General features: G+C 43.1%; 1 long non-coding RNA gene across 1 annotated transcript; it reads right to left on the bottom strand.

Moving 5' to 3' along the window:
• Positions 1–36,984: 36,984 nt before the first annotated feature.
• Positions 36,985–95,200, bottom strand: LOC133252833 (uncharacterized). The gene is made up of 3 exons (XR_009738095.1): positions 91,502–95,200; positions 86,594–86,751; positions 36,985–55,021 (listed from the first exon to the last, which is right to left on the bottom strand). It is a non-coding gene; the product is annotated as an uncharacterized LOC133252833 (long non-coding RNA).
• Positions 95,201–144,179: the final 48,979 nt, after the last annotated feature.

Genomic DNA, 144,179 nt, shown 5'->3' on the forward strand with positions numbered 1-144,179 from the left:
TCTTGCTGCTGCTTATTCTTTTTATTTTTTCCCTTTCTTCCTAGAACATGAATGTGAGGCTAGAAGTGAGCACCATCTTACAGCTAGCTATGAGGTGGCTATACAGATTTAAGTGAGAAAAAAGAAATTAGCTCCTTCTCTTTGGTTAAACATACAATAACTGTGTCTCTCTTACATGCAGTCCCTGCATGTAAGATACACTGATAAACCCATCTGTGTCTTGGACGTGAGATTATGAGGCCAGAATTCTCTTAACGGGTGGCAGGAGCATAAAAGGGTGATTCTAGCAGTGGTCTACAGCCAGGACTCCAGAATTAAGTCTCCAAGGGGTGGCAGATAAGTAAGGTCTAGTCTCCTGTGTTTCAAGGGCTCCCCAAAAGCAGACAGTATGTTGGAATGGGCTGTAAATATTCTTCGCATCCATCTGATCACACTGTGAGATGGGGGAATTGCACTTGCATGCCTGCTTCACAGGGCTGTCATGGAGGAATTAGAGATGGGGGCATGTGGGTGGAAATCTGTAAAAGCTTAGGAGCTGCACTGAAGGTCAATTAACTTTCTTTTAATACCAGGCAGTCTGAAATTAGAGGTAGCAAGGAAGGAGATACATGTAATGAAAGCCTAAGGAAGAGGTGGATTTCGAACTGGCCCCTGAAGGATGGCGCTGACCATGATGGATAGATACAAGAGGCTGAGTACACAGGAAGCTACAGAGCTGGGGGGCCAGGAAGGCAAAGGCTGAGAACCAGTGTAGAAAAGAGGCAAGCCGGGACTCAGGTACTTTCATATGTTAAGGAATGGAATGGAAATCAGATCACTGCTCAGGGTAAATGATCAGATATAAGTATTAAATAAGGTATAAGGTAGGCTGTGTGTGTGTGTGTGTCTATGTTCATGTCAAGTGTGATGAGAGGGGAGAGGGAGGCACAAGGTGGAGTTTTCTCCAGCAATCAACTAAGCTGAAGGGATGTGGAGCTTAGTTGATTGTGGCTGAATTTCTGGAAGCAGTATTTCCAAGGTCTGGGTGCCCAGGGCTTGAATGCGCTCTGCAGCATAGGCTTAGGAGAAACACAGGCCCAGGGCAGCCTCCTGCTCGCTTTCCAGAGCCACCCACCGACTTTTAACATGCACACACTGGTAAGTTCTTTCCACACGGCCTGGCAGGGCCATGGAGAGATCACTCCCGGGTAATGAGACAATTAGCTCCTTGCATTCTTCCTGCAGGAACAAATCCGGGCCCCCAAGGCATCTGTCCCCTCCTGTTCTTCCAGCTGGCCTCCTTGCCACGTGCACACCCTGCCCGGAACCGGGCCCAGCTGCTTGCCGCTCGCCTGCCCACTTCCGTTTCCAGGAAGGGTTCCGGAGGCTGGCGGAGCAGGGGGCGGAGTGATTGATGACAGCGCGCGTGCCCCTGAACTCCTCATCAAAGTTCTTCTACAGGGTTGGCAGCCCTGTGCTGAAAGCTGCTCTGTAGCTGAGGCGGCATATGGACTGCTGACAGAGCAGCTGCTGGGGAAGAAGACGCTGAAAGGAAGCCTCTAGGGATAAACAGAGAAACCCATGGCACCACGTGGCACCCAAGGCAGAATTCTCATCCCCTTCACGGTAAGGAAACTGGTTTGGGATAGCTGTGCTAGATCTCATGCTCCTAAAGTGATCATCGTCATATTAACATTGGTTCTGCCCTTACTGTGTACCAGCCAGTTCTGTAAACTATTTTGGGTGCATTATTTCAACTTCTCCTTCAAACAGCCAAAATAACTGTTATTAATCCCATTTCCTTTTTTTTTTTTTTAACAGATGGAAAAAATCAAGGCTAGAAAGTTTAAGGATATTGTGCTTGTCAGATAGTGACTCAGGTTTAACTCCAAGCCTTTAATCCTAAACAGGATAACGGTTTTCTCTTGCAAGCATTTTGAGATTAACATTGGTAACTAAGATGTACTAGTGGTGTAATTTGCAAACCAACAGGGCACTTATTTTCTCCGTTGGACCTCTAGAGTTGTAGGGGCAGGTTATAGTCACCTCTGAGCCCCCAGGCTCTAGAACAGGGTATGGCACAGAGGTATACAGTGAATGAGATGAATAATGTATCAGTCAACCCTGGGGGGAGCTGCTTTCACATCCGTGTTGCAGGTAGAAAGACAGGCTCCTCAGGGAGTCTTGCCTAGGACCTCATAGTAAACTTGGCAGAGAGGAGATTTGAACTCTGATCTTCACATCACAGGTCCGGAGCTTTCTCTGCTCTACCTGGAGTGTGTCAGGTTAAATGGGGAGAGGGGTTGGCTGGGTAAAGGGGGCTGGAGGATAGTGAATGAGAAAGAACATACATCTATGAGTGTGAATTATTTCAGAGTCAATTTGCTGATATCTTAATAAATCCCTGGTCTCTCAAGCCTGGAGAATATTGTTTCAAGAGCGTCTAGTTTTAGTAAAAAGATGTTAAAATTTTTTCTTCTTGTTGTCGGAGGCCTGTCTGCAACCCAATCCCCGGGGAGCCATGGGTCAGTCTGTATCCCTCATGTCTGTCAAATGCCATTTCCCCCAGGTGGATCAGTTGCCTCATTTGGGGATCTGGACCTTCCAGACATGTATACAGAAACCAAGAGCCCATTCATCACGTTGAAAGCTGATAGCTGACAGAGATTCAATCCCATCTTGAAGCTGGAAACTTGGAGAGAAGCGAAGTGGACTAATTTTCTCAGACTCCTGAGAGAAAAGTTCCCGAGTATCAAAGGCAGTGCCATAAGCCGCACGAACAGCGCTGCTGGACAGCTCCACTTCGGGCTGTGGCGAGTCGTGGCTGGCTGTTGTCATGAAGATGAGAACAGAAGCCTGCCACATCTGGATTGCAAACACTTTTAGGGGTCCACTTTCCAGCCTCTGGGAGGCACAGGGGTATCCACAGAGATGGAGGAACCAGACTGCTTGGTCCTTCTTGGTTGACCCCTTCCTTTCCTTTCCATCCTCACCCCCAGCTCCTCCCTCCTCAACCTCACCAAGTCTTCGACCTCTGGGTATTTGCCTAAGCACATCCTTCCTTCCTGCCTGTTAAACTTTTATTTATACATAGAAGCCTAGCTCAAGTCACACCCCTTGCACTCTCCCTGGCTAAATTGGTTACTTTCTGCTCAAGGTTCCCACAGTATTTTGCATCTTCTTTGGCTTCTCATATTCTATGGCCTTTGTTTGCTTTAAGAGTCTGTTTCCCACACTAGGTAGAGAAGGAAGTAGTCAGCTCAATTCCCCTCCAGAGGTCCAAGGACCTGGTAGATTCTGATGCTTGGTTGCTGCTGCCTTTTGAATGAACAATAAGTTGTGACGTCTAAGCTTTTGGCAACCTCAGCTTGATTTTCTTTTGTATTCTGCATTTGGTACACACTCCCAAGGAAGCTTGGAGAGACCAGTGGGGAGCAACTTGGAGGACTAGTGAGATGCTGAGACTCCTGGAATTTTGCCCAATGCATGTTTCTATCAAAAAAGTAGCCTGTACCCAGAAAAAATATCTCCCCAGGCCAAACCTGGGTCTTAGAGAGAGAAAGGGCTTGCTGAAGACAGTAGACCTCAGTCCCAAAGACTTGTACAAGGCCTTTTGGTGCCAAGATCACTCCCTCCTCAACCCTTCCAAGCCCTGTAAATGTTGGTATCTTCCCCAGCATCCAAATCAGACCAGAGGGATCTGTGCCAGTAGTTCCAGCTTCCCTGTCATTCCACGCACCCGCCCTCAATCTAGAGTGAGTCACCCACCCTCAGGTTCTTTCACTTGAGGATAACAAAGATGCTGACTGCATAGGATGATTATGAGGATGAAATGAGATATTATTTATTATCCACTTGAATGTTTAGAGTTTTTTAAACCATAAAAGTAACAGAATAAAGTGTCCTAAAACTTAATTGTAAGCTTGATGATTTTTCCTTTCATATATGCATACACTCAGGTAACCACCACCCAGGTCAAGATTTAGAGCTAACTGAGATTTTAAAAGCTGACATAGCTTATCGACTGTAAAGTGCGGAAGAAATGTTGGTTTTGAATTATTACCAGGAGGTGGAGCCTCTTTCCCATTGAATTCCTCTCCGTTCTCAAGTTCTAGGTTTCTAGAAATTGTTAGCATCAGTTGCAACCACCCTAGCAATTTGTTGCCAGAGCCAGGACTCCAGAGCCCTAGCTATGTGGAGTGGCCATGGAGACACAGCCCACACAGACCCACGGCTCTCAGGACCACTGCTCAGGACATGTAGCCCCTGTACCCACCCGCTTAGGCACCAGCTGTTCTCACAGAAGGTGGCCAGTGACAACACAGCTGTTGTGTAGTTTCATTTCAAGACAACTTGACTAAAAAGATATGCCCTGTATGCTAGGACCTGGGCAGAAAAGGAGAGAGGGAGCTTCCTAGACTGGGCGCTCTACAGACTGTGGGGCTGTGGACATTAGCATGTACATACCTGTGAAGTGAGGCCCACAGTGTCCCCTTATCTCCCATGGGACTCTCTTCCTGAGGCTTCCCAGACCTCTCTCTAGTGCTGACCCCTCCTTTGGGCTTGAGTCAGCATCTCTGCTTTGTCTGCTGGGTGTTCCCACCTGGCTGCTCCCTGGCCCTTTAAGCGCAGGGAAACTCATCTTACCTCCTACACCTGGCTGCTTCTTCCTGGCTTTCCTCCTCCATTCTGGCATCACTAATCCCCAGTAGTCCAATCAGAGCCATGTCCCAGGTCCAGTTTTGCCTTGCCACTATTGTTCTGGTCCTTCTCCACTGCCATCGCTGTGTTACCTCTGGAAACCCCCATTCTGCTGGAAACCTTGGAGCTGGCTCTGCGCCAAAAATGGGATCTGCTGCCCCATCCCTGGCTACTCCACGACCTAGAAAGATGCCTCTGCTCTAGAAGCACTCCTCGAGCCCTTCCGTTGCATGCTATCCACTCATCTGCCTGTTGGCCGCTGCCACTCTTTATCTGAACCTCTTTCAGTCTCCCTGCCTTCTGGTGCCTAGAGTGGAGTTGGCCCTGATGTTGGTGGACGAACAGATGAGTGCTGAGTTCATGACGAGACAGCATGTTGTTGTTTAGTCACTAAGTTGGGTCCGACTCTTTTCGACCCCATGGTCTGTGGCCCACCAGGCTCCTCTATTCATGGGCATTCCCAGGCAAGGGTACCAGAGTGGGTTGCCATTTCCTTCCTCAGGGGGATTTCCTGACCCAGGGATTGAACCCACGTCTCCTACATTGGCAGGTAGATTCTTTACCACTGAGCCACCAGGGAAGCATGAGACAGCATAAGTAAAGGCAAAGCTGCTGAGCCATTAATCATACTTTCAGAGACCCCAGCCTTTTTTTTTTTTTTTTTTAAAGGGCCAGGATATGCTAATTCAAGTGGGGACTTTGAGAGTCTTCCTGCATCTTCTCCATCTTTGACCCTCACATTAATAGAAAAGGGCAGGTGTCTGACACCTCGCCATCCTCAGTGCTTGAAAATGCTGAATCTGGAGAAACTTTGTCATAATTACCTATCCACTTGAAAGTACAAACTCTGTAATTTGCCTTTAAGTGATCTTAAATTAATATAAATAATGAAGTATGCTCAGAATACTCAAGTACTGGTACATCCAATTGAACACAATTAAAATTAAGATGGATTTATTAGTATTGTGACTATTATTGATTAAAATGGTAATGATAAATAAGGAGAAATGTTAAGTACAACAGGGAATCAGTAATATTTCTTCAAAGTAATCATTTTGCTGTGACTACCCAATTATTAGTATATTTAATGTGTTATTCAGTGCAATTAATTATCCACTTTGCTTCTGGGAAGGCACTAGGAAAAAATTACTTTCTGCCTGGAGTGGTGGTTGCTCAGGAGAGGGGCTGGGAAAAGCTGCTGCTTGCTGGGGCCTCTGTGATGAAGACCTTGCTCTTGGGGAATGTGACTCCAGCAGCTCCGATAGAAGCGTCGAGTGCCCTTGGGGAAGATGAAGGGACCCAAGAGACCAGGTTCTTGGCCTTACAGTCAGGTGCTTTTGTAGCCCTGGGAGGTGAGGGTGAGCAGCCAGGAGAGGGAAGTCAGAAACCTGCCTTGATTCTGGACTGGGCCACCTAGTTGTGGGACCTGAGTTCCAGAGGTTCATTTCTCTCATCTGCAAAATGGTTAAGGATACAGCCTGCTGGCAAAGACCTGTATGTGAAAGGGATCTGTCAGAGACAGATGTGTGGGGCCTTGGTGACCACTTGTCGGAGACAAGATAGTCCCCAGGCTCAGTCTGACATGTGGATTTGCTTCTGGTTCCTGTAAACCACCTCTGGGAGTTACCCCTCCCCCCACCCCCAGCCTGTCGTAGGTCCCTGATGCCTTAATGCTGGTGAATGTGGAGGGTTACACGCCTGCCCTCCAGCCACTTCACTCTGTATCCCCTGACCTACGTTAGACTGTCCATGATCCTCCTTTCCCCTCCTTGCTGGGAAGAATGTAGATGGGTGAGAGGATAAAAATCGTTGGGCACTTTTACAGAGCTCGTGCTCATTCACCTTCTTTCTTTATTTTTGTTATGTGGCATGTGGGGTCTTACTTCCTTGACCAGGGATCAAATCCGTGCCCCCTGCACTGGAAACATGGAGTCTTAACCACTGGGCCACCAGGGAAGTCCCTTTTTATTTTCTTTTCTGTCTGTACAACCATCCTACTAAGTAAAGGAGGTTTTATTAACTCCATTTAAAAAACGAGTACCCAAGGTTCTAAAGAGGGAAAGTGATTTGCTCAAGAATATAGAGCAAAGTGGTAATCTGGGGTCTTGAACTTGAATCATCTGACACTGAGAACTGTGTTATCCCAGCCTGTTCCGCTTTCTCACATTATTGTCACATTTCCTTATCTCTGAGTCTTCTGGCTCCCAACCCTCCTCAATGCCAAAGATTCACTGTAGCTTGTTTCACAAAGCTAATTGCTAGTTTTAACATACAGGTTTTGTTTTATGAGCTCCAAATTGCCCAAATTAGATTTTATTAACTTCACATGTATGATTCTCCTTGTTTTTATTAAAAATAAGTTCACTCATTTGTCATTTACAAGGGAGTTTGAAATTAGGATCGTTTTGTATCCACGGAAACACAGGGAAAATCTTATATGTGATCAGACTTTTACCCACAGAATGGGGAAAAAAAAAAGGGCAGCCGGTAATTAGGTGCATAATCCATAGACAAGCTTCTAGAGCACGGGGGGCCTACTCTTCTGCTTTGTGGGTGAGAGTTATGACAACTCTTTCCAGCATGACTATGTGGTGGGGAGGGGTGGTAAGATAAAGGGATGGGAGAAGCTGGTACCAGTCCCAGCTCTCCCCTTCACTCATTCTTTGGCTTTAAGAACGACATGCCTCTTGTTTGGGGTCTTGGTTTCCCATCTGTAATATGGGGATGCCAGAGAAGTTAGGCTTAGAAGAAACTTTTTATCCCTTGTCTCAATTCTTATCCCTGGCAGAGAATGGCCATAATGCTGTGATTGGAAAGATTTAAAAATGTATCTTTATTAACTAACTCAGTCAGCAGCTACTAACTGAGCAACTACTAAGTACCAGGGACTCTTCTAGGTACTGGGGATAGTTGAACACATCAGGAGAGACTTCTGTTCTCAGGGAATTGTAGCAGTAACAACAACAAAAACAGACAACTAAATACATCACATTGAAAAGATGATGATATTACAAAAGATAAATCAGAGACAGTGATGCTATTTTAGACTGGGGTGGGGGGCGGGTCAGCTAAAGCCTCTGTGAGGAGGTGGTATTTGAGCTGAGACCTCAGTGACAAATGGGTCCAGGCATGAGGCCATCTGGTTGTGGCAGATGTGCAGATTGCAAGGTAGAATGGGAAGTCAGCGTGTCTAAGAAACAGAGATGAGGCCAGTATGTTAGGAGAGGTGGAGATGGGCTCAGAGGGGTAGACTGTGCCTAGAGGGTGATTGATTAGTTATGTCTGCATTGGAATGATGGGGAAGAGTGTTACTAATGTATGCCTCCTACTTACAATTTCTGGACTAAATGGTCCCAACAAAGATATTTCAGTATCCCACTGGCAAGAGCCCCTTCCTGGTACAGGGGTGGGGCTCCACTTGGGTGGATGCAGGGAGGCTCCTATGAGGAAGCGGGGGTGACGTTTGAACTGGGCTTTGATGGATGCTAATTTCCATACCAAGGGGTGACATGGCCCTCTCCATGGCATCCAGTTTTGTCCTGCAGTGTCTGGGATATACTTCTTCAGTAACTTAGACAAGACACCCTGGTTTGAGTAAGGAGGACTGTCTGTGGAGGCAGAGAACCTGGGCCCAAGGCCATGCTCTGCTGTTCTTTAAGCATGTGACTTAGCTGGTTACTTCAGTTTTTCTGAGCCATAGTCTCCTCATCTTTAAAACAGGACAGTAATAAAATTTACCTCTCAGAGTCCTGTAAGAACTTAATAATAAATTAGCTAATAAGGTCTTATAATATGTGATATCAGCATTTCAGGGGCTTCTGTGGTAGCTTAATGGTAAAGAATCTGTCTGCCAATGCAGGAGGTGCTGGTTTGATCCCTAGGTCAGGAAGATCCCCTGGAGGAGGGCATGGCAACCCACTCCATTATTCTTGCCTGGGAAATTCCACGGACAGAGGAGGCTGGCAGGCTACAGTCCATGGGGTCATAAAATTTGGAGAGGACTGAGCAACTAAACAACAATAATCAGCATTTTAGTATTTATAACATATATTAGTTAAAACATACCATAAAATATTATAACTATTTTAAAATATAGTATTTTAAAATATAGATCATATAGATTTTATATTTTATATAAAATATATATTACATAAAATATATATTATATAATTATAAAATATACTGTTTTAAAATATAGTATTTTAAAATTGTTTTTGTTATTAGGACAACTTCTGACACTTATCTCTCAAAAGAATTGGAACGTTTTTTCTTGAGTGTAAATTGTCACAGCTTTATGGAAAGTAATTAGCAGAATGTAGCATGCTATGTCCTAAGAAATTGCTTGTTTCTTTTTGCCCAGAAATTCTACTTAGAATTTAACAAAAGAAATAAGTGGACTACTTTTTCTGGCCAAGATAGAGTAGCTTGAAGTAGCCTAATTCTCGTGCTAAGATGCTGAACAAAATACAAAAGAAATGGAGATGAATCAACTACTGCAAGAAGCAAAAACATGGATGAATCTCACAAACAAGATGTCAGGCAAAAAGAACCAGATGCAAGATCTGTACAATTTTATGTTTGAATAATACAAATCACACAAACACACACATATATATCACAATATACATGTGTGTGTCATTTATATTATTCAAATATACATACATATACATATAAGATACATGTGAGTATATATTTATATTTGACTATTACATATATATGTATCGGTAAGATATATGTGAGTATATATAATTCAACCTATTGGTTTTGAAGGTTTGGATAATGTTACCCTGGGAGGAGGTGTACAACAGGAGGCTACAACAGGAACTGAGGTTCTGGTAATATTGTTTCTTGATCAGGGTAATGGTTCTATGGAGTGTCGACTTGATTAAAAAGTCATTAAACTGTACATTTTTGAATTGTGTAGTTTTAAGCTTGCTGCTGCTAAGTCACTTCAGTCGTGTCTGATTCTGTGCGACCCCATAGACAGCAGCCCACCAGGCTTCCCCGTCCCTGGGATTCTCCAGGCAAGAACACTGGAGTGGGTTGCCATTTCCTTCTCCAATGCATGAAAGTGAAAAGTGAAAGTGAAGTCGCTCAGTCGTGTCCGACTCTGTGCGACCCCATGGACTGCATCCTACCAGGCTCCTCCATCCAAGGGATTTTCCAGGCAAGAGTACCGGAGTGGGGTGCCATTGCTTTCTCCGACTTGTAAGTTTACTGTGACTCAAAAAAGTTTACCTAAATAAAAAAGTGAAGAATTTGGCTTATGGATAAAGGTGTGAAAATAAAGAGGCTTATCATGTATAATAGTAAAAAATAGAAATAATCTAACCGTCTAAATATGGGAAATACTTAAATAAAATGTGGTAATGATACTTTTTAAACTGATGCTTTGAAAGAATTTTTAACCATGAGGGAGAATTATTACCATGTGAATTGAGTATTGCTCCATGAACCTGTGTGCAGAATCTGAGACTGGGTTATGATGGCTGCCACTTGGCCTTGGAGGATGGAGGGGGTGGCATGAGCGCCCTACTGCTGAGTCTCTGCTTTTCCCATCTTCAGGGAAAGGTAAACACGTCTCATTTCCTAGCCTTGCTCCTCTTTATTCTCCTTTCTAAAAGCACCCTAATCCTTTCACCACTCTTCAGATCTCCCTCATCTTGGGAACCCCACCCGGAGTCCTGTCCTTCCCTCCCAAGTCCCTTGCCCTCCTCGACCTGAACTCTCTGGTCTGGATAGCTCCCCAGAGACTCCCACCCAGCACTCCTCTCCAGTTCCCACGGTCAGTCCAGATGAAAGTCTTGCAGAAGAAGAGAAATGTTTTCCTGCTTGCCCCATAGTTTACAAAACTGCTCCTCCCTGCAAAGTTGTAAGTACTACATGTTATTATTCAGAGTTGTGTTTGCCACTTTCTCCATGGTCTGTCTGTCACCAGTTGGCCGCCTACTCTACCCCAGGCCAGTCATACTGGATTTAGAATGGCTGCCGCCTTAATTACATGAAGATCTGGGAGAGGCTTTGCTTTCACTATGTGCAAGAGCCTGACTACGTTCCTGTTCAAGCCACCTTCCTCCTCACTCCTTCTTAGAGCCTTGGAGTGGGATGAGGGAACATTTTCCACATATTCCACAATGAGTTTTCATTACTTTTATCATCAGAAAAATATAAAATAATGCTCTTTTTCTCTATGAGTGCTCTAGATTAATGTTCTCAAATGTTAATGTGTGATGCCTGCAAGTCACTTTAGGGAGCTTGTTAAAACATAGGTTGTGATTCAGTAGGTCTGGGGTTTTCCCTGGCATTCTGCGTTTCTAACCCACTTCTAAGTGATGCTGATGCTGCTGGTCCATGCCACACTTTGAAGAGTGAAGTGACAGAGGGTAGCTGGAGAGGAGGTGCAAGCTGTGACCTTTCTCCTTGCTCTTCACTGCCTCCAGGCCCCTATGTTTCACAAATCTTCACATTTTGCTGAATAATTAGTGTAACGATGAGTAAGTATGAAGTCTCTCAAGAAGGCTGGAGTCTATATATGTACCTGGGTTAACCAAAGCACTTTGGAGATTAGTTCTTTAGAGAACAGGTTCTCAGATTTGAGCTGCCTTACTCCTCAAGCAGATATAATAAGTTGAACTCATGGAAAGGGCCTTAAAGTCAAGAGGCCATGACTTCAGCCCCAGCTATGCCAGTGACTCAGTTTCCCAAAATATAATTGATGGAGTTTAGTATAAGTTGTTGGTAAAGATAATGGTTTTCATGATCCTGTGATCCTAGAAAGTACTATAATAGTATTCATGTCCTTCAATCCAGTACTTTTCCTTCTGGAATTTAAGAGCAAGTAAATCATTCAATAGAAGATAAAGATGTCCAAAGATGCTCAAAGAAGTTAGGGAGCACTCAGGTACCAAGTCCTTACTGGAGGCTGGAGGGCAGCCTCCTGGGTGTGCCAGAGGGGATTTGAGGATCAAAGGAGGTGGCTAAGAAACCAAGAGTATCCTGATTATTACAGGTCTCAACTAGCTTTCATTTTCCAGTTGTACTACAAACAAAAAGTCCTTATAATGTCTTCTTGGAAAGATGAATAGGAAGATATTGACTACATAGGGAATTATTTGTTTCTGAATCAAGCAGTGCTAGCGTGGAAAGGACACTTAAGGCCTCTGGTTCCATTTGCTCATATCAGAGCCCTGTAGAGTCTTGGAAATGTGGTGAGAAGACAGCCGCCCAAGTTCAGAGGGGACCAGAACTTTTGTGATGCACCCTGGAGTCTCCCAGAGAGATGGCTGTGGTTATCTGGTCTCCAGAGAAACACTTCCAATGACAGGGGGTGACTCCCTGGCAGTCTTTTTACCACTAGGTGGGTCTGATTGTTTAGGAATTCTCTCAGGTGAGTGGAAATTCTAACTCCCTGTGGCCTTTACTCCATGACCCAAGCTCTAAAGTAGGTGTTTTCAAACTTTCCTCACGACAAGTATCTCCTGGGAGGTTTATTTAAAATTCATCCCAACTTTAATCCATATAAAACATATTCCTAGGTTGTGAATGCTCATCGTTGCTAATTATTAGAGAAATACAAATCAAAATTGTATTGAGGGACCATCTCACATTGGTCAGAGTGGCTGTTATTAAACACTCTACAAATAATAAATTCTGGAAAGGGTGTGGAGAAAAGGGAACCATCCTACACTGTTGGTAGGAATGTAAGTTGGTGCAGCCACTATGGAAAACATTATGGAGCTTCCTCAAAAAACTAAACATAGAGTTGCCATGTGATCTAGCAATCCTACTCCTGGGCATATATCCAGACAACACTATAATTTGAAAAGATTCATGTACTTCAATGTTCATAGCACACTATTCGCAAGAGCCAGACATGGTAGCAACCTAAATGTCCATTGATGAATGAATGGATAAAGAGGATGGAGGATATACACTCAATGGAGCATTATTCAACCATAAAAAAGAATGAAATCTTGCCATTTGCAGCAACATGGATGGACCTAGAAATTATCATACTAAGTCAAGTCAGAAGAGAAAGACAAATACAGTGTCATATCACTTATATGTGGAATCTAGAACATGACAAAAATGACCACATCTATAATACAGAAACAGACTCACAGACACAGAGATACAGATACAGATACTTACAGACCTGTGGCTGCCAAGGGCAGGGAGGCGGGAAGGACTGGGAACTGGGGTTAGCAGACACAGACTGTTATACATAGGATGGATGAACAACAAGATCTTACTGTATAGTACAGGGAACTGCATTCAGTATCCTGTGATAAACCGTAATGGAAAAGAATATGAAAAAGAATAAATATATAAACATATCTTCTGAATTACTTTGCTGTACAGAAGAAATTAATACAACATTGTAAATCAACTATACTTCAATTTTAAAAAAAGATTAATTTCTTTGATACAGAGGAAAATTCACTACTGAAAGTGGCAGATATAGACTGACTTCTTTATTTAATAGTTATCATATGAGCTGGCAGGTAATATATATTTTTTCATCAGAACTTAAAATATGAGATGTGTATCTATACATTTCTTCTAAAAGTTTTGAAATAGCCCCATCCCTGTGATTGTGAGAAAGATCAGTGAGGCTGTTTTAAAACAGATAAAACTGAACTAGAGATTGAGAAAGAAGATAGTAAAATACAAAAAATAGCCTATTAATATAGTTGTGATTAATAGTAGCAAAATTGAAGTTAATGTCCAATATTGAGGTTAGTGGATTAACTTTAATTTTTAACATTTATCAAAACCTAGGAAGAACTATATTTTAGAGCAAGTAAATCATTCAATAGAAGATAAAGATGCTCAAAGAAGCATTATTTGTAGTTTCAGTAAAATTATGAATAGATTCAAGGCCAACACTAGAATGTTAAGTAAATTGAGATATAACCATGAATTAAATATTCAGTTCAGTTCAGTTCAGTAGCTCAGTTGTGTCCAACTCTTTGTGACCCCATGAACCGCAATGTGCCAGGCTTCCCTGTCCGTCACCAACTCCCGGAGTCCACCAAAATCCATGTCCATTGAGTCGGCAATGCCATCCAACCATCTCATCCTCTGTCGTCCCTTTCTCCTCCTGCCCTCAATCTTTCCCAACATCAGGGTCTTTTCTAGTGAGTCAGCTCTTCGCATCAGGCGGCCAAAGTACTGGAGTTTCAGCTTCAACATCAGTCTTTCCAATGAATAATCAGGACTGATTTCCTTTAGGATGGACTGGTTGGATCTCCTTGCAGTCCAAGGGACTCTCAAGAGTCTTCTCCAACACCACAGTTCAAAAGCATCAATTATTCTGCACTCAGCTTTCTTTATAGCTATTAAAATGATTAAAAAATCTACACACCAATAGGCACAAATGCTTATGTAAGCTAGCAGAATAAAATTTTGGTCCATTTCTACCTTTTTGGGGTATATAGGTGAGCATTAGAAGAAAACATGGAAAAAGTACACTTTAGTTGAATAATTATTTGCTTAATAAATACATATACTTAATATCATTAATACAACAATATGGCTATAAAGCCAATGGGAAACTACATTTGGAAAAAGTAAAAGGTCAAGCCTTTCATAAATCCCCATTGAAACCAAGTACCCTAAGATCTCTGAGGTGTCGAGGGAAGGCCCTTGGGGTTAGCTGGTTCAATTTCCTAAGTATTGTGAGGATATTTATTTTAGTAACCTTGAATATAGCACCCTGTTCTCTCCCTGTCTTCTGTAACTGGTAAGCAACCCAAGAAGTTTTCCTCAAAGTTCGTGCCTACCTTTGGGAGAGACCCAATGTGGGAGGGTGTTGGGTAGAGGCAGATGCTCAAAAGCGCAACTAGGAAAGCCAGACTTCCCATCTCAAGCTTTGTTTTTTCAGACCAAAATTCTTTTGTTCAGAGCAGATTGGCATCAACTTCTCAAAATTTGCATCGTAGAACAAAGATTCATGTTTGAGTAAAAACAAAGAGAACAGCACAGCTTGCGACTCAAAGGTTCCTCCTGCCCCCACTACCACCCGCTCAATTCTCTATTTCTAGTCTGCTGGGGCAGAGAAGCCATTGAGTCGGACTGGGAACAATTTACTGAGGCAAAGGCTTCTAGAATGAAGGCTGGGCCCAGAGCTGAGACTCTAACGGAGCTGGTTTGGGGGCTGGCCCAGGCGTTAGGTTTCCTCATTTCTGGGTTAGGGACAATGCTTGTGAGCATTAAATTTACCAGGTGAGAGTTTGCATAAATGTGCTATTACTGATTATTTTGCAGTGAGCTGGATTTATGTAGAAAGAGCACATGTTTTAGAATCCAAAAGCCTGTATTCAGTCTTGGCTCTGCCTCTTATTAGCGATGGGATCTTGGCAATCACATTCCCTTTACGGGCCTCAATTTTCTGACTTACATAAAGAATGGGAAAATAATTCCTATCTTGTATAGCTCACAGGGTTATTGTAAAGGTCACTTGAATAATCAATTGAAAATGCTTGATAATGTGAAATATTATGCCCACTAATTATTTTAATAATTAATAATGGTAATAGTGACTTTGCAATTCAGAATTTTATTCTGGAGTCCTAAATATTGATTCCTGCAGGCTTGTAATTATTTAAGGAATGATTTATTGGCTGCCATGTATTGAGGTTATAATATAAGTTAAAATTTTTTTCCAGCTGTGCTGACTGGGGCAAGGGTGGTAAACCAGGAAATTGAAGTATCTGAGGAAGACACCTGTCCCGAGCAAGTCTGACCAGATACCTTAGTTCAAATCCTGCTGCTGCTGCTGCTAAGTCGCTTCAGTCGTGTTCGACTCTGTGCGACCCCATAGACGGCATCTCACCAGGCTCCCCTGTCCCTGGGATTCTCCAGGCAAGAACACTGGAGTGGGTTGCCATTTCCTTTTCCAACACATGAAAGTGAAAAGCGAAAGTGGAGTCGCTCAGTCGTGTCCGACTCTTAGCGACCCCATGGACTGCAGCCCACCAGGCTCCTCCGTCCATGGGATTTTCCAGGCAAGAGTAAATCCTAGAGTTACATATAACAAGGAGTATGCAAGCCGATGTCATAAATGATAGGAAGGCATCTTAAAGAATCTTGTGAGAATGAAGAATTGGGAGTGTCCTTGATAGGTCAGATGGAGAGCAGGCTCACTGGCCAGTGACACTGAAGCAGATCCACCCAGGACCAAGGGGGAATACATGGTGACCAGGAGGATGGGTTACCTTTCATCTGAGCCTTCTCTAGACAATTGGTACCCCTTCCTCCCTTTCTTGCCATCCATGGGTCTGACTCTCAAGGCCAGGGACCTGAAGCCCTGAGATGTGAACCTACAATACACTGCTTTCTCCTTCTCTTTTATCCCATCCTTCAGTTACATAGTTGGAGTGATGATATGTAATGCATGCTTTAAGATGTTCTTTATTATTCAAATGATACAATTCAATTCTTTTTGTAAAAGAGTTAAAAGAGATAGATGTGATATAGAAAAGGAGGTGCGGTCGCTTTTCCCCACCTCTCCCCACCCCTGGAAGAAGTGTGGTGGATACCTGTCTCCCCTCTTGGAGCATTTACACATGTTCACATATTAATCCTATATCTCTGCTGCCTGCTTTTTTCACTAAGTAATATATTGTGGAGCTCTTCCTCCTGCCGTATCACTAATGCACTCTGCTTTCTGAGGAATGGGTAGGCCATAATTTACTTAACTATTCCCCTCCCTATTAATAGTAGGTTAGGGTTTTATTTTTTTGCTACTGCACACAATACTGTGATGAACATTCTTGGATCCATGTACAAAAACTTGTACAATGAGTTGTGTGGGGCACACAAACAACTATTTTTTTTTTTTTTGAAAGAGTCTTAGGAATGGAATAGCTGGGTCCTTTGATATGTACATTTAAGATTCAATGGATGTTTTCAAATGGCATGCATCAACTGGCTTCACCAGTCTACATATGTAGTGTATATGAGAAGGTTTCTCCACGTTTTTGCCAACACTTGGTATCTTTTTTTTTTAACTTTTTGTCAGATAATTCTTTTCCCTGACTAATGCAGCTTTGCATGGTTATTGTATGTTATTACCTTTCTGTCAGTTGTCTATTTCCTTTATAAACTTTTACAATTTACTTTGTCAATTGTCTTTTTCTTTCTGCTTTGTTAGAATTCTGTGTGTTCTGGATATTAATCTTTTACCAGTTAAGTGTGTTGTAAATAGTTTTCCTCAGTCTTTTAAACTTGGCTTATCTTATAACCTGGTTTATGGTATATTCTGACTGACAGAATATTATATATTTTATAAGCATAAATCTATGAAATTTTTATAATTTCTAGATTTTTGTCTCTTTCTTAGGAAGGCCCTGACATTCTAAATTCATAAAAGATACTCACCTATATTTTCCTCTAATATTTTTATAGTTTTATCCTTTAAACTTCATCTGAGGGTTATTTTCTGTGGATGAATGGTGCAAGTAAGGAATCTAACTTAATTTTTTCCCCAAATGAATAGATAATTGGTCCAGTCTCAATTGTGGATTAGTCCATAGTTTCTCTAGTAATTTGAACTACCACCTTTATTGTATAGTTCATTTTCATATAATCAGGTTTGCTTCTTGGTTTATTAATCTGTTCCATTGATCTAGTCATCAATACCTGCACCAATATTGGGCTAGTTTAATTATTATAGCTTAAGTGTGTTTTGACATCTGGAAGGATAAGACCTGAATGAAAAATGCTGTTAATTTAGATTGGAATTGCACTGATGGGTAAATAGTATATTTTCAATACTAAGTCTTCCTAATCAGTTTTAAAACTTCAGATATTTAAAAGGCTTTCATGTTATTTTATCTTCAAATAGATCTTAAACATTTAAAAATTATATTTGTTTTCTATGAATTTTATGTTTTTTGTTATAAATTGAATCCTTCTAAAATTATTTAATTAATACTAGTATATAGGCAAGTTACTGGATTAGGTATATGATGTATATACCCATAGTTTTGAACTTTCTTACTAGTGCTCATATTAATAGTTTTCAATTGATTCCCTTGAATGTTTAAGGTGGGCAGTTATCTTAAAAAGTGAACTTTTCTTTTTCCTTTTCAAACTTTATGTCCCTCTTTTCCTTGTCTTTGGACGTTTGGGACAATAATATCTAGTCTCGGTGTCTGCAACCACTTTTGTCTTGCTGTTATCTCTAGTGGGAATGCTTCTGAGATGTCACCACTAAGTATCTCATTATTGAGGATCTCTAATAGGTATCCTTTTTTTATGTTGAGAACTTAACATTCCATTTCTGACTTACTGAGATTTAAAAATAATTAATTCTGAATGTTGAATTTTATTGAATCCTTTTCGTATTTATTGAGATAATGTTACTTCATCTCTGTGATAAATTACAGGATTCGTTTCTCTAATATCGAACTGCCCTTTGCCCCTTGGATAAGCTCACTTTGGATACACTGTATTTTTAAAATATACTCTTAGATTTGACTTGTTAATATTTGTAATTTAGTATGTTTTCATCTCCATTCCTGAGTGACAACTGGCTGCCCTGTCCTATGATTCTTACTCTGTGTTCCTGTCTTTATTGTTTCTCTAACTATACCTATCGCCACTCCAGCTTCCTTACTCTCCTCCAGACACGTCAAAGACAACACACTCATGCTTTCTTGAGCTGGGAACCTTCCCCCAAGAGGTCTGCATGGCTGGATGTGGGATTTGTTGTTGTTCAGTCACTAAGTCTGTCTGACTCTTTGCGACCCCGTAGACTGTAGCCCACCATGCTCCTTTAGTCCTCCACTATCTCCCAGAGTCTGCTCAAATTCAAGTCCATTGAGTCAATGACACCATCCAATCATCTCATCTTCTGCTTCCCCCTTTTCCTTTTGCCCTCAGTCTTTCCCAGCATCAGGGTCTTTTCCAATGAGTTGGCTCTTTTCATCAGGTGGCCAAAGTATTGGAGCTTCAGCTTCAGCAACAGTCCTTCCAATATTCAGGGTTGATTTTCTTTAGGATTGACTGGTTTGATCTTGCAGTCCTGGGGACTCTCAAGAGTCTTCTCCAGCAAAATTCAAAAACATCAGTTCTTTGGTGATCAGCCTTCTTGATGGACTAACTCACATCTGTACATGACTACTGGAAAAGCCATAGCTTTGACTATATGGACCTTTGTTGGCAATGTGGTATCTCTGCTTTTTAAATGCTGCTGTCTAGGTTTGTCACAGCTTTCCTTCCAAGGAGCAAGTGTCTTTTCATTTCGTGGCTGCAGTCACCGTATGCAGTGATTTTGGAGCCCAAAATGTGGGAGATACTTGGCTATATATCACCACCTTATCTAAACTTGTTGCTCCCCGTCATCCTCTACCCCTTTAATCTGTTCTATGTCCTCCATAACAGTATATCTATCAGAAGGTATATTATTTACCAATTTGTTTCCTTGTGTATTATCTATCTTTTCCTACTAAGCTGTACCCCACTGGAGCAGGGCCATTGTCTGCCTGGGTACTGCCGCATATCACAGAGTAGATGCTCAGGAAATACTGGATGGATGAATGACTTGTTTTTTTTTTTTTTTTCCAGACAGAGGGCATGGGAAACAGAATTTCTCAGTCTCTTTAGGTTTAAAACATGTTTCAATTTTGTCTTTTCCATTGCATTCTAGTTGGTTGGCTCAGGGTTCTAATATTTAAGTGTCCTTTCCTGTTTGTGCAAAGTAGAGATAATAAAGGCACTCATCTCTTGGAGTTTTAAAGGCACTCAGTGAGAAATGTATTCTCACCATGCCAGGCCTGCAGGTAGCTAGTACTCAGGAAATGTTTGCTATTATTGTTACCCACTCTCTCACACAACACAGAGAGGCCTCCTTGAGTCTTAGTTTCTCTTCACTGTCCAGGGTGGACAGTAATCCTTGCCCTGTTTATTTCACAGGTTGGTATGAGGCTTATGAGAGAGCATGGAGTTTGAAAACCATGATGTGTCATGTGAATAATATGACTCTCCTCACATGTTCAAGAAAGAGCCTTATTAAAGGAACCAGGGAAGCAGGGTTCCCCTTGGGCAGAGAATAGACCTGGAGCTGGACACACCTGGGCTCAAATCCCGACTCTTCTATTTACCAACTGTGTGACTTTGGGCAAATTACAAGCCCCTCTGATATTCATCTTCAGTGTTATTGCTGTTCATTCTGTAAAATAGGTGACAATAACACCTAGTTCACGGGGTTACAGTGGGAATTAAAGTGAATATATAAAGAACTCAGTTTAGCATTTTTCACAGAAGTGGATATTTAATAAATGATATCTATTAATATTATATTTGTCTATGAAAAGGATTGGCAAGCCACAATTTAGAACATTCTCTTTCCAATTTCCCATCATCGAAATAATCACACTTCGCACATCCTCACTGGCAGATTTCACAGCTAGTGCATTCAGAAAAAGTTATTTATTTGAATAACAAATTCTTCGCCCAGTTCCCCAAACTGCACATTCAAGCAGAGGTGGTTATAGTCGACAGTGTGGGGTGTATCGAGGAAGGTGTGGTGATGATGGTCACAGAGACAATATGTGTGGGGCCCTCATTGTGTTCTAGGCACTGTGCTAAGACATTACAGGCACTCCTTCATGCAGCCTCTTCTTACAAATAAGAAAGCAGGAGCCCAGAGAAGCTAGACAGCATGCCTAAGGCCATATAACTGTAAGAAGCAGAGGCCATATCTGAATGAGCAGGCTGACCTGGAAATCTTTTTCAGTATTAGAATGGGACAGAGGCGTTTGGGCATAACAGCTCTTCTCTTGAAGTTTTCAGGACAAAGGGAGAGCACAGGCCTCCAATGTACCACTTTTCATGGGTATAGGTTACTTGCTCATAAGGGGTACTTGACTGATATTTTTTGAATGAATGAAAAATCAACAAATAAATACATCAGCCAAGGTAGTCTTCCTCTGATGACCCTCATAAACAAGACCATAATAGTATCCTGTAAAGTCTACAAATAATAAATGCTGGAGAGGATGTGGAGAAAAGAGAACCCTCCTACACTGTTGGTGGGAATATAAATTGGTGCAGCCACTATGGAAAACAGTATGGAGGCTCCTTGAAAAACTAAAAACAGACTGACCATATGATCTAGCAATCCCACTCCTGGGTATATATCCGGAAAAAAATGAAAACTCTAATTTGAATTGGTACATGCGCTTCAGTGTTCATAGCAGCACTGTTTACAGTAGCCAAGAAATGCAAAACCCCACATGCCCATTGACCGATGATCGGCTTAGGAAGATATGGTATATATACCATGGAATATTACTGAGCCATAAAAAGAATGAAATATTGCCATTTGCAGCAACATGGATGGATCTAGAGAATATTGTACTTAGTGAAGTAGGTCACCCAGAGAAAGACAAATATTCCACAAAATGCATGTGGAATCTAAAAAATAATGCAAATGGATCTATACACAAATCAGAAACAGACTCACACACATAGAGTCTTATAACAAACCTAAGGTTACCAAAGAGGAGGCTGCTGCTGCTGCTGCTAAGTCACTTCAGTCGTGTCCGACTCTGTGCGACCCCGTAGACGGCAGCCCACCAGGCTCCCCCATCCCCAGAATTCTCCAGGCAAGAACACTGGAGTGGGTTGCCATTTCCTTCTCCAATGCATGAAAGTGAAAAGTGAAAGTGAAGTCACTCAGTCATGTCCGACTCTTAGTGACCCCATGAACTGCAGCCCACCAGGCTCCTCCGTCCATGGGATTTTCCAGGCAAGAGTACTGGAGTGGGGTGCCATTGCCTTCTCCAACCAAAGAGGAGGGGGAGGGGCAAATTAGGAGTATGGGATTAACAAACTACTATACATAAAACAGGTAAGCAAAAGGGGTTTACTGTATAGCCCAGGGACTTATATTCAATATCTTGTAATAACCTATAATGTAATATAATCAGAAAAAATAACTGAATCACTAAGCTGTACACATAAAACTAACATAATATTGTAAACCAACTATGTTGTTGTGGTTAGTTGTTAAGTTGTGTCCGACTCTTTTGTGACCCATGGACTGTAGCCCACCAGATTCCTCTGTCCATGGGATTTCCCAGGCAAGAATGCTGGAGTGAGTTGCCATTTCCTTCTCCAGGGTATCTTTTTGACCCAGGGACTGAACCTGTGTCTCCTGCTTGGCAGGTGGATTCTTTACTACTGAGCCACCTGGGGAGACCAAACCAACTATACTTCAATATAAAAAAGAATATGCTGTACAACTATATGCTTATAAAAGAGTATGCTGTAAATAAGGCTATGAGATCACAAAGAAAATGATATCATTCACTTGTAGCCCAGAACTATAGGCAATGCTTCATCTTAGTATCTTTTCTTGCGTTTGTTTCCTTCTATTAATTATATTAATCTATATTGCAGACTGGATAGCTGCCCACCAAGCTCAGGCTGTGTTTCTCAGCTTCTTTTGCTATGGAGTGGATTCTTGCCAAGGGAAATTGTAAGTAGAATTGATGGGTGTCACTTTCTCACTGTGACAATTAAGAAGTAGATGTATGCCTTCGTTTATTTTCTAACCTGCTGGCTGCATGCAGGGGATGAGGACAGAGCCACAGTATGGAAGGAGCCTGGGTCCCTGAAAGACTGTCCAGCAACCAGAAGCCCCTGTGTTGGATGTTCCCATTTGCAGCAAAACTTTTGTTTTGGTCCACTGTATTTTGAGCATTTGTTACAGCTCTTAGCATAACTTTTCTCAAAACTTCAATTCCTTCTGAATTATCGAATCTCCTTTGTAGAGTTTCAGATACACACACACACACACACACACACACACACAGAGTCATTTTGTTGCTGATAATTTGTGGAAGTATAATGAATGAAAGGGCTTCCTTGCCTGGAGAATTCCACAGTCCACGAGGTCGCAAAGAGTTGGACACAACTGAGCAACTAACACTACTACTAATGAATGAAAAATAGAGGCGAAGAAGAATGCCCTAGAAGTTCCTTCTTCCTCTCTTCTCAAGGCACAGGAATGTTCATTATAATTTACAAAGTGGTTTTCCATAAACATTTAACCCTTATAATTTACTGGTGTATTTATTTTTGTACAGAGGAGGAGATTAAAGTTCAATTAACGGATTTTCCTTAGGTCACCCAGCTGGCAATTAAAAGGCAGTGTGGGGACTGACACCAAGTTTGTCTGGCCTTGTCTCCTCTACTTTTTTGTCACATCCCAGTAATACATGTGAAGTGGATAAGATCCCTTTCCGTAAACAGGGTGTCTAAGATGGTTCTGATAAGTACCTTGTCTCTTCCTTCTTTACACCTTTGTCTCTGCCAGGGTTTCCTTGGGAGGTAGTACCCAAAGCTTGTGATTAAAAACAGCTGCAGAAACAAGAGGAAAACATCTCCTAAAAAGTGATGCCTTGGAACACAATGTGTGTGGACTTGTAGGAGGTGGACGAGGGTGCGTGACAGAGTGGAGTCACGGGGAGAACTTTGGTTCTCCACAGAGGCGTCCTTCTGTTGTCAGCTGCTCCTGGGAGGCTCCATGACTTGATCTCAGAGCCAGGGGAAGAAAAACTGGACTCATCCTTCCACTGAGGAATGAGAAGACTTCCTTCGAACTTCCTAGGAGTTTGAACTGCTTCTAAGGTAGAGCCCAATTAGCCTGTGTAGACTATGCTATTCAATTATATGGTTGGTTCAAAAGTATTTAATGAAATAGGAGAATAATCATACAAAAATACTAAGTGATAAAATAGTATGATGCAAAATAGTATAATCAAATTTTTGTTGAGATTTTTATGTAGTTACACACGCACACTTGACAAAAAGACTGAAAGAGAATACACCTCACCTTAGCAGGAGTTATTTCTGGGTGATGAGATCAGAGCTGAAATTCATTTATTTAAAAATTCTTTTCTGTCATTTTAAATTTTCAGAGGGGCTTCCCAGGTGGTGCTAGCGGTAAAGAACCTGCCTGCCGATGCAGGAAACATAGAGAGACATGGGTTTGATACCTGGGTTGGGAAGATCCCCTGAAGAAGGAAACGGCAACCCACTTCAGGCTTGCCTGGAAAATCCCATGGACAGAGAAGTCTTGTGGGATACAGTCCATGGTGTCACAAAGAGTCGGACATGACTTAGTGACCAAACAACAACTATTACAATATATGAACTCCATAGCTAGGAATTATTTCTGGGTGATGAGATCAGAGTTGAAATTTGTTTATTTTAAGTTTCTTTTCTATTATTTGAAATTTCATAAAATAAACAGGCTATTTTGTAAATAGAAAAAAAATGTTAAGAGAGTTTGTTTTTTCCTTGATTTGATTTTAAGGTTTTTGCTCATTTTCAAATTATAGCTCTGTTGGGAGATAAAGGAAAATTAAATGAGCTACCAAAAATTTGCCACAAATACAAATTGCTATTAATAAGTTATGTAGTCAGTTATCAGATTAAAATTAAAGCCACCATAACAGGTTATTCATACAATACTCAAATTTTTAAATTTATTCTGATTGCCTTGTCTACTACATAGACTTTAGATAGAATATAAGTTGTTTCATTTTGTTGTTGATGTGTTGGTTGGTTGAATAACTGAACTTAAAAGGACTTCCCTGGTGGGTCAGTTGGTAAAGAATCTACCTGCAATGCAGGAGACCTGTGTTCCATTCCTGGGTTGGGAAGATCCCCTGGAGAAGGAAATGGCAATACACTTCAATATTCTTGCCTGGGAAATCCCATGGACAGAGGGGCCTGGTGGGCTACAGTCATGGGGTCACAGAGAGTCAGACACAACTGAGCAAATAAACAACAACCACCACAAACTTAAAAAAGCAGACTAAATGGCAAAACATACATATATATATATATAAATTTGACATAAAGTTCAGAACTGCATTAAGAATGTTTTTAAAGTGTTATTTATAGTAAAAACAATCAAGTCCCTGGTATTTAAATGAACCAAAGCTGTAACCATATTTTGCTTAATAATAATATAGCTAATGAAATATAACAAATGGATACATGTTAATTCTGACTAGGAATCAAAAGCAGTGCAATGTAAACAATTATGATAAGCCCCAAATGCTGACCAAGACAGTTGTGGAACTGGTGAGCTTCCTGCAGCCTTCTTCGAATCTCCCCAGTGATGTTGTCAAGAGCCATAACCACCACTCTGACTCTTTCTCTCAGTTATCTCCATTATGGAAATTTGCCCCACAAATAACTCAACAGAAACAGAAGCCTAAATGAAGACAAATATTAATTTTAGTATTTAATCTAAGTGTAAGGAAATACACTTGAAAGAACCCAATGGACCCACCAAATAGGAATGAAAGTAAATTCTAGTATCCCAGCTTACTAAAATACAGGCAGTGGTTATAATGACAATTGTGAGGACCACACAGAGCTATGAAAACACTTATTAAACAGTGTCAAATGTAAAGGAATATACAATTAAATTTCTGCTATAAATGCTGTTATTTCAGTGTAAAATTGTATGTGGCGATGATCAAAGATGGAAAAGAAGAAAAAAATGAAAGCAGTTACACCTTGGTGAGGTTATGAATGATCTTCCTTCTTTCTCAAATATTTAAAAAAATATAATTATGAATGTGTGTTTTAATGAAAAGAAAGATTTCCATTCCTACTTATCTCCATAAATAAAGAAAAATCTTCTAAATGTAACGTTCTATGAAATTTGAGTTGATTTAATTCTTGTTTAGAAATAAAAACTTCATATTTGTTTTCTATGCTAGTTATACCAAATTACCACAAACCACATAAAGTTTTTATCTTATGGTTTTGTAGGTCAGAAGTTAGACATGGGTCTCAGTGGGTGAGATCAAGGTGTTGGCAGGGCTGTGTTCTTTCTGGCCTCTCTAGGGCTTCCCTGGTGGCTCAGCTGGTAAAGAATCGCCTGCAATGCGGGAGACCTGGGTTTGATCCCTGGTTTGGGAAGATGCCCTGGAGAAGGGAAAGGCTACCTGTTCCAGTATTCTGACCTAGAGAATTCCATGGACTGTATAGTCCATGGGGTCACAAAGAGTTGGACACGACTGAATGACTTTCACTAGGGAAGAAGAATCTGTTTCCTTGACTTCAGTTTCTATAGGCTGCCTGCATTTCTTGCCTCATAGCTCCTTCCTCCATTTTCAAAGCCAGCCATGGAAGGTTGAGTTCCTCTCACATTGTATCACTCTGGTTCTTCTGGCCTTTCTTCCACTTTCAAGGATGTCTGTGACTAAATTGGGCCCATCTCGATGATCTTCCTCTCTCAGAGTCAGGTGATTAGCAACTGTAATTGTATATGAAGCTTTCATTCCCTTTTACCAAGTAAGGTACCCTGTGAGTCATTACTCTGCCTGCCATAAGCCCTTAGTCTATGCTGGATGTGGCGCCAGTTAATGTTGGGGAAGAGGGGAGGTAGGCTTAAAGATGATGCTCACGGTTAGAAGTTGAAGTCAGTCATGTAGAGGAACACCTACAATACAATGTGGATGGTGATTAGGGTCCTGGTAAATTAATATTCAGAGACTTGGGAGGGCAGCATGGTTCCTTTTAGCTGGAAGACTCAAGGTGGGGTGAGGGGGTTCATGGTAAATTGGCATTTGAATTGGGCCTTAAAGGATAGGTGGAATTTGGATACAGAAATTGGCAGAAGAAGCCTATGGCATTTCAAGTAATAGATATTAAATGAAAGTTAGTGAAATATCCGTTTTTGTAAGGGAAAGATATACAAACATTGACTTTTTAATTCAACCTCACGTGTCAAAGCAAAAGGCATGGAGATGAAAGACAGCAGTAAGTGTCACAGGAAAAACCCAAAGTCTCTTCTACTTCCTTTCTAACTTAGCCAGAACTTCTAGTTTGTTTGTTTGTTTATCAGCTGTTCATACTCTTACTTTTTTCCTTACACAGCCTCTAAGGTGCCAGTTATGCAGCTCCCTTCCAAGCAAAGTAGCCTCTTAGCAACTTTTTTTTCATGGTTTATAAAAGCTTCATGCTTTGAGCAGAACAAGTTCTGCTGTTTGGATTGGACCAGCTGGAGCTAAAGGCTGCCTACAGAGAAACTCCTACTGAACGCCAATCGTCTGGTCCTATCAGATTGTCTCTGCCTGGGACAGCTGAGTGGGAGAGGCCAAGAGAAGGCAGAACCCCAGGAGAGAGAGAGACAGACAGACAGACAGACAAGATGAGCACTGGCTCAGAGTAGCTACTGCATCCACCCAATAAGCTCCTCATTACTGAAGATTTCCTGAGTGTGTATCTGTTTCTTGAAGTCAATGAAAATGGCCTTTGGCATGTTTTAAGGAGGCCCCATTAAACTTGAGTCTGTTGTGTTTGCAGGATATTTTGGTTATTAATGTTTTCCTATTGATTTGATTATTCATGAGCTACAAACACTCCTTCTGGCAGCCAAATGCTTCTCTTCTGCACCTTATCACACAGAGCTCCTATTTCCTGATTTTCAGATAACTACTTATAGAATTCCCCACCCCCAAGTCCTGGATAGACTCTATATCATATCACATCACATCGCTTTATGAGTCTGGATTCACAAAGGTGAGGCTGCCCTGAACCTCCATGGCTAAAGTCCAGAGGAGACAGCACCTGGTGGACAGTGTTGCCATGGACTCTGTCTTAATAACCAACTCGAAGTGGCAAAAATGGAAAGATAAGGTGAGAGTGAATTACAAGCCCTTGCAATCAAATTTGTGGGGTTCCCCCTATAAAAATAGAACTCTATTAAAACTCAAAGCAGAGGAGGACTCATGAAGGCTGCTGAGTTACAAGGCAGGTAAACCCATAAAGATAAAATAGTTTACTGGTTAACAAATTAATCCAGGAAAGAAAAAAGGCAACTAAATGAAAGAAGACACTGTTGCGTGGTATTATTAGTGATAACTATTATAAGATGGAATAAAATGGAAGCAGACAGGAAGGTCAGAGAAAAGAAATGGTTTACAAAATATTTCTCAGAAATTTAGAAACAGGAAGATTTTGAATCAACCCCTCTGTATTATCACAGTCTTCAAAGAATTACAAAAAGGGTGTTAGAAACAATAATCAGCAAAGTGGAAATCATTTCCAGCCAACGGGAAGAAACAGAAAACAGGTTTGTGGATGAGGGTAAAGCCAGGAAAACCCAAGAAATTCCATAAATTGTGCTTTAAAACAAGAGAGGGCCCTGAAGATTGGCAGAGTAGGAATACTCTTCAAGGTACAGGTAAATGTGAAGGAAGTGAAAAATAAAATAGAAGGAAAAGAAGAAGAAAATGAGAAAAATTTTCATAACAATTGAAGATGTATCATAGAAACAACTCAACAAAACCTGAAAGACAGACCCAAATAAGGGGGCACCTGGAGGGCTACCCTGGTGGCTCAGGTGGTAAAAAATCTGCCTGCAAAGCAGGAGACCCGGGTTTGATCCCTGGGTTGGGAAGATTCCCTGGAGGAGGGCAATGCAACTCACTTCACTATTCTTGCCTGGAGAATTCCATGGACAGAGGAGCCTGGCGGGCTACATACAGTCCATGGGGTCACAAAGAACTGGAGACGACTGAAGCAACCAACACACACACACACACACACACACAGATAATTAGTGGCCAGAAATGCTTGAAGTCCATGTGGGAAGAAAAGATCTTAACAATATATGGAAGAAGAAAAATGTTAGCCTGTATAGCTCAACTTAAAAAATAGTACCAAATTTAGCAACAGCCACTCCAGGCAAAAGCAAAATATATGGTCGCTGAGTTTAATACTCCAACCAAAATAAGAGCCCAGGCCCAGATTTTGTTTCCAGCCAACATGTGTCTTTACATTTAAGGAGAAGAGAAGATGTTTGCCCACCTAGAAAGGCCACAACAATTAATCATTCTTGGTGCTGAAACAAAACATTCAGAGGTCAGAAAAATGTGTTATTCTCTTATCTCAGGTGGGGTTAAGATATGGACTGTGTTAGGTTGGGCAACCACCCATCCGGGTTATGCTGGGACTGAAATGTCCTCTAGCGTGAGACACTTGCTGTGCTGCAGATAAGACAGCCCTGAGCAGACTGGGAAGGTCCATCACCCTAGCACTAGTTTCCGTCACATGACAACCTAGGCAGGCTAATTAGGCTTGACAGTAAAATTAACACAGAGAATTCTCGAAACTCTTCAGGTACCGAATTTTCAAGTTTGTTGTTTTCTTCTGTCATCTAGGAAAATGTTCCTAGAATAGTTAGCATTTGATCATTTATTCATTCACCCAGTTAAATAGTGATTGTGGGCTTTTTCATGCCTTGGGCTGGGTGTGCAGTTCCAGTGGAAGCACATTTCTGACTTCATGGGGCTTAGAGGAAAAGCAGGAAAGCTGGGTGTGAAATACATAAACATGAAGGTATGTGTAATTGGAAATGTGATAGAAGGTGTGAAGGAAAAGGACAGCATGATATGATTGAGAGTGATCGAAGATGTCATTTAGACTGGAGGAGGGGCATTCTGGGTGGGAATGACCCTCTGAAGAAGGGACAGGAAAGCGGAGACCTGAGGGATGAGAGGAGAGAGGAGGCAGATGAAGGATGAAGCTGCAGTGGGGAAATGTATGTTGGGTAGAGATGGAAGACAGAGAGTGTTCCAGACAGAGGGGCAGCACATGCCAAGGCCCCAAGGCAGGAAGTAGCTTGGTGAGTTAAAGGAGTGGAGAGGAGGCTAGTATTTCTCTTAAATTCACCTGGAAGATCCGGAAGTACCAGGCGTGATTGTGGCATAGTGGTCCAAGCAGAGTTGAGAGAGAGAGAGAGAGAGAGAAAGTGGACCCAAGAAGCAAAGGCTAAATGTCAGTGGTGGATAATGATCCTTTTTGCCTACACCGTTCTTACAGAAATTTAAACAAATAAGTATAGCTACCCCGTGGTCTCTCTGATGAACACACATTATAAAAGGCTCTGAAACAAAGCTGAAAATAAGAGAATGACAGCGATTTAGAAGAATGTGTCATTATGGATAAAACTCTCCTTAATCTGAGAATTGCAAAAATGAAGGGAAAAAATACAAAGGCTGTTTCTAGATCTGCTAAGTGCCAGAAGAATAAGGAAGGTATTAAAATATGGGCAAAATTTTGGTACTCCTGGATGGTCCCATCTCCAGCTCTCTCTGTCTTGTGCTCGGTCGTGTCTGACTTTTGCGACCCCATGGACTGTAGCCTGCCAGGCTCCTCTGTCCATGCGGATTTCCCAGGCAAGAATATTGGAGGGGGTTGCCATTTCTTTCACTAGGGGATCTCCTGACCCAGGGATCGAACCTGCATCCCTTGAGTCTCCTGCATTGGCAGGCGGGCTCTTTACCACTAGGGCCACCTGGGAAGTCCCCCCATCTCCAGAAGCCCCAGAAATGCCTGAATATTGCTCAAAGTGAAATGGAAAGTCCCTCAGTTGTATCTGACTCTTTGCAACTCCATGGACATACAGTCCATGGAATTCTCCAGGCCAGAATACTGGAGTAGGTAGCCTTTCCCTTCTCCAGGGGATCTTCCTAACCCAGAGATTGAACCCAGGGATCGAACCCAGGGATTGAACCCGGGTCTCCTACATTGCAGGCAGATTCTTTACCAGCTGAGCCACTGGGAAAGCCCAAGAATACTAGAGTGGGTAGCCTATCTCTTCTCCAGCAGGTTCTCCTGCATTGCAAGTGGGTTCTTTACCAGCTGAGCTACCAAGGAAGCCCAAATATTGCTTAAAGTGAAAGTGAAAGTCTTTCAGTCATGTCTGACTCTTTGTGGTCTTATGGACTATAGCCCACCAAGCTCCTCTGTCCATGGAATTCTCTAGGCAAGAATGCTGAAATGGGTACTCATTCCCTTCTCAAGGGGATCTTCCCGACCCAGGGATCAAACCCAGGTCTCTTGCTTTGGCAAGCAGGTTCTTTACTGTCTGAGCCAGCATGGAAGCTTTACAGTCACCTTAAAAGAATTCTGGGACTTCTCTGGTGGTCCAGTGGTTAAGAATATGCCTTCCAATGCAGGGGAACAGGTTCAATCCCTGGTCAGGGAATTAAGATCCCACATGCTGTGGAACAACTAAGCCCACGTGCTAGAGAGCTCGGGTGTTACAATTAGAGAGAAGCCCAGCACTTCACAGTGAAAGAGCCCCTGTGCCGCAACTAAGACCCGAATCAGCTAACAAATAAAATAAATAAATAATTTTAAAAAAGAGTCCCCAGAGAGCTATGCCAGGGGGGGACTCTGGCATAGGAAAGCAACATATTTATATTCTTGCTGAGTTTTTTTTTTTTTTAATAGCACAAATGTATCCATGGCCTGTTAATTATTCAGGCATTGAGGCTAAACCTACAGGGAGGATTTTTCTATGCTTCTAAACTCCATCTTTGGACTGATTGAATGTTGCAAGTAAAATCTATGTGAAGATGTTGAAAATACATCTTACAGATTTGAAGATGGAAAAAAAGCAAGAATACTGGATTATAGAAACTCGTAATCATGTGGACAAGGTGGAATGAAACCCTGAGGATGAAAGTTAGCAACGATCGGAGTCTAATGGTCAGCCAGGAGGAGCTCAGTTCTGAGGATGGAGAAGGGCTAGAAGAGGACTGTCTGTTCAAGAACCTAGGCTCTGGCTAGTCACAGGCCACATGGGCCAAGGGGGGCAGCCACAATATGCACCTGGACACGTGTGGCCTCTGCCTGGGAGGCTGAGGCCCAGGTGGGTGAGGTGGCCATTTCACACAGTCCTCCAACAACTGCTCTTTCAATTAGGGATCTGTCTGGTGGCACAAGTCTCCGGACTGGGAAACATGTGCTACTCAGGGTTCTTGTCATCTCCTCCTTTGCTTCCAGAAGGTGGAACACAAGTTCTAAAACAGTGACATGTAACTCTCTCTCTCTCTCTCTGGTTAACTAAACCTCCAGGCACCTACATGTCAAACAGCACAGGGGAACATTTAAAGAAAAGTCAAGTATGTACTTGAAATGATTTTAAACATGAGGAAGTCTACACATTGTGTGGATTTTAAAATATAGTTCAAATGATGGTGTGACCTGACACTCTGAATTTTTATTTTGATTCTTGTCATAAAAGAAGACAAGAATTTTGTCTTGTCTAAAGACATAAAAGAATTTTCATTGTCATAAAAATTCCCATTAGATTTATTTTTATTTTATATACTTTAAAGAAATGCTGGAAGTTTTTATATGGTAAAACAGAATAAACAGAAGAGTCATGCATGAAGTCGGAGAAAGCAATGGCAACCCACTCCAGTGTTCTTGCCTGGAGAATCCCAGGGACGGGGGAGCCTGGTGGGCTGCTGTCTATGGGGTCGCACAGAGTCGGACACGACTGAAGCGACTTAGCAGCAGCAGCGGCAGTATGCATGAAGTCAAGGCCAGAGTTGATGAGCTTAGCCAATTGTCAGCGTTAATGAAAGGCAGCCGGGTCATGTGGAGCTAGTATTAAACAGAGCAGAGCGCAGACTCTGGGGTCAGAAGGACTTGGGTTTGAATCACACTCTGCCACTTAGTGTCTGCGTTGGTGCTGTCATATGAAGAATGTGCGAGTGATACTGACCTCAGGAGGATTAAACGGGATGTTGTACACAGAGCATTTAGCACAGGGCTGGGTATGTAATAAGCATTCAAGTTTATTATTATTGCTATTGTGGTTATTATTATTATTGTCAGTTCAGTTCAGTCGCTCAGTCGTGTCTGACTCTTGGCAGCCCCATGGACTGCAGCACACCAGGCTTCCCTGTCCATCACCAACTCCCGGAGCTTACTCAAACTCATGTCCATCGAGTCAGTGATGCCATTATTATTGTAGGATGCATGAAATCATGTTGTGAATCCTTACTAGTAACTGATTTTTAAAAATCAATTTAATAATAGACTTACGAGACAACTAATCCATTAAATTAGCAGGTCTGGTAAATATCCCCAAAAGCCAACAATTAAGTAGCAGACAGTGAAACCATCATTGTAAGTCAAGAAGGGCTTTTTAACATCAAACCTTCAGTGTTACAAACTGAATGCCTGTGTCCCTTTCACACTTCCCATTTCAGTTGAAATCTTAACCCCAACGTGATGGTAGCTGGAGAGGTTCTGCTGTCATGAATGGACTTAGTGTTCTTAGACAAAGAGATGGGGCAGAGCTTACTTCCCGTCTCTCTGCTCTCCACCAAGGGAGAAGACAACAAGAATTCAGCCATCTGCAAACCAGGAAGCTGGCTCTCACCACATGCCAGATCCGCTGGCACCTTGATTGTGGACTTCCCAGCCCCCAGCACTGTGAGAAATAAGTGTTTGTTGTTTAAGCCACCCAGTCTGGCAATTTGTTTTAACAGCCTGAACTAAGACACTAAGACAATAGGAGTCAAAAAAATAAGACAACAGTATCGGCCCAGTTGCTTAGAGGTGGTAAATTAATGCAGTATTCAGTATGTAAGAAATAATGCTAGATAATATCACCTACTTAGAATATGCAAAGCTAAAATGTCTCTGCCAAAAGGGAGACAACGATGAGGTTTTAATGAAAAGAACAAATGGGATAAGATGACAATAAGGAAGGAGAAAAAGCTAATAATAGATTAAGAATTAATCACACAGAGATGATGTTAACATGAAAATAAGCTTAAAAATGCACCCTATTTTTACAACCAGAAAATTAAAATAATTTATTAAAAATATCTATAGCATCTAAATCCCCCATGCCAGCAGAGGACATGCATAGAAGTATTGATAAGATTATGACATTGAGAGATTATTTTTAGCAATTAAAAGGTAATACTAATAAACATGAAAAAATATATCTAGCAAGAGTAGCAATCTCAAACATGGGAAAATAGGTCAGGAAAGAACCCAAATATATACAGAATACATGATACATCATATGTATCCATTTCTGAAGAAGTAGTTTTGTTTGGTGGTAACTATGAATCTAGCAATTCCAGACAGAAATATAAAACCAAGAAAATGGATAACATTTACAACAAGTTGGGTAGTGGTCATTTTAGATACATGGCAATAAATTGCAGGATTTTTGTTTTTTGTTTTATTTAATGTAAACAATACAGTTTTGCTACTTTGTGATTTTACCAAGCCTCAATTTCCTTTAAAAACATCAGATTATAGACACAAAGGTTGGAGATTATGGAATGTATTCAGGGAACAGCTCTTCTGGAAGACTATGGAAGAGAAGACTAACAATGCAGGGAGAGGTCCCCACACCGTCACTCTGTGTTCACCATGCACCAGGAATGTGCTATCAGACAGTTATCCTCATGTCACAGAATAATAAACTAAGGATTAAACAGTAATGTGTCCCAGGTCTCCCAGATAGCATCAATCAGTGATGGAGCCTGAATTTCAATCCATGCAGCCTGATTCAGAGCATCTGATCCTAACTGGAGAATTCAGCAGTGGACTATGAAATGTAAATCTTCTTTTACTTTCAGATGTCTTTAAGGCTGAAATGATATATATGATTTAGGAAGATCACTGTGGTCATGCTTGAAGAATAAACAAATCTGTCAACATGGTTTTTATATCTAGATGTCCATGCTAGTGACTTGTATTGTATTTGAAGGTGTTGATGAACTATTAAGTAACCAGGACTTGAAGCTTCAAGACCCTTGAGAGAAGGAGAACTCATTGAACTGAGCCAATCATTCTGCATTAGTTCTTCTCTCAAAGCATTTGCTGCATTGAAGAGATAAGAAAGCCTTCTTCAGTGATCAATGCAAAGAAATAGAGGAAAACAACAGAATGGGAAAGACTAGAGATCTCTTCAAGAAAATTAGAGATACCAAGGGAACATTTCATGCAAAGATGGGCTCGATAAAGGACAGAAATGGTATGGACCTAACAGAAGCAGAAGATATTAAGAAGAGGTGGCAAGAATACACAGAAGAACTGTACAAAAAAGATCTTCATGACCAAGATAATCACGATGATGTGATGACTCACCTAGAGCCAGACATCCTAGAATGTGAAGTCAAGTGGGCCTTAGAAAGCATCACTATGAACAAAGCTAGTGGAGGTGATGGAATTCCAGTTGAGCTATTTCAAATCCTGAAAGATGATGCTGTGAAAGTGCTGCACTCAATATGCCAGCAAATTTGGAAAACTCAGCAGTGGCCACAGGACTGGAAAAGGTCAGTTTTCATTCCAATCCCAAAGAAAGGCAATGCCAAAGAATGCTCAAACTACCCCATAATTGTACTCATCTCACACGCTAGTAAAGTAATGCTCAAAATTCTCCAAGCCTGGCTTCAGCAATATGTGAACCGTGAACTTCCTGATCAAGCTGGTTTTAGAAAAAGCAGAGGAACCAGAGATAAAATTGCCAGCATCTGCTGGATCATGGAAAAAGCAAGAGAGTTCCAGAAAAACATCTATTTCTGCTTTATTGACTATGCCAAAGCCTTTGATTGTGTGGATCACAATAAACTGTGGAAAATTCTGAAAGAGATGGGAATACCAGACCACCTGACCTGCCTCTTGAGAAACCTATATGCAGGTCAGGAAGCAACAGTTAGAACTGGACATGGAACAACAGACTGGTTCCAAATAGGAAAAGGAGTACGTCAAGGCTGTATACTGTCACCCTGCTTATTTAACTTCTATGCAGAGTACATCATGAGAAATGCTGGGCTGAAAGAAGCACAAGCTGGAATCAAGATTGCTGGGAGAAATATCAATAACCTCAGATATGCAGATGACACCATCCTTATGGCAGAAAGTGAAGAGGAACTAAAAAGCCTCTTGATGAAGGTGAAAGTGGAGAGTGAAAAAGTTGGCTTAAAGCTCAACATTCAGAAAACGAAGATCATGGCATCTGGTCCCATCACTTCAGGGCAAATAGATGGGGAAACAGTGGAAACAGTGTCAGACTTTATTTTTCTGGGCTCCAAAATCACTGCAGATGGTGACTGCAGCCATGAAATAAAAGATGCTTACTCCTTGGAAGGAAAGTTATGACCAACCTAGATAGCATATTCAAAAGCAGAGACATTACTTTGCCAACAAAGGTCCGTCTAGTCAAGGCTATGGTTTTTCCAGTAGTCATGTATGGATGTGAGAGTTGGACTGTGAAGAAAGCTGAGCACCGATGAACTGATGCTTTTGAATTGTGGTGTTGGGGAAGACTCTTGAGAGTCCCTTGGACTGCAAGGAGATCCAACCAGTTCATTCTAAAGGAGATCAGTCCTGGGTATTCTTTGGAAGGAATGATGCTAAAGCTGAAACTCCAGTACTTTGGCCACCTCATGCGAAGAGTTGACTCACTGGAAAAGACTCTGAAGCTGGGAGGGATTGGGGGCAGGAGCAGAAGGGGACGACCGAGGATGAGATGGCTGGATGGCATCACTGACTCGATGGACGTGAGTCTGGGTGAACTCTGGGAATTGGTGATGGACAGGGAGGCCTGGCGTGCTTCGATTCATGGGTTCACAAAGAGTTGAACACGACTGAGTGACTTAACTGAACTGAAGTGAGGAGTAACTAAGCAAATAGAAGTCTATTCCACTTCATGGATTAGAAGACTCAATATTATTTCTTCTCCCCAAGTTAGTTTATAGATTATTATAAACCCAATCAAAATGTCAGCAGATGTGTGTGTCGGTGAAAACAGGGTACTTCCAAAATTTGTAGGGAGACACAGAGGGCCAAGAATACCTAAAGTGATCTTGAATTATAAGACTGGAAGGCTACACTACCAAACAAAGCTATAGTAACTTCAAGAGTTTGTATTCTTAAGAGCGAGATAAACAAACCCAGTATAGAATAGAAAGTCCAGACACAGACTAACACTTGTCCAGTTACTTGATTTATGACAAAGGGAACATTGAAGTACAGTAAAAAAAAAATAAAAGATTTTTCTCTTTAACAAATTGTTCTGGGTCAACAGAATATTCATATGGAAAAATCATGAATTGGTCATCTACTTCACATCTTATACAAAAATTAATTCCAAGTGGATTATACTTAAAAATAAGACAGTTAAAATTAGAAACCTTCTAGAGGATAACATAGGAGAATACATTAATGACTTTGGAATAGACATAGGAGACATAGATATAGGAGAATACATTAATGACTTTAATTAATACATTAATACATTAATTAATACATTACATTAATACATTGGAATACATTAATACATAGGAGAATACATTAATGACTTTGGAATAGACATTAGGGTGGAAGCAGCACTCAACAAAAAGGAAAATTGGATGATATTAAAACTAAAAACTTTTGTTCATCAAATATACTATTGAAAGAGTGAAAAGCAAAGTACTAAGTCAGAGAAGATATTTGCAATAAGTGTATTTATAGACAATGAAGCTGTGTTCAGAATGTAAAAGGAACATGTACAATCAATAAGAAAAACAAAAACAACCCAATGTTTAAAAATGCAAAAAATCTTGAACAGAATTTCAAAGAAGAAGATATCCAAATAGCCAATAAGGACACGAAAAAGGGTTTAGGATCATTAGCCATTATGAAGATGAAAATTAAAATTCAGTTCGGTTCAGTCGCTCAGTCGTGTCCGACTCTTTGCGACCTCATGAATCGCAGCACGCCAGACCTCCCTGTCCATCACCAACTCCCGGAGTTCACCCAAATCACGTCCATCAAGCCAGTGATGCCATCCAGCCATCTCATCCTCTGTCGTCCCTTTCTCATCCTGCCCCCAATCCCTCCCAGCATCAGAGTCTTTTCCAATGAGTCAACTCTTCGCATGAGGTGGCCAAAGTACTGGAGTTTCAGCTTTAGCATCATTCCTTCCAAAGAAATCCCAGGGCTGATCTCCTTCAGAATGGACTGGTTGGATCTCCTTGCAGTCCAAGGGACTCTCAAGAGTCTTCTCCAACACCACAGTTCAAAAGCATCAATTCTTCGGTGCTCAGCCTTCTTCACAGTCCAACTCTCACATCCATACATGACTACTGGAAAAACCATAGCCTTGACTAGACGGACCTTTATTGGCAATGTCTTTTTTTCAAAAAATTCAAAAAAATGCTTTTGAATATGCTATCTAGGTTGGTCATAACCCTTCCTTCCAAGGAGTAAGCGTCTTTTAATTTCATGGCTGCAGTCACCATCTGCAGTGATTTTGGAGCCCAGAAAAATAAAGTCTGACACTGTTTCCGTTGTTTCCCCATCTATTTGCCACGAAGTGATGGGACCAGATGCCATGATCTTCATTTTCTGATTGTTGAACTTTAAGCCAACTTTTTCACTCTCCACTTTCACTTTCATCAAGAGGCTTTTTAGTTCCTCATCACGTTTCTCATGATGTACTCTGCATAGAAGTTAAATAAGCAGGGTGACAATATACAGCCTTGATGTACTCCTTTTCCTATTTGGAACCAGTCTGTTGTTCCATGTCCAGTTCTAACTGTTGCTTCCTGACCTGCATATAGGTTTCTCAAGAGGCAGGTCAGGTGGTCTGGTATTCCCATCTCTTTCAGAATTTTCCACAGTTTATTGTGATCCACACAATCAAAGGCTTTGGCATAGTCAATAAAGCAGAGATAGATGTTTTTCTGGAACTCTCTTGCTTTTTCCATGATCCAGTGGATGTTGGCAATTTGATCTCTGGTTCCTCTGTTTTTTCTAAAACCAGCTTGAACATCAGGAAGTTCATGGTTCACGTATTGCTGAAGCCTGGCTTGGAAAATTTTGAGCATTACTTTACTGGCATGTGAGATGAGTGCAATTGTGCGGTAGTTTGAGCATTCTTTGGCATGTTTTCCACTTTCACAGCATCATCTTTCAGGATTTGAAATAGCTCAACTGGAATTCCATCACCTCCACTAGCTTTGTTCATAGTGATGCTTCCTAAGGCCCACTTGACTTCACATTCTAGGATGTCTGGCTCTAGGTCAGTGATCACACCATCGTGATTATCTGGGTGGTGAAGATCTTTTTGTACAGTTCTTCTGTGTATTCTTGCCACCTCTTCTTAATATCTTCTGCTTCTATTAGGTCCATACCATTTCTGTCCTTTATCGAGCCCATCTTTGCATGAAATGTTCCCTTGGTATCTCTAATTTTCTTGAAGAAATCTCTAGTCTTTCCCATTCTGTTGTTTTCCTCTAATTCTTTGCATTGATCACTGAGGTAGGCTTTCTTATCTCTTCTTGCTATTCTTTGGAACTCTGCATTCAGATGCTTATATCTTTCCTATCTCCTTTGCTTTTTGCTTCTCTTCTTTTCACAGCTATTTGTAAGGCCTCCCCAGACAGCCATTTTGCTTTTTTGCATTTCTTTTCCATGGGGATGGTCTTGATCCCTGTCTCCTGTACAATGTCACGAACCTCATTCCATAGTTCATCAGGCACTCTATCTATCAGATGTAGGCCCTTAAATCTATTTCTCACTTCCACTGTATAATCATAAGGGATTTGATTTAGGTGATACCTGAATGGGCTAGTGGTTTCCCCTACTTTCTTCAATTTAAGTCTGAATTTGGCAATAAATCAGAAAGCAGTAACACTACACACTCACTGAAAGTGAAAGTGAAATCGCCTCAGTCTGACTCTGCCACCCTGTGGACTGCAGCCCACCAGGCTCCTCCGTTCATGGGATTCTCCAGGCAAGAATACTGGAGTGGGTTGCCATTTCCTTCTCCAGGGGATCTTCCCGACCCAGGGATCAAACCCAGGTTTCCCGCATTTCAGGCAGACGCTTTAACCTCTGAGCCACCAGGGAAGCCCTACACACTCACTGCTGCTGCTGCTAAGTCGCTTTAGTCGTGTCCGACTCTGTGTGACCCCATAGACGGCAGCCCACCAGGCTTCTCCACCCCTGGGATTCTTCAGGCAAGAACACTGGAGTGGGTTGCCATTTCCTTCTCCAAAGCATGAAAGTGAAAAGTGAAAGTGAAGTCCCTCAGTCGTGTCTGACTCTTTGCGACCCCATGGACTGCAGCCTACAGGCTCCTCCGTCCATGGGATTTTCCAGGCAAGAGTACTGGAGTGGGGTACACACTCACTAGAATGGCTAAATCTAAAACATTAACAATATCACATGTTGACAAGGATGTGCAGCAACTGGATCTCTGGTAGAAGTATAAATTGGAGGTTAAGCCATTGATATTACTCATATTCAACTACCTGAACCTTCCTAAGGTTCAAATGACTACAACTATTTTGGAAAACTTTGTCAGCGGTTATTAGAACTGAATATATAAATAGCTTATGATCCAGTAGCAGTTTCACTCTTAGGTATAAATCCAACAGAAATGAGGACATGTTGGCACCATAAAACATAATTAGGAATATTCATAGCATTATTTGTAATAGCTTAAAAAACTGTAAACTGCTCAAATATCCAGCTTAATGGAAAAATACAGAAATTGTGACATACTATCCAGTAGAATACTCCTCAACAATGAAAATGAAAAGACAATAGCTACAGGTGACAGTATAGATGAAAAACACACACATAATATTGAGTGGAAGAAGCTGGATACAAAAGAATGCAATAAGAAAACATGGTGATAGAAGACAGAATGATGCTTACCTTTGAGAAGGGGGTGTTAATGACTGGGAGGGGCACATTTTGGGGATTCTGGGGTGTGAATCATCTGTTTACTGATCTGTCTGCATGTGAAAATCCATCCAGCAGTACAAGTATGCTCTGTGTGCTTTTAAAATGTATACATACTTAAATTAGATATTTAACATGATTTCGTTAAAAATCATGGATGATGGAGAATCCCAGAGAGGTTTGTAACTCCAGGATGTTGGGGTGGGTGGGAGAGGTGCCCAGTTACCATCAGGTACGCTAGGAGAAGTGACCTAGTAGGTCTTTTGAGATGTGTGTGTAGGTGTGAAGGCGTGATGTGTGAAAGCAGAGAGGACCTGAGGACAGCGCTGCACCGCCCCTCCAAGCTCTCCTTGCCTGCATATGCTTTGGAAGAAATTGAGATGTTTCTGAGATCCAGTGGAGGACTCAGAGCTGCTGAAAAGGCCATGCTATTTCCTACTCTCATTCACATCCTGCATTCTTATCTGCTTACTGGTTTATGTTAAACACTAAAAACTGAGCCTTCTAAATTTGGCTCTTTGGAGCCCATATATCTTTTCATCTCCCCCAAAACATCGTTTTTGAAAACGAAACTCTTGATTCTTACAACTTTCAGATCATTGTTTGGAAGTTTAAGTTTGAACTGACATCTTTCTCTTGGCAATCCAGCTTTAACAATCTTTACTTTCTTCAAGGCAATGACCCTCTGGCTGAAAAGAGAAAATATAATGTACAAGGTGTGGGAAAAACAAAAGCATATTAAAATACTTTAACATGCTATCTTGACACTTTATATTAACTTTCATATTCACTTAATAATAAGCAACAATAAAGTAAAATATAAGATCTTTTGTACAGCTGTTTTGGAATGACAAAAAGGTGACAAAAATAGATGGCATTGTATGCCAGTAATACGGTGCCCAGAACAAGGAGGGTGACCTGCCAGTTTTCCATTGTTCTGTGGCCAGGTTTTGGTTTCACACACTGTAAGTGGGTCATTTATAAACCTGAGCATGTTTCAGTTCAGTTCAGTCACTCACTCGTGTCCGACTCTTTGCGACCCCATGAATCGCAGCACGCCAGGCCTCCCTGTCCATCACCAACTCCCGGAGTTCACTCAGACTCACGTCCATCGAGTCGGTGATGCCATCCAGCCATCTCATCCTCTGTCGTCCCCTTCTCATCCTGCCCCCAATCCCTCCCAGCATCAGAGTCTTTTCCAATGAGTCAACTCTTCGCATGAGGTGGCTAAAGTACTGGAGTTTCAGCTTTAGCATCATTCCTTCCAAAGAAATCCCAGGGCTGATCTCCTTCAGAATGGACTGGTTGGATCTCCTTGCAGTCCAAGGGACTCTCAAGAGTCTTCTCCAATACCAGAGTTCAAAAGCATCAATTCTTTGGTGCTCAGCCTTCTTCACAGTCCAACTCTCACATCCATACATGACCACTGGAAAAACCATAGCCTTGACTAGACGGGCCTTTATTGGCAATGTCTTTTTTTCAAAAAATTCAAAAAAATGCTTTTGAATATGCTATCTAGGTTGGTCATAATTTTCCTTCCAAGGAGTAAGCATCTTTTAATTTCATGGCTGCAGTCACCATCTGCAGTGCTTTTGGAGCCCCCCCAAAATAAAGTCTGACACTGTTTCCACTGTTTCCCCATCTCTTTCCCCTTCATGGGAAATAGATGGGACCAGATGCCATGAACTTCGTTTTCTGAATGTTGAGCTTTAAGCCAACTTTTTCACTCTCTACTTTCACTTTCATCAAGAGGCTTTTGAGTTCCTCTTCACTTTCTGCCATAAGGGTGGTGTCATCTGCATATCTGAAGTTATTAATATTTCTCCCAGCAATCTTGATTCCAGCTTGTGTTTCTTCCAGTCCAGCGTTTCTCATGATGTACTCTGCATATAAGTTAAATAAGCAGGGTGACAATATACAGCCTTGACGTACTCCTAGGTATGGATAAAGAGTGGAGGGGTACTATATTAACAGAACTATATTCTGTTGCTACAACAGAATGCTGTAGACTGGGTGGTTTAAACAACAGATACTTATTTCTCACAGTTCTGGAGGCTGGGAAGTCCGGGATCAAGATGCTGGTAGATCTGGTGTCTGCTAAGGACTGGCCTCCTGCTTCATAGACTGCAGTCTTCTCATTGTGTCCTCACATGGTGGAAGAGACAAGGCAGCTCTCTGGGGTCTTTTTATAAAGGCACTAATCCCATCATGAGATCATTCTCATGACCTGATCACTACTCAAAGGCCCCATCTCCACATACTATCACATTGGAGGTTAGGATTTCAAGATGTGAATTTGGGGGACACACTTAGTCCCTAACAGGTGCTGATACCACAACATATGGGAAATGGTGGAAGAGACTGTATGTTTTGCCCCCGGCCCAAAAATCCTAAAGAGAACTTGTCTATTGACTCTGAATATATACGAGGTTTGTCCCTTTTTAATATTTTAAATTATCCTTGTACATGTGTTTTGGGTTATATTACCTTACATACATTTTTGTATAAGGAGGGATTGGTAAGATATTTCCAAAGACAACACAATTCAGTTCTTTACATTGATCAGATTGACCTATTTAACATACTTAAGTTAAAAATTTGTTTTTCATTTTCAAATAAAATTTCAGATAAAATAAAAACATTTTATTAAGGCAACTATATGTGTAGTGCTGAAGACTTGCTGCAAAAGAGATTACAAAAGCTTCTTTGCTTCTTTAAGTAATTTTATATAATAGCTATCTTCTGCTTAGTATAGCACAGAAAATATCTTCTTAAAATTTAATATATAGTACTGGAGACTATTCATTGTCCCTATTTGCTTCAATAAATTTTAGAAAATAAAATATCCACATTGAGTTTTTTGAAGAAGCTTCAAAGTAAATTAGGGTAAGCAAAATAACAGTAAAATCTATTAAAATATGCACTTATGTGATAAAAGATAAACATTTTTCTATCTGAATCATGGAAAATAGGGATTATGGTTCTTTTATATGGAAAGAATTCTTTTATAGAAAAAAATATGGACTAGTTACTTGCATTTTTCTAGCTAGTGTCATCTCATGAAATTGAAATGAAGTGAAAGTCGCTCAGTCATGTCCAACACTTTGTGACCCCATGGACTGTAGCCTGCCAGGCTCTTCTGTCCATGGAATTCTCCAGGCCAGTATATTGGAGTGGGTAGCCGTTCCCTTCTCCAGGGGATCTTCCCAACCCAGGGATTGAACCCAGGTTTCCTACATTGCAGACAGATTCTTTACTGTCTGAGCCACCAGGGAAGCCCAAAGATACTGGAGTGGGTAGGCTATCCCTTCTCCAGGGGAATCTTCCTGACCAGGGATCGAACCGGGATCTCCTGCATTGCAGTCCTTGAGGGCTTCCTTGGAAGTATAGCTGGTAAAGAATCCACCTGCAATGCAGGAGACCCTGATTTGATTCCTGGGTCGGGAAGATCCCCTGGAGAAGGGAATGGCTATCCATTCCAGTTGTTTTTTCTTGTGGGCTTCCCTGGTGGTTGAGATGGTAAAGAATATATCTGCAAAGTGGGAGACCCATGTTCAATCCTTGGGCTGGGAAGATCCCCTGGAGAAAGGAATGGCTACCCACTCCACTATTCTTGCCTGGAGAATTCCATGGACAGAGGAACCTGGCTGGCTATACATTCATGGGGTCGCAAAGAGTTGCCATTAACACTTTTACATATGCTACTTTGCAAGAAATTGATCAGATACAAATAAAATTCAAGGATCAAAGAATGGTAGGAGAGGGAACAAGTTCGGTGTACACTCAGCTGAGGTGATTAAAACTTAAATCATCTTTGGTTTCCCAGGCTTTGCACAAGAACATTAAGTAACTCTTCACTTAATAGCAGTTAAATAACATCTATCCTAATGCCTGATTACTTAGAGCAAACTTTCTGGTCAGTACATTAGCAGGTGTCTCAAAAATACTTGTAACATTCTTATTGCAAAATTCTCATGCTAGAGAGACATAAGAGACACAGTGCCTTTATGGGGTCATCAGTTCAGGTGTTCCACTTCCATGCTTTCTGTCCTATCCCATCCCATCCCACTTCCCTCCACGCTGTTACATTCCTTCCATTCAGGTTCTCTGATTCCAGGCTTTCTATTGTGTACATTAACATTTCAGCATGGGGTGGCCCCTTTAATAAAAAAAATTATGGGGCAAGGTTGGGTATTGGTTGTGTCCATTGTTTTTGAGACTGTTTCATCATGAATGCCTCTACTGGGAAACTGTTACATGGCTTCTCAAACTTCAGCCTGTTTTATCTATTTCATCTCAGGTAAGAAGCAGAGTCCTATTTAAAGAAGAGAAATTTTTTTCTTGTCAAAGCTCATTCACTCACACAGCCACATGTTTTAAAGCCTAATTAGTCTCATCTTTTTAGAGCTTAACACAACACTGAGATCTGAAAGGCCCCTAGATGCCTTATAGCAGAGGCTTGGGAAAGAGGCTTTAGAATGATTTTTATTCATTCATTTATTCATCCATACATTATTTTACAGTGTTTTTTGTGTTTTGAACATTGCTAGATGCAGGAGAAAACAACAGTATGGAGATCCTTTGCCTCGTCCCAATTCCTCAGGTGCAGATCATTTCCTTCCCCCTTTATTTTATTTTATTTTATTTTTTCTGATTTTGAGCTCATTTGTAGTTTCTCCTAATTATCAGCTCGTAAGAAGTGAGTGGAGGCCCAGATTCCAATTCTGTACAAGGCACATACATTGGGTGAGACTAGCCATATGCCTCAATTGGCACATATTTCTTTTGTCAAGAAAGGATTTGTTACGTCTTTCATAGAGATTTAAAAAAAAATAGATGCAGTTTTTATTCTATTCTACGATAGAGATATCACTAAAGTTCATTAAGGAAAATTAACATAGGGCAGTTGACACTGAATTTGGATATGGTGTTGCCATATGAAATAAGTCTTCAGGATATACTAAAAATGGTTGTTTATATGAAATTTAATTGGCCATTATTTATTTATTTATTTTCTAAATTTGGCAATCTTATTTAGGCATCAAAAATTTTATAAAGTGGGTCAGGTCTGTAGTTGTTTTCTTTCAGTAGAATCCAATCCAAACTCTGCCAACAAGAATGGCATATAAAAGAGGCCTGGAGATCTTTTATGATCTAAGAGAATTCTATCTTGACCTTACCCTAAAGTCACCAAGATTATGTCAAGATTGCCTGACTCCTACAAGAGTCCTCAAATGGAGAGTCACATAGGCATTAGAAAGGATGCAAAATGTTCAAGTATCAGGGGCCTTCCAGGGGCCTTTCTATATTTGAGGCTAGAATGAAATTCATAAACATACACCTGCTCTGTAGAGGGCACAGTGGGGCTTCAGGTGAATCTCTGGGTTCACGGCACAAACAGTCCTTTACATACTGTTTATCCCAAAGACTAGAACAGTTCCAAAAGAGCTTCTCTGATTTGCCAAGAAAGATCTATTTTAAAATTCCTTATTAAAAAAAACTCCTATTTAAATATCATGGCAATGATCCCCCAGGCAAGGTGTAGTATTATAAAGAAAATTGTAAGATAAAAAGAGTTAGGAAGGGACTCTGAGGGAAAATTCTCTTCCCAGCAGAGACTTTCTGAACTCACGTACCCAATTAACTCCAAAGAGATTTACTGCTCAGTATTTTTAAGTTACTTGTACATGAATATTTTACAGTGATTTTAAAGAACAGATGTTCTCATATTTTTCCCTCTTGCAAATTTTGCAAATAATCTTTGAAAATGTCTGCAATATTCCAAAGTGCTTAACCTTTGCTCTGAGGTAATTACAGGTAAACATCTTGTTACCCACCATGTGAGATTTTCAAGGATGTTCCTAAGTCATCTATGAGTCGTGTTTGAAAATTTCTAGCACCTGGAAGAGTCTCCCAAAGAACGGGGTGAGGATTCACTCAACACAAATGCCCAGTAATGTCACTGACAATAGTTGATACTTCTTTCAAACCCCCTGAGGATCCAGCTTCACCCCAGAAATAAAAGGCAGATGGTTGAAATCAGTCATAGATGAAAAAGCAGAAGAAACTGGGGATGACTAGGTTGAAAAAGAGTGATGGAAAGATGACAGGGGAGCTTTCATTTGAACTCTGAGATGCTGTTGAGAGGAAGGCCAGAGCCAGCATGTCCAGGAGGAACCGAAGGAAGGTAGACTCTAGTCCATGCCAGAGGCCCATCCAAGGATGAGCGCGCCCACTCCTCTGATGAAAACAGCGAGGGGACTAAGATACCAGCAGGGGAAGTGGTCCACCTGAAGCCTGCCTTCTCAACTCTGTGCTTCTGTGGTTCACAGAAATTCACAACAGTAGAGCCAGAATGCATTGTTTCAGACCCCAGACATTGAGGATTCCTATTTGAATGTGAGTCTCAGCTCTTGCTGAGTGACCTTGGCTAAGTTGCTGAAGCTTCTCTATCTATGGCAAAGCATTGTGGTGCGGATTGAAGAACTTATGACTAATACCTGGCATCTACCAGGCACTCTGTAAGTACCTACTTAAACTCCCTTGAACCTACTAAATAAAACTATTTTACTTGGGTTGGTTTGGGCTTTGTTTTTCCGAGGTCTGGACCTTCTCTGATGAACTCATAAATACATCTGTGGAAGAAAACAGTGGAATGTTCACATAGTTTAGTGAGGTTGAAGAAGTAAGCAGCCTGAACCCTGGTGAGTTCCTGGGAAGATGGCTGCAGATTTCACAGTGGGGAGATGCTGGAACCAGCTTTGGCATTGCTCCTCTAGGGGTATGGGGCATTGGAAGGTACATGAAAGAGAACTGGGTACTGAAAATCGACCTCGTTCTCAAGGTCTGTTTTGGCCGGCAAGACTTCTCTGCATGAAAGAGTAGCAGCACTAGACCAGGATGCATAGATGGTGGGGGACACTGGACAGATGGTGGGGGGCACTGGATAGATGGGAGGACACTGGATACATGATGGGGGCTCTGAATGGATGGCTAGTTCCAGGGTCCGAGGAAGAGAGCCATAGGAGGTCTTCCCTACCCAACAAGAGTTTCAAAATGTGTAATCTCTTGGGAGTTTTCATACAGTTTAGGGAAGGGGAGGGAGCTATTAGGATAAGATACTGGATCTCTTGCTTTTGTGGATGGGACCATGCAACAGTTTTCCCTTAATCTGCAGAATAAATAAATGTGCCTTCCCTGCATCCCTGGAGTGTGCAGTGTCTCTGCTTTTCCCTGACACTTGCCGGCACCGGCGTTCACAGTCTTCTGCACTTTCAGAGCTGCAGCTCTCTCAGAGCACTCCCTCTTCTCCTTACTCCATGCAGACTGTGGGGATCTGTACTGGGGCTGCATTCATGTACTGTTTTCACTTTTTTCAATACTAGAGGGAGTTATGAAAACATCAGGGAGAAAATAGTTTTTTTCTTATAATACTAGCTTTTTGTCTTTACATGGTTCAATGTGTGGCAAAAACCACCACAATATTATAAAGTAATTAGCTGCCAATTAAAATAAATAAATTAATTTTTTTAAAAGAGAAAACATCAGGGAGAAAATATTTTTTTTCTCATGATACTAACTTTTTGTCTTTACACAGTTCAAAAAAAGAAACTGAGTTGAGCACATTGCCTGTTTAGGCTTCAGTTGTCGGCTGGTTCAAAAACCTTAAGATCTTTGATATAGTTGGAAAGTACTATTTAATCATATTTATAGTTGCAGTGGCAAAAATGAAGCTGGCATGATATGTTTGGATATTGCGACTTGTGTAGGGGAACTTTTGTATCAATGACTGACATTGGGAAGCAGTGTGTTGGCCTGGGAGAGAAATAGGCTTTAATCTCTTACCCAAAAGGGCTTCAGGAGAGATTGATCTCTAACCTCAAATTGCTTAAAGGTTCGGACTCAGGGTAGCTTCCTGTAAGACTTACTCAAAGGCACATGTGAAGACATTTTTGATTTAATGAATAATAATTAATGGTGTAATCACCCTTTAAAAAAAAAAATATGGTTCCTTCCATTCTTTACCAGAATCCTCAATATGTGTATGTATAAGATGGAGGTAATCGTTGGCAGGATTATTGGGAGGACTGGATGGCTCCTCTTACAATTGCTGTGAGTAGGAGGTCTTGGTGAATGGCAGCCTTAGCAGAAGTTATTGCCCCTGTACCCAGGCTCTCACATCTGCAGCTCTGTTCACACCACTGAGAGGCCATGGCTTTATCCTCCCTCCTTTATTCTGGATCTTGAAAGTGTCTTTTTTGAGGAGCCAGGTTTCCCAGCTGTGAACACAGTGAATCCAGGGGGAATTTACTATCCAGAGATCCATTTTTTTGGAACTCTATTTGCATGATTTTCCATATTTAATGACATCCCACCAGCAGGATAAACATACATGCAAGGTTGACTCATCTTTTCTTTCTCCTTGGATCAGGGACCCAAGAAAACAGGTGCAGGAAGCAGGTGGGAACTCTGGTGAGCAGGATGCTGCTATGCCATGCTTATATTGCTTAACAGCCCCACAGGGATGTGGGTGGAAGAAATGAGGGGCCCTTCAGGTAACGAGGGGCTCGTCTCTAATATGCAGCAGGTCTACAGAGAAGGGGAGTGGTGTGGAGTGCCTAAAAGCAGTTCTCCCAGAAGCCCTTTCAATCAAGACCAGAATGAGGCAGTTTCCATGGCAGTGACTGAGAGTTGTGAGTGGAGCCACGTCACTGGTGGTTTGTGTGGAGAGTTAGGATGCACGGACAATGAGGGAACCAATCTTTAGAGATTTAGGGCACACGGTTTGGCCGTGAAGGGAGAGAACTAATTGTGTCTCTGACAAGTGCAGTTTGCTCTTCTGGCTAGAGGAGTAGAGAGGCTCAAAGAATATCTCTTTGAGCTTTTTTAGAGAATAGGAGCGTTTCCAGATCGGATGAGAGAAATGACAGAAAAGGAAATAAAGAATGAAAAGGCTTCCAAAAGAAAAAAAACAACAACATAAATCAAAGTTTCAGTTCAGTTCAGTTCAGTTGCTCAGTCGTGTCCGACTCTTTGCGACCCCATGAATCGCAGCACGCCAGGCCTCCCTGTCCATCACCAACTCCCGGAGTTCACTCAGACTCCATCGATGTCAGTGATGCCATCCAGCCATCTCACCCTCTGTCGTCCCTTTCTCCTCCTGCCCCCAATCCCTCCCAGCATCAGAGTCTTTGCCAATGAGTCAGCTCTTCACGTGAGGTGACCAAAGTACTGGAGTTTCAGCTTTAGCATCATTCCTTCCAAAGAAATCCCAGGGCTGATCTCCTTCAGAGTGGACTGGTTGGATCTCCTTGCAGTCCAAGGGACTCTCAAGAGTCTTCTCCAACACCACAGTTCAAAAGCATCAATTCTTCGGCGCTCAGCCTTCTTCACAGTCCAACTCTCACATCCATACATGACCACAGGAAAAACCATAGCCTTGACTAGACGGACCTTTGTTGGCAAAGTAATGTCTCTGCTTTTGAATATGCTATCTAGGTTGGTCATAACTTTCCTTCCAAGGAGTCTTTTAATTTCATGGCTTCAGTCACCATCTGCAGTGATTTTGGAGCCCCCCCCAAAATAAAGTCTGACACTGTTTCCACTGTTTCTCCATCTATTTCCCATGAAGTGATGGGACCAGATGCCATGATCTTCGTTTTCTGAATGTTGAGCTTTAAGCCAACTTTTTCACTCTCCTCTTTCACTTTCATCAAGAGGCTTTTTAGTTCCTCTTCACTTTCTGCCATAAGGGTAGTGTCATCTGCTTAGGGAGAGGCAAATGGATGAATGTGGCATGTCAAAAATGTATGTACATGCACCGCCACCTTATTCCATAGTGTGCTTTGAAGCAATTTGCAGAAGTACACACAATACAAAAAGGATAAAAAATAAGTGAAGGGTTTGGGTTTTAAAAGGCAATTAGGACTCTGAGTGAAGACTGTAGCACAAGGTTCTCGCTCTTCTTACAAACCCACCAAAAACAACAGATTTTTAAAAAAGGGGGTGGGGGGAAAGCCCTTCATCTTCAATGAAAGAGGAAAAGGCCACAAACTATGAAGCATACCTACCAAATACTGTGAAATCTGGAGGAAAGTAAGAGAGGCACAGAGACTGCCTCAGGGCTTGAGCAAGAGAGAAATTTCCTAAATATGAGAATTCCTGCCCCAAAAGGAGCCTTTGGTGAGAATGACCTGGTCCAGGGCTGCATGGGTCACAGATGAACAGGAGTGACCCTGGAGAGGAACAGTGCATCCCTGGAGATGACTGGGAAGTTGGTGCTGAAGGCAAATCATATGGGTCTACCATTTCTACAACCTGAGGCCAACTGCTGGTCAAGCCCAAGGTGGGATGGGTGGAAGGAGGCTGAGGAGGCAGCCTTTGCTATTTGCCAGAGAGCCTGTGATTTAAAAGGCTTTGCTGTGAACAGTGTTGGCTAAAAATATGAAGGAAAATAAGCATCTGCGTGCAAGGGAAATAGTGAATTTGATGAAAGGGACATTGTAACAAGAAAGCTGAACCAAAGTTTCATGCCCCCCATCTCCTCCGCAGCTAACCTCTCCTGCCTTGCCCCCAAATAAAACTTCAGTAAAGAGCTAATCTCATTAAAAGCCAGTAAGGAATACAAAAGAATCCACATAAGACTTAGGTATAGAACCTACAAAGAAAGGAAGCATATGATTTATAAAAGACGCAAAAGCCTAAGAGACATCTTGATTATGCTTGAAATATCAAAGAGACTTCACTCTGGTGTGTCTGGTGATGACAAATTAAAGCATTATTTCTGTTGTGGAAAAAAAAATAGACTTGTTCATGGACTTGAGTTAGCCAAGTAAATATTTTCTTGGCAGTGCACAACATCAGTGCAAAATGCCTATTATGCACTGACTGTAATTATAGCATTCAATTAACATTCTTAAATGATTATCATTTCTGGCCTAGTGGTGGTTGAGACTTGGGAGATATGAGCTCTGCCTGATGTCTTTGCCTGGAAACCACTATCTGATATTTGTATTTGGAGATTTGATGTGGACACACTAGTGTAGAGTATGGAGGGGATGTGTAAGTCATGGCAAGTTTACATCACAACTCATTGTGGCTTGCTGTCCATCTTTTCAGTGAAACTAATTTACTAAGGTTAAAAAGAGAAGTCCAGGGGTCTCCAGGCACCACCGGTCATAGGTGGCCCAGTGGCTGGGACTCTGCACTCCCAATGCAGGGGGCCCAGGTTCCGTTCTTGGTCAGGGAACTAGATCCTGCATGCTGCAACTAAGAGTTCGCAGGCCACAGCAAAGATCCCACATGCCACAATGAGGATCCAAGGTCTCCCTTGCTGCAGCTAAGACTTGGAGCAGCGAAATAGGGAAATATTTTCTAAGAATAAATTTTCACTTTATAGCATTGACACTCACTGACAAACATGTTGCTTAGGTCCACAGAGTTGCAAACCGGTGTTTTTCTATGTGTTTGTCATATAGAACATGTCAACAAATATTTACAAATAAAGAAGTCCAGTTTCTGATATAATAGGCACTTTTCATATTAGTTTACTTGACTTATTTCTGGAATATGTGGGGTTTGAACCATTTTTCTCCAGAGGATTAGAAAGCTAGTGTAGAAGGAAGTGTCTATGTAGATTACACTTTAAACCTTTCTTGAACACAGTAGGACAGTGATTTATTAAGTGCAATTTGTAATTATTTCTCAAGTTTACAACCACGCTATGGAATGCTTGCTCCTTGGAAGAAAATAATCGACAAATCTAGACAGCATGTTAAAAAGCAGAGACATTACTTTGCCTACAAAGGTCTGTATAGTAAAAGGAATGGTTTTTCCAGTGCTCATGTATGGATGTGAGAGATGGATAATAAAAAAGGTTGAATGCCAAAGAATTGGGGCCTTCGAACTGTGGTGTGAAGACTCTTGAGACAGCAAGGAGATCAAACCAATCAAACCTAAGGGAAATCAACCCTGAATATTCATTGGAAGGACTGATGGTGAAGCTGAAGCTCCAATAATTTGGCCACCTGATGGGAAGAGCCAACTCATTGGAAAAGACCCTGATGCTGGGAGAGATTGAAGGCAGGAGGAGAAGGGGATGACAGAGGATGAGATGGTTGGATGGGATCACCAACTCAATGGACATGAATTTGAGCAAGCTCCAGGAGATGGTGAAGGACAGGGAAGTCTGGCATGCTGCAGTCCATGGGGTCCCAGAGTTGAACACGACTGAGCGACTGAACACAACATGGAAAAGGTGTCATCACTCCCATTTTACAGATGAGAAAACTGACTCAGGTTGTCATTGGTTCAAAATCAGATGGTACCTGGAGGAGCTGACTTTCAAATTCAGTGATGACAGAATGAGCCAATTAGCACTGAAAGGGTCATAGTACTGAGCATTCCTCCATTAGAAATGTTTCCTGAGGGACTTACCTGGCAGTCCAGTGGTTAAGACTCTAAGTTTCTGCTGTAGGGGGCATGGAATTCATCCCTGATTGGGAGAGGAAGATCCCACATGCTGTATGGTGTGCCTCCCCCCGCCACAACCTCCAAAAATAAAGAAATAGAAAAATTATTTCAGAAAAGAAAAATGTTTCTTAGAAGAAATCTACCTATTTAAAAGCTTCAGTAGGATGCAAGAAAGACACATGAATACATGTTTTATACCACTCTCGTGCAAAATATCATTAAAAGGACCAAAGGAATACAATTAGGAGGGAGAAAATACATACACAGGAAATAGGGAGCAGTTCTTTCTACTTTCTAGAAAGGACAAATGCTTCAGGCAGGATGCACTGGGGACATATATGCATTGGACCAAGCAGGCCAGTGGGGCTGCTCAAGAACCCTGGTCACATTCCGTTACCGTCTCCTGGCTCCATGCGGGGTTGGAGGTGAGGATGGGCCATGGAACTTCCAGAAGTATATCAGAGCAAGAAGTCTACCCAGGTGCACCTGCCTGCCTCATCAACTGGCATGGTGACCGGCAAGGACGCTGTTTCACTAGCTTCTAATGCAGGCTGTTCCTGGCACCAAGAAGGGACAGAAGTCAGGGCTTGAATCTCCTCTGGATTCAGCCCATTAATGGCCCAGAGGCCAACTGTTTACTCAACTGGTGCAAAAGAGTCCAAAGACTTGCCTTCTATGAGTCTCAGTCTTCTGTGGGTGCAGAATAAACTGAGCTCTGACAACTCTCAGGGAAGCCCCCAAGGGCAGGGAGTGCCCAGCGGAAGGAGTGATTCTGTGTGCAAGGGGATGGGGCCTCCTTGGAAAAGGTGAGAGGCTCTAAGTTTGACACAGTAACTGTGAATCTGAGGAGCCGAAAGTGCTGAGTGAATGGGAGTATCTGAAGAAGACACAAGTGGATGGGACAGGGGGAGCAAGTACTTGGGAAAATGGGAGAGGCAGGGCAATCCCAGCTCCCCCACACCCCAAGGGGCACACTTCCAGGCCTATGAGGAAAGTTTGCTGAGAGGCGCGTGAGCAGGAGAGTGGGTGGAGCAGTGTTCTCCCATGCTTTGGAAGGCTCTGCGATATTCCTGTATCCTCTGGCAGAAGTCATCGTGGACATTCAGGGAAGAAGTAGAGATTGCAGCTTTTTATGACAGAAGGAAACTTCTACCAGGATCGGGATCATATAGCCTTGTACTGTGTCTTAAGTGGTGGATTATGCTACATCCCAGGTTCTCAACAAACAGGAGCAAGAAGCAAAACAGTCCTGCTAGTACTCACTGAGCATCAGTTTCCCCAGCTCTAAATGGTGAGGGGTACTATATATTCTCCAGCATGTGGTAGCTGTGTAACCGAGCCTGGCATGTACAATATAAACTCAGCTAATATAAACAGACTCATTATTGTTTTGAGCTATTCAATTTCCAAATCCAATCCTTCTTCCTCTATTCAACAATGACCTCTTCTGGGAAAGCAAACAAGCAGAGAAACAAACAAATGGGATTTCTTTTGTATAAGATTTGCCAATTTCCTTCTTCCCTACATCTTCGGGCATGCTTTCTCACGCCCCTCATTTCATGGTTTTGTACATGTTGTTCCTTCTGTCTGAAACACCTTTCCTTGTCATCACCTTGTCATCACTGACTTATCCTTCAACCCTCAGCTCAGTGTCACTTCTGCTGTGCCTCTGATCTGCACGTCCCTCAATGATTCACCCTCTCATGGTGTACCTTCACCCCAGATCACAACCGTCTGGACATGGGTTTCCTTCACTAGACTGTGAGCCCCAGAGGATGGTGGCTCCTGTGTTTACTTTCCTTTTTACCTAGCATCAATATAGAAAACCTGAGCAAAAGTTTATTGAAAACTTGTCTTGAAGGAGAATCCATGAAATATTGGAGGAAAACACATTTTTAACCAATCTTGACATTGCATCACTGTGCACTAAAAAAAAAAAAAAAAGAAATTATTCTGAAATTAGATAAACTCTCATGATTCTTTCATTTAAGTGATTTTTACCCCACGGACTCCTTTCCTGGGCACTGGTCCGGCTCTAGGATGCAAAGGTGAGTGACAGAGTGTAGGCACTCATACCAAATGAGTGTGATGTCAGGGCTCCACATGAGGTATTCAGAGGGAGGAGACATGGATCTTTCACCCACAGTGGGGCGCAAGGATAGTCTTCCGTTACGTGAGGCTTTAGCTGTCTTCTGATTCTATAAGTTCAGCCTTTTAAGAGTCCACATGTAAGTGAGATCCTACAGCTGTCCTCTGATGCTGTGTTCTAGAGGTGGTCCAGTGACTGGATGGGGGAGTTCAGAGCTGTTGGATCTGGCCCCTGCAATAGATATAGAAATAGATGGAGAGAGAGCAGCAGCAGTCCAGGGGTCAGGAGACCCAAGTTCTTTAGTGAGCCTTGCTATCAAAAGTTGTGTGACTTTGGACAACCTGCTCCCTCTCCTTTGAGACAAGTTTCAAACTTTTGTAAATTTCTGCTTATATAAAAAAGGGGTGGATGAGACAATCTTAAGGTTCCTTTTAGGAAGCCTGGGTCTATGCCAGCTTGAAGTAGGCCCTGAGATCCATTGGTAGGAGCACTTTGATTGGGAAGAAACCCCATGGCCTACAAATTGGCTCTTCCCTGTTCCCAGCTGTGTGACTGGCATCTCACCAATATGGTCACAGCGTCTGATTTAAAGCACCTGTGTACTGCCTCTGAGCAGTCCAGACCCTTACTGCAGACTGATTAAAGCCATCCTAACGTCTAAATGAAAGTTCATGAACTAGACCAACCAACTGGCCTCAGAAAGGAAGGGGAGGAAATCTAAGCACAGGGAAGTGAGTCTGTTTATTTGTTTCTTAATTCTAATTAGAAAAAGGAAAAGAGTGTCAGGAGTCTTTAGTGATTCACATCTTAATAGCCTGGTTATAATTTATTAATCCCTTTCATCAAATTTTCAGTATCCCTTTCCCCAGGAGTCTGACTGACTCAAATGTATTTATTGTTTCTAGGTGGGATGTCATTAAATATTTGGCATCTCCTAAAGCGGCTTGGGAAACTGGATTATATACCATGTGAAGGCAAATTATTTCTGGAGGGAAAAGCATGAATAGATAAAACATTAGACAAAATGAATGATACATGCAGATACATTATTCTTTATAATAATCATAATGACCTCATATTTATCTCTAATAATGACAATGCAGTCTGCTATTTTACTTTTTCCTTTTCCCTACTGGCCTCTCTTCCCTTTCCCTTAATGGACATCCAATGGTTTTCCTTAAAATGGAATATCAACATGAAAAATTATATATTAATATATTATATGTAGTGTGATGATTACCACAATAAAGTTAACACATCCATCACCTCAGATAGTTTCTTTTCTTTTTTTTTTGTGGTGAGAAGATTTAAGACCTACTCAGAAAATTTCAAGTTTGCAAAATATGGTATTGTTACTTACAGTCACCATACTGTACATTAGATCCTCAGAACTTATTTATAATTCAAAGTTTGTTCCCTGTGACAAGGGTCTCTCCATTTTCCCCATCCTCCCAGTCCTGGCAACAACCTTTCTACTCTGATTCTAGGAGTTCAACTTTTATTTAAGATTCCACATATAAGTGAGATCGTATAGCATTTGTTGTTCTTTGTCTGACTTATTTCACTTAGCATAATACCCTCAAGGTTCATCCATGTTGTTGCAAATAGGATTTCTTTCCTTTTTAAAAAAAGCCTGGATTATATTCCATTGTATATACATACAGACAATTTTACTTCTTCCTGTTCAACTTGGATATTTTTACTTCTTTTTCTTGCCTAACTGCTCTGGCTAGGGCTTTCAGTAGCAGGTTGAATAGAAGTGGTGAGATCTTGGATAAAACACTTGTTTAGTTCCTGATCTTAAAGAAAACACTTTCAGCTTTTCACTGCTGAATATGATGTTAACCAGTGGCTTGTCATATATAGCTTTTATCATGTTGAATATGTTACTTCTATACTTAATTTGTTGAAAGTTTTTATCATGAAAGAATGTTGAATTCTGTCAAATGCTTTTTCTGCATCTTTTGAGATGATCATATGATTTTACCATTCATTTTTGTTAATGTGATGTGTCATACATATGGCTTTGTGTATGTTGAACTGTTTTTATATCCTAGGGATAAATTTCATTTGATCGTGGTTCTTTTAATGTGTTGTTGAATTCAGTTTTGCTAGAGTTTGGTTGAGAATTTTTATATCATGTTCATCAGTTTACTAGTTTGTAATTTTCTTTTCTTTTAGAGTCTTTATCTGGCTTTGGTATCAGAATGATACTAGCCTCATAAAATGAGCTTGGAAGTGTACCCTCCTCTTCAAGTTTGGAAGAGTTTGAGGAAGATTGGCATTAATTCTTCTTTAAATGTTTGATATAATTCACCAGTGAGGCTGTCTGGTTTCTACCGGGAGGTTGAGAGGTTTCTGATTACTAATTCAATCCCTTTACTTGCTATTGTTCAGATTTTCTATTTCTTCATAATTCAATCTTTGTAGGTTGCACATTTCTAGGAATTTAAACATTTCTTCTAGATTATCTGATTTGTTGCTGTATAATTGTTTATAGCAATCTCTTACGATCCTTCTGACACCTGTGGTGTCAGTTGTAATGTCTTCTTTTTATCATTTTATTTATTTGGATGACCCCTATTTTTCTTAGTTTAGCTAAAGGTTTGGTAATTTTAGTTGTCTTTCAAAAACAAACAATTTCATGGATCTTTTCTACTGTTTTTCTATTGTCCATTTCACTTATTTCTGCTCAAGTCTTTTATTATTTCCTTCCTTCTATTAACTTTAGGCTTAATTTGGTCTTCTTTTTCTACTTTCTTGAAATGTTATGTTATTTATTTGAGATTATTCTTTTTTTCTTAACATAGGTGTTTATAGCTATGAATTTTCCTTTTAGAAGTGTGTTTGCTGCATCCCATAAATATTGGTATGCTGTATTTCCATTGTTTGTCTCAAGATATTTTTGATTTGTTTGATTTCTTCCTTAACCCATTGGTTGTTTAGCAGTATGTGTTTAATTCCCATGTATTGCAAAATTTCCAAGTTTCCACCTGTTATTGATTCATACCATTGTGACTGAAAAAGATATATGATGTGAAATCAGCCTTCTTGAAGTTGTAACCACTTATTCTGTAGCCTAACATGTAGTCTTTTCTGGAGAATGTTCAGTGTGGCCTGTGACTAGTCTATGTTGTTGATCAGTTGCCCAGGCATGTCCAGCTCTGTGCGACTCCCTTCACTGCAGCATGCCAGGCTTCCCTGTCCTTCACTGTCTCCCAGAGCTTGATCGAACTCATATCCATTGAGTCAGTGATCCCATCCAATCATCTTGTTCTCTGTCATCCCCTTCTCCTCCTGCCTTCAATCCTTCCCAGCATCAGGGTCTATTCCAATGAGTTGGCTTTTTGCATCAAGTGGCCAAAGTATTGGAGCTTCTGCCTCAGCATCAGTCCCTCCGATGAATATTCAGGATTGATTTCCTTTAGGATTGGTCTATAGTGTTGTATAAATCTGCTGCTTTCTTATTAGTTTTACCCCTTGTTGTTAGTGGGATAATAAAGTCTCCTACTATCACTGTATTGTTATTTCTCCTTTCAGTTCTTTTAATATTGCTTCATATATTTAGGTGCTCTGAATGTTGGGTGACAAATATTTTAAATTGTTATATCCTCTCCATGAATTGGCCCTTTTTTATTATATAATTGATCCTTAAAATATGCAAGTGTTAGGGGCACTAACCTTTTGTAGCGATGAAAGTCTGCATATAACTTTATAGGCAGCCCTCCATATTTGCAGTTCTGCATCCATTGGATTTAACCAACTGTGGATCGTGTAGGTGGATCGTGTAGTACTGTAGGGCATTTGGTGAAAGAAATTCACATATTAGTGGACTCATTCAATCCAAATCCACATTGTTCAAAGGTCAACTGTATAATGACTTTTTAAAAATCTCATAACGGTTTTAAAAAGAATTTTTATCTATGTCTTTATTTTTGGCTGTGCTGGGTCTCTGTTGCTGTGTGGGCTTTATTTTGATTGCAGGGAAGCCAGGGCTATCTGTAGTTGCTGTGCTGAGGCCTCTCATTGCAGTGGCTTCTCTTGTGGAGCACAGGATCAAGTGGGCTTCAGCAGTTTTGACGCATGGGCTCAGGAGTTACGGTTCCCAGGCTCTAGAGCACAGGCTCAGAAGTTGTGGTGCACGGGCTTAGTTGCCTCGCAGCATGTGGGATCTTCCCAGATCAGGGATTAAACTTCTGTCTCCTACACTGGCTGGTGGATTCTTTACCACTGAGCCACAGGGAAGCCCCATCATGACCATTTTTAACTATTTTGACTATTCTATATCAGACTATTTTGTCTGATATAAGTATATCTGCTTTTGACCTCTTTTGGTAGACACTTGCTTGGAGTATCTTTTCTATCCCTTCACTTTCAGCCTGTATGTGTCCTTAAAGCTACAGTGAGTTTTTAATTATAGATAACATATCATTTTTTTAACCCATTTGGTTATCCTGTGTCTTTTAATTGAAGAATTTAGACCACTTATGTTTAAAATTATTACTGATAGGTAAGACCTATGATTGCCATTTTGTTCATTGTTTTCTGACTGTCTTGTAGTTTCTTTCCACATCTCTTGATGTTTTCCTTTGTGATTTGATGACTTTTTGTAGTGGTATGCTTTGATTCTTCACTCTTAATCTTTTATGTATTTATTACAGTTTTTTCCTTTCTGGTTACCATGAGAATTACATAAAATATCTAATAGTTATCCTGTTTAAAGTGGAGAACAACTTCAAATTTGCATACAAAAACTCTATACTTTTATTTCTCCGTCCCTTCAAATTTTAGGTTATTGATGTTACAGTTTATATCTTTTTATATTGTATATGAAAAACAAATTATTATAGTTATAGTTATTTTAATGCTTTTTTAACTTTTATACTAGTTGAAAGTGATTTATGTATCATTACAATATTAGACAATTCTGCCTTTGTTTAAGTATTTTTCTTTATCAGTGATTTATATGTTCATATGATTTACATTGTTAATTACTGTCCTTTCATTTCAGCTTGAAGAGCTCCCTTTAGTGTTTCTTGTAAGACAGGTCTAGTGGTAATGAATTCCCTAAATTTTTGTTTATCAAGCTTTTATTCATTCTGTTCTCTTCACCTACAAAGCACCAAAATATGTGGCAACATTTTTAAGGATAATAATTTTATGGATAATAATTTTCATTATTACAGAGCAGCAATGGACCTCAGGGATTATTTTAAAGATGAGGCCTGGAGTAAAGTGATTCAGAATCATAATGCTAAAAATGGAAAGGGTCTATCCTCTTTCTCAACTTTTCTACAGCATTTTCAATAAAAGTTGACCAGTCTTGATGAGTTTCTCTCCAGAGACAGAGAGCTTAACAATCTTCAGAGGCAATCTTTCTATCACGGAGAGCTGGACCATTAGAAAGTTCTTCCTCAATCAGCTAAAATCTTTCTCCCTTTAGCTTCCTCTCTATGTTTTTCAGTTTTATCCTTGGTGAGAAATAGCAGAGCCAGATGCTGGATGGACCCAGAGTGGGAAGACTCCTGAGAGAGGGACAGCCAAGTTTGACACAAATACCAACAATCCCAGGTATATCTACTTTGGATAGTTCCCTAAGTACAATGAAATATTAACGAATCATATGGCTTGTTCTGATTAGAAACAGGGATTCCCTCACATGGTCTAGCCTAGCTTACTGGAATTCTACAATAGATTTTAGTACTGAAGTCTTGGTCAATGTCATATTTTGGTACTCTTGACCATATCTGTCTTCCTTGAACTCCTTTTAAGGAACAAACTATTGATAATTGGGGAAAGCAAAATTTCGGGTATATACGGTTCCCCTGGTCAAATCCCATTTTTCATAACACCTTCCAAACTTATAACTTCTGATACAACAGACATTGACACTGTACACCCTTTAGCTCACATTAATTAACCTTAAAACTATACTGTGCATCCTTGGGCTTACACTGCACCTTCTCAGTCCTCTCTCCTAGCTACCAGGTCATGGCATCACCCATGTTTTTGAGTCCTCCATTTCTGAGTTCTTCCCCTCCTTGTAAAAGTAGTAACCCTTTAACATCTTTGGCCCAGCATTTATTTACACAGCTCAGGGTTGGCCAGCACCCCTAGCTTTCTTATCTACCAAAGTTTCCCTTGGAGAACAAGGTCTTCAGCATTTTTGTTGGCATATCTTGAAAATGTACATACTCACAATACAGAGCTTTTTTTCCTTTCCTATCAATAGCCAGCCTATAAACCTAACTTACCCCAAATCTGCAAATTAGTTGTTTTTAATGATGTGAACCAATTAATTCCCAAGAGCTACTTCATCCACACAGTCCCACCATACCTGTAAGGTGACTATTTTCACGGAAGGATCTGGGAAGCATACCTATTGCATAATTTCTAACCATCCTGAAAATAGCTTATCAAAAAGCCTCAAAATTTCCTAATGATTGGATACATCACATCTGGAGTCTGTGCATGTCTAAAACTCAGCCAACTGATAAGCAAGCATTATCTGGAGATGCTCCTGAATATTTGTTTAAAAAAAAAGTAATAATAAAACCTCATAAAGTACATGGGCTTCCCTGATGGCTCAGCTGGTAAAGAATCCGCCTGCAATGCGGGAGACCTGGGTTCGATCCCTGGGTTGGGAAGATCCCCTGGAGAAGGGAAAGGCTACCCACACCAGTATTCTGGCCTGGAGAATTCCCTGGACTGTAAAGTCCATGGGGTCGCAAAGAGTTGAATATGACTGAATGACTTTCTCACACACATAGAGTACAAATCCAAGGAAGCAGAGTGGCTAATGTCAAACTTTCCATTTATGTTTCAAAGCACTCACTTGAACAATGAGGTTTAGAATGGGCTTTGTATTGAATTTCTGACTAATGGATCTTTAAAGGACATATGCACTGCTTACTGTTGTCCAGATATTTTCTCAAGAACGTTACCCTCCCGTCTGGTACATACCAAGACTTATTACTCTGACCCAAAATCAAAGCAGGTAAGGAACGATTTGGTCTTCCATGTGACATCTGTCATTATTATAATGATAATAGTAATAGTTAACTACATGGCAGTTACTTGAGTCCCAGGCACTTTATATGCATTGTCTTTATCCCTACATCTCTAGGAAAATATGCATTACTGGTGAGAGTCATAAGTCGGCAAGATATTTTGCTGAGATCTCAAATCTGTGAGTCCTGATCTGCTGCCCACCTCAGTCTAACACCAGTCCTGCTAGGTCTATGAGCAAGGTACAAATGGACAGAGCTAGTCAGAGGAAATAGGTTTATAAGTACAGAGGGAGCTCTGGTACCAACTCTTACTGCCTGATGAGGTACGTCTAAATTATAAGGACCAAATTTGTGGTCCTGGATGGACTAAGTTGCCGGGAGCCGGCATATTGCATATTGAGTGCAGCACTTTCCACAGCATCATCTTTCAGGATCTGGAATAGCTCAACTGGAATTCTATCACTGCCAGGAGCCAGCGTGAGGAACTCCGCCCATGGCAAAGGTCATGAGGAAGGAGGCTCGGCATACGCCAAGGCGGGATCGAGCCTCAGGAGTCCCCCTGGAAATTCTCAAGCATCTGCCCCCAAAACCAGAGTCTGCCTACTTTCTGCTTTGTGCTTTCACCTACACCTCTGACTTTACGGGGGGCTGTCCCCTACTACCTCTCTCTGAAAAAAGAGTTAGCTTACAGCTCCAGTTAATAATTCCTGGGTGTGACAGTGTTTAACCTACAAACTCCTTTGGAAATCCTCTAGCCTGCCTGAATAGGTTTTTCCGGCCACATGTGATTGTTCAGAGCCTCCCAACTGAGAGGCAGGAGATGTTCTAAACTGTCTAAACACAGATTCCTTTAAGTAGTTAAAAGATTGATTAGAAATTGTATTGGTGAAGGGTTTTTCACTTATTGGGCCAATGTTTGCTGCTAAGTCTCCTTACTCCTTACCTACTGTGTCCTTGGCAATGTATTGATTGATATAATGGGTGTATAGAAATGTAAGTAGTAGCCTCAATGTTTGTAACCTTGGACCCTTGAGTTAATTCTTTTCTTGATTGAGCCCACCTCACCTTTGCCCTATAGGAATGCAGCTTTGTCCAATGCTTTTTTGGAGGCTGGTGCCTGACTTTGGAATAATCACCTTTATTTTTTATTTTTGTTTGTTTGTTTGTTTGTTTTCTAATTTTATTTTATTTTTAAACTTTACATAATTGTATTAGTTTTGCCAAATATCAAAATGAATCCACCACAGGTATACATGTGTTCCCCATCCTGAACCCTCCTCCCTCCTCCCTCCCCATACCATCCCTCTGGGTCGTCCCAGTGCACTAGCCCCAAGCATCGAACCTGGACTGGCAACTCGTTTCTTACATGATATTTTACATGTTTCAATGCCATTCTCCCAAATCTTCCCACCCTCTCCCTCTCCCACAGAGTCCATAAGACTGTTCTATACATCAGTGTCTCTTTTGCTGTCTCGTACACCGGGTTATTGTTACCATCTTTCTAAATTCCATAAGTTTCCTAAAATGTTAACAGGCCTCCTGGCCAGAAGATGATGTAATTCACCTGAACTTTTGCATATGATAAGTTTGAAAGCCTGGCTTCGATTAGGACCAGGAACTGCTGTCCTTGCATGACTCCACCCCTTCCCCCATTATCCTCTATGCACAACTTAACGTATAAAAACTACTTTGGAAAATAAAGCGCGGGCCTTGTTCACTGAAACTTGGTCTCCCCATGTTGCTCTCTCTCCCAAATTCTGGCTGAGTCTCCATCTGGAGCGCGGAACCCGCCATGCTTGCTAATTATGCCTGGGCTTCTAAGATCCGACCGGGGAGGCCTCAGTGTCTACTCTCCTTCGGGAGAACGGAAGGACGCCTGCGGCCTACGTAAGTGGTGTAAACTTCTTGTCTTGAAGTTTTATTGGTCTCCCACGTAAACCAAGCTACTCAGCCTCTTTTCTCCACTGAATTTCCTCACTGAGCTATCCTCATCCTATTACTCTTTATATCTTTGATAAAATATTTAAATAAATAGGTCGCCGACGCCGTCCCCGCTTCGAATACCCTGGATCAGCCGGGGCTGGTCCCCGGCACTAAGTCCTACATGAAAAACCATCCTAGCTCATTCTAAGAGCTATCATTCTTACAAGCAGAAAGAAGGAAGAACACACCCAAGGGAAAGAGCATAAATGGGAAGATTGCTTTCCTAAGATCTGATTCAATAGGCTTAAACCTCCCACCCTACCCATCCTTAAAAAATTAATGGTAGGAGACAGCTGTCTCATAAGTAGGGTGGCCCCTGGACCTTCTTAGCCAACTAAAGCTATAGTCATAATCAATCCAAAGAGGAAAAGTATCCAATAGGGCATGCCATGTGGAAGGAAAGACGTTTTAAGTTCTTTTCTCCTCCTTTTGAAAGCTTTTCTTGTTAGTACAGAAATGGGAAATTACTGAGATGTGTGCAGATGCTCTCTGATCCTGAATCATGGCCAACATCCCAAATCAATGACGGCTCTCATTCTTGCCAGATCTAGAGTCTTTTTCAACACGATGCCTTAAGCAGTTATATTAGATGACTAGAATCGGCTATTCTTTTGCCATCATTACCTTAGCACCCCAGTAGAACAGTGCCTGTTCCCTATGTCAGAAAACTCCTGCTGTGGGTACAGTGTAGAAGATGGTGCTTTCTTTCCTCCCCAGAAGTTGGGGCCTTCAGCCAATATATCCCCATATTTTAGGTCTCTCTTTAACTTAAGGATATGGCCTTAGGGCAGAAAAGTCAAGAGTATCAGAAAAGTCCTGACTGACTTTTCACGAGGCTTCTTCTCCAATCCTTGCCTCTTCTCTTTTACCTAGACCTGGAAGCAATGAATGGGCAACTCAGCCTATTTTCCCCATGGTTATCTGCTAAATTAGGCAACATAATCTCAATTTCTACACAGAAATTCACTTTGTACAATCAAGTTCCACAGACAGATGTATACAGTATATATGGATAAATGAAGTAACACCTCCTGCTCTGCAAATATTAATAACATCCTGAAAAAATGCCAAACCAGACAGGAAGTCAGGACAATAGGCATAAACTTGGATTTTCCTGAGCCAACTTGGATGTCAGGTCACCTTATTCAAAAGAAGTTTTAAGAAGAATGCAATATCAGTTCCATACCCACAGAATGCGGAAATCATAAGCATATCTCAGCATCGATGTGACTTCAGAGTTACCCTCCAGTCTAATATCTAGACTAGAAGCAAACCAAGTAGCTCTTGTCCCATTTCCCTACTTCCCAAATGAAGAATACCCTGGGATTATTATTATTATTTTTAATATGAGCATGTGACATTTAATATGAACGGTGTAGCTCCAGAAACGGAGAGAAGATGAAGCCGATATCTGATTGAGGATGCTCCTCAATCCCCAGAGGTGGACTCTAAGGAGGGGCTATTTAATCTTATTTAATCCCAGGTCTTTACCTCCTGAAAGCTAGCATATGTCACTGGCATTTGGCTTTCAGATAAGTCTGTGTTTTGCAGATTCTGCAAGTGAACCCAGGCACAGCTGTTTGTCTTGTTGATCTTTTGGAACTTTGGAAAAGTGGGACACATAAGAGAGCTAGCTGTGGATGGATCCGACTAAGGCTGCATGAAAGTTTACTGCAGCAGAAGATGCCTGCCTGCAGCTACTGAAGAAGAAACCCGTTTCCATCCCAGCTCCCGCAGCTAGCCTCCTCCCAAGGCCCCCACAGCTAGAATCAACATAAAATAGGAAGCTTTTGACGACTGGAGAGAGTTTCTCTCTATGGCAGACGGGCACTGATTAAAATAGGAGGGGATGCAATGACAGCTTGTAGTACGGTGGCAAATGAGGGCTTGTCTGCTGTGATCATGGTTTGTCGCTTTGGATGTCCAAATGCAGTCTTCAGCTTGTCAACTAGGTGGTTCGTGTGAGAGAATAGGACTTTTCAGCTTAGTGTGGAGAGTGCGGGGCAGGACGAGACAGCATTTTGTAAAGATCTTGGGAATATGAACCTCTCATCTCAATGGCCTTATGTAGGAACAAGTGGCATGTAAGAGCAGTGAAAAGGATTAGACAAACTCCCATTGCCAATACTACTAGGACTGTTGTTGGTAATTCATGATTCTCTCTCTTGCAGGGGACATCTATGGGTCTAACAGGTCTGGTCTTGAGCCCATTGGACTTACTGGAGTTAAACAAAAAGGTTGGCCTCTAGAGGGTGTACTAGGTCTCGAGTCTGGTGGAGATCCAGTTAAGGACATGGTTGGATTATAGTTTTACATGAAAATGGGCAAATTGAAAAATTTTGATGTCTGAGTAGCAGATTCTGCTTAGACCCTCCTCTCTTTGCACCTTATTTTTTAAGGGTCCTACTTCGAGCCTTCCTCTCTTTTAAGTGTGGAGTATCTAAGAAGCCACTGTATGTCCTCCTCAGACCAGTGCAAACCACAATGTGGCAAGCAGTTGGAGAGAGTGTAGTGGGTGGCTTAGTCAGGCTGCCTTAAGCTTTAGTGGGTGGCTAGCTTTCCCTGCTCCAGAGTTAGGGCATGCCTGAAGAAAGGGCACCTTATAAGGCCAAAGAAGCTAATTGTTAGTCTGTTTCTGGCCAAGGATTCAAGCCAGGGGCCAAATGGAATTCTAGGCTCACACATCAGCCAGCCCAAATTGCCAGGATGTTCTATTAGGGCTTGAGGGCATGATTACTAATGAAGGGAGTGGATATCTGCCTGCCTTGGCTCACCCTTCAAGGACCCCATAGGTCCATAGCACAAGATCCAGAGGTTCCGGTTTTGGCTTCTTATAGACAAAACCAACCAATACCATCTTCAGCATATAGATAAGGTCATTCAGTTCAGTTCAGTTCAGTTGCTCAGTCGTGTCTGACTCTTTGTGAATGGACTGCAGCACACCAGGCTTCCCTATCCATCGCCAACTCCCGGAGCCTACTCAAATACATGTCTGTTGTGTCAGTGATGCCATCCAACCATCTCATCCTCTGTTGTGCCCTTCTCCTCCCACCTTCAGTCTTTCCCAGCATCAGGGTCTTTTCCAATTAGTCAGCTCTTCGCATCAGGTGGCCAAAGTATTGGAGTTTCAGCTTCAGCATCAGTCCTTCCAATGAATATTCAGCACTGATTTCCTTTAGGATGGACTGGTTGGACCTCCTTGCTGTCCAAGGGACTCTCAAGAGTGTTCTCCAACACCACAGTTCAAAAGCATCAATTCTTTGGTGTTCAGCTTTCTTTATAGTCCAACTCTCACATCCATACATGACCACTGGAAAAACCATAGCTTTAACAAGATGGACCTTTGTTGGCAAAGTAATGTCTCTGCTTTAATGTGCTGTCTAGGTTGGTCATAGCACTCAGAATTCGAGGAACCAGGATTGATCCTTTCCTCCAACTCTTCTCCCAGTGCACCACTGGTCTGGGAGTCAGGACAAATGCATGTCAGCCCTTTCTCTGCCACCTTCCTTGGGATATCAGGAAAGCTCTCTTTAGTATCAGTTTCCTCATCTGACAAATGCATGGCTCACACTAGGCCTTCTACAAATCCAACATTTAGTGATTCACTATATTATCACCCACTCCTAATGTTCTGTTTGAGGGATTTAGTATTTTTATCTTCTTTAAAAAAAAAAAATCAGGAATTTGAGCCTGTAGCCAATGAACTTTCCTCCCCTGTTATGAGAAACAATCCTCAGAATCCCAAGGAAACCAGGTCCAGGACTTCTCCCAGGGGAGGTTTCTGCATGCGCATAACCTACTCTGTCTTAAAAAAAAAAAAACAAAACTCTTGACGTCCTTCCCTCCAGTAAAGTCAATGACTTGCAACTTCCTTTCCCAAGTCCTCACAGAATTTTAGGCAAATTAACGCAGGAGCATTTGATCTTCTCCCCAGATGTTTTGATCACAGAAGGGCCACATATGTGCACACATTCCTAGATATTTTTAGGTTTTTTTTATAGGCTCCAAAGTTCTAACTGCTTTTTCACTCTGTGCTTTGTGGCCGCTGCTGGGAGATGTTCCTGCCAAAGCTGCCAAGGGTCTGATGGAAGGGGGCCTGGCCCGGGAAGGCTCCCCGAAGTTGCTCTGAGCGATCCTGGATGCTGCATGGCTTCAGTCCCTGAGGCCTCTCTGGCCACTAAGAGGAAACAAACCACTGCCAGGTAAGACTTATTATGGGTTACATAGACTCTCCCTGGAAGAGTTCTAGCTGAAAGTCTCCTAAAAATCATACCAAGGCCCCAGTAAGAGGTTAACAAGAAACAGTGGAGAAAATATCGGGCAGAAGGTCAGAGATGTGACTCTGGCTCCTTTATAACCAGTTTCCTCTACCAGGCCTTAGTTTCTCTGTCTGCAAAATGGGATACTTTGTACATGTAGAGCAGGGTCTGCAAACTATGGCCTGCATGTTGGCAGCCTGTTTTATTAAATAATGTTTTCTTGGGACAAAGCCCCAATCCCATTTGTTTACATAGTGTCTGTGGTTGAGCTACAACACCAGAGTAGACTAGTTATGACAAAACAACATTGCCTGTAAATCTCAAATATTTACTCTCTGGCCCTTTAAGAAGTAGTTTGCTGACCCCTCATGTAGCAGATGGGCTTCCCCGGTGGCTCAGTGGTAAAGAGTCTGCCTGCAATGCAGGAGACTCAGGTTTGGTCCCTGGGTAGAGAAGATGCCCTGGAGGAGGAAATGGCATCCCATTCCAGTATTTGTGCCTGAAGAATCCCATGGACAGAGGAGCCTGGCAGGGTCCCAAAGAGTTGGGCACAACTGAGCAACTAATCACGCACGCATGATGTAGCAGATGCTGCCTTCACCATTCCAGGACATGCCAAAGGCATTCTACTGCCAGCAACTGGGACTCTCCTCCTTCCCTTGGGGGAGGGGTTATGGAAATTGATGTGCCCGGGAGCAGCCCTCAGCCGATGACAAATGGTTGGAGATAGCTATCCCAGCTCCCTCAGCTTGCAGGTGGGACAAACGTGAAATGAGTTTCCTATTGTCTTCTGGATGTTGTGGTAGGACTGAGCCCCAGATGCCCACAGTAGTAGCCCCCTCATCACCATACCATGTGTCAGCTTCCTCCTCTGTCTCCCCTCTCTACTCTTCCAGCGCTGCTTCCTGGATTCCATTCCCTATCAAAACCTCTTGCGCTTAGATCTTAGACTCGGGGCTTGCTTCTGCAGGTGCCCAGCCTAAGCAGGACATGAGTCTTGCACACCTTCTTCCTTCCCTTCCCTGGCATCTGATCTAACTAAGCTGCCCGTTCAGTTCTGGACTCGGGTGAAAGGCGACAGGGCAGGATGTGGGGATGTTTTCCTGAGCAACCATCACGGTGTTGGGTGACACAGTCTGGAAGTGCAGGGGAGTTTGTGCACTGTGGGGTTAGCCTTGACCATGGGAGGGAAACTGACAGATACATGCACCCTACTCTTCCCCTCTTTGGACTTCGGCGAAGTGTGGTTTCTCTTTGGAAACCTTTCAGGGGATTTCCATGTGCTGAGAGATCATGCCTGCTGAGAGACCTGCCGTGTTTCTTTGGTGCCTCATTGAGTAGCCACTGGGTAGGGGTTACCTGCGTGATAGCTCCTGCGTCTTCCTTTGTCTTGTTTCTGAATCTTTTCCTCACCCTAACCACCCTAAGTTTGTACCTCCCAAGTAAGATTCCAGTCTTATATCCTTGCCTCAGGCTCTGCTTTCCAGAAGATGTGCGCTAAAGCATCAGATCAGATCAGATCAGTCACTCAGTCGTGTCCGACTCTTTGCGACCCCATGAATCACAGCACACCAGGCCTCCCTGTCCATCACCAACTCCCGGAGTTCACTCAGACTCATGTCCATTGAGTCAGTGATGCCATCCAGCCATCTCATCCTCTGTCGTCCCCTTCTGCTCCTGCCCCCAATCCCTCCCAGCATCAGAGTCTTTTCCAATGAGGCAACTCTTCCCATGAGGTGGCCAAAGTACTGGAGTTTCAGCTTTAGCATCATTCCTTCCAAAAAAATCCCAGGGCTGATCTCCTTTAGAATGGACTGGTTGGATCTCCTTGCAGTCCAAGGGACTCTCAGGAGTCTTCTCCAACACCACAGTTCAAGAGCTAAGGCATAGAGTTGGTTTAAATATCTCTTAAGGACTCTTTCAGCACTGACATACTAGACTTCTGCTAAATCCTATTTTCGCCTAGTGATAAAAAAGATATTGTATATCTACTGTGTTGAACATGAGACATCATTTAATTCTCACAGAGATTAGTTTTTGAGGTATGTCAAGGTCTTGTTTGTCATAATTCAAATCAGACTGATTAGAATGTTAGAATGTTATTACTATGATAATTATTATTATTTAAGTTCTATATGCTAGACCTTGAGTTATACTTTAAAGGCATTAATTGATTCTCATTTAAACCTTATCGGGTTCTATTACCTTCACAAGAGGAAAATGAAGTTCAGAGAAGGTAAGCCATTCATCCTAAGTAGCACAGTAAGTGGCCAAGCCAGAATGTGAAACCAGATCTGACAGTTTCCAAAGGCCATGTTCAAAATTATGTACTTTATTACATTTGATATAAACAAATATAATACTCTTTGAAAACTTTTTCTTTGAATAAACACTTCACCAATTGAAGATATATGGATGGCAAATAAACCATGAAAAGATGCTCAACGTCATTAGTTATTAGGAAAACGCAAATTAAAACCATAGTAAGAGGGACTTTAGCAACAGTTAGAACTGGACAGGGAACAACAGACTGGTTCCAAATAGGAAAAGGAGTACGTCAAGCCTGTATATTGTCACCCTGCTTATTTAACTTATATGCAGAGTACATCATGAGAAATGCTGGGCTGGAAGAAGCACAAGCTGGAATCAAGATTGCTGGGAGAAGTATCAATAACCTCAGATATGCAGATGACACCACCCTTGTCGCAGAAAGTGAAGAGGAACTCAAAAGCCTCTTGATGAAAGTGAAAGAGGATAGTGGAAAAGCTGGCTTAAAGCTCAATATTCAGAAAACGAAGATCATGGCATCTGGTCCCACCACTTCATGGGAAATAGATGGGGAAACAGTGGAAACGGTGTCAGACTTTATTTTTTGGGGCTCCAAAATCACTGCAGATGGTGACTACAGCCATGAAATTAAAAGATGCTTACTCCTTGGAAGGAAAGTTATGATCAACCTAGATAGCATATTGAAAAGCAGAAACATTACTTTGCCAACAAAGGTCCATCTAGTCAAGGCTATGGTTTCTCCAGTGGTCATGTATGGATGTGAGAGTTGGACTGTGAAGAAAGCTGAGCGCCAAAGAATTGATGCTTTTGAACTGTGGTGTTGGAGAAGACTCTTGAGAGTCCCTTGGACTGCAAGGAGATCCAACCAGTCCATTCTAAAGATCAGTCCTGGTGCTCATTGGAAGGACTGATGTTAAAGCTGAAACTCCAGTACTTTGGCCACCTCATGGGAAGAGTTGCCTCATTGGAAAAGACCCTGATGCTGGGAGGGATTGGGGGCAGGAGGAGAAGGGGACGACAGAGGATGAGATGGCTAGATGGTATCACTGACTTGATGGACATGAGTTTGAGTACACTCTGGGAGTTGGTGATGGACAGGGAGGCCTGGCGTGCTGTGATTCAAGGGGTCACAAAGAGTTGGACACGACTGAGCAACTGAACTGAACTGAACTGAAGAGGGACTCTCTTGGTGGTCCAGTGTCTAAGACTCTGAGCTTACAATGCAGGGGGTCTGGGTTCGACCCCTGGTCAGGAAACTAGATCCCACATCCCACAGCCAAGAGTTTGCATGCTGTAACCAAAGATCCCATGCTGTAATGAAGATTGAAGTTCTCACAAATAAGACTGGGCACAGACCAGTAAATTAATACATTAAAAAAAACAAAACAAAAATACCATAGTAAGATACCACCATACCTAGTAGAATGATTAGAATTAAAAAGACTGACCAAACCGTATGTTAGTGAGCATGTGGAGGAATTGGACTCTAACACACTGCTGATGGAATGTAAAATGGTATAGTTAACTCAGAAAACAGTTGCAATTTCATAAAAAGTTAAACATCAATTGAACATGTGACCCAGTCAATCTACTCTTAGGTGTTTACCTAAGAAAAATGAAAACATGCATCCACTCAGAGATTTTAATATAACTGTTCATGGCAATTCTATTTCTAACAGCCCCAAAATGAAAACAGCAGCAGGTGGATGGACAAATTGTGGTATATTCATATAGTGGGATACCATTCAATAGTAAAAAAGAATAAATTTTTGATACATGCAACAACACGCGTGACTCTCAAAATAATTATGCTGACTGAAAGAAGCCCTATAAAAATGAGTACATACTATCTGATCCTATTTATACAAGTGATAGAAGATGCCATAAGAGCAACAGAAGGCAGTGGTTGCCTGTGTGTATGTAGGATGAGTGTGAAAAGGGATGGGAAGGATAATAAAGGAGCCCTAGGAAACTTTGAGGGGTGGTGGATATATGTTCATTGTCTCCATTGTGGGAGTATATACATGTCAACTCTCATCCAATCGTACACTTTAAATATATGCAGTTTATTGTAGGACAGTTGTATCTCAATATAGCTGTAAAGTACAAAAATAAATTCTGTGTGTAACCGAGCACCACAAGAGATGACACTGAAGAATTGTTCTTTTTCATTGTCTTTTGGGATTGCCCATGGAAATTAAACCAATGGTGAGGGAATTAGCTGACTGATCTTTTCTTGGCTAATTCAGAATGGTGTAGCCAAAGTGGGAAGGAGGTAGGGATGCAGTACTGGCAATTTGGAGATGGTCTCTTTACCTTCTCGAGCCTCAGCTTCCTTGGCTGTAAAATGGGAATGTCTCTTGTGCCCTGCCTTCCCCACGAAGTTGATTTAAGGAAAAGTAAGTGACCTTGCTCTCAAGTGTGAATGACCAAATCTCCCAGTTGATATAACGTGTACATGACAAGCAACTGGTGGCAGACCCAGGCCTGGATGCTGTAGGCCCACCATGGTGGGTGGTGGGGGGGAGGTTGGGGGAGGGGGCTGGGAGCTCTTACAGACTCCGCCTCTGGAACTGGCACAGACCATCTTTCTTCTGTTCTCTGCTCCTCTGTGTTTTGTTAACAGATACTCTTTGTCTGGTTCCTCAGGCTCTTTCCTGTCTCTGCTTCTCACCTGCTTTGCCTGGCCTCACATCACTCTCTGCATTTTCTGCAGCTCCCCATGGATCTTCTGCTATTGAGGGACTATAGCCTAGACCTGCCCACCCACCCCAAGATCACGGAGAGATTGGGTGCCCTTGTTCAAGGTCACCCCAGGCACTGGGGACCACAGTTTGGTGGGAGAGACAGACACACTTCTCAGGGCTTCTCCAATGAGGAAATGGTACAACTGAATCCAGAAGGGTGGGTGAGCCTTGGTCTGATGGAAGTAGGACAGCATTCTAGAGAGAAGACATAGGAGCTCCTCCTTCAGGGGCAAAGGTCTGGGGTACTGGGACACCATGAATGACTTAATGTGATCCCAGTGCCACAGGAGGTGAGGCTGAAGGGTGAGCCATACCATAGAAGTGAGGTTTAGTGTGCCACGAGCTGAGGGGTTTGAGTTCAAATCTGAAGGCACTGGGTAGGTACTGAATATTTCCAAGCCTGAGTGTGACAGTCCCTGTTCACTCAGGGGGACAGGGTGGGCAGAAGGGATCATTTGTGGGGTCCTGCTCACACCTCCCCCAGGAGGGTTGCTTTTTCTCTAGAGCTGCATTTCTTAACTGTGGCACTGCTGACCCTGGGGATGGATAAGCCTTTGTTAGGGGCAACTGTCCTGTGCCTTGCAGGGGATTGAGCAACAACATGTTGGCTTCTGCCCACTGGATACTTGTAGCATTCCCCCAGTTGTGACAACCAAAAATGTTTCCAGATGTTTCTTGGGTGGCAAAACTGCTCTCCATTGAACACCACTCCTCTAGAGCTTTTTTTGTTTCTTTTCCATTTTTTTTTTTTGAGTATAATATGTATACCAATGGCCCCTCCTGTATTTGCTCTCTTCTCTCCTTCTAAGGCTGGGCAGTGCCTGGCTTCCAGCCTTTCCACGAGGCACATGGCTGGATGGTGTCCTTGGCTCCCATACAGCCTCATCTCAGCACCTGTGCCTCCAGTTCCCTGCTCACGGGGGCTCTGGCTGGGGTTGGCTTCCCGGAGCCAGCAGCCAACAGCTCTGTCCACCTCTGTACCAGGCCAGCAAGGCACCTAATCCACTGTGGGGCACATCACGTGGTGCTGAGGAGACTCCTGGATGGGGTGCCACCGAGGTCGGCTGAGACCAGAGCTGTCCAAGCCTGTTGGCTGTGTACCTTCTGTCCCTTTGCCCTGCTGCCTGCCAAGCTCAGAGCCTGGAGGGACGAGTCAGCTTGGGAAGGCTGCCAGGGAGAGGGCAACAGGCTTGGAACAGAGGGCAGGTGGTGGCAGCTGGAGGCCATGTGACCGCTGGAGGTTGTGTGTGTCACAGGGCAGAGCCGGGCTGCCGGCTCATTCCTGGGCTCAACCTGAGAAGGCCTCACATGACTTTGCTGTGGGAGTCTGTGTGTCGGGAGTGGGAGAGGAGACTGGAGGGAGGGGGAAGTGATTTGAGGATCTAGGCTGGAAATTCAAAATACATTTATGCATCACAGGCAGATATTCATCACATGACCTCCCTGATTTTGCTAATGCAGAAATTAGACTTTGGGCACACACACACACACACAAAATGTATCTCACCCCCTGCTGTGTGCAGGCTGTGATGGCTGAGAAGGACATTAGGAATGTAGGAGAGGGAGGGGGAGTCAGCCATGCCACCCGCCTGCATCTCCCAACCTGTCAGCAAAATGAGAACATAAACCGGCCCTCAATTCCAGTGCTTTCCATATGCTCATTGGTATGTGAACCTCACAACAGCCCACTTCCAGTGAGAACACCAAGGCCGGAAGAGGTTCCTCCACTTTCCCTTTTCTTCCTTCCTTAGGTTTTCAAGGTTTAATCTGGCTTTGTTTTTGCTTTAATACTTCCCCTATCTGCTCCCTCTACCTCACCATGGCCCCAAACAGCATAAGCTGGCAGGTCCTTCTCGCTGATGGGAGGAGGTGAGGGGTCATGAAATCACCCTAAGTCTGGAGGCGGTGGGTGGGGATGGGCACAGAATCCCCATTGGAAGAGGTCAGAAATGCAGGAGACCAGAGTCGGGCGAGTTCTCATGCCGCCAGGGTGAGAATCAGCACAGTGAGCTCTCAGAGCCCCAGAGGCTCCTTCCCTCAGGACTGAGAGGAAAGTCCTAAGGTTCCTCTGGCAACACAATCTCACAGCCTCCAGTGGGCCAGAGACTGTATTTAGTTGTGCTAAAATCCTAAAGACCTAGATCAGGACTCCTAAAACCTATGTCCTCAGCGTCCAAGGGGACAAAAGCTTGTGAGCAGGCTCTGTCCCCTCTGGGAAGAGAGCCACCTACCGCGTGCTTGCCGAATGTTTCACCTCGAGGGTTATTACTTTCAAAATAACATTTAATATATTTAATCTCATTACATAAGCAAGATATGTTCAGTGCAGAATATCTGGGAAAGCCAATATAATATAAAGAAGGAGGTTAAAAATTCACCATCATCTCACCAATTTGAATCAACCACTGCTCAAATTTTGGTTTGTAGTTTTCTCATCTATAGACTATAAAAAAAAAAACCCAGAGTAATTATATATATACATATAAATATACAGCTTATATATATAATGTTTATATGTATACATATAAATGACTGAGGCATAAAATAGTAAGACCATGGCCCTCCAGGCTCCTCTGTCCATGGGATTCTCCAGGCAAGAATACTGGAGTGGATTGCCATGCCCTTCTCCAGGGGATCTTCCTGACTCAGGGAAGTCCATATATAATATAATAGAACATAACATAATATAATATTTATAAGTGATTGAGGCATAACATTTAGTAAAAGACATACATTTTAAGTTTATAGCTCAGTACATTTTTACATATTATTACATCCATGAGACTATCACTCTGATCAAGATATACAACATCTCAGAATCCAGAAAATTCCCTCCTCCCTTTCCTCAGTCAATAACTACATCCATCTTCAAGATGTAGCTGGTATTCTGACTTTCATAGTTTTGGATTAGATTTTCCTATTCTTGAGTATAACTAGATTTCCACAGTATTTATTCTTTTTTTTTCTTTTCTTCTTCTTTTTTAATCTAAAAAAAATAGCCATATATTCACATGAATCAGCCATGGGTGTACATGTGGAGAAGGGATGATCTGAGAGAATAGCATTGAAACATGTATATTATCATATGCGAAACAGATCGCCAGTCCAGGTTCGATGCATGTCACATGGCGCTCAGGGCTGGTGCACTGGGATGACCCTGAGGGATGGGATGGGGAGGGAGGTGGGAGCGGGGGTCAGGATGGGGAACACATGTACACAGTATTTTTTCTTTTGTGTTTGGCTTTGCTCACCCAATCTGTGGCATCTACCACAAAGCCTAGCCTAGAAAAGGTACTTTGCATTGGCATGTGAAAACTCTGTTGGATGCATGTTGAGTGAATGAGTGAGTGAGTGAATAGATAGGCTTTGGTGGTGAGATGGTCTTCTGTGTTTTTTTGCTATCTGGTGGTCCCCGTGGAGAAGGGAGAGCAGTAGGGTGGCTCATGTCATAATCTGGGTGAAAGCAGATGAACCTGAGCTAAAAGGAGGCCCTGGGGAGAGTGAGGAGGGTGCCTGTCTGCCTGGCACTCACAAGGGTTGGGTTGGTGCCTGTGAGGACAGGACCCAGGGTATTTTTAGAAAACCCATCAGGGCTGCCACTTGACAGTGAGGTGACAGGCTAACTGTCAGTGTTCCATGGCTTTATGTGGAGCCCCCACCTGGGTCTGCCCCTGTGGGCTAGGAGCCCACTGTCCCCCTCTAAGCACGTGGGAATCATGCTCAGCAGTGGCTTGGGGTGATGAAGAAGCACAGAACGAGGGGTCTGGAGCATTTCTGGAAAGCACATCACTGGAACACAGAAATGCCTGGAGAAATGGTGCCCCAAGAATCCTGTACCCCAAGAAAGAGATGCATGCTCTTTAGGATCAGAGTCACAGCATAGCTCCCAGACAAGGTACCCCCTTTTATTATTCAAAATTCTCAAGGTTGAAAAGGACCCCTTTTCTGCCCCTCACCCCACCTGGGGCTTGAGCCCCTTTGACTTTCTTTCCAACACAGGCTCAGCTTTCACACCCACCTTTTTGCTTATTCTACAATCAACATCCTAGCCTAGCCACCATCATCTGTCATCTGCCCGACTCCAGCCACCTCCTTTCTCCATCTGCTCTTGTTTCTTGTTATCCATTCTACTCTATAGCCAGGGGTCAGGTGCTCTCTACTGTTCTAGCCTTGACAAAGTGTCTGGATATAGTTGGAGACGGAGCAATATTACTGGAGAGGGATGGAGCCATGGTCAGCAGGAGAGAGCTGCTGGGCTACGCAGGTGAAAGGAGGAGCCATGGACAGAAAAGTTGGGAGCCACTCTGAGATGCTGCTGGGGCTAAGAGGTCTGACGTGGGAGGGACAGGATAGGCAGCATTGGGATGACATAGGTGGGCCTGAGCCAGGCAAGGTTTTATTATCTTCTGAAGATTAATTTCCCTTTAGGGGAAAGGATTCCTTGGGCTTGGAAATGAATGGGTTGTGGGAGATTAAGAGGCAAGGGATGTGCTGGTTTTGGTTTTTGTTTTTTCTGTATGACGGGAAAATTGCCTTTGGGAATGTAGGAAATCAGTTCTCCATGAGTTCATGAGCTATTGGGGTAGAAGACAGTCATGCTATAAACTTCTAAATCAGATGAACAGGCCTCTGACAAACTGTTAGAATGAGTGCTGATTATTGAGAGTGTTTATGCAGCATGTGACCTGGCGTGGGCTGTTAATGCTGTCCTGGAGACAGCCAAATTTCAGATCAGCAGTATTTTGGGGTTCCACTTGGAAAGAGCCCACCCCTCAGCTGACTGGTGCTGTTCTCTGCCGGGTGATTTAGTGGTCAGACTTGCTCAGTCAAGAGGGAGCAGCATCACGACAAGGCACCTGTGCCCATCTGCCAGTTTGGATGAACAGCCAGATCACAGGGTCAGTAATGCCTCCTGGCCAGAGTACATGAGCCGAGCAGCTGTCCCTGACATGCTGGCCAGGAGAGGTCCTCTTACCAAGGCAGCCAGGTCACCATGGGGAGTGTGAGGTCTCCTATGGTCAGAAGGGTATGTGAGTGTCACGGCTATGGTCAGAGGGAGGCAGGAAGCCTGCTCTTGGCCCCTCACACAGATATAAATCCAGGAAGCTGGAAAGGAGGCCATTAAGGTCAGGATGGAGGATACTCCCAGCATCCCCTGCTGCCAGAGGGATGGGTCCATGGTACACTCAGTGATTGACTGGGAGAAGAGATAGGAGCGGAGCTTGCTGCAGTTAAATAATTCCTAGATTGCAGAGCATCTCCAAGCTTTATTTTCCTCTTTTGTAGAACAAGTAAAATGAGATGAAGGATGAAAATTGCCCCATAAATTGAATGATGTTATGTGCATCTAACACATTATTTTCTCCAGGAATTTTCATGTTTAGTATTTTTATCAGCAAGTTGGAGGAAGCTAGTGTATGCAGGCTCATCACATGTGTACGAAAAATTCAGCTAGGAAGGGTGGTTGAGACACAGGTAAGGGAGACCTCGGGTTGCAGGATCTGAAAACTCTATATTATCCTGGTTTCTCTCCCCTGCGTGCCCTCTCTGCACGACCCTTGGAAAACGCAGTGCCCCTATAGGAGCTCCATGCTTATGATGTGGTTCCTGCCTCTCTCTAATTTAGGGTTTCTCCACCTCAGTGTCGTTGGCACTGTGGTTTAGTTGTGGGGGCTGTCCAGAGCCTTGAAGGATGGTTCTCTACCCACTAGAGGCCAGGTGTAAAGAAGGAAATGGCAACACACTCCAGTATTCTTGCCTAGAGAATCCTGTGGGCAGAGGAGCCTGGTGGGCTGCTGTCCCCAGGGACGCATAGAGTCAGATACGATTGAAGTGACTTAGCATGCGTGCATGCATTGGAGAAGGAAATGGCAACCCAGTCCAGTATTCTTGCCTGGAGAATCCCAGGGACAGAGGAGCCTGATGGGCTGCCATCTATGGGGTCGCACAGAGTCAGAAACAACTGAAGCGACTTAGCAGCAGCAGCAGCAGCAGCAGCAGAGGTCAGGAGTGCTACCCCTCCTCTCCTTGGGACAACCAGACATCCCTGGGAGACAAAATTCCCCCTAGTTTGAAACCATCTTTCTAGCTTCATGCTTTGAACATTTCTGCCAGCATCATATGTGGCTTTGGTCACATCAAAGTACATGTGGCTGCTTTAAATAAACAAAGGTTTTTCACACCTTTTCTATACCTTTGTATACACAGATTCCTCCCTCTATCATCTTTCCCAACTCTTGCCTTTGAAGCTTCGTAAAATCTTGCTCATCTTTGAAAACTCATCTCAAGCATCCCTTCCTCCAGGACACCGTCCCTGAGGCTCGTGGCCAGTGAGTGTATTCACAGTATACATCATCTGGAGCCCTGGTTGCATGGGATTTCAATTTTTTGCTTGTGATTCTATCTCACTGGAATATAAGCTTCTTGAGGGCAAATCCTGTATCTCCTTTACCTGTGCTTCCCAGTGCCTGGTACACAGCCTAACACAGAGGTGGGCTCAGTAAATCCTAGTTGAGTAATATCATTTAATGAGTTACTACTGGCTGGTCACAGGATATAAAATGCCGTAGTCCAAATAAGGTCACTTTTTAGATGTCATTAAAGCCAGAAGTCTAATACTCCATCCTCAGACAGCACAGCAAATCTCATCTCATGTGCAGACAAAAATCAATTTATTATTATTTTAATCTCCAGGATGCCAGAGAGGTGCAGGGGAGTTTCCTCCTGTGAAAAATCTGTCTGACTCTGCCCTTGAGAAAACATTGGTGTGGCTACAGTAGGTAGCCCTTCCTCTCAGAAAGACGCAGAGAGAGGTTGGATGTTGACCTCAGCCAAACATCCTGCTTGCATCCCTCCTGAGCTAGAGGCTCTGACCACATCTTTCTTAAAAATATGCTCCCTTCTGTCCCAGAGCACAGCCCCACCCTGCAGCTTCCAGAACCCTTGGCTCCGGGACTTTCTCCGGCTCTCCTCTTTGCATTGTCAAAACGGAACAGACTGCGCAGAAGGAACGCGTTTGGTGCTGAGACCGGAGCCAGGGCACTATGCGCGGATCCAGACAATCTGCTCCACTCCTTCCAAGGAGAGAGGAAAGGCTTTCGTACTTGCTGACAACCAAGTCAGCGATGGGAACATCTCTGGGTGACCAGGGCTAAACAAAGCTAGAGATGTACACCCTACGCTGATGCACTTTGAAAAATAAAGGGCTTCTAGCTTTAAATACCGTGGTTTCAGTGTGTGTGTGTGTCTTAGGGTGGTTGTGGTGATGCAAAAGCTGTCAGGTCCAACCTCCACCCAGAGCTTGAATTGCATTCATGGCCCCTCTTCCACACTTCCCCTGGACACCTTCAGGGACCGAAACTTCTCACTGTTAGATAGCTCTGTCTAATAGAAAGCTTTAGGTCACTTTGATGGTTTATCCTTTTGTTGTAAGTCCAATTCTTTCCTCCATTTGGAACTGGTCCAGTGTTTCTTCCCCAGGAAAGATTTTTAGAGGCAGCCATGTTTGTTACCACCCAAATCTATTCTTTAGGCTAAACAGACCCAGTTCTTTCAAATGTCTTTCCAGTGACAGTTTTGAGTCTTCCTGCTTCCTGATTACCTCTTTCTTGTCACCACATAAGTGACACAATACTCTGGTTGTCTGTAGTTCTCACACAGTAAGTTATTTGGGATGGAAAAGTTTTCCAGAGGGTTGAGGGGCTACCTCTTTAGCACCACACTTTTAAAAAGCATGACAGAAAGCATGCAGGATGCGGGCCCCTTGTAGCAAGCATAGATCTCTATCATTTTTCTTTCTGATGTTTCTCATCACCTCTGACATAATCTCCTGATACTTCTCCCCACACACCTCTCCAAGCCTCTTTGCTCACCATCTCCCAACAAGACTGGACTTTCTGTGCCATCAGAGAAAGAACAAGGACCAATGAGAGGAAGCCACAAAACGTCAGATTACGTGTGGATCTGAGAAGCACCTTCTCCTGGCTGAGTGGTTCAATGAAGAAAGGGGTGCCGCTGGCCGGGAGTGGGATCTTGGCTTCAAGGTGCAAGCAGGGCCTTCCCTGGTGGCCCAGTGGTCAGGAGTCCACTGGACAATGCAGCGGACACAGGTTCAGTCCCTGGACTGGGAAGATCCCAGACGCTGTGGAGCAACTAAGCCCATGGGACACAGCTACTGAGCCCAACCACTGCAAGGACTGAAGCCTGAGCACCTAGAGCCTGTGCTCTGCAACAAGAGGAGTCACCATAATAAGAAGCCCATGCACTGCAATGAAGAAACCCCGCATGTTACAACTAGAGAAAGCCCGCACAAAGCAACAAAGACCCAGCACAGCCAGAAAATAAATAAATAAAAAATTTTTTTAAAAGGTGGCAAGCAGAGAAACTTATCAGGGGTGTCCTTGGGGTGGCTCCACAGGTACGTCTGCTAAGGACTGGACTAGGTGCTCCATAGTCTCCTCCAGCTCTGGATTTTGTGGTTGTAGACAAAGATTCCACAATGGGGTTTTACGTGAAAGGAAGGCTCCTGGGTGTCCTTATGACAGTTCTGAGAGAGGGAATGGAATTGCCAGTGCCTTCAGCCAAACAGCGGTGTGGCTGGTGGCTGAGTTGAGCCCCTCGAGAAGAGGACACAGCATGAAGAGTGTGGTGACGGGCAAGAGGAAGGAGGGGGTGACTCTGCCGCCTGTGTTTAGAGGACTTAAAGGACACGAGCTCTGAGACCTCCAATTGGTCTGGGAGTGTCTGAAGTTCTGAAAAGTATTGGAGTAGAGTCTGGGACACTGTCCTGGAACCATTTGCCAAGTTCCTGGACACCAGGGTGGCCACTGGGCTTACTGTAAATGTTGCGATGTCAGTGTTTTCACAGAATGCTGGAATCTCAGGTCTGGGTGAGACCTTGGCATCAGTCCAGTCCAACCCCCCAGAGCTGGCACGCCCTCTGGAGGTCTCATCCAACCCCTGCCAGACACCTTGGTGTTTGATTAAAGGAAATGATAGATGGAAATGATCGACCATTGGCAGGTAAATAAATATCTCCCCTCTCTCCCACTCCTCCCTTTGCATGATAGGAAGCTCCCTTGCCTTCTGAGACAACTCACTCCAACTTGGGGTGGTTTTGCCCTGAAATCTGCTTAGCTGGGTGCTTGGTGCCTTCGTAGGACATTTCTTTTTGATTGATTCCGTGTTATCTGAGGAATCAGGTGTTACTTATTACAGTTGCTTATGATCAACAAACTACTAACAGCAAACTTGTGCCAGGCACTAGGTTGAGTACTTTACAAACTAAAAACAAAAGTCAGGCTTAGGAAAACTCCAGTGCTTACTGGGTCATAGCTGGAATGGTCCCCAGATGTCATTTCATTCAGTCTTCTTGTTCCAGAGTATAAGATCCAGACTCAGATATTAAGCCACTGACCTTAGCCCTGTCATGGATGGATCAAAGTCATCTCCCTAAAGGAGGTGTGGTCACCAGGATTTCTGGACAACTTGTCTTCCTAAGGAAGCCAGTCCTGCAGGAATGTAGTTAGAAGCAGTGGTTTCCTTGAGGGTCACACAGAGACCCGCATCAGAACTGCCCTACCCATCTGTGTCAGGAGGCTGGGTTAGAGACCTGTTCTGCAAAGCCCAGATGAAATGGAGGGCATTCTCTGGCCACTGTGGACGGCAGAGAGGCAATGACAGTCTCAGGTCAGGTTCCTTAGAAGCAGAGGCTGAGAAAGGGTATTAGGTCTCACGGTTTATAGAGGGAAAAACCTGCAAGGGAGGGAAATAGAGAAGCAGGATAGGGAGTGGAAAGGAACAAATGCCAATGTGTTTGAGCATAGGACTACCAGATAAAATACAGAGCGTCCAGTTACATTTGAATTTTGGAGAAACAGTGAGCAATTTTTACTACAAGGATTTCTAAATATTGCATTGGACGTGCTTATACTAAAAATGTGTGCTTTGTCGATCTGAAATGCGAATTTAACTGGATATCCTGTATTTTTATTTCCTAAATCTGGCAACCCAGTCTAGGCCGACCAATCAGCTCTGTGTGCCCCAAACTGCCAGATTACCTGGGTTGTGAGAGTTTTAGTGCTCTAAACTGTGGTCTCAGGTAAAGCTTAGCCTTGGCCTAATCTTTGGGGAGGGGGTGGAAGTGGACTGACACTCTGGAACCTAAAGCGCACGACCAAAGCGTCCCCTTGAGAGGAGGGCACTGCCGTTTCAGATCCCTGTTTCACTGAGTCATCCCTGTGCTGGCTGCAGTTGCGGAGTGGCGGGGGCTGGGGGAGCGGAGTCCGGAGCCAGGCAGGCTGACCTCCTGGACAGGCAGCTCCTGTTTCCTGAGGACAGTTCGCCCAAGAAAGGGGGCAGCTGTGAGTCGATACCAGGCAAGCAGGTCACACTCATAGCACCTGGGGGCGGGGTGCAAAGGGGCCCAGAGTGTCCCATACCATCTGCTCCACCATCTACAGGCCTCCAGCCCAGAGGCTCTACTCCACCCTTCAGGACAAGGGATGAAAACTGAGCCTGACTCCGGCCCCACTGCTCAGTGGGGTAGCTCCTCTGTCCTAGGCTGGACGTATGGGAAATTCCAGGGCAGACTGGTTGGGATGTGCTGCCGAGTTCACAAAGTTCTGTGAGAGCCCAGAGGAGGGGCTTTCATTATTTTCCTAACTGGGAGAAGGACCAGAACAGATTTTACAGACAGAGGAATATCTGCACCAGGCCTTGAAAATGAGTGGGAGTCTGTAGGGTTGGGGGTGGAGAGGCGAGGGGGTGGTTGAAGATGGGAAGGGAAGGGGCAGCTGAGGCATAAAGGTCAAAGTCCTAGAGGCTGAGGTGTAGAGGTACAAGACATAAAGAGGTCTTCTCATCAAGTCCCCCAGGAAGCAGTTACATGGGGCTTTAGTTTCTTTTCCGCAGACTGATCCCTAAGCCAGGCGGGCACGATGCCTTGCTAAGGTAGAAGATTCTACTGGGGCAGGTTTTGTCCGAATGACAAAGTATCTGGTTCAGGCAAAGGGCTGAAGGGCCTATTTTCTGACCTAGGCTAATGCTTTGGAAAGTGCTGGCGGCCCTGCTGACTTGGGGATGCCCGGACACCTGGGGAACATCCCAGCTCCTGGCAGGGGAGGCCCCGCCACCCGGCCCTGGCCCAGATCCATGGGAAGACAAGCTTCCTTCTCACCTTTCCAGTATATCCTGAAACCAGAAGCCCCATGACACTGCTCTGGGATTTCAGCTCTGGCTGAGGCAGGATACCCACGCTGCTGAGAAGCCTGAGAAGCTTCTGGGACAAAGGTGCAGGGAGGGTCAGCTGGGGAGAGTGATGGGACCCAACCCAGATCAGTGTCCCCATTTCTGGGCTGAACTCAGCCAGCATTGTAGAGCTCAGCATCTGATTCTTCCAGTGGCCTTGTGATTTCTTTTCAGCCCTTTGCAGAGGGAAGGAGGGCTATTAAGCCCTTATTCCAACAACTTACTTGCTGTGTGTCCTTAAACATGTCACTTGGCCTTGCTGAGCCCACCTTCACATCTTTACTAATGACAAAAACATCAGCACTAGCAACTAACATCCTTGTAGCATTTGCCAGCTTTCACGATAGCAGAGTCACATAAATTTTCTGATTTAGATTTCTTAGCAAATTGTGAAGTGGGTGAGTGGGCAAAGTAGCATTAGTATCTCCAATTTAAGGAAGAAGAAATTAAATACAGTGTAACTTGCTCTACTCTTACAGCCACAAGGCCCCTGGGATTAGGGCTCCTGACTCTAGGACACCAAATAGACAATGATCTCTTATCAGAGTCTCAGGAAATGTCTGAGACAAGTCAGCACTTTATTGATGATGGGACCCAGGGAGCATTTGGTTTCCCTGAGTTTTCTGACACCCACAGAAGCTAGACTCGGGAGGGCAGGGTGCCCTACAATTGGCCCTGCATTCTGTTTCTGCTGCAGTCTGATGTGAATTCAAATCTCAGTGCCCTGTGCTCAAATATTTCCTTCTCAAGCCACGACTTCAATTGTTGGTAGAAATAAAATAAGATTTGACAACGTGGTGTTTCTCTTGGGATCCATTAGGGAGGTCCCAGGAGCCCCAGAGCCTGAGGGCTGGTGTCCTTTTTAGATTCCAAAGTGACTGTATCTCAGATCAGTCACTGCTTAGAATCTAAAGAAGCAGACCAAGCTAGTGCTGAGGGTTCCGAGGTGGGAAGGGTCTCTTCCAGTTGGGAGTGAGGGGCTGAGGAGAGGAGCAGACCCAGGGAAAGAAAATAATAAAAACAGAGTTAATGAAGACTGTTTAGTTTTTTTGGAGAGGTAAGAAGGAAGCAGTTGGGAAGATGAGCGGTTTGGAGCGAGCAAGGAGTTTGCATCCAGATTTCAGCACAGCCGCTTATGAGCTAAGCGAACCCAGGCCAGTCACTCCTCTTCTGTATCTCCTCACCTGTGACCTGGGTGCCGCAGGACCACACCCTAGCACCACTGTCAAGGTCCGGGTTTCCAAAGGGCTGGCAGAGTGCTTGACCACAGCGGGGACTCAATATGTGTTAATTCCACTGGTTTCCCCACCTCTTCCCTTAAGTGAATCACTCGCCTAGAAAGTATGGAACTCTCTTTCATCAAAATACACAAAAACTCTGTCTTCAGATTTCAGACAAATCTAACAAAACTAACTTTTAAGATGAAAAAAGGGCTCTGGATAAATAATGAACCCATCGACTTATTTTTTTCTGACCTTGCTAGCCATGCTCCCCTAAACATGCACACACACACATGCACACATACGCACACACAGAACTGGCATGCCATGGAGAAGGATGGCCAGCATCCTGCCCAGGCTAAATGTGAAGGCAGACAGGCCATTCTGGATCCCCTGGGGGAATGAGGTCTGTGCCTGGCCCCTGCTAGCAGGCTCTGAGAACCAACCACAGGCCTCGCGTTCACTGCCCACTCTGCCCCGTGAGGATGGAGCCCGGTATCCCCAGTCCGATTTCCTCTCAGCAAAAGAAAGGAAGGAAATTGGAGACAGAAAGACGAAATGAAAGCAAAACGATGGCAGGAAGGAGGGAAGGTAAGAGACCTGGTACAAGTGTGAAATCAAAATAATAGCCTCAGGCTAGTGAGATACGTGTGAACAGAGTGACGTGGGCAACCCCCACAAATAGACCTTCTGTTAAAAATAGCCTTGGTCTAAATGTGGAAAGAGTGTAAATATAGTAGCGGGTTTCGGCTTACTACTAGCCGAGCCGCCCCAGCTCCAAGTAACAGAGGCTTATTATAGGATGTGTGCGTCAGCAGCAGGAGAGGAGGGAGGGCAGACGGGCAGGCCCCGGGCTGTGGGTACAGTACCCTCCAGCCGGCCAGGGTCAGCCGGCCGCTTGTGGAGTGGGACGGCTGGGTTGCCCTAAAATGCTCTCACAGAACTCTGATGGGCAGAAAACTCCAGCCAAGCTGCGGGGTGGGAAGGAAGGAAGGAGTCATGGTGCTGAATGGAATCTGGGGAGGATCGTCTGGAAAATGCTACTCACTCTCCTCTGAAGCTTCACCAGGCGGTGTGCTCACTGTCCAGGATGCTGCTCACTCCTGGACACAGCAGGGAGCTTTCAAAGGAAACCCCTTGGATGACCGGGCTGTGTACAAAACAGTGTCCTCAGCCCTGAGTGCAGGGGACAAAACCCCTAGAAACCTGTGGAAAGTGCCAGAGAAGAATTTGATTCAAATGAAATCAGTTTGATTAAAAAAAAAAAAAAAGACTTTGGGTTTTAATCTCCATGTCCTGGGCATTACTTAGTAGGTATGCAGAGCACGGTGGCTGACTGTACAGCTGACTGGCTGAGGGTGCTGCTTTCCCGGGGCAGGACCGAGAGAGAGAGGACTGTTCTGTGGGAAGCTCAGTGCTGTTCATTCTTTTGATCAGGTGCCCATGGAGTCACTGCCCATGTGGGTGCTAAGACCAGCTCCTGGTTGCATGTCTCATCTAACCTCTCAGGGGACCCTCATTATTCCCCCGATCTGTCACTCTTTAACCCAGGTCATCCCCCCATATCCCCCCTCTCTGCTCAGCACATGTTTGTGTATATATCATATATGCACACATCCAAACACACACACACATACACACACACAAAGTTAGCGGTCTGAGGCCCATTTCCATCAAGAGCCCTTTACACCCCTTGCTTCCTCCCCACTCTGGCCTCTTATTCACACTGTGTCCCTCTGTTTGCCCTGCTCTAGCCCTCTGGCTGCTTCTTTTCATCCTTAACCTTGAGAGCTTGCCCCTTGGACAGAAGACACACGTGGGCCCTCCAGCTGGATCTTCAACTTCTTCTTCTCAGGCACCACTGAGGCTTGCTCTGTGATCCTGCCCCTCTGGTTCTGCCATCCCCAGAGACTACCCTACTGATTTAGCTCTTGCCCCAGGACTGATGCCCTTATCATCTCGCATCTACACACTGGTACTGATCTCCCCAGTACCATCCAAACTGCCCTGAAAACCACCTTTCCAAGATGCAGGCTCAACACTGTCACTGCTCCACTCAAAATACTGGCAGTGACTCCCCATGGCCTAATGGACAAAGTCCACCTCTTGGAAGGCCCTTACTTGTCCTCCCACCATCTGTATACCTCTTCTGAGAAGCCTTCCTGGCTCTCTTCTAACCCAAATCTTAAGGTGTTCTTATATACTTGAAAATGACATGGGATACCATGTCTCAGTGAGGGGCCCTCTCATGTGCTCCAACAGAGCTTATATGTTCCTTTTCTACCACACTTATCACTCTGTGTCAGAGTTGTCTTTTTAAACTGTTGTTTCACCCAGGGATTTGCTGCTGCTGCTGCTGCTAAGTCGCTTCAGTCGTGTCCGACTCTGTGCGACCCCAGAGACGGCAGCCCACCAGGCTCCGCCATCCCTGGGATTCTCCAGGCAAGAACACTGGAGTGGGTCGCCATTTCCTTCTCCAATGCATGAAAGTGTAAAGGGAAAGTCAAGTTGCTCAGTCGTGTCCGACTCCCAGCGACTCCATGTACTGCAGCCCAGCAGGCTCCTCCATCCATGGGATTTTCCAGGCAAGAGTACTGGAGTGGGGTGCCATTATGACTACATAAAGGCAAGGTCTGGGAGGACTTGTTCATGCCATATCCCCAGTGCCTAGCATGGTGTTTGGTTCATTGCACCAATTGAAATGGGCTTCCAAGGCTCTCTCCTTCTGCTGTGGCCTGAATATTTGTGTCCCCTAAATTCATATGTTTAAAACCTAATCCCCAATGTGATGGTATTTGGACACAGGGCTTTGGAGAGGTACTTACGTCATGAGAATCCGCCAATTAAAAATAAAAAAATAAAAAATTAAATAGATAACTAACAAGTACCTACTGTATAGCACAGGGTAACTCTGATCAATATTCTGTAATAACCTAAGTGGGAAATGAATCTGAAACAGAATAGATGTATCTGTATTATAACTGATTCCCTTTGCTGTACACCTGAAACTAACACAACATAGTAAATCAACTGTGGTCCAATATAAAATAGAAATCTTTTAAAGAACCTGCAATAAAAAAGCCCACCTGATGGGATTAGCGCCTGTATCAGAAAAGACAGGAGAGATTTTACCCCCTGCCACGTGAGGACCCAGCAGGAAGATAGTGGACCAGGAAGAGGGCTGTCCCCAGCACTCAACCATGCTGGTACTCTGATACGGGACTACCAGCCTTCAGTTCTGTAAGAAGGAATTATCTGTTGTTTAAGCCACTCAATCTATGGTACTGGTTATGGCAACCCAAAGTGATGAAGACAACTCTACCTTCTACAGAGGCCACCAGCTGTTTCCAGGCTCCTCTGCTATTTTCTGTAGCCCCTGCTACCGGCCCTTTGTACTGGTGTGAGGACCACCCAGATACAACCCTGAGATGGTGAGCCTGGAGTCAGAAGAACTGGGTTGGAGTCTCACCTCCACCTCTTAGCTGTCTGCCATTGGGCAAGTTGCTGTACCTTTCTGGCCAGTTTTCTCAACTGTGAAAAGGGTAACACCACTCACTGCATGGGGTGACTGTGAGGACTGAGAGGCAGAGAGTGTGGGGCTATAAGCACCTGTGTAGCACCCTTCAAATACTGGGGCCTTTGTCACAGCCCTCACCCTGACGGCCGTGCTTTGGAGACCTGCTCAGATCCAGTCGTGTGGACTCAAGCTGCTGTTTGGGCTCATAAGGATGTCCTAGAAAGCACTTTTGCCACCTCTCTGTGTTAACAGCTCAAAATCTCCAGATACTTCTGATTGCCAGGACCCTTTTGAGCACACAATTATTTTCTTCCTCAAAATCCTCAAAAAGAAAAAGGCTTGAATGGCAATCAGGACTGGCAGAAGCTGGACTGTCATTGTGAACCGAGGAAGGAGGCTACAAAAGGAAATGGGAAGAAAGTGGATATGCTGATAGCCAGGCTGGTGCTCTTCCAGGTAAGTCTACCTGCCCTGGCCCCAGGCGGCCCTCCGGGGGTTGGCTGGTCCTTCAGGCTGCCAGGGTACAGCAGAAGGGTACAGCAGAAGTAATGAATAGGGTGGAATAGCAAGCACTGGGCAGATTATGCCTTTTACTCAGTGTTAAAACAGTGGAAAAAGCTGGACTGTAGATCCAGCAAAGCCCAGCTTTAGTCTCTTTTCTGCCCCCTTATGAACAGAGTATAACTAGACTCTTAAACTCTTATAGCCTCAGTTCCTCATCTGCAAAATGAGGATCATTTTGATAAGAAACAAATTCAAATGTGATAGTTTCTGGAAATCTCAAGCACAGTACCTGTGCTCAATAAATGGTCATTGCAACTGATTCTAAATCAACTTCTCTAGACTAGTATTTCATACTGCCAGGAAACAAGCAAAGACAAATGATTCAGAAAACTAAAGTATTGGAGTTGATTGTGTTTTTATATTAAAAAAAAATACCTCTCAATCAAGACAAAACAATCTCCACAAAGCAGTCTGAAAAACTTGCCATGGAAGCAAGGATTTGGGGGAAGGACAAGAAAAGAGACTTCTGTAGGATTATACTAGAAGAATCAGAGCCTCAAATTGCTTAGAATCTCTAAAATTTGTGCTGCAGCTTGTTGTATAGAAATTCTAACAACTAGGATGCAGTATATGTTTCCAGATGGCATACACTAATAGAATTATGTGTGTGTGGGGGTGCTTCTGGAAGTGTGTCTCTTCATCAGCCACTGATCTATAATCAATCTATCCCTCCTCTGTCTTAACTTTTCTTGTATATGTACCCATCTGTGGTTTCATGTAACAATGTCTTATGAGTAGGTGGGGGTAGGGGTGTGGTGGAGAGGCCAGGAGCTCAGACCCTGAAGGAAAACATTCCTGATTCAATCCTTGGCTCAGCCTTGTATTGTCTGAATGGCATGTTGGGGAGAACATATAAGATTATCCACCTTATCTACCTCAAAGGTCATTGTAAAAATGAGGGATACTGTGGTAAAAATGCTTAGCATAGTTCTACCTGTGTCATTGTATAAATTCACACGGGCTTCCCTCGTAGCTCAGTGGTAAAGAACCCACCTGCCAAGTAGGAGACACGGGTTTGATCCTTGGGTCGGGAAGATCCCCTGGAGAAGGAAATGGCAGCCCACTCCAGTACCCTTGCCTGAGAAATCCCATGGACAGAGGAGTCTGGTGGGCTACAGTCCATGGGGTTGTAAAGAGTTGCACACGACTGAGCAACTAAACAACAGCAATAAACTCCCACACATACATACATAAATGTAAATACTCATCCCTTCATTTAGGTATACTCATTCACATAGGTGCATGTTGACAAATAAGCATGTGTACCTACACATGCATTTAAGTATAGACACACAGGGCATGCACAACTTTGCTGTATAACCTAATGGAGAATACTGTTTCTCCCAGAGTTGGTGTCCAGAAATATCTTGGAGCCTAAGTTTCTATAATGCTCTGCGTGCGGGGACTGTGGGTGGGGGGCTGAGACTAAGCAGCATCCCTGATCACGCATGCTGCACCTCATTAACTTGCACACCCACGTTGCCAGGCAGCACTTATCATCATCCAGGTGGGACGAGGAGACTGAGGTCTGAGAAGCTCTGTCCCTTGCCCAGGCTCACAGGATCAGAAAGTAGCCGAGCCTGGTCAGAAACCCAGGCTTCCTGAACCCCAAGTCTCTGCTCTTTTTGCTCTGTGCTGCCCATTGAGCACCTTACCAAGAGTTTCCACAAGCCTCATATCACATCCTCAATTACATCCTCAGTTATCATCGTGACTCTTTTGTCCCTCCTCCAAGGGACATGTCTCACTCCCAAGCCACTTTAGTCCCTGCAAAAAATCTGGGAGTTTCCTATTCCTCCTGACACTCCCCACAAATTCTCATTTCCTCTCTCTTGCTGGGAGCAAAAGCCCCAGGGAGACTGAGCCTCACTGTACCAAGTACATAGCAGCCTGGGGTCCAGCCTGGGGATGTGGGGAGAAGCTTCTGCTCCCTGCACTGGAAACTTGCCCACTGAGCCTCCTTCCTTTTTGCTTGAAAGTGCTCTAGAGTTTCTGTGCTCACAATGCATCTCTTTGGAAGCCTGCCCTCTGAGGGTTGCCATGGTGACTATTTTGGTACTGCATGCTAGAAAAAGCCGAGGCACCTGCTGGTCACACCACCAAAACTTGTCTCTCTGAAAAATCAGCAGATGGCATTTGTCAGAAATTCCTACTTCTTGATTAATTTGAGAAAAAGAAGAGTGTGTAGCAATGCTTGTGTCCTTTAACCTGGATGGGCTGTGTTGGTGTTTCTTCGGGGAAGATGTGAAATCACTGTGCACAAACCCCACAAGCTTCCTTTGAAGGTGGTGGGTTACTTAGTTTTCCAGAGAGGCTAAGAAGTTCGGTGATTTGAATTTCAGTAGATGAAGACAAGGGGAAGGTGGTGATACCACTTTCCCATGAAGAGGGGTTAGGATTTCAAGACTAATTCTGTAAAGGGTCATCTCTCATTTCTAGGAACTTCCACAGATTTTCAAACATTCTTCAGATCGGATCCAAATTTTAATTAACATGAATGGGAAAAAAAACCCATGATTTTTTGGATTTGAATCCCAGCTCTGCCACCCATTAATTTTGTGACCTTAGGGCAGTTCCTCAGGCCATCCAAAGCTCAGATTACCCAGTGATAAATCAATGATGATAAGAGTATTTATCTCACAAGTTTGTAATGAGGATTAAATGGGATAGCTATTATTATCACCATCATCATTATTATTAAGTAGAATTAAACTTAGGCGTGGAAGGATTGACCAATCCATATGCTCATACAGATTTTACATATAACTCTGTTCATAAAAATAAATTAATTTCACTGTTGCAATCTAAGCAATGATATTTATTTAGAACAACCTAACCCCTCCCCCCAAAAAAACTTCTGGGTGCACATTGTATAATGTGTCTCTAACTTAACTGTTCTCTTATTCTGCTTTCCTAGGTCTCACATCCTGGCTTTCACATGCTCTTGTCACAGCTTGCAATATTCTTTGTTCCCAGTATTATTTAGCAAACTTTGAATGTAGGTGTGAGCTGGTTCCCTAAACATACCTTGACTACCAGCTCTTAATTTGGGGCTATTTGCAAGCATCTTCAGCAGACTGGGTTATGTAGATTTCTACCCCTTTTTCACTTGTTTGTTCTCTAGGAAGAATTTCTCTATGGTAATTTGATTCTATAATGAGGCCCGGTAAACTAGCGATGGCAAAACCTGGGTGATCACCCTTCCCTCCTGTGGCTGTGACAGACATTGCTAATCAATTACAACATTCTTCCCACTGAGCCCTGAAGGACTTGCGAACCTTCCTGAAGACAGTGTTCAAGGAAGCCATGCTAATTCACTAGAATCAGCACAGGAAAGGGAAGGAAATCTGTTTGCCATTCCTGGCATTGGGGAAAGAACTCTGGAATGGAAAGCAGCAAAGGTAATGCTAATCCCAGTTCTGCCTTTAACTAAGTCTGTGAACTTAGATTCATCATTTCCTTCTCTGAGGCTCAGTTTCCATATTTGAAATAAAAGAAAGAAAGAAAGAAAAAAGGAAGTCTTCCTTCTAGCTCTAAAAGTCTCTATACTCTCAGCATCCACCTCCCCACCTCCCACTACAAACACATATTCTCCCATCAGGTGGGCTCCCAACACCCAAAGCAGGCTCTGATCTGTTCTTTTCCTGGGACTTGTCCAAATGATCAGATTTTATCAAACATCCTGGGGTGGCTGAGTGCTAAATAAAACATTCTCAGATGCTTAGAATTACCAAATTGCAGCATTTGAGAGCTGAAAGTCACCTTAGAGCACACTGAGATGAATCCTCCATACAAAAGACTAAGAACTAGAACAAGTGAGTCCAGTGAATTCCCTGAAGTCACTCAGCAAGTTAACAAGTTGATCTGGTCCCCGTGTGGGGATCCATCAGCTCTGAGACCAGGCTTAGTCCTCAGTTGTGTGGCCTGTGCTCCACCGATCGGAAGTACCCATGGAAGAATTCAGTTCAGAAGTGGAGCAGAAAGCCTTGGGAGTGTCAGAGCCTGAGGTTCTGGTGTTCAATGCTCAGCATGTTTGGTGAAAGCCGTGGTATTTATGCCTGCATGGGTTGCCAGTGGGGCCTTTGAAGATGTTATCTCACTTTGTGGTTTGGGCATTTGCCTGGCTGGCTACCTATATGCTGCACTCTTTGGCTGTCCTGGAGATTTTGTGAGCTATCTAATATTCTTTAATAAATTCTCTTTCCATTAAAATGAGCTAAGTGGGTTCTGTTGTTTATACTAAGAGTCCTGACTGGCACACCAACCCTTGAAAGGAAAGGAAATTCTAAATATAAACGCCACTTCACAGACACTTGTTAATCCTCTCTCTTCTCCTCCGCCCTCCTGCCTTTCTTCTGTCATGCTTGTCAAACTCATCATCATTGAAGCATTGTGGGACCTGTGAAAAGAGATATGTTGGATCTAAATTCCCACAAAATGACACTGGGTGTTTGAAAACGTGTACAAAGAGGCATTGCTGCTCAATGGGGAGGGGTGGGCATCTCAAGGATTTGTGAGGGCTGCAGGGGGTGGGTGGTGGGGGGTCAAAGAGGGTACAGATGTTCCTTTAGCTCTTCTCTTTCCATCTGCCCCATTCTAGAATTTAAAATACTAGTAAGAATGATGGAAGATAATTTTCATTGGCTCATGTGTGAACTTAAATAGGAGCTGATTCCCAGGTTGGTACTCCTGCTCTTCTCCTAGGTCCCTCCTTGAAAGACTTGTGCTATGTAGCAAGAGGTGCACATGGATTAATTTTCTTGGAGAACCTTCCATGCAATGATAAAACAATTACAGATGATCCAAAAAACAAACAAAGAAGGGCAGGGAAGGGAAATAAAGACCAGAGGAGCAAAGGAGAGGCTGAAAACAGAATAAATTCTCCTTACCTGAGTTCCACAAATAGCAACTGTTCATGCAACTTGGTGGGTGGAGAATGGACTCAGATCTACCTGGCGCCCATTAGATGTGTGATCTCGGGCCTTTTGGGCAGATTCTCTAACCTCTCTGAGCCTCTCTTCCCTTTATTTTATATATTGCATATATTATATAGTATAGCCTGCACTGGGCTTCCTGAGTGGCTCGGTAGTAACGAATCCGCCTGCCAACATAGGAGATGCAGGTTCAATCCCTAGGTCAGGAATTTCCCCTAGATAAGGAAATGACAACCCACCACAGTATTCTTGCCCGGGAAATCCCATGTGACAGAGGAGCCTGGTGGGCTACGGTCCATGGGGTCGCCAAGAGTCAGACGCTCCTGAGCAACTAAATAACGACGACAACACAGATGTATTACGTTCTCATTACTTGTGATAGTTTGTCCTATAGACTGACTGGGAGTGCCGTCAGGAGCAATATTTGAATTGCTCCTCTGAGGAGAAACACATAACTTTGCTTTCTGTGTGTTTCTGTTTAAAGATATTAATATTATTGTTGATTCATTGACATTGAATTCCTGGCCAAGAGCACTGGAATTCATGCCTGAATGAGGCTCATCTAACACACATTTCTCTATAAGTCACACCACAATCTCCTTGTGCACCACTATGCTTGGAGACATTTTAAACAGTAAAATCTCTAACAAAAAGAGCACAATATGTGAAAATAGATGGCAAAAACGAGCTTGTTTGCAGTATGAGAGCTGAAACAAGACGGCACCTTGTTGAACCTTGGCTGGGAACATCTGTGATGGGCAGCTCAGATTTTTAACTGCTCTGGCCATGTCTGCAAACAACTGTAGGGTGCTGTGAGTGTTGATTTTGGGATCACAGATCAATTTTAACAAGTAGGCAAATTTGTACATATGGAATCTGTGACTAATGAGGATTGACTATATTTACAATTATATATTGCTATCTTATCTCACTTAGTTTTTGTCAGGACCAAATGCATGGGAGGCTTCATCACAAACAGCAGGACATTGTAGAAATTAATTTAATGGTTATATAACACACGTGCTGGTGGATGCCAGCACATTCTCTCAGTTCAGGTGTCACCTCCTCCAGGAAGTCTTATATCAAAGGCAATGACTTAACTATAAATACAAACTAGAATGGGTTCCTGGTTTGCCTGAGTGGGGTGGAAAGAAAAGAAGGTCAAGACGACCACTTGTTTATTTCATTCAACTTCTCACCTTGTCCAGGAACCTAGATGCAAGGGTATACACTGCCAAGTGGCAAGGTCAGGATGTGTATCCAGGATTTCTGACTCCAGAGTTTGGAGTCTTAACCTCTAGGATATACTAAAACCAAATTTTGTCACATCATAATTGAAGCAAAAGCACATCACTTAAAATTTCCTGGAGAAAACTCATAGACTCTTGGGAATACCTCTCTGTGCTCCTCCTGTTGCCCCAGTTAGAGAAACATAGATTTACTGGAGTCCCTTCAAAGTGTGCTAAAGGTTATAAGCCTCTTTTCCTGCCCCCTTCAAACCACCACCCCAGTGGTGACGTGGTGGCTCCAAGATGACACAAGATGACAACGGCCTGGGATGAAGACTTAGGGCTCTGGGATCATGAAGTGGGAATGAGTTGGCTCTACAGAGGATTAAGGATGGAGATTCGATCTAGGAATCGGCTAAGCATGAGCAAAGAATACCAAAGAGGCTTCTGAGATGGGGACATGGCCTGATGGCCTCTCCCCAGTCTCATTTCTCTTCTGCTGTTTGAGAGTTTATGGGGATATGGATTCCATGCACAAAGGCAAAATTTCCTAGAACTAGTACCCTGAGGAACCCACTCATTCTACAAATGTTTACTGAATGCCTGCTATATTCCAGGACTTGTGTAAATGGTTGAGCATACTGACATTAAGCATTAGGGTGTACTCATATCGTATTTACCTTAGGAGAGATAGTCAGACCCAGTGGTTGAGAATGTTTCCTCAGTTGACATGAAATTAAATAGGCTAATACTCATAAAGGTTTAGACCAGTGCCTGTTAGGTAACAAGCCCTCGTGATTGCTGTTATTAAGTGAGCCCATGAGAGAGAAGGCAATGCAACACACTCCAGTACTCTTGCCTGGAAAATCCCATGGATAGAGGAGCCTAGTAGGCTGCAGTCCATGGGGTCACTAAGAGTCAGACACGACTGAGCGACTTCACTTTCACTTTTCACTTTCATGCATTGGAGAAGGAAATGGCAACCCGCTCCAGTGTTCTTGCCTGGAGAATCCCAGGGACGGGGTAGCCTAGTGGGCTGCCATCTATGGGGTCGCACAGAGTCGGACACGACTGAAGCGACTTAGCAGCAGCAGCATGAGAGAGAAAGAATGTGAGAAAGAAAAAAGTTGTGCTGGCAACTATGCAAGTGCATATGCTTTCTTTCAAGGTGCATATGCTTCTGAAGATACGCAAGGTGGGATTTTGAGGTCATATTGATCGGCTATGGATTTCATGCTATGAATTTACACTTAACCCCTATATTAACCCCTATATTCACCCCTATATTACATGAACCCCCACTGCAGTAGTAGTAAGTTGGAGCAGTAGTAGTGGCAGCAACAAGTATTTACTGAGCACATATGCATGTATCAGGCCACAGTGCTGTGTTTCATGCATGTTTCATCTAGTTCACACAATAACGGGTTCCACTGTTGAGGTTCTAAGAAACCACAGTATGAGGCAGTAAAGCAATGTGTCCAAAGGTACAGCTGACACATGACCAGATCAGGAGGTGAATTCAGTTTTTACAAGTGCAAATGCTGCATCTTAGCCAATAAGCGATACTGTCTCTGAGGAAATGCACAGCCTAGGGGTGCTGCTGGCAATTTTAAACAAATAATCCCAATAGGTGGGAAAAGTGCTGGAGGAGGTAACACGGTAATTAAGCTTTTTGCCAACCTGTTCTCTCCCTATCACTCTCTTGCTGGTGCCTAAATGGCAGGGACCAGATATTGCCCATCTTGGTTCTCCTTGCACTAGCCAAGTGCTCAGTAAATATTTGCAAGTTTGGTTTGATTTGAATGAGATATAATGACTCTTTCAGATGGTGCTCCATGACTGAGCTAATGATTTCTCTAGTGTGGATTACAAGCCCTAAGGGTATGTTATTGTTTCTGAAGCTGGAGCCAGAAATGAGTCTCTGTTTAAGGATGTAAGAATCCTCAAAATAGGAATGATGTTCATTGCAAGCAAACTTGCTAAATGTGGGCCCCTTTGGTTTCTGGGTCATTCACAACTGGCTACCTTTTACTCTTCTATGTTCCAAAAAGCTCCTGGGTGATCTGTTTCCCTGAGTCATGAGTTGAAATGCAAAATAATAAGGCAGATCCTATCTTTGCAATGAAAACCCCACGGGCTACATTTCATCTGTAAAAGCAGCTATGTGCCAACCTGACCTTTTCCCCAGTCTCATTCTCCTTTTGCCTCTATTTGGGCACACCCAGAGGAAGGGAGATCACCACCATTCATTCCATCTTTGAGAAGTTCTGAGCCTCAGGCAAGGTCATCTTACTAAGTGAAGCTGCCTATCTAGAGCTTTCTCCCTTTTGATAGCCTCCAAGGGTCACACAAATGGCCATCAGCTTCCTTTGCCTCAAGACAGTTCTTTAGAGATTAGCTATTACTACTATCAAGGCCATATTCATAGTTCCTTTGAGCACCCTCCATAGAGCATGGTTTCCAGTCCGCTCACAGCCTGGTCAGCTTAAGTGGATGACAGCGTGAAGTCCAGAACTGAACATAATGCTTTAGATACGTTTAGCACAGTAAACATGGACCATGCTTTTCACAACATCCTTCTTATTTCTGCAGTGGCACCCCACCTTTGATGCAGCTTGAATTAGATTCCATAGTTTTTTTCTTGCTATTGCTGTCAAGACAGTGCCCCCCAAATAGAGAGGCATCAGTCCCAGGGCCCTGAGAGCTGGTGGGAAATTGCCATGAGTGAAGAAACAAGAGAGGTTGCCTCTTCTCCCTGAACAAGTCCCTGGATGTACAGAGAACATCCCAGGCCGCAGGTGAACAGGCAAAGGAAGAAGGCCTTGAGACAGGGTATTGGCGCAGGGTGGAGAGATTTGGGTTTAAAGCACACTATTCCACTTGCCATGAAGTGGAGGTGCCAACTCCTCTGCTCACAGGGAGGAGACATGTCAAGGACAAAGTGGCAAGTAGCCTAAAAATTCTCGGTGACCGCTAGTACCAACTCATTAGGTCATTCAGACAAGAAATATCAGTCTGACATCCAGAAAGCAGTATCAACATTTTTATATTTTTCCTGAGGTTCTTTTAAAAAGGTAAAATGGAGAGATTTCATTGAATGAATCACAGCAAAAATTTTCTTTGCTTATGTATGTCCCCAAAGTCGGCCACACTTTGATAGATGCACAATTTCCCCCAGCTGAAAGTTCCTTTCTTCCCCCTTCTCTCCTTCCAAACCTATAAACCAAACTCTCTAATGAGGGGAACTATTGGAAGAAAACCTGACTCCTGATCTCTCTTTCCTTGCTTCTGCCTTTAATTGTGTTGTTCATTTACTCCATTTTTTCAAGAGATGCTTAAAAAGCACCTGTGTGATCCTGGGCAGGTCATTTGACTTCTCTGAGTCTCAGCTTTACCATGGGATAATGACTGTGAGGCATTTAGTATGTGGCTAGAAATGATATGCCTCTTCCACAGCAAGTTACATTCAGCCAACAACATTAGGCTGGGGCTTAGAGGATATGCTCACATGTCTCAGACTGAATTTGCTTCTTGGAAGAATTCGTGGTACAGTAGGGGAGACAAGTCAGGCAGAGCAACACCACTAACAGAAAGCAGAGCCTGCTGAGAGGACAGGACAGGACTGTGAGAGATAAGGATAGGTAGAGCCCAGAAGGCTCCCCAGAAAAGTCAGGTTTGAACAGATCCCTGCTGAAGGGCCAGATTTGACCACAAAGGAACAGAGGAAAGGAGACTGGGGTGCTTGTGCCGGGAGAGCGAGCTGCAACACAGAACAAGTAGGTAGCAAGTCTGGAAAGCAGATGGAAGGTGGGTATTAGTCTGATTAAGGTCTGATTTTCTTGTTTCAGAGCTGGAGCTACAAATAGGTCTTCTAAATGAACTTTTGCACAGACTCATGGGGTATGGGCAAAAACCAGTCCAGAAAGCTTTAATGCCAAGACCAAGTGGGAAGAAAGAGAAGTACTGAAAGTCAGAGAGGGGTCACTGTTTCTCCAGGCACATTTGGTGCCAGTGACTCCAATGGAGGATGGAGATATTCTGACAGCCTGTGGCCCCCGAGGAGACCCGGTCCTTCTGCATGCCCTCACTTACTCAGGAACAGGATCAGTGTGGGTATCATTGCCTCAGGCTGTCTCAGAGGGACGGACTTCAGCTCTTATGAGGCCAGCTGGGTGTAGCTCTAACTTTTATTCAGAGTCATCTGTCATTCAGGCCTGGTCTGTGCAGGTTCTTTAAAATGTACAGCTAAAAGCCTGTCACACTTTTAACACTTCAAACACAGCATTGGCTCTTACATAGCTGCTGGTGGCATCCATAATCTTTATATTTAAAGTCTACCTGCTTCAAGAACTTTAGGATAGTGTTATCTGCTTATAGACTTGAGGTTCCTGCCAATGAATCTTCTGCTTACAGACTCAAGGTTCCTCCAAAAGAATTTTCCCCAGGACTCTTACCAAGAGGTATAAATGCCAGGTTCGGGCTATTGGATGGTCTCTCTATGGGTTCAGGAGAAAGTATACGAGATGTAGGGTGGGGAACAGAAGGCCCAGGAGGAGAAGACATCAGTGGAAGAAAGAGCATGGGGGAGAGGCCTGGGGGATATCGTAAACACTCAGAGGAATGTCTAGGAAGCTGGGTCAGGTAGGGGCAGAGGAAACAACAGACTTGAGAAATAATGCCCAGGACAGAGCATGACTCTAAAGAGGTGAGTCCACAGATGCCAACCACAAGGAAAGTTCTTACAAAGGATGGAGGGCTCCTTTTTTATGGAAGTCAGATGAGAGAGTTCCCTTCCAGTCAGTTCTATTTTCTCTGTACAGAGGGTCATTCTCTCTGAGGGTAAGATGCTGGGGTGGAAGTGGAGAGCAGGAAAGGGATGGATGGTACCCAAGGGCCCCAGAGGAAGTACTTGGGGGTGGAGGATGAAGACCACAGTGGCAGGAGCAGGAATTAGGGCCTCTTGCAGGAGTGGCTCTCACTGTTTGAACCCTCCACTCCCCTAAGTCTCTCTGTAGAAACGAGATGAGCAAGCAGGCCACAGGGGAAGAGCCGAGGTTACTCTGGGGTCTTCAAAAGCTGTGACTGATTACTGCCTTCTAAAAACTGGAGTGTCAGTCTCAGGAGGTTGATGGAAAATGATAGGTATGTAATGACCAGAGAAGAAGCAGACATATACTCTATGTCAACTCACGATTTCCTTCCTTTACCACATAAAAGGTATTTCCCACTTCGGAATGTTGTAGCTGAAAAGGATCATGTAGTCAAATCTAACATTTTGCTACAGGGAGAAGAGGCAAGTACATTATAGGGTGATGGGTGCTCCCATAGAAAGAGCAGGGTCACTTGGGATCACTTGTGAAGGACACTTAATCCCCGCCAGGAGTGACCTCCCAGGGAGGCTCTCCAACTCGGATGCAGGAAGGGGACCCAGGGGTTCAAGGACTTTGTGGAGAAGCGTCAGCCACTGCCCACACAGCCTGCCTTACCCAGCACGCTCCTCCCTCTTCCCCCTTCACCCCCAGGGGGTGGGCACACACCCACACTGGCCCTGAGTCTTGGCTGCCCCTGGGATTTGTCCTACAGGGTGGCAAGCTCTCAGGATACTTGACTGGGACTAGAATTTCATTGTGGAAAATCTCCCCAGGCTCCAACCGCTGACTCATCCCTTGAGCCTTATCCAGGAAATCAGTTTCCAAATTGCACAAACTCACATGCAGAAAAGCTATCAATATGTTCGCATTTGTATCTATGTCAATCTCCTTTCCTTATTCCTTGATATAATGAGTTATCTAATTACGGTGACATCTGTTGAGGAGGAATCTAGCTTCCCTCTCCCCGAACAGAACCCAGTACAGGGCTCTTTTGGGGAGATCACATGCTGCAGGGTTTATGGAAGATGGGCAAAACCCCACCAGGAATCAGCCACGGCTGCCACATGGCTCCTGTTATCACCAACAGCCAGCTACTCTCCATCATCGGCACCATGGCAGACATGGGCAGACCCACAAGCTGAGCTACAGAGCCATGGCAGCCCAGGCTGATTGAGAAGTCCAGGGAAGAGGGGAAGAGAACACGTGCTGGTTGCTTCACCTTTGTCTCATAATTAACACATATGCTTTCTTTTCCCTAGTGGCTCAGACGGTAAATAATCTGCCTGCAATGCAGGAGACCTGCGTTCGATCCCTATGTTGGGAAGATCCCCCGGAGAAGGGAATGGCTACCCACTCTAGTATTCTTGCCTGAAGAATTCCATGGATAGAGGAGCCTGGCAGGCTACAGTCCATAGCATCGCAAAGCGTCAGACACGACTGAGCGGTAACACACTTTCTTTTCATCCAGAAATGAGTTTATATTGGTTAACTACCATATGACCTGGAGATTGAGGTAGCTGCAACTTCTCTCTTATGTCAGCACTCCTCAAATCCAAAGTTTAAAGTGTGTCGACAGTCATTTATTTGACAATTATTTGTTGAGGTACCAGGTACTGAGTACCGCATACTGAGGGGGCCGGCGGAGGTGGGGTGGGGTGGTGCGTCCTGAGATACATAAAGGCAAGCCTTGGAGAATTTAACATCCGGTGATACAAATGATTGCCGCACAGGCAGATGGTGCCCAGACTTGAAGAGGGCGCTGAAAGAGACTTAGAAGATGGGCTAGCCGGGCTGGGGCTCCTCTTTTGCCAGAGCCCCTAGACATCTTTAGAAGCTGTAGTGTCTTCACCTTTCAGGCTGAACCCCAAAAGACTCGAAGTGGCACAGCCCAGTATGTCAAACGACTTTCAGCAGGGTCAACGGCCTCCCAGGGAACTTGGGACTCATTTTGCTGGTGCTTCTCATTGTTCATTTTCTCAGGAGAATTCTGAGTAGCTTTGATTTTTGTTTTCAAGCTTCCTGTGTCTTTGGGATAAATGTGGCTGTGGTACATATTTCCAACAGAATTTCTCTTCTTGATGTATTAGTCCTAATTAAAGTGAGGGAACAGAGGGTTCACCTCTAACACAAGCCCTCACTATTTTTGGTAAGATCTTTCTCTATGCCCTAATACCGAGCGTCATTTGGAGGTATTTTTTCAATTAAAAAAATTCTTCCGCTGACTTTTCTAGGAAATTCCTAATGGTGTAGTCATAAAAAAACAAAAGTTTTAAGAATCTAGTGATCCCAATAATAGAACTTTAGGGCTATTGAGGACTTTCAAGATCATTTAATCAACTCTTCATTTTGCAGATGAAAAAAAAAAAAATAATCAAGGCGCAGAGTTGGGTTTTGAGAATGCCCAATGCTGCAGGGCTTGCCCTGTGCCCTTTCTGTATGTAGATTTTTAGGTTCCTGCCGTTACCCACATAGTCTGTTTTTTCCTTCAAATATCAAAGTATCCTTTGTTTACAGCACCATAGTTAAATTCCATGCTAAAGCTCACATCCATTCATTCATTCACTTACTGATTCATTCTACAAATATTTATTGAGCACATACAGTGTAAATGCACCCTGTTACTCTCTGAGGAAGATGCGCAAATGAATAAGCCATAGTCCTTGTGCTCAAACGACTCAAATTTATTATAAGAATTAAAACATGGGCACATATAATTTAAATAGTAATAATAATGATGATGATAAGAACAGTCGTTGCTTTTACAAAATTCACTACATTCCAGGCACTGTTCTAAGCCTATCACACGCATTAACTCATTAAGTCCTTACAGTGACGTTAGGAGAAAGGTATTATTATTAGCCCCACTTTATATTTATGAGAAAATAGAGCTCTGGGAAGGCTAAGGGACTTGCCCATGGCCGTAGAACTGGCAAGCAGTAAATGTAAAGCTATGGTTTGGATCCAGACAGTCTGATGCTAAGATAAAAAGCCATCGTTGCAATTAGAAGGGATCATCTGAAGAGAAGTGAAAACTCCAAGGAGGAAAGGTCCCTTCCAGGTAGGAAAATTAGGCAAGGCTTCATGGAGAATGTGGCACCTGAGTAGGGTTTCCAGATTTAGTAATTATACCTACCATGCTGACTTGTGACCCTGAGTGTGGAGCTGGACATGAGGGCAGTGTGACAACATGTACGAAAGAGGGATATTCTTAGAAGCAGCAGTCCAACAAGTCTCCTTATCCTGAAAATCCCCCCACTCCTTCAAATAACCCCTCATTTCATCTAGAAAGAGAGATACGGTACTATCCCTCTCTACTTAAAACCTTTTAGTGGCTCCCCAGTGCCCTTGAGATTCAGTTTTGACTCCTTTACCTGAGATTTGTCCTCTCTCATTCATATCCATTTGCTCATTCATTCTATTTCTCAACCTTATTGCAGATGAATTTCCATCATCATAACAACCGACTCCTCAAAACCTTCAGTGGTTTCCCATTGGCCAGATGGTACCAGTTCTCCAGACTGACTTTCAAGGCTGTCCACAGTCCAGGCCCTCATATCCAAATGCTTTTGCCAAAGAAACGACCTTCTCTGTCTGGGTTATTCATAACAGGAGCACATTCTGCTCATGGTCAGCTTCACACCTTGGTCTGTCTCATCCTGGAAAATGAGAGTCATCTCTCCTTTTGGCTCCACCTATTCCTTCCAGCCTTGCTCAGGTTGACCTCCCCTCCCCCACAACTCTTTCAGCCTTTGCCACACATTCAATCATACCCTGACCTCTCTGCTTTTCCAAAAGCACAGTGCAGCCCTCAATTCTTTTCTCGGCAGGGCTGCAGCAGGGCCCTTTATTCCATGGGGGGATCTGGAGTGTCATCTCTAGGCCTTCGCTTACAGAGATGATTATTTTATTTCGATGTGTTTTTGTTGGCAACGGTCTGATGCATCACACATCCAACTCAATGTGCGATGTGCATCACACAGTGCTCTTACGAGAGGAGTAAACAGTGAGACGCAAGAGCGGCTGTCATTTGTCTCAAAATGTCTCCATTCTGAGAATCGAAGGCTGCAGATAAGATCTGTCAATCAACAGTCACGAACATTGTTAAAACTGGCAAAGACTCTTTTCAAACTTTTTTTACAGAAGAAAATCCAAATGACTTAGGCTCTTAAAGTCAAACTCTCCCAAGAGCTTGTGAATCAACCAATAAGTCAATGAATTAATTAAAAAATATTTATGAACTATCACATGTCAGGCTGTGATATGCTGGTATATGTTGTTGAAGGTATTGAATAAAAAAGTCAAAATCCTTGTTCTCATGGACCTTGCCTTTTGTAGAGAAGTAGACAACAAATGCCTACACCAAGGGTCTGTGGACGGTGGTCATAGATTAAATCCAGCTCGCCACCTTTGTTGTAAATAAAGTTTTATTAGAACACAGCCATGCTCTTTTATTTATGCACTGTCTATGGCTGCTTTCATATTACATTGGCAGAGTAGAGCAGTTGTGATGGAGACCTTATGGCCTGCAAAGCCTAAAATATTTACCATCTGGCCCCTTTATAGAAAAAATTTGCCAACCTATGACCTAGAAACATAAGTATATGTCAGGTGATGATTTATTTCATGAAGAAAAATGAACAGGTGTGAAGGTAGAAATGATGGAAAGGAGGGTACCTAGCTTTGCACTCTGATAGCGTGACCATCGAGGACAGATCTGAGTGAAGGAGGGACCAAGCCACGAGAGACAGATAACTGAGGAAGGGATTTAGAGAGGAAATAGCAAGCATAAAGATCACGGCCAAAAAACCAAGAAGGCTGTGGGGCTGACGCTGAGTGAGTGAGGAGAATCGGAAAGAGAAGAGTGAGAAGAGGAGAAGAGATGGGATTGGGGAGATGGTGAGGGGCCAGATCATAATGGATTGGACCTTGGTTATCCTGAGTGATGTGTGAAGCCAGTGTAGGTCTGGGGCAGAAAATGGTCTGATTGTTTGGAAGGATCTCTTTGTCTGCTGTGTAGAGAGAAGGATGTCCGGTGAAGGGTAAAAGCAGAGAGCCCAGTTAAGGAGCAACCACACCAGTCCAGGTAAGAAAGGCTCACATCTTGGACCAGGTCAGTAGCCTTGCACTGATGAGAGGTGGTCAGATTCTGGGTACTATTTGAAGGTAGAGGCACTGGAATTCCCTGATGGGTTAGCTGTAGAGTAATAGAGACTCCACAGTTTTTGGCCTGAGCATCTTAAAGAGTGGAATTGGCATTTATGAGTTGGGGAAGAGGAGGCATTTATGAGTTTGGGAGAGTGAGTGAATGGGCACCAGGGTTTCTGCTTTGAGTGTATATTGAATGGCAACACAGGATAGGCAGCTTCACCACGACTGCCCTCCTTCACTCACCACCTATGGCCTGTGGGCCCTGTGTGGCCAGGTCCTGCTGACCCTTCACTTACTTCCTGCCTCTCTCTTTCTCAACCCTACTGTCCAGCTATGCAGGTCTTCTGCTCTTGAGCAGATGGTACACCTTTCTGCCTGATGGCCCTTTCAGTGTGGCTCAATGCCCCTTCTCCACCCTCTCCTATTGGCTGCACCTCCTCCTTCAGGTTGCAACTTGAACTTGACCTCCGAGAAGAGGTCTTGCCAGATCACCCTACCTAAAGTGTTCTCCCTTCCACTATTCTCTACCTCAGCCCCCATATCTTACTTCAGTAGTGCTTTCCCCAGTTTTCAATTATTTTATCTGTTTGTTTACTTGTCTTCTGCCTACCTTAATCCATGTGTGTGTTAGACACTCAGTCACGTCTGACTCTTTGTGATCCCATGAACTTGTAGCCCGCCAGGCTTCTCTGTCCATGGAATTCTCCAGGCAAGAATACTGGAGTGGATTGCCATTCCCTTACCCAGGGATCGAACCCTGGTCTCCTGCAGATGCTTTACCATCTGAGCTATAGGGAAGCACTACCCTAAGCCACAGATTATGTAAATAAATGAGAAGTCTGTGTCTGTCTTGTTCATTATCATGTCCCCAGAGCCTAGCACAGTCTCAACCTTTTAATTTTTCTTTTTCATATATAAAACCCTTTCCTTATGCTGAAATCCTATGCAGGAGCATGGCATATGCATTAATTCATTCATTACACAGATAAAACAGGTGTGACTCTTGTTGAATTGGCACTGAGGGGTCCCATATTGTGGCCCCAGAACTGAGAACTGTTGTTCTTGTCAAATTGAGTACCTCCCATGGTCTAGTTATCAGAGTGTCAGAATGTCCAAGAGGTTCCATTTCCTGGGCTGTTAAATGCCAAAAGAGAAAAAAAAGAAACATCAACACGAGACTGGCAACATTTCATTTTGCTAAATAAAGACATGAGAAAAATAAACAGCTACTCTCTTAGTCAGACTGGGCTGCAGGAACAACTCCCCAAGACTCACAGCCAAAGTTTATTTTTCACTCACACTGTGTGCCCAGTGAGGTTGGCAGGGTTGTGGTCACTGGGGGAGCCAGGTTGACAGAGGCTGCATCTTGACACATTTCCACAGTCTCTGAGGCTGGAAAGTGGAATTGCCTGACTCTCACACATTCTGCCGGGAAGTGACTCGTTCTTTTGACTTAACGTTTCATTGGTGAAAACAAGTCACTTGCCTGGACCTAACTGAAAGGGGGGCTGGGAAGATTAATCTTCCCATGTGTCTGGGAGGTAAGAGTCAAAACAGTTATGACCAGACCCATGACTCCACCAACTACCAATGACAATCATAGTACCCAGAACATAAGAAGGACACCATAGCAGAATAAAGGAAAACTTGAAGTTGAATAAATTAGCTTGATTCAAAAGTTGCTCTTTGTCCTTATTTTTCTTGCATTCTCTGTGGACGAAAGGAATATAGTCACAGATTGGTGTGGTCCCCAGGCCAGTGCTGGTTAGCCAGTGCTGGTTAACCAGTCCACTGGGTGGTCCCCCCTTCTCACCCGTATGCTGCTTCCTTTACCTGTAATCTTGTCCTCTGCTTGGTCTCCCTCTTGCCCATTTTCTCCCATATTGCCCCATTTCTCCATTTTTCGAGCACCAGCAGGAAGCCTTCCCCAAGAAGGATGTCTTCCCTCCAGCATCACCATGCCTTTGCCTCTTGGGGCTCTGAGCCCTTTCTGTTTTTCTGTGCAACACATTGAGGGGTTCAGACTACACATGAGGAACAGAAAAGCTACAGTCTGTCCCCAACCCTACTTGTTCATAGAAAAAGTGAAAAGGATAAGGGCAAAGGTTCATCAATTAGAGTTCCTTATGCTGAGGGAAAGGAGATATTCAAAGGGAGCAGATGGCCCAGGCACTATTTGGAAACCCTCAGAAGTACGGTTTCCCCCAGACAAATTGACTGGGAAACACAGATGACAGGAGGCAGCAGAGTAAGCTTCAGGCACCTGGGCAGCTGTGTGCTTTGGAGCACCTAGGCGGCTTCTCAGGTGTTTTGTGTTCTGATTTTCCAGGGGAGGCTGGGGAAACTTTGTTTCTCCATCCCTGGGCAATTTCTGGCCCCAGAGCCAGCCAAAAATGATGAGGACCAGGAAAGAGAAGCAGGGCCACATAGAAGAATGTACTGCAGCAGGCATGAAGAAGTGATGGAGGGTTTTCAGGGACATCTCCTAGATGCCTTGGTCCATTCCAACCCACCGTCATATCTCATGGTAAATATTTGTTAAACACCTACTTTTTGTGTGTGTGTGTGTGTGGTGCTTTTGACACATTCTCTCATTTGCTACTTGCTACATCCCTGTGGAAGGGAAATACACTTCCATTCTACAGATGAGGGACCAAAATGTCAGATAGATTATGTAACTTTGGGGGATGGGTGTCACAGTTAGTATGGCAGGCTGAATAATAATCTCCCAAATTATCCACATCCTAACCCCCAAAATCTGTGAATGAGTTACTTTACATGGCAAGAAGTGCTTTGAAGATGGACCTTAGGATAAGGACCTTGAGATGGAGAAGTCATCCTGCATTATCCATAAAGGGCCCGATGTAATTATCCTGGGAAGTGCCCAATGTAATCACAACAGTCCTTTAAGAGGGAGATAGAAGGGTCTGAATCAGAGAAGCAGATGCGACTACAGAAGCAGAGGTCAGAGTGATACCATTGCTGGAAGGAGGCCACAAGACAAGGAATGCAGGCAGCCTTGAGAAGCTGGCAAAGGAAATGAACAGGCTCTCCCCTAAGGTCCCCAGAGGGACACAGACTTGCTGATAGCTTGATTTCAGTCCCGTAAGACCCATCTTGGACTTCTGACCCCGCAGAACTGTAAAGTAATAAATCTGTGTTGTTTTTAAGCCATTCAGTTGGTGGTTTGTTTCAGTTTGTAACAGCGGCAAGTGGAAACTAATACAGGTTAGCAAGGAGGCGAGTAAGGCTTTGAGTACAGGCCTTCTGTCTTTGATGTCCATTATGCCATCAGCCCGGAGGCCTGGGTGCCAGGCCTGTAACTCACTCTCTGAGGCCCACTTTCCTGCTGCATATAATTGTGGGGTTGGATTGTCCTGGTTGATTTCAGCTACAGGAGAACACAGTGGGAAGCTCCTGCCATGGCCCAGCGATAATGACCTGAACCACAAATAAGACAGCTGGGCAGTAGAGGAGAATGTAGGAGCTGGTTATGAGAAAATAACAGAGATGGGATATGGTGAGTAATTAGATGTGGCAAGTGTCTTGTGTAATGATGTGGGCTGGGAGGTGTCATTCACCTAGATGGGACACGCTGGAGGAGGACCCAGGTTTTGGTGAAGATGAGGTCAGACTGGGGCCTGTTGAGTATGATGTTTATGTGAAACTGATCCGTGGGGGAGGAGAGGACCATGTGGATCTTGGGATCAGGAGAGTGACTTGGGGGACAGCTAAAGATCTGGGCATTGCAGGTGAATAGATGGTCGTTGAACCTGTGGAGTGAGGAGTGTGAGAAGAGAGGAGAGCCAATGATGAACCTTCAGGGGAACCAAAACAAGGAGCAGCCAGAGGAAGAGGACTCAGAAGCAGACTGAGAAGCAGCCAGGCAGCAGGCAAGCCAATGAAGAGAGGGAGGGAGAAGGGGAGGGCAGAAGGGAGAGAGAAGGCGTGTGATGACATCAAAAGCTGACTGCAGCTGGGGTAAGTGAGACATGTCATTAGGCTTGGGAATTCAGAATCCATTGGTGACCTTCACGAGCACCGTTTCCATGGAGAGGTGGGTAAAAGCCAGATTGCATCGGGATAAGGAAGGGAAGGGAGGGGAGGACACTCAAATGGCAAGTTATTAGAGAGACATGTTCCATTTAGCTTGGAGAAAGGTGTGCTTAGATGTGATACAAAACACTCCAAAGACAGTCAGGAAGCTTTCCAAACACCCATGAGAAGGAGAAAAAATTCCTTAATAACATAACAAAAACTACTCAAAAGACTGACAATAACCCCACATGGTAGTCAAAATAAGAGGGGAATAAAAGCTTCCCAGGAAAGTGGCAATATGAGGGACTTTGGGGATCAGCTGTACTATGGCCATTGTCCTTCCCAGGCTGCTCTGCACCCAGCCCATTTGTCTTAAGGGCCAAGAGCCCTGGAGAGCCACATTCAGGTCGTGTCCTTTACCAGCCTCAGTTCCTAACTGTCAATGCCAGGCACTCCATATTGTCACTTTGGTCAGATGCTGGTTGCTTGATTTCCTAACCTTTCTGTATCATTTAGGCTGGGGAGATTCCTGAGCTGCAGCTACTCCAGCATCCACAGGAAGGAGACCATATGGGCTCAAGGTCAAGGAACAGATACTGCCGACGCCCGGCTCATCCTTTAGGTCCACAGCCTGACTCCCACTCACCAGCACCTGCATGTGGGCTCTCTTTGGGCATCAGAGCCTGCTCCCTATTTAAGTATGCAGACGGATGAATTACTTCCACTGTCCCTTGCTCCTCAGACCAATCCTCAACAAAGACTGCAGGGAGCTGGTGTGTCCACACCCCAGCTCTGTCACCCGCTGGGCAGGAGAACTGTGAGGTGAAGCTCTGCACTGTCACTCACAGTCCCAACAAGACTGAGATCCAGGTATTCACGGTGGTAAGTAGCTTGATAACACCATCTACTGCTTTCCTTTTCTGCCTGTCTTACTTCCCGTGTTTCATGGGACTGCCTCCCAAATAAACAACTTGCACTGGAATCCTTTTCTTGAGGTGTGCTGCTGGGGCAAACTAAATGAAGTGGGAGGGATCATCTGATCCAGTGCGTGTGAACCTTCCTGCATATAAGTGAAGACTGGTTCCTGACAGCTGTGACATCAGTTTTTACCAGTTATCCACATCTTTAGTATCACCAGCATCCAGACCTACTAGGTCCCAGCTCCAGGCTAAGAATATTACAAACATTTTCTCATCTGTGCAAGAGGTCCTGGTGGTAGATGGGATAATGAACCCACAAAGATGTCCACATCCCATTCCTGCAACCTGTGAATAGGTTACCTTATCTGGAAAGAGAGACTATAGTTATGATTCAGGACCTTGAGGTGGGGAGTTTATTCTGGACTATCATAGTGGTCCTTGTAAGAGGGAGGTAGAGGAGTCAGAGGAGAGACAGGAAATGTAACAAGGGAAGCAGATGTCAGAGTGATGTGAGGAGGGAATCATGAATCAAGGAATTGCAGGTGGCCTTTAGAAGCTGGGAAAGGCAAGGAAGAAGATTTTCCCTTAAAGCTTCCAAAAGGAAAACAGCTCTGTCAACATGCTGATTCTAGAACTTCTGACCTCTAGAACTGTAAGATAATAAATCTGTACTGTTTTAAGCCACTAAGTTTGCAGTAACTCATTGCAGCAGCCACAGGAAATCATTAATAATACACTCAATGTAGAGGTTAAGTATATAGATTCTGGAGCCAGAAAGCCCCAATTCAAAGCCTGTTTCTATCATTTACTAGCTGTGTGATCTTGAGCAAGTAATATCCCTCTGTTCCCACCAGTAAAATGAGAATAGTAATAACATCTGACTCAAGGTTATCGCGAGGCTTAAATGAGTTGAGTTGAGTTGAGTTCAGTCCCTCAGTTGTGTCCGACTCTTTGCGACCCCACGAACCGCAGCACGCCAGGCTTCCCTGTCCATCACCAACTTCCAGAGCTTACTCAAACTCATGTCCATTGAGTCGGTGCTGCTATCCAACCATCTCATCTTCTGTCGTCCCCTTCTCCTCCCACCTTCAATCTTTCCCAGCATCAGGGTCTTTTCCGATGAGTCAGCTCTTCGCATCAGGTGGCCAAAGTACTGGAGTTTCAGCTTCAGCATCAGTCCTTCAAATGAATATTCAACAGGACTGATTTCCTTTAGGGTGGACTGGTTGGATCTCTTTGCTGTCCAAGGGACTCTCAAGAGTGTTCTCCAACACCACAGTTCAAAAGCATCAATTCTTTGACACTCAGCTTTCTTTATAGTCCAACTCCCACATCCATACATGACTACTGGAAAAACCATAGCTTTGACTAGATGGACCTTTGTAAGCAAAGTAATATCTCTGCTTTTTAATATGCTGTCTAGGTTGGTCATAACTTTTCTTCCAAGGAGTAAGTGTCTTTTAATTTCATGGCTGCAGTTACCATCTGCAGTGATTTTGGAGTCCAAAAATATAAAGTCTGTCATGGTTTCCATTGTTTCCCCATCTATTTGCCATGAAGTGATGGGACCAGATGCCATGATCTTAGTTTTCTGAATGTTGAGTTTAAGCCAACTTAAATGAGTTAATACATGCTTATTTTACATGCTCAGAGAACTCACATGGCTTGCCAAAGGCCACAGAGTTAGAGTCAGAGCCCTCAGTTCCATTGGCCCAGATGCAGATGGAATGCAACTCTCCCAACAAGAACTTGGTCTTCTGTCCTCTTACCTACCCTCTGACCTGCTCTGCTCAGCTACGCTCCTTTTTGTAGTTTGTCACCAGCTCAGATTGCAGGTGGCTAGAAAACACTGTGATTTTCATTAAATGTGTAAAGGGCTACCTCATAATACCCTTGAAACAACTCCAGTTGTGGGGAACGGCAGTTGGGCTGGGCAGGGAGTAGCACCCTCAATCTGGGAATAAAGAAATAGGTTGAGAGAGGTTAGAAGACTTGCCCAAGGTCAATGGGCTCTTGAGAGGTAGAGCTGAGGGAGGAGGTGGGTCTCCAGGCTCCTGATGCTGTGCCTTTCAGGCTGCCTGTCAAATCCTTCTAAAGGCTCCTGCTAATTTCCTGCTGTTCAAATCCCAGCCAGTGAGAACTGCCATTGATTTAATGCTCGTTTAAGAGAATGTGATAGAAATCCTGCGTAGGTGGTCACTAGGATGTACACATTTTATTGCCCTTAATATTGCTTTAACTGAGTATCCCTTGGGTAAATACTTTGATTAGCAAATGTTTGTGCTTCAAGGATTTAACTAAGTTAGACTTTTCCAGTGGCTGGAAAATACTGAGCTCTGTGATTATTTTGATTTTTCTGATGCATACAATGGAAACCCAGGGTCCCTTGTCAGGGTTCACTGTCCTACACTGAACCCAGCACGGGGAGCCTGCGTCACTGAATTCCCCGTGACAGTGAACAAATTCCTTTCCCTCTCTGGGCCCCCAGCAACTTGCCCTGGGAAATGAGGGGGTTGGACTAGATAATCCCTAAGGGTTTTCCTAGCTGGCGGTTCTGACGACGAACCCGCTCCCCAGCCCCCACTTGCGACGCGCGCGCCCGCGCGCGCACACACACACACACACACACACACACACACACACACACACGTGTCGATGGTTCCTAGGAGCATAGAGCGTCTCTCCCAGCCTGTGTGCTTGGTCTCTGCCCTGAGTCCCAGCGCAGGAGGAAGGGCAGCCAGCGTCATCAGGAGCTGAGCCCTTGCCCCTCCCGCATCCCGGCCGCTTTTGCTTGCTCTTTGCTGTCATGGGGAAGCTATTCTGGCCCAGCCTCAACTCTTCCAGCGCAGAGGGGAAGTTACCATGAGGAGCTGGACCTCCTCTTGGCAATGCAGATAGGAATGCCTGTTTCCTGGGTCCTTCATTTTGCCTGTTCAAGTGCCTTGACTGAGGGGGGCGCAGCGAATGGCTGAAAGCCAACGTTGTTTCATGGTCAACTACACTGACAATGAATCCATCCATTGACTTTTTTACATTGTAAAGATGACCTTTTCCTTACTTTAAAAATTGGACATTTTCAACTTATTTTGTATTGCCAGTGATCACCCAAGTTGTGTAGCATTCTTTGAAGCCTGAGGTTTTTATGTCCTTGAGGACGTCTTAGGGCACCAGTGTTCTCAGGCCTCAGCAGACTGGGGATATAAGTGATATTCTGGTGACATGAATGCCCAAGTCTTGGTGGCAATTAGCCCTGACCTGGGTCTGAATTCAGGAAAGTCTGAGTTCTGTCTCTGTTTGCTCTCCAGCTATTTGAATTTGAGCAGGTTGTTCAGCTTTGTGAGAATTACATGAAATGCCAGACTGATTTGCAGTAGCTGCTCAGTAAATATTACTTTCCTTCCCAAGGGCACTGTTTTGCTCATGCCTCACAGGGGAACTGGATATCTTCCCAACTCTGAGCATCCCAAAACTTTAAAAAACTTTGAAGAGCTGATGGAGGTGTTGTTTCAGCTTGGTCTGGAAGAAATGCATAGAGTTTGGAAGTATGAAAATGGGGAAAGGATATTCTACAAAGGAAGAATATAGTGAACAAAGGCCCAGGAGCAATAATATATACTAAGGTAGGGCTAAATGAGTCGCTTGCATTTGGGCCCTATTAGGTCTGGCAGTTTAGACAGCTTTGTTTTTCTTTTTCCTTTTTTCCCCCAGTTTGCTTCTTTACTTCTTAACTGTCTGCGAGAGGTTAAAGCAATCTGAATTAAGTTAGTTAAATTGACTTTTATTATTGAATTATAATCATTTGTGCAATTATGAAACCAGGTGTTCCTGATTGAGATCAATTATTCCTTCACCTGATCACTATAGAGCTAATAAGGACTTAGAATTGCTGTTCAAGTGTACTTCCAGCTGGGTTGAAGCCTTCTGGAAAGGCATTTATTAAGCCAAAGAGTGGTGGAAAAAAAATCCAGGGGAGAACAAGGACAGAGATGAAAATCCTTTAGGAAAAGGCCTAGAAAGGCTGATTTGATCATTAAGTAGCCTTGATGCATGTGGCTGGCTGTTGACAAGGAATCTTTGAGGTGTTTGCAAGGAACTTCGGTGGGGGTGAGGCAGAGTGGGGGCGGGGGAGGCATGGGAGGGAGGCAGGAAATGAGGACACACACAGTGTAAACCGCGGGTTAGAGCCCGTCTAAGCTGTGTTCCTCTGCTGAGGTGGAGTTGTCCTCTCTCCCTCCTGAGGCTTCATCTTGACTCCAGTGAGGATATAAAGACGCCATGGCATCCACTTCCACTGCGTGAGGAGTATGTGGAGTGGACACGCAGCCTCTGTTCCAGGAGGTGTTGGATTCCTAGAGTTCTAGGTTCCTTCACATCTGATCCCTGTGAGACCTCCGTGAGGAGGTCAGAGCAATAGTAGCTAGTCTCATCTAACAAGTGGTGACCCTGACACTTGGTCAACAGATTTGCCTTCATTCACAGAATGAACGAACAAGATGGGGCTGGGACCAAGCCCTCCAGATGCCAAGACTGCTGTGTAAGGATCACAACCTTATTGCCACATGCTACATTCCGTAAGCAAGTAGAGTGAATCGGTCATCTCTACAGTGGTGTGCAAGCTGAGATACACGTAAAAATCCCCTGGGGAGATTAAAAGCATACCTAATGCTTGGGCATTCTCTAGATTCGGTTAAGAGTTTCTGGTGTGCCATTGTGTTTCAGTCAAGTCCGACTCTTTGAGACCCCATGGACTGCAGCACTCCAGGCTTCCCTGTCCATCACCAACTCTTGGAGCTTACTCAAACTCATGTCCATTGAGTTGGTGATGCCATCCAACCATCTCATCCTGTGTTATCCCCTTCTCCTCCTGCCTTCAATCTTTCCCAGCATCAGGGTCTTTTCCAATGAGTCGGTTCTTCACATAAGGTGGCCAAAGTATTGGAGTTTCAGCTTCAGCATCAGTCCTTCAAATGAATATTCAGGACTGATTTCCTTTAGGATGGACTGGTTGGATCTCCTTGCAGTCCAAGGGACTCTCAAGAGTGTTCTCCAACACCACAGTTCAAAAGCATCAATTCTTTGGCACTCAGCTTTCTTTATAGTCCAACTCTCACATCCATACATGACTACTGGAAAAACCATAGCCTTGACTGCTGCTGCAGTGCACTCAATAAATCATTGTCCTACTGTGTTTAGGAAAGGTTTTAAGTGTAATCTACATAGACACTTCCTTCTACACTAGCTTTCTAATCCTCTGGAGAAAAATGGTTCAAACCCTACATATTCCAGAAATAAGTCAACTAAACTAATATGCTGCTGCTGCTGCTAAGTCGCTTCAGTTGTGTCCAACTCTGTGTGACCCCATAGATGACAGCCCACCAGGCTCCTCCGTTCCTGGGATTCTCCAAGCAAGAACACTGGAGTGGGTTGCCATTTCCTTCTCCAATGCATGAAAGTGAAAAGTGAAAGTGAAGTCGCTCAGTTGTGTCCGACTCTTAGCAACCCCATGGACTGCAACCTACCAGGATCCTCCATCCATGGAATTTTCCAGGCAAGAGTACAGGGAGTGGGTCGCCAGTGCCTTCTCTGTAGCCTTGACTAGATGGACCTTTGTTGGCAAAGTAATGTCTCTGCTTTTTAATATGCTGTCTAAGTTGGTCATAACTTTTCTTTCAAGGAGCAAGCGTCTTTTCATTTCATGGCTGCAGTCACTATCTGCAGTGATTTTGGAGCTCTAAAAAATAAAGTCTGTCACTGTTTCCATTGTTTCCCCATCTATTTGCCCTGAAGTGATGGGACCAGATACCATGATCTTAGTTTTCTGAATGTTGAGTTTTAAGCCAACGTTTTCCCTTTCCTCTTTCACTTTCATCAAGAGGCTCTTTAGTTCTTCACTTTCTGCCCTAAGTGTGGTGTCATCTACATATCTGAGGTTATTGATATTTCTCCCGGAAATCTTGATTCCAGCTTGTGCTTCCTCCAACCCAGCATTTCGCATGATGTACTCTGCATTTAAGTTAAATAAGCAGGGTGACAATACACAGGCTTGACAAACTCCTTTCCCAATTTGGAACCAGTCTATTGTTTCATGTCCAGTTCTAACTGTTGCTTCTTGACCTGCATACAAATTTCTCAGGAGGTAGATCAGGTGGTCTGGTATTTCCATCTCTTTAAGAATTTTCCAGTTTGTTGTGATCCACACAGTCAAAGGCTTTGGCATAGTCAATAAAGCAGAAGTAGATGTTTTTCTGGAACTCTCTTGCTTTTTTGGTGATCCAATGGATGTTGGCAATGTGATCTCTGGTTCCTCTGCCTTTTCTAAATCCAGCTTGAACATATGGAAATTCATGGTTCACATACTGTTGAAGCCTGGCTTGGAGAAGTTTGAGTATTACTTTGCTAGTGTGTGAGATGAGTGCAATTGTGCAGTAGTTTGACCATTCTTTGGTATTGCCTTTCTTTGGGACTGGAATGAAAACTGACCTTTTACCTAATTCAGCTAAATAGGCTTGGGTTATTTGCAGCGGGATTTACTGGAAGGCTTATTTAATCAAGAGGCATGTAGAAAATAAAGTGGGATCTCAAGGACAAGTTATATGTGGGAATAGAAAACTGCCTAATCTCACCTGACCCATCTCCACATCCCCTTTCCCTTGTGCCAAGTTCTGTGTGGTCACTTCATTTGCTCCCTCCTCAGGTTGTTTCTTCCCCAGTACAAGGGACCTGGTCACTGCCAACTCTAGACATTTCCACTGCTAGAGAAGATCTGAGACTTCTTCCTCCCCCTTCTTTAGGAGGGTGCCCACTCCAGGCCAATCACTTTGGTTACATGGCTGTGCCACGAAGATACTGGCAGCCCCATTCAAACCACATGGCTGGAGTAGGGAAAGGAGTTATTTTCCAGAAGGAGGGAGTACTGTTCCAGAAAGATACACAATAGATGTTCTCTAGCCATTGTCCATGAGCTTCACATACCATTCCTACAACTGGACTGCTTAAATTGAGGGCAAATCCTTACTGATTGAGGCAAATCAGTAGTGGCCTTGAGAGTCCTGCCCTGGTCTGGAATCTCACACCACCAAGGAGCAAAAATCAACAGCTTTGAAAGCAGGACAACTCTGGACCCAGTCACTTCTTGAATGCTGAGCACCAGGATCCACAAGGCAGAGGAGCTAGATGCTGAGGCAGTGTGGACACCATTTCTATCCCCCGAGTCTGCCAGAAACTCACAGCCTTGGGTTTGGATGGGACTCTATTAGTCAAAGACCTTCAGGTTGCAAGTGACAGAAACCCAGCTCAGGCTGATTTATACACATAAGGAAGTGAATCTTTAGGCTCACATGACTGTAAAATTCAAGGTATTTGCTTTCAGGGATGACTGGATTGAGAGCCCGGACAATGTCCTGAATACTCGGTCTTCCCCTCTCCCTCTCTCAGCTCTGTTCTCCTCTGTGGTCTCCCCTCCCAGAAGTAAGATGATCATCAGACTGTCAGCTGCCCCTAAGGAAGGACCAGTATCTTTTCCTCCAATAGAATTAACAGAAAAGTCCAGGGTTGAGTATCATTGGAATAATGTGACCTAGACCTGCAGTCAAAGGATAAAATTACATGAACTGAGAGTAGGAGGTGGGAAAGCTTTGTAGGGGTGTGGAATGGATGCCAGGAAAGACTGGACAACAGATCTCTTTTAAAGACCCCAAAGCTCATTTAGTCCCACATGCCATAGGTCAACTGCTCAAACAGAATACTCTGTGAAGCCTTCTCTGACAAACAGCCTGAAAATAGTTAACACTCTCTCTTTGTCCATCTCTCATTTGTAGACAGAAAATACATAAAAATCACTTCTGGAACTTGTTGAGAGACTAGGTATGAATCAGTTGCAACAGAAATGTTGATCAGAGTTCTTTTGACTCACAGGACTCCCAAGAATCATCAAGCTGAGTAGATGGAATTCTGAAGTTGGGCCCAGATGCCTAGTGTGGAGCTCTAGTTCAGCCCTGATTCACTGTGCCCCTCAGACAAATCCCTTCTCAAGTCTGAGCTTTGTCCACACAATCTTGCTCAAGTACCTGTTAGGATTACCCAGAGGTTTGCCTTAAAACACATGGGAGCAAGTTCTAATTGTCAAGCAGCATTATTATGTTACTTGAATAACCAAGGAGCACTTGCAGAAAATACAGCATTATGAAAAAAAATAACAGTTTAAAGGTGAAATGAATGGAATGATGGAACTGCAGTGCAGCATTACAAAAAAAAGTCTAGGGAAAAATGATTTTAATAAAATATGTACTTTGAAGAAAACAGTGCAGTGGGGGTATGTGGGAGAGCACAGCCAGAAGCCAAAAATCTGGAGCAAAACCAAAGAGGATGGCCATGCTGGAGAGAAATCCCTAGCACAGGCAGCTGCTGAGTTGTTAGCTGGAAAGAACTTTAGTCATGGTCTTTCCAGGTTTGGCCACAAAGGGATGCTTCTTTTGGAGGCCTTTCTCAGGCCTTCTCCTTTTCCAGTCTTCAGAATGAGGGCCAAGAAGTCGGGTGAGCTTTGCAGGCAGATTACAACCAGATCCAGGGCTGTCTGCTAATACTGTGGCTGCTCCCTTCCCCAACACTGAAGGCCGTCTGGCTTTCTTCACTCTGTCATCTTGGGCTGTGAGCAGCCCACTTAAATCACAACTGGACAGGGAGTGGCTCGCAGCCTTCTTTGCAGCTCTCCTTCCATCCAAGCCATTAGTGTGTTTAATAGCTCTGGCCCCATGCTGATTTCTGACACACGGTAATTAATTCCTTTCCACTCAGAGATATGGCCATTCACAAGTCTGGATTCAAAAATGTCTCTGCTGTTCCATTTGAAAAACACTTAAAATATTGAGTAGGGAAACCATTTGGCGTTTTGTGAAAAGCCACCAATCTCTGCCCCACCCTTACATGAAAATAAATTCCAGATGTGTTAATGATCTAAATGTAACATATGAAACCTTTATAAAAACACTCTAAGGTGAACATTTATATAATCTTAGAGTGGGAGAGGTGCTTCTAAGCAAACAACCATAAGCAGAAGCCATAAAGACAGAGGTTCATAAGTTTGTTCACAACTAAATTTTAAACCTCTATATGGATGGCCTAAATTATAAAATAAAATTGAATTAGAATAAAAGAAAATGACAAATTGGGGGATGTGACTGCTACCTATCCCAATGATGATGATGCTAACATTTATTTGTATGTGCCAGTATGTTAATATATACAGGAAACTAACAGTTTAATTCACAAAAGAAAAAAAAAATCAAGTGCTAAAGAAACATAAAGGAAAATACTGTACAATGCCATCTTGTATGAGGGACTTGAGTAACTACAGATTTTGGTATCCACAGGGGTCCTGGAACCAATCCCCCATGGATACCCAAGGACAACTGAATTCTATCTTATTTATAATCAAATTAAAGCATCAGTAAAAGGCTGCTTGTGAAATTAATCAAGACAATAAAACAATAATACTCAAATATTAGTTAGGGTTCAGAAAAATGCTCACCTTCACACACTGCAGTTGAGAGTCTAAATTAGTACAAACATTCTTCAGGGGAAACTTGTGAAAACCAGAAGCATGAATCCATTTCAGTATTAAGGAGTCTGACTTGGAGACATTATTAAGGATATGCACAAAGATATAGCTGTAAGATGCTATTTTAATAGTGAAGGTTGGAATTAATTCAAATGCCCAGTGTTTACAGGTTTGTTAAACAAGTTACCATACATCCATACTATACAAACATTAAAAATTATGTTGCAGGTGTATATTTACTAATATGGAAAGAGATTCAGCATCTCTTGTTAGTATATTCAGTTCAGTTCAGTTGCTTAGTCGTGTCTGACTCTGCAATCCCATGGACTGCAGCACGCCCGGCTTCCCTGTCCATCATCAACTACTGCAGCTTGCTCAAACTCAGGTCCCTCGAGTCAGTGATGCCATCCAACCATCTCATCCTCTGTCGTCCCCTTCTCCTCCCACCTTCAGTCTTTCACAGCATCAGTCTTTCCCAGCATCAGTTCTTTGCATCAGGTGGCCAATTATTGGAGCTTCAGCTTCAGCATCTGTCCTTCCAATGAATATTCAGGACTGATTTCCTTTAGGATGGACTGGTTGGATCTCCTTGCTGTCCAAGGGACTCTCAAGAGTTTTCTCCAACACCACAGTTCAAAAGCATCAATTCTTTGGCACTCAGCCTTCTTCACAGTCCAACTCTCGCATCCATACATGACTACTGGAAAAACCACAGCTTTGACTAGATGGACCTTTGTTGGCAAAGTAATGTCTCTGCTTTTTAATATGCTGCCTAGGTTGGTCATAATTTTTCTTCCAAGGACCAAGTGTCTTTCAATTTCATGGCTGTAGTCACCATCTGCAGTGATTTTGGAGCCCCCCAAAATAAAGTCTGTCACTGTTTCCATTATTTCCCCATCTATTTGCCATGAGGTGATGGGATCAGATGCCATGATCTTCATTTTCTGAATGTTAGCATATAAAAACAGCTTATAAAAACATATGCTCAGGGGCTTCCCTGGTAGCTCAGTGGTAAAGAATCCACCTGTCAGTGCAGGAGACATGGGTCCAATCCCTGGTCAGGGAAGATCCCACGAGCCCATGCACCACAACTACTAAGCCTGTGCTCTAGAGCCTGGGAGCTGCAACTCCTGAAGCCCGAGTGCTCCACAACAAGAGAAGCCATCACAGTGAGGGAGCCTGTGCCCCACAACTGGAAAGTGACCTTTGCTCACCACAACTAGAGAAGAGCCTTTGGGGCAATGAAGACCCCGCACAACCAAATACATTTTTTTTCCCCCAAGTGAACTCTGAACTTCTCTAGCTAGCCCGTCTTTGTAGGCAGAGTGTGGTGAAACAGACATTGTAACAAATAAATTTTTTAAAATACTTTTTTCAAAATAAAATTTTCTTATAACATTTTCTTTTCATATGAAAAATGTATGCTCAGCATAGAAAATCTCATTTTTTTCCCCCAAAAATATCATGGAAAAAATACACCAAATATTGACTGTGGTAAAGTTATCACTGGATAGTAAAATTAGAGCAGATTTCAATTTGTTTTTTGTTTATGGATAATATCTAATTTTATGTAATGAATATATATTACTATAAAATAGGATTAACAAAATTGCTTACTGCATCTTGCATGATTAGTGTGGGGATTGATGGTGTGGAAAGTGGTTTTGGTGCCCTTTGAATGGCAACTATGATTTCCAAAGGGAGAGCCACAAGAAAGAGATGATCAGAGAAGTTGGGGAGGATGAACCAAAGGAAAAACAAACTTGAATAAGCCCATGGCACTCAGAGAAATTAGTGTGAAGGAGTTATAGAGAGAGAGGGTGGACAGAAAATAGGGTCACAGACCTTCCTTTGGAGAGTCTGATAGAGTATAATAAGGAGAAAGACTAAACAGAATCAAGAAGGGAAAAGGATCATGAGAAGGACCCTAGTGTTTTCTCCTTTCAGTTTTTGATGATTATGAAATTCTGAGAATGTTTGAAAACGGGGAGAGCTTGTACAGACTCATGCAGAAGTATGCAAGTAATCACTCAGGATCACCAGTCACAAACCCCTCTTGGGTCCATGGCCCCTGGTGTGTCCCCTAGACAGCCTCCCTCTGTTTCATCTGGAGGTTCTATGGTGATCCCTACCTCTTTGCAAGTATTACACCATTGTGGTATTATCTACCCAAAGGCAGTGGCTAAGATTTAGCAACCTTAGGGAGGATTCTCAATCCCACACAAGGAAAAGTCAAGTTAGAAGGAATTCCAAGGGCCCTGGCCAATTGGAGGTTGTCCCATTCTTATACAAATATCTTATATTAATAGTATCTGCACCAGAAAGAGACTTGAGGATGACCTGCCTAATGTTTAGTCAATACTTCTCTCCCCTTTGCAATGATCCTGATAACCAGTTGTCTAGTCTGTTCACACACTTTCAGTGATTGGTAGCTCATTACCCCAAGCCAGTCATCCACAAATGGACGAGCTCCAGGAAACACGATAAAAACTTATGTCTAGAATTTCTAAGGTCCTTTTTCAAATCTGCTATGAACTTTTTATAGTTCATATTTTCTATTCACTACAGATGCTTTCAAGTTTGTTTAAAAAAATTTTTATGGTCCCTTTCACACATAGCTGTTATGAATATAAACTATTGTTTTATAGACTGCATCTGATAATTTCCCCATGTAAAGTTTCTGTAGTTCTGTTTCTATTGTCTGTTGTTTTTGCTGGTTCTGTCTTGCGGAGCCTAATTTCCTTTTGTGACTTGTTACCTTGGACTATTTGTCAGAAACTGTATTAGAAGAACTATTTTCAGGAATAGTTTGAGGCCTAGAAAGAAAGTGCATTTCTTCTGAGAGGATTTAGGTTTGCTGCTAACAAGGATCTTATTAAAGTATATATACTCTATAAGCAGTTTGTCTGGAGTGAGACCCAGGAATCTGCATTTTTAACTAGCTCTCTGGTGCCACGGATTTCCTGGATCCATGGACCATACTTTGAGCAGCAAGAGACTGTAACAGGATCCAAAGGTTTAAAGCCAGTGTGTCATTCTTGGGAGTGTGTCACTTCTGGTCCCAGCTTATTGTGGGAAGGGTCTCCAAGGAGGTGCCTCACTGTGTGTGGGCTGTGCTTTGCTTTCTGTCCCTCTCACCTCTTGACACTACCAGAACAAAGTTTTAATTTTGAGGGATTAAGTGTGTTCAGATCAAAAGCAGTTATGGTGCTTGCTTATCTCACTAGGTTTTCTTTTTGCCTGTATTTTTAATTCAGTAATTCCTTATTTTCTGGTCATCTCTGATGCTTTTAAAAAGTTTTTTTTTTAATCTATATTTTTAGTTGCTTTCAGTGGGAGGATTGATCTGAATAACCTATTCCAGTGTTCCTAGAAACAAGAAGGTCTACTATGCCAAACACGTGCTGTCTTCACACTCACAAATTGTGCAATTCTCTTGAAATAGTAATATCCAAAGAACCTTCTAGCATTATCTCTTCATCAGTGTAAGACTTTGTTTGCATCTATGATTACTTGTTTAGAATAAATTTGCAAAGCTCTCTCCAGTCACTTGTACATGTCCTTCTTTTAAGGCTCTATGCAGAGCTCCTTCGTTCAGCAGTGCTTTCCCTGCTGTTCTGGCTTACCTGGATATTCCTCTTTGCACAGGCATCTTGCCAGTGTGTCTCAACGTTTCAGAATGGGGCCACTAAGAGGAAACATTCGGCTCCACTTCTTATCCCCCAGGTGAGGAGACTGCAGCCTCAAGAAGGGAAACAACTTGCCCAAGATCTCACAAAGAATTTACTGCTGCTCTTAAGATTAGAACCCAAACCCTCCTCATTCAGCCTGGCAGAGTTTCCACAATCATATGTGAGTCCTTCATTATGTTGAGCCAAGCTTGCCTCTCAGCAACTTCCATGTAGTAATTAATCAAGAAATGGCAAGATGTGTGTCTTCTAAATCTGGGAAAAACACCAAAAGAACTCAGTACATTTGTATGTAATTTTTATCTGCCTGGTTCTGAGGATAAAGGAAAGGTCTCCATCCGCAAACAGCTGAAGGGGAAGGAAGCAGTCAACACTGCTCTTACTCTTGGAGAAAATAACAGGTCACAGGGTTTTATTTTAACTGTCCCCTTTTATTTAATTTCTATCTGTGAGAACTCTGAAACCTGAAGAGCCCCGAACACGCCATAGAATATACCCACTGTCCTCCTGGAAGGAGTCCAGTAAAAACAGTTTCTAATTAAATAAAGGAGCTCTGCCATGTTCGCTTCAGATAACAGAATAACGCTTCCAATGACAAGCGCGTTTGACTGTGGCCCCTTTATTACTTGTTAAATAATCATTGAGTTTTGCTGTTCCTATCCATCTTACAACCTTTCACTAACTGAACACAGAATAATTATAAAACAAACAAACAAACAAACAAATCATAAGGAGGAAAAAAAAATGGCAATGCTTAGGGAAACTGGAATGTCTATAATGAAATCCATTAAGAAAGGAAGCAAAATGACTAATTCAGGAACTGGGTAATAACTCATTCAATCTAATTTCTTAAACTCCTGAAATCCTGGCCCCCAAACACTTCCCGGACCATATGGTCTCCTGAACACCACCGCGTGCAGACACATGCACAGATGACACCCGTGATGCTGCGCCCCAGCCACCATTGTCTTCCCAGTGGCCCCAGACGCGGCACACACTCCCGTGCCTCTGCGCCTGAGAGTACGCTAGGCTCCAGGCTGCAACATCAATTGCTGTTTCCCCACCTATCAAAATCTCTTTCAGCCTCCAGGGATTAACATCAACTTCTCTGAAGATTTCTCAGGGACGAAGCTCCCACCCCTGCTTGTGGGGATCCCTCTTCAGAGAGGCCAGGGAGATCCAGCCTCTCTGGAAGGGACTCTGGCTCCTGAAGTGTGACCACAGTCACATGGATCCTCTCCCACCATACTTAGGATTTTTTCCTTTTTTAGCATAAGGATGTCCCGTGGAATAGTTGGAGTATGCTTAGGATACTAAACAATTCTTCATTGTTTATCGGAAATTCAGATTTCATTGTTTATCCCTGTATTTTATCTGGCAACCCTACTCAGGTGGCTTGGCTGCCTGTGACAGTGGTTCATATTGGAGGACCTTTGCAGGTCTCACCACTCTGGGCGTGATCCAGGTTATATGCAACTTGCTGAATGATGACTTGCCCTCACCTTGATCTCTGCCATTTACTAAAACAAGTGAGTATAAATTATACATAAAATTTAGTCTTTCTGAACATGAGTGTGATTTTTCAAACACTTGTATAAACTGAAAAAAAAAAAAAAGTGGGTGAGTGCTAAGTTGTTTCAGTCGTGTCCGACTCTTTGTGACTCCATGGACTGTAGCCCACTAGGCTCCTCTGTCCATGGAATTTTCCAGGCAAGAATAGTGGAGTAGGTTGCCATTTCCTACTCCAGGGGATCTTCCTGATCCAGGGATTGAACCTGAGTTTTTTGCATCTCCTGCATTAGCAGGTGAATTCTTTACCACTGCGCCACCTGGGAAGCCCAGTAATAATAATAATAATAGTATCTATATTCCCAGGTACATTTCCAAGCATTTTACAGGCACATGATAATCCTCATAACAACTTTATGAGGTAGGCAACAATATTGTCTCCCTTATACAGTTCTCCTCTGGAGAAGGGCATGGCAACCCACTCCAGTATGCTTGCTTGGGTAATCCCATGGACAGAGGAGCCTGGTGGGCAACAGTCCATGCGGTTGCAAAAAGTCGGACATAACTTAGTAACTGAGCACACACAACTGTACTATACCATTTGTATAAGGGACTCGAGCATCAGTGGATTTGGGTATCCTGCAACCAGTCCCTTATGGATACGGAGAAACGACTGCACAAGTGAAGGAAACTGAGGCACTGAGCACTTAAAAAATTTGCCCAGGGGACAGTAAGTGATTTGTAGTTGGTAAGTGGCAGAGCTGGAACTGAATCCCCACAGCCTGGCTTCAGAGCCTACCTTATCCACCACTCTCCTCTACTGCATCTTTAATAGTCAGCACAAATACATTACTCACAGACCCTCACCCCGACTGTGACATTCCAGTGTGCTGTGACCTTACACTTATGAACAGTGGCCTACAGAATCAATTCCAAGTTCATTACCTGGGAGTCATGACTTTTAGCAAGTGGATACAGATTACTTTTACACACACAACTCCTGATATTCCCCTTCTCCACGTATGCTCCAGTGAACCTCCCCATGGGAGGAGACGCCTTTCTCTCTAGCGGAAGGGATGAACAGAGGCTCAAAAACCTTGCCTTTTACTTCTCCTGCTTTGGCACACACTCTTTGTGATACATAGCAATACATTCTTTGCTGCAACTGTTCTTTCTTTTCCAAAAGGAAAATTCCTACTCATTCTTCCAGATCTAGGTCACCTGCCACCTCCTTTGTGAAGGCTCCCCTGATTTTCCCTGGCTGTGTTCGTCCTTCCTCTTGCTTCTGTGCTCCTCTGTTACTTGGGTCATGGCTTAACTCCTGGTCTCTAGATTCCCAAATCAGACTTCTGTTGACTCCACTCTATCTCAATGAAATGTTTCTCTGGAACAGAACTTCTCCACTTGACTGAGGCTCTGAATCAGCCAGGGAACTTGGTAATATACAAATACTGGGTCCCCACTCCCCAGAATTCTGATTTGGCATGTTAGATGTAGGATACAAACACTGGTATTAAAGAAGTCCACAAATAGTTCTGAGCTGCAGTGATGAGCCTGGTTCAGAGTATTCTGAGTAGAAGTAGTACCATACATAAGCTTGCTGAAGTTCAGCTCCATGCTTGATACCTAGTGAACACACTCCTCTCTGCTGGCTTGTCCCTTAGGGGTGGTTATGACTGACAGCCTGAAAGAGCTTTGGGGAGAGTCCTTAAGTTCACTTCTAATCCATCCTCCTATTATTCTGATGACATTTTCGGACATGGTATTCAATTTCATGCACCCAAAGCAGCGTCCCCTACTACAGCAACATCAGGGAAAGGTGCCTATTTTAGAAGTTGTTTAGAGTAGAGTACTTTATAGTCCTCTAGTATAATCCCAGGTGGGGAGACTAAGGTTCAGAAATGTGAAGGGAGCTGCCCAAGGTTCTGGTTTTCCTGCCTCCATCCTACTTGTGCCCTCACATACCCTGTCCACCTCACCCAATGCCAGGTCCCTAGGGTGGCATTCACTTCCACTTGAAAGTGAAAAGAAAAACGGCTTGACTCATGTACCCAACTTGTACCAAAACAAAGTAATTACACTCTGGTTATCCAATAAAACATAATTTGAAATGATACCCAACTTCATAAAAGACACACACACCATGAAACATCACACAATTTAACGAAATCTTTTACTGCAATATTATTCAAACCAGTGTAAAGCAGCTGCACTTTAAAAAAAATTAAAATTGAATTCTGAGGCATAATCCAAGAGATAAGAGTAAAAAAAAGCCAATATGTGATGATTGAGTATGCATGACCACAACCCATAATCTCTGCCCATCCTTTGCAGTGTAAACAAATCTGCTGATTGTTGATGGTATTGCTGAAAACATCACTAATCAAACCTTAAATACCAAATACATTTAAGCAAATAACACTCCGGTTACAGTCATTCTAGCTAATCGTGAAGGAAATCCAAATCGGAGACCAGTTTGAAAATGGCCAGAGCTACCCTGTAGCTGCGCATTAATTGACCAGCATCCTAGAGGCAGTGCTTTCTCTTAAGTACAGAAGGCCTGAAACACAAAAGGAAATAAGGAAGAAGTCCAGGAGGCAAGAGCTAATGCAATTTCAAACTGGAATTACATCAGCAGCTTTAAACAGATGGCAGAATGGGAATAAATGTGTTAGCTCCTTTCTCTTACTTGGGTTTTCATTGTTTATATCATTAAAAATAAGGAGAGTTTAAAATAACATATATCGTCATGTAGCGACTCACAGAGACACGCAAAACTAGTTGGAAGGGAAAGACTGAATTTGGTCATACTCCTGGTTGTTTTGAAAATAACTGGGTGAATTCAAGTAAGTAACTAGCTGGCTATTTACAACAGAGGTTTAAACCTTTAAAGACACACTGAACTGGTCACCAAAAACTCTGGATAATTCAGAGACTGGTTTAAGAACATTTCTCCTGTGTTGAGAAAGTGGGTGTTGTGGATTATGGAGACTTATACTCCCAAAGTTCAATAGACTTAATCAATTATCTAGTTAAGGAATAACAAAGAAATGCATGAGTGTCAACACTTTCTGTTTCCAGACCTCAACAGATAGCACGAACCTGTTCTAGAATCATTCCTGCTACTAGAGGTTTAGTCTCAGAATTCTTCTCTGGACAGTGGATGCTGCTTGTTTATGACAAGAGTGGGTATGTGGGAGCCTTTTCCCCATCACTGCTCTCATCCAACTCATTCATTTTTTTCAGATGAAGAGATGGGACCCAAAGATGATAAAGTGCCCAGAAATATTGATCATGGCCAGAACTATACTGCTTTGCTCTATAAATGCTTACTAGTGAAGTCAAAGTCTCTCAGTCATGTCTGACTCTTTGCAACCCATGGACTATAGCCTGCCAGGCTCCTCTGTCCATGGAATTCTCCAGGCAAGAACATTGGAGTGGGAAGCTATTCCCTTCTCCAGGGAATCTTCCCAACCCAGTGGTTTACAAATACTTATTTCCTATGTGCCTGGCACTGTGCTAAGCACCCTACACAAATCACCCCATTTGAGTTCACAACAATCTTATAGAAGCAATTTTTGTTTCTATTTAAAAAATGAGGAATCTGAGTTAGGTCAAATTCTGCTCTTCTTGTCAGGATCTTAGAGTAAGCTCACATGAAATCCCTTTCTCTTCTTTGAATTCATAGGAAAGTTAATAAAATACTTGAAATGCTTAAAGCACATAAGAAATAAAGGGAATAATCTGTGGATCAGGAATAAAAAATCTATTTATCTATTTAGTAATATTTAGGAGTCAAAGTGGGGCCGTGGAAATAGGAACTGCATATGAGCTCCCCCCAAATTTTGGGGGGCTCTGAAGTATGTCTGAGCTTGCACTGTAAGCTACATACACCCACCTCTATCAAAAAGTTGCTTATGAAATCAGGAACGTGTTACGGAGGGGAGTGAATTTGTGCTGCACCGAGACCATTTTGTGAGGTGTGGACAGACAGCCTGCCTCAGAGGACTTGGGTTCACATGTCCATTCTTGCCTCTTTGGGAATGTAGCTTTCATTCTCTAGGGATAAAAAAGTTCCTCATCTTCCAAACAGAGTATTAATGCTTCTACTGTGTACTCGTAGCTTCTTAAATTTCAGTTAGGTAGGCAGCCTCCAAGATGTCTCCCTGAGGATCAGTGATGAGTCATCATGCTCTGTAACAGTCCCCTTGCACACTGAACAGGGCTGACTTAGTGACCAATAGAGTATTAGAATAATTATAGTGTGTGTCTTCTGAGGCTTGGTTATAGGAAGGATTATGCCTTTTCCTTGTTCTCTATCACTTCCTCCCAGGGAAACCAGTGCCATGCTGTGAGATACTCAAGCAGTCTTATGGAGAGGTCCATTGTGGCAAGGAACTGAGTCCTTGTGCCTATAGTCAGCACCAATTTGTCATCCAAACAAGCAAGCCATCTTGAGAGCAGATCTTCCAGCGCAAGTCATGCCTTATGATAACAGAAGGTCTAGCTAATGTCTCAATAGCACCCCCCCGAGAAACACCCCCACCAGAACCACCCAGCTAAGCTTCTTCTGAGTTTCTGACCCACAGACACTGTGAGATAAAAAATGTTTGTTTTTTTTTTAACCACTAACTTTTGGGAATAATTAGTTACGTAGCACTAGAGCACTAATGTAGACATATATAAAATAATAAACTGTGAAATTCTATCTGTATCTTTCATAGGGAAAATTTCCATATTTTCATATCATCTGAAAATTTCAAATTTCAGGTGATCGCCTTTGTACTTTGGACAAGTCATTTGATCTTTCGTCTTGGTTTCTCTGGCAAATGGGGAGTAGTGGAACTAATACAGCACTACAAGTCATTACTAACAGAAGATGTGAAGTCTCAAGTTCCAGGAATGAAACGCAAAAGGCTTAAACCAGCACTGTCTCCCCCACACCCAGGAAATGGAAGTTAGGATTCGAGATGGTGTGCTCCGAGATGACACCCCTGAGACCTCACTTCCTATATTAGCATCCAGACCAGTCAGCTTCTTCTTAACATTTCACCCTAAGCCTGCTGAATCACCTTGATGATTTTTGCATACACTAATTGAAGGCTTGGTTTTAGGAGAGAAAATAACAGATACATATTTTTTCACCTACTTGTATTGCCAAAAATCTTTATGACATTATGTCAATATTTCACACAATTAGTCATATCAAACAAGCTAGTATATTTCTTATTTCTTTTTTTGTAAATTAATTTATTTATTTTAATTGGAGGCTAATTACTTTACAATATTGTAGTGGTTTTTGCCATACATTCACATTTCTTGTTAATTTTTTATCTTTCCTTTCCTTGAAAACCAGACATGGATATATAATACTTTGTTAGAGCTTTTAAACAATTTTATAAAGTTAATTGCTTCATTTGGGAGAAATTTTTTGAATTATCATTCTTCTTTAAGGGTTAAAAACTTTTCAAACCCCTTCACCTTTGGATCAGAATGAGATTTTTAAAAAGTCACATTGGGACCCCAAATATTAACTGATTACTTAAATCATGATATTTCTCCAAATTCGTGTTTATACAAATATTTCAATGTGAATTGAATGGATGGACTTTATTGGGCCTTTTCTAAAAAAAGAATTATCTCGTGGCATGAAAACATTCTCTAGGTGATATATTTTTCTTGGGAACCTGTCCTAAGGCTAAGAAACCAGTAGTGTTACAGTTATAAAATATTTGTGTATTCTTTGTGTGTCTAAAATAGCAAATGCTAATTATTCTTACCAGTTGCTTTAATTATGTAAAATTAAAATGTTTTCAGCTATTTCTCACATACATATTAATATTGGAGGCTGTCCCCCACAAACACCTTTACTTAGTTTAGGCCCAAATGGGCAACAGAGAAGATCAGCTCAAAATTTCTTGAAGTTCAAGGACATTGGGTTCAAGTCTGATTCTGTTGCTGGGTGGTTGTGGGACTCAGTGTCCTTATCTATATAGAGTGCAGTGCCTGGTGGGTGGTCTCTAGAGAGTTCTTCTAGGTTTAACTTTCTAGCTTCTAGTGAAGCACTACAGACTTGCCTTGTGATAATGATGGGAGTACTCTGCTTTCTGATACGAAGTAGGTAGACTTATGTCACCTCTGACTTGTTAAGGACCCTAAAAGGTAGATTTCACCTGCTTAATTTCAAACAGGTGCAGAGTTGCCATTCCCATTTTGCCACAGATGGTAAGAACAAAGTATGTAAAGTCTCAAACCACAAGACATTTGAGGCCTACTTGGATAGCTTTCTCTGAATGGGTCAATATTTAGAAATTAATTTTGTTTTCTGATTAAGTGGTAATAGTTGAAAAAAAAAAAAAAAGCACAAAGGCTCAAAACAGAATAACTAATATCTATGGTGTGCTTGTTCTGTGATGATACTGTTCTGAAGCCTTACTTATGTTAAATCATGTAGCCAGGACATGGAAACAACCTAAGTGTCCAATGACAGATGAGTAGATAAAGAAGATGTGGTGCATATATACAATGGAGTATTACTCAGCCACTAAAAGGAAAGAAATAGTGTTATCTGCAGAGATGTGGATGGACCTAGAGTCTGTCATACACAGTGAAGTAAGTCAGAAAGAGATAAACAAATATCATATATTGACATATATATGTGGAATCTAGAAAAATGGTACAGATGAACATATTTCAAAGGCAAAAATAGAGATGCAGACATAGAGAACAGACAGATGAACATGGAGGCAGGGGAAAAGGGGAGAAAGGGACTAACTGGGAGGTTGGGATTGCCATATATACACTACCATGTGTAAAACAGATGATAGCTAGTGGAAAGGTGCTATGAAGCCCTTAACTCAGTGCTCTATGACCTAGAAGGGTGGAAGGGGGTAGGTAGGAGGGATGTCCAAGAGGGAGGGGCTGATTTACTTCATCGTACAGCAGAAACTAACACAACACTATAAAGCAATTATACTCCAATAAAAAATAAATAAGGCCATCCTTACAACAAGACTCTGAACTAGGCACTATTATTGTCTTCATTTTAGAAATGAGGGAACTGCGCCACAGAAAGGTTGACATAGCTCATAGGCATAGAGCTCATTGGTGGCAGAGCTGGGCTACAAACCTGGATATCTTGTGCTCTTAATCCCTCGCTGTACATATGAAAAGATATAAATCTTACAAATGATCAGTAAAATGAAAATGACATACTATTTTTTAAACCATCAAAGTAGCAAAAAGTTTAAAATTTTAAATTAAATAATGTCCAAGGTAAAGAAGTGTATGGGATATTTTCATGTAGTTCTAGTAAGTGTGTAAATTGGTACAGCAATTATAAGTCCTCTGGATAGAGGAGCCTGGCAGGCTACAGTCCATGGGGTCGCAGAGTCAGACACGAGTGAACGACTTTCAATTCACTTCACTTCACATATATTTTTATTTAAATCTTTTTCTTCCCTTTTTACACAAAATAGGGATTATTATTACATGATACATTTTCCCTTTAAAGTTTGCAAGTTTTGCTCCATGGAAGCTCTGGAAACTCGTGCACCAATCCCTGACTGTTTTACCCTTTCAGGAGAGCCTGGCTGGGGATGCGGTCTAGGGTGTGGGCCAGGGGTGGGGCTAGGGGCTATAATATCACATGGGCTACCATTTATGGGTGTTTGCAGGGTTCTCCCAACCCTGCCACAGACCTGATGCTTCTGATAAAGGATTTAAAGTTTGGGGAAATGGGAACATGAAAACTATTCCTTTTAGCATGTGAGTTTATCCCTTGACTTTCAGACACACTTTTAATCTGTTTGAAAGTAGGGACCCATCAACAATTGACTTCCTCCCAGAAATGGGATCAAATTATGGAAGAGGACAGGAATCAGGTAACATGGTTTAAAAGGGAGGCATTTGACTACTCTAACCCTCCAAGTGGAGTCAACCGTCTTCCAGTCTGCCTGCCTATGTTGGTGGTGTTGCAAAGTGTCTCTTCTCATGGTTTATTCATGTTTATGAAGCACTGGTGCTGGGATGGGTGCTAGATGGAAACAACACATTAAGGATCTGGCCTGTGGTCCAGAAAGGAAGATATGGATACATGTAGAGCCCTGATTCAAGGCAGACTCTGATGCATTGTAACTAGTGGAGCCCTAATGGCACCCCTCTCCAGTACTCTTGCCTGGAAAATTCCATGGATGGAGGAGCCTGGTAGGCTGCAGTCCATGGGGTGGCTAGGAGTCGGACACGACTGAGCAACTTCACTTTCACTTTTCACTTTCATGCACTGGAGAAGGAAATGGCAACCCACTCCAGTGTTCTTGCCTGGAGAATCCCAGGGATGGCAGAGCCTGGTGGGCTGCTGTCCATGGGGTCACAGAGAGTTGGACACGACTGAAGTGACTTAGCAGCAGCAGCAGCAGCAGCAACCAATCTGTCTGGCTTTTCAGGTTGCTCAGTGTTAAAGAATCTGCCTGTCAATGCAGGAGATGCAGGTTTGACCCCTAGATCGGGAAGATCACCTGGAGAAGGAAACAGCAACCCACTCCAGTATTCTTGTCTGGGAAATCCCAAGAACAGAGGAGCCTGGCGGGCTACAGTCCATGGGGTCGCACACACGACTTAGCGACGAAACAACCACCACCAATCTGATAAATAAGGGTGTAATAATGGGGACAATAGGATGAAATTCTGCTATTCCTAAATCTGTGTTTTTGGGGGAAGCAGGAGTAATTTTCCTACTTTGCTTGCATTGATTCATTCTTGAACTCATAAACTTGAAGTCACAACCCTACATGGTTAGAATGTCACCCCTGTGTTGGCATTCCCATTTTGGTTGCCTAGAGAAGTATAGCTGCATTTGACTCTGGTTCAGGGGCATCAAACATTAAATACACACAGTCTGTTAATACCTGGGAGGCAATGTGGGTTTGAATCTTTCTGGCTCCAGTTCCTTATCTATAAAATGAGGATTTTTTTTTTTTTTTTTTACCATCTCTCTCGTTTACCTCTTCCTACATACTCCTGAGAATCAAATGAGTTAATGGATATGAAAGCAGGCTCCATATTTTGACCACTATAGAAATGTACCATCATATAGATTTTTATCAGAGCTACAGGTCTATCAAATGTTTATATTTCATCCTTGGTGACCCTTGCTTTCATGTGAAATGCTGTATTCATCTCATCGTTTTTTGTTTTTTTTTTTTCTGTGAGACTAATCTCTTTATCCAGTGTCTTCAGTTTGTTTGCTAGAAAAAAAGTTGTCCAGGTGACAATGTTGATATTCAAAAGCCAATCTGAAAACATTTTCCATCTAAGAAGTGTTAAAAATCACAAATGTGTATCTTTTAAAAAACCACTTTATCTACTATTTTACAACTTTAGTGAAAATATTATCTGTTTTAGGCGTATGTCTGCTCTGAATATTTCTGGCATTCTTCATGGGCTTGAATGTGGTTCCTGATTTATCCCTTTTAAATAACCTGGTGATCCCAAGGGGAATATCACAATCTATAAGTATCTCTATTAACAAAGAGATGGATTTTCCTTGGCTAATTACAGTATTAATTTTCATTTACAAGTTGGTAATTCTGAGCATCAATCCTTTCCATGTCAGTGGGGTGGGGCCACTGTTTTCAGAGAAAGCTCCAGGAACATCTTTTCTATCCTAATCTCCAGTCATGCCACACATAACAGAAAATGTGGGGAAAAAGGATAAGATAGTTTCCTTGATGGTAGACTAAAACAGGCAGAAATTTCTCAGGTTTCTTAACACACACTTCACGCAGAACCACACCACTCTGGGTTTCATCAGCATCTCAGAATCCTTTTCATTATTCTCCCTGCCTCATCCTAATGAAATCTCATCCCCACGCCAGGTATGAAAGCATTATCATCATTATTGCAATATTTATATTCCCATTCCACTCCCCCCCTTGCATATTACATCCCATGACCAGGTGTGAGAAGAAAATCACAAAGTAAAAGCATTTCCCCACATGCTCTGTTTCTCTGCTTTGAACCCTCAGTCCCAGCTGTCAGCAGGAGCACCTCAAGGGCTTTTAGAAACTCAATCAGTTCCCAGATGAGAGCATAACAAGATATTAACTTTCATACTGTTGTCCTGTATGATTTCTATTTTCCACTTTTTGAGTAAAGTCTAGTAATTTTGCTTCTAATGGGACAAAGGAGGAACAGGAAATATGGAGGTGCTTCTAGGGCTGGAGCTCGGGAATTAAGGAATCCCCACAATAGAAGGCTGACCCTTTCTCTCCTTTTATTATTGGTTTCAGAATAATGGAGATTAGAGGATGATGGAAATCTGGAAAGCATCAGAGATAAGAAGTCAAAGTATGGGATCTGAACCTGAGCTGGACCAGTGAGGACCCGTACCCAGTCGCCATGCAGGTGTGAGTGAGCAGCCTTGGCTAAAAGGGCATGAAGCAGAGCCAGTCCTTGGAACTTGTTTGGATTTCCCATAATGCTTCAACATGGTACAGGAGACAGGGATCAACAGACTGGTTCCAAATAGGAAAAGGAGTTCGTCAAGGCTGTATATTGTCACCCTGTTTATTTAACTTATCTGCAGAGTACATCATGAGAAACGCTGGGCTGGAAGAAGCACGAGCTGGAATCAAGATTTCCGGGAGAAATATCAATAACCTCAGATATGCAGATGACACCACCCTTATGGCAGAAAGTGAAGAGGAACTAAAAAGCCTCTTGATGAAAGTGAAAGTGGAGAGTGAAAAAGTTGGCTTAAAGCTCAACATTCAGAAAATGAAGATAATGGCATCTGGTCCCATCACTTCATGGAAAATAGATGGAGAAACAGTGGAAACAGTGTCAGACTTAATTTTTTTGGGCTCCAAAATCACTGCAGATGGTGACTGCAGCCATGAAATTAAAAGACGCTTACTCCTTGGAAGGAAAGTTATGACCAACCTAGATAGCATATTGAAAAGCAGAGACATTACTTTGCCAACAAGGGTCCGTCTAGTCAAGGCTATGGTTTTTCCAGTGGTCATGTATGGATGTGAGAGTTGGACTGTGAAGAAGGCTGAGTGCCGAAGAATTGATGCTTTTGAACTGTGGTGTTGGAGAAGACTCTTGAGAGTGCCTTGGACTGCAAGGAGATCCAACCAGTCCATTCTGAAGGAGATCAGCCCTGGGATTTCTTTGGAAGGAATGATGCTAAAGCTGAAACTCCAGTACTTTGGCCACCTCATGAGAAGAGTTGACTCATAAGGAAAAGACTCTGATGTTGGGAGGGATTGGGGGCAGGAGGAGAAGGGGACGACAGAGGATGAGATGGCTGGATGGCATCACTGACTCGATGGACGTGAGTCTGAGTGAACTCTGGGAGTTGGTGATGGACAGGGAGGCCTGGCGTGCTGCGATTCATGGGGTCGCAAAGAGTCAGACACGACTGAGCGACTAAACTGAACTGAACTGAACTAACGCTTCAACTCTGTATCATGGTTTTAGAACAGACAGCAGGGTCTTCAGAAGTCGTCTAGTCTTCTTTTATTGATTAGAAACTTTTAAGCTTTTAAGGAATAGGAATTGTTGATATATTGACTTAGGTAAACAGACTTAGAAAGTGACCTGTCACAAAGCTGAAACAGGAGGACTGAGGCCCGATGAGGGATGTTTCTGAGAACTAGAAGGAACCTGGTGTGTCTGAAGGGCTTGGTGAGTCTGAATGCGTTGAGAGGAGTTTTACAGCTTGGTCAGACAGCCCCAGGAAAAATGAGTAATAGGTACACAGAAAACTAAGCAAATGAAGAAAGAAATGCACAAGAAAATGAAACTACAGTAATTTCACTACATAGTTGAGTTGCATGAGATGCTTACGGGATGATGATGTAAACACTGTGTGTGAGGGAGAGAGGGAAGTCGAGTCTTGGCTAGCAGGAACTTACCAAAATGGTAACTAACTAATGGAAAATCAGGAACTAGAACTATACACATGTTATTCAGAAACTGGGAGGTAAATTCTAGAAGAAATCACTAACATAATTCAAAGGGGCTGCTACCGAGAGCAGCCCTTCAGAGTCTAGCAGGGGACTGCAAATTCTCATGCCTAAGCTGACAGTTCTATCTTACAAGATATAGATTTTTTTAAAGGTATGCATTTTAAAGGGAGTCACTGGAACTGTCCATAAATATATAGTGAGCTCTTAGATGTGGCCAAATGATGTGCTTTTGTCAATGAAATGAGACCAGAAGTGAAGTATCAGGAAAGAAGTGTATGATCCACTGTACTCCCTTCCCTATTTCAGCCTTTGTGCATCTGGAGCTGGATTTTCCTGCCACTGGGCCCCTGAGGAAGAACAGCAGAGAGCAGAGCCTCTCAGTCACCGCATAGCTGATAGGTAATATGAGGGAAATTGAGCCTTTGTAGTTTTAAGACACTGCAGGGCGGGTTGTTCATTAAAACCTATACTCAAAGCCTATCTAACTGCTATAATTACTTCAATAAAGGTAGAATCAAGTAAAAAAAGCAAAACTATGGAAATAGCCCATTCCATCCAAGTCACTGAGGGTGGAGCAAGGGGTAGAGAAATAAGAGTAGTGACAAGCAACTATGATAAAGACTTATAGATAATTCACTATATATCTATAATATATATATACATGTAAATATATATACACATATACATATATAGACTAATTCAATATGTATATAAGAAAATTTAAAACTTAAATTATATATTTATAATATATTTAATATATGTAAATTTTATATTATATTCATAAAATATAAATGTTATATATAAATATAATATACATATGTTATATATTAATATAAATATTGATAGGTAGAATAATGTTCCCCAAAGATGTTCACATTCTAAGCCCTGGAACCATATTCGACAGGGTACCACCTACTGATTCTGTATCTAAACCATCTCTAGCTTCCTCTCCACTCTTTTTTTTTTTTTTAAATTTTATTTTATTTTTAAACTTTACATAATTGTATTAGTTTTGCCAAATATCAAAATGAATCCACCACAGGTATACATGTGTTCCCCATCCTGAACCCTCCTCCCTCCTCCCTCCCCATACCATCCCTCTGGGTCGTCCCAGTGCACTAGCCCCAAGCATCCAGTATCATGCATCGAACCTGGACTGGCAACTCGTTTCTTACATGATATTTTACATGTTACAATGTCATTCTCCCAAATCTTCCCACCCTCTCCCTCTCCCACAGAGTCCATAAGACTGTTCTATACATCAGTGTCTCTTTTGCTGTCTCGTACACAGGGTTATTGTTACCATCTTTCTAAATTCCATATATATGCGTTAGTATACTGTATTGCTGTTTTTCCTTCTGGCTCCTCTCCACTCTTAATGCTCTTGAACTGACTGCTTCTCCCCTCCCCTCCACACCTCATCAAATCTCCCCATTGCCTCCAGTCCTTTCAGTCAGTTCAGTTCAGTTCAGTTCAGTCGCTCAGTCATGTCCGACTCTTTGCAACCCCATGAATCGCAGCATGCCAGGCCTCCCTGTCCATCACCAACTCCCGGAGTTCACTCAGACTCACGTCCATCGAGTCAGTGATGCCATCCAGCCATCTCATCCTCTGTCGTCCCCTTCTCCTCCTGCCCCCAATCCCTCCCAGCATCAGAGTCTTTTCCAATGTGTTAACTTGCCCAGAATATTCTGTCTGCCTGGAAAACTCTTATTTATAGTTTTTCTCAAGATCTGGTTCTTTTGCCACCTTCTCTCAATGAAATTAACCTATTCTTCATCTGGACTCCCCACACATTTATCACTGACTTCTAACATCATTCTAGCATTTCCACCTCCTCCACAAAATAATGAGCTCTTTTTGTTTTATAGTTAGAGAAACTATGGCCCCCAAAGTCTAAATGATTTATTCAAATGAAAGTTTACTCTGTTTATCAATAGCAGAGACAGGTCTAGAAGACATTCTAAAACTAGGGCTCATGCCCATGATAAAATGTATACTGCTGCCTTTGGCTACAGAGAAGCATCTGCTGGGCTGAACCCATGGCTGTCTTTGAGGTTAGAGCTGTACCCCACAAAGGACCTGTTCTGCACTGGGGGACAGAGCCTGCCTGCTAACACTCTAGTTGGTGGGCCTGCGAGTGTCTGCGTCGAGGGGCTGGGTGGAGATGTTTTGGCTTTGCTCGAAGGATGGCCTGTGGAGAGGAAGTGCCACTCCGATTTGTGAGTCGCCCATTTCCGCTCCACAGAGGCTTTGTCAAGTAGGAGCCTGTCAGCTCTCATCTCCATCTCTCTTACCCCTGGGGCCAAAAGTCAAATTCGGTTTCTGTGCACTTGTTTGATTTTTAGTGGCTCCTCTGGCAGCCCCAGCTCCAGAACCTTAAGCAAGTTGCTTCTTTTGAAAGTTAAAGGTGGAAATCTCTGAGCTGGGCCCGTGCTTCTTCTGACAAGTGTGTAATCGATGGGAAATCTCTCACTGGAGGCTATCCTTTCCTGAGTCTTGCTAAAAGGCACTTTGAGCAATGGGAAGTGCTCTTAGAGACCTTTTACAATGGACTGAGCTGGGCTAAAATCGTCACCTTTTTCCTCCTGGGTGACCATTCACTATCACCAACCTTTCTGGCAACTGGAGAAGAATGTGAAGATACAGACAGAAAAGAAATCATTCGCTTAATACATACAGGACAGAATGTTCTTAGGGATGGGCAGGAAAGCAGTGACTTGGAAGAAGATTGTGATGGGTGGGTGGATGCTGCACCTTTGGGCTTTGGTCTTCCGCCTCCAAGTATCCTCTCTCCCAGGGTTCTCTGCTTTTAATTCCTGGGGCCACCACCACATCTGGCCCTTCCCTACCAACCCCATAGGGAACACAAACCCTTTCCCTGTTTCTCTTGAACATAATTAAAACAGGCTAATACTTTCCAAAGGGGCTTCACTGACACACTAAAGATAACAAACAGAAAATATCAACAGCATTGGAAACCATCCAACTTACTCAGGGTCGAATCTCGATCCCAAGAACCCCAGGAACAGGTTTAAGAGAACTTCATCAAGCTTCCCCTGATGTCGTATCCTGCTCCACACTAGTCTTGCATCTTCCTTCCCCTGCAAGTCCCCTACCCTCCTCTCAGCTAGAAGGCCTCCAGGTACCATTCTGCTTTTGAAACCTGGAAGGTGGTGTGGAGGATGCTTTCGTTCAAATCAGATCATAGCAGGAAGGAAACCAGTCAGGAGATAATTGAAATCTAAATTAAGGCAGTAGAATAAAAAATGTAAGAAATATTTAGGAGTCAGAATAAGTAGAATTTGGGGACCTATTAGATACAGGGTGGAAGGGTTGAATCTTCCCTTTCTTGTCTTTTAAGGAATCTGTTAAATTTAAGTTGAATTCTCTATACCTTTTGAATGTTGGAAATGATACTGCTAAAAAAAGAAAAAAAGCTTGGGGCTGGTGCACTGGGATGACCCAGAGGGATGGTATGGGGAGGGAGGTGGGAGGGGGGTTCAGGATGGGGGATACGTGTACACCCGTGGCGGATTCATGTTGATGTATGGCAAAACCAACACAATATTGTAAAGTAATTAGCCTCTAATTAAAATTAAAAAAAAGAATTGGAAAGAGGGGAAGCACAGAGACACAAGGGGTAGATCAAAATTTTGTTATTAATGAAGACATATGGAATGGCATGTCACCTTCTAAAAGTATAATTTATTAAGGTATAATTTACATACAATAAAGTTTCCACACATTAAGTGTATAATTGAGTTTTGACAAATGCATACATCCATATCAATCAATATAAAGAACATTTCCACAACCTCAAAAAAAAAAAAAATCCCCTTGTGCCCTGTCCAGTCAATAGCTCCACTCCCATCCCTAGGCAACCACTGATCAGCTTTCTGTAACTAGAAATTAATTGTGCATGTTCTCGAATTTCATATAAATGAATCACATAGCATATAATCTTCTGTGTCTGATCTTCTTTCATTTAGCAATGTTTTTGAGATTCATTCCCATGTATCATTTTATTTTATTGCTGATTATTATTTCACCATTCAGATATATCACAATTTGTTTATCCATTCACCTACGGACGGACATTGGGCTGCTTTCAGTTTTTAGCTGTTAGAAACAAGCTGTCCTGAACATTTGTGTGCAACTTTTTGGGTGAACATGTATTTCCATTTTCTTAGGAAAATACCTATGAGTGGAATTGCTAGATCATATGGAAAGTACATGTACATTTAACATTATAAGAAGCTTGCAGCTCATTTGTTAAATAACAGAACACTTCTTATCACTATTTACCACAATTCAAGGATGAAGGAAAAACAAATTTGGCCCAATACTACTTGAATTATCATAACATTTAAATTAGTGGCATCTGAATTAATGAGATTGAGCCATTATAAAATGTTAAATTAATATAAAAATGGTTTGAATGTTTAATTCATATGAAAAGAGTGGTTGTAAAAGAGTATGATAGGTACCAAGGGAAGAGAAATTTTGTGAACTTTGCATATTTCCACCCAGAAAAGAACAGCAATACATTGTTATTTTTATCAATGGGATTCAATTATATAAAATAAAACTGTGATGTGCTCTAAAAATGTACATAGGGTATTACTGTTTTACTTTAATGGAAACTATCATGGGACTGGTTCCAAACAGGAAAAGGAGTTCGTCAAGGCTGTATATTGTCACCCTGTTTATTTAACTTATCTGCAGAGTACATCATGAGAAACGCTGGGCTGGAAGAAACACAAGCTGGAATCAAGATTTCCGGGAGAAATATCAATAACCTCAGATATGCAGATGACACCACCCTTATGGCAGAAAGTGAAGAGGAACTAAAAAGCCTCTTGATGAAGGTGAAAGAGGAGAATGAAGAAGTTGGCTTAAAGCTCAACATTCAGAAAACAAAGATCATGGCATCTGGTCCCATCACTTCATGGGAAATAGATGGGGAAACAGTGTCAGACTTTATTTTTTGGGGCTCCAAAATCACTGCAGATGGTGACTGCAGCCATGAAATTAAAAGACGCTTACTCCTTGGAAGGAAAGTTATGATCAACCTAGATAGCATATTGAAAAGCAGAGACATTACTTTGCTAACAAGGGTCCGTCTAGTCAAGGCTATGGTTTTTCCAGTGGTCATGTATGGATGTGAGAGTTGGACTGTGAAGAAAGCCAAGTGCTGAAGAATTGATGCTTTTGAACTGTGGTGTTGGAGAAGACTCTTGACAGTCCCTTGGATTGCAAGGAGATCCAACCAGTCCATTTTAAAGGAGATCAGTCCTGGGTGTTCTTTGGAAGAAATGATGCTAAAGCTGAAACTCCAGTACTTTGGCCACCTCATGCGAAGAGTTGACTCATTGGAAAAGACTCTGATGCTGGGAGGGATTGGGGGCAGGAGGAGAAGGGGACGACAGATGGACAACAGAAGGGGCTGGATGGCATCACTGACTTGACGGACATGAGTTTGAGCGAACTCCGGGAGTTGGTGATGGACAGGGAGGCCTGGCGTGCTGGGATTCATGGGGTCGCAGAGAGTCAGAGACGACTGAGCGACTGAAGTGAACTGATCATGGGACCTGTAGCATTGTAAACATTATAAGCATTGTTTTGCTTATAAAATCATGTGGATCCAGTATATGCTATGATATCATCCTTCTGAGGTGACTCGGCCAGAAAGCTGGGACATGTATGTTGCCAGATAAGCCAGAAACTTGGAAAATTATAGCTCAACTCTTCTTAAGGATTCCCCTGTGAGTGGGAGCCTTAACATTGTCTCTAGGGGACTAACATCTCCAGGAGCTGCCTAATCATTGGCCCAGACACTTCTTTAGAAACTGATTGACGGCAGCTGCCAATCTAGATAATCACCAGAGAGCCCCAATTAAAGCTCTCTGACCATCGATCTTACCACCAGGGCTTGGGACTTTAATATAAATCCACAAGTGGAAAAAAAATTACCCCCTGAGGAAAAAAGCAGTTTTTATAGTAGGCACTATATTACACAGCCATATTATACATTATTTATAATTCCTAGATCCATTTTAAACCCATCTTCTTAAATGTTGCACTGTTAGTCTAGTAAGATTGTTACTTAGAGCCTTTCTTTTCCCAATTCTTTACTTTATAAAGGGACATAGCAAATCTGGAAGAAAATATAAATGAAGGGGTATTTTTAGAATTGACAAAAATAGGAACTATTTTAAAGTAACCTGTACTATTGTCATTTCTGGGACCTTCATTTCATTAGCCTCCTAAGGAGGAAGTGCCCAATGTTTTCACTAATCCTCCAGATGAGGCCAAGTTTAAAATACACTCTCCCTATAAGGATTATGTGAGGATGTTAAAACTTGGCCAGCAAGGTGACAAGGTATCTTGATAATTGAGACAATTCTGGAATTTGGCTGGTCTGTCCGACTGCTACGAACTAATGGTGGGTAATCAAACACAGCAGGTCTGTGCAGATACAGGCAAATGCCAAACAGCTTTCTGTATGCACAGAATTCGGCTTAATTAGTCACAGAGGAGAAATAGGCACATTTAAGCTAATCCAAGAAATCGTTATTGTTCAAGTTGCATTCATACAAACATAAAAATTGTTGTCCTCTTAAAACAAGCAGCTCCTACCTGCAAAGGGAGGGCACAGGAGAGAGTCATCTGACCTTTATA

The sequence above is a fragment of the Bos javanicus genome, chromosome 8 (genome assembly GCF_032452875.1).
Source record: "Bos javanicus breed banteng chromosome 8, ARS-OSU_banteng_1.0, whole genome shotgun sequence".
Taxonomy (NCBI): Eukaryota; Metazoa; Chordata; class Mammalia; order Artiodactyla; family Bovidae; genus Bos; species Bos javanicus.